This window comes from Protopterus annectens, chromosome 7.part0, assembly GCF_019279795.1.
Source record: "Protopterus annectens isolate FY-2018-M chromosome 7.part0, PAN1.0, whole genome shotgun sequence".
Taxonomy (NCBI): domain Eukaryota; kingdom Metazoa; phylum Chordata; order Ceratodontiformes; family Protopteridae; genus Protopterus; species Protopterus annectens.
The window spans coordinates 413,985,641-414,129,819 of record NC_056739.1 but is presented as its reverse complement, the minus strand read 5'-3'; the positions used below and the strand labels follow the sequence as shown (position 1 = coordinate 414,129,819).

The window sequence follows — 144,179 nt, the reverse complement described above, 5'->3', positions numbered from 1 at the left end:
TCATCCATTCCACCACATAAGGGTGAAATCTATATGGATCTTTCAAATTATAAGCCAATTGCCATTTTACCTCCCCATTCAAAAATTATAAAAATGCATTCATACAGAATCTCTGAAATATGTAATAGATAACCAGCTTCTGTCTTCAACCCAAGACAGCTTCCGCCCTCATCACAGCACAACTACTGCTGAATTTTGTTAATACAGTCAACACCCACAGAAACATTGGAAGTCTAGTCTGCATAATCTTCCCAGTCTTAAGACCTTTTGATACTGCCTCAGTAGAAACTCTTACATAAGCTCTCATCCTTAGGGCTCACTAACTCTATGGTGCAGTGCTTCCATAGCTACCTTTCAAACAGAGTACAAGCAGTGAAATGGAAAAATGATTTGTCCTCCTTCTTGGTATTGGTATCCCACAAGGGTCTAAACCAGGCCCCATACTTTTCAGCATATTCATCAAGGGTATCTACACTGCTGCAGAAAAATTCTACCCTAGTTCAATATGCTGATGACTCTGGCCTAATCTGTCTGCCAAATCTCTCTCTAAACTTCAAGGCCAAACACAACAATTATTATTGACTGAAACATGGCTAAATAATTCACAATTACTTCTAAACCCTAAAAAAATGCTCTTAGTCTCAAAACACATCTCCACCAAAACAACACTATTCACTATTATTTCTGCCAACAACACCTTGATAGAAAAAAGTTAACCACAAAAAATACTGGGTGTTATCAAAAATGAACTGTTGAAATTCAACCACCATGTATCAAACATGGTTAAAAAAAAACTCTTCAAAAATGAGGTACATTATACAGAGTAAAAGCCTACACCATTGACACAGCCAGAAGATGTATTTTCTACTTTCTTATTGCTCTTTCTCTTCTATGCTTCCCCAGACTTACTAACCTTTAAGTCTCACAACTGTTCAAGCCTGAGCAATGTTATAATAAAAAAAGTCAATTTGCAGTAAGCTATAACAATAGAACACACCATTGCCACCTAGCTTCCTTGTTAGGAGTACCATGTCGCCTAGTTCTTTCTCAGCTAACCACAATACACAGACTTCTCTAAAAGTCAGAAAAATGCCCATACTTTAACAACTTAATATGACATTTCTCCCCAATAGAATTTTACATTCTACAGAAAAGTCACTATAACCAAATCATCTATTACTGCAGGTAACTCTCTATATTCAAATAGTGTAGCTAAGCTATGGAACAAGATCCTGCTACCATCAAAATCCATTTAGAATGCAAACTCACTTAAAGCACAACTAAAACTTCACCGGATAAATCAATGGTTCAGCTTCTGTGCATCTCCAGTATAGATGCTACTGTTATCTTTAGCTTGCCATATTGTAAACCATTTCTCTGTGCTCAGAGTCCTATGCCCAACAATCAGTATTCACCAAATACCTAACTAATTTTACTAGCATCTCACAGCTGTATAAATTGACACTAATCAACCCTACCTCCATACTTCTAATATAAACCTTATGATAGCCATACTATATATGGGTCTACTTCAAATAAATGAAATCCCACTTACCTGAAAACGACATTGCCGAGATGAGATCTCCGAAACCTTAGTTTAACAAACGACCATATGTCTCAACTCTCCAGATTTTCACAGAATGTCCGGATTTTGGCTCATATTTTTGGTCTGTTCTTCATAAAATTTGGATTTTCTGGCAAATCACTGGGATGATCTGATGACTGAAGTCACTAAATAATGACATACATTTGAGTTTCAGACTTCAAATCCTTCAGAAAATGTATGGTAAAACAAGCCCTGTTACTCTAGCAACTTTCTATGTTTGTAAGAGCAATATTTAAAATCGTTCTGTATTTTTGGGCCTTTGTCCCCCCATTATGTCAGGCTTTGTCCAGATTTCTTGCACTAAGAAGCTGAGAGGTATGCAAACAAATATATTGCTGAATATTCGTATGGTAAGTATCCAGCTGGCCAACACAGGGAAATTTGCCCTTTTCCCCACTGTACCCTTTTCCCCACTGTAGTGGAATCCCAGAGTTGGTATATTTAGCCAGGAGGAGGGGGTGGGGGGTGCAGCCCTCCACACTGGAGGGTGTGGGAACATAGTCTCCCAGCTGGGTGGGTTGGTGATTGTGAGGTGTATTTTTCTGTACATGTTGGTCAACTGGATACTTACCATGGGAAAAGTTTCAGCAATGTGGTCATTCATTAAACTAAGGTTTCGGAGATCTCGTCTCTGCGATGTTGTCTTCGAGTAAGTGGGATTTCATTTATTTGAAGTAGACCCATACACACACACACACACATATATATATTTATTTTATATATATATATATATATATATATATATATATATATATATATATATATATATATGAAATTGTTTCTGAACCTGTATTATACCACACCTCTTAACTACAATATTAACATTTTTTGCCTTATCTAGTTTTCTCTCACATCCATTTCTTTGAATTCCTAAGCACTAATTACACTATCTTGTATTTATATGACAAACTCTCCAATATACCTCTTCAAATACTCAATGTTCAGCATCTAATAATTCACAAGTATATTTTTTTTTTACCGTACTGGTTGTCTCTATTTTTTATTTGAATGTAAACTGTTAGCAAATGTATGTGTAATTGTTAATGCACATTACTTTATGTCTTTTCATGTAAATTACTGAATGTCTGTTTAACAATTTTTGCAATATGTTGGAGCTTTTTTCAGTTGGATGATCCAAGTAAACAAAAGCAACATAAATAACCAAAATAAGAGGTTTGCCTAACTTGTTAGAAAGCAAATTATTCTACTATTCCTTATCCCATCCTTAGTTATTTTGTTAAAGACTACATATAAAATCTAAAACTGTATTGCTGTGTTTCATACCTCCCAACTGCTTAGGACTAGAAATCTGGACAAAGCCAAAAATGATGGGGGGGGGCACAGGTCCAACAATAGGGACAGATTTTAAATATTGCTTTTATAAGCTTAAAAGGTTGCTAGAATTGCAGGGTTTGTTAGCATACATTTTCTGAAGGTTATGAATCTGAAACTAAAATGTATGATATTATTTAATGACTTCAATCCTCAGTGATTTGTCAGAAACCCACAAATTTTATGAGGAACAGACCAAAAATTGGAGGCAAAATCTAGACATTTGGGAGCTATGTTGGGTTTCTATGCAAAACAATGTACCTGATGTACCCACTGGAAGGAAGAAGTGTTCTGCAACAGGAATTACCTCTATTTTTTAAATAAAACATCAGACATATCAAGGAAAATGGAAGACCTGCACCCAAAACTGAATACATAAAGGGCAAAATTGATCTTTTAGAAATGGAGAAGGAAATTCAAGAAAATAGTGAAATAAATATGACAATGTGGAAAGGATGACATTTACACTAAACACTTGAAATTAAGTTTACAGAAAGGTAGCCATGGACCATTTTTTGGCAATAGATCTTTCATGTAGCCAACAAAAACTGGAGAAGGAGGTATGCATGGTGCATTATGGGAAAAGGGAGTTTGAGACTGTTCATAATGCTACAGAGTCATTCCTATATGTACCAGAAGACAGACCTCCTCTGTTCAAATCTCAGTTTCTTACCTTAAAAGGACCTGGATAGTTGGTATGCGAATTTCAGCTGTACATTTCTAAATGTGCAAGTACACAAATTTAATTCAGAATTTTCATACTTTTAATCTGAAAATACCACATGCAAAAATGTATTGGATTCTGAAGAATTAAATGTTGTTGTGGACTTTAATTATAATGTTACTGCATGTAAAATAAAATGAAATGAAAACTGACCAACTTGCAGCAGGCTCCGGTCATTCATGTTCTCATTTAATGCCAGGATTTGGAGATATTTCAGGTGCTGAAGCTGTTGCAGCAATGTGTCAACTACGCAGGCCACTCCACTGCCAGGAGGAAGCTCAACTTCCTCAAGAAATTCCAAGGCTCCCAGAGACCTCACTGATAAAAGAAAAAAAAGAACAGCAGTGAATGAGGTTATGGTTCTTGTCTTGCAGGTACATCAACTGCAGAAATTTAGCTCCAACATGATTGTGCAGCAGGTGGTAACAGTTCTGGTACAACTTATCTAGTCTGAGTTACAATTCAGTCTTCAAAACATGTAGCCTGTCAAAGCCAGAACTGATCACAGCAGAAACAACCGAATTCAGAGTACTGTTAGTTTTGAAACTGAACTCAACAACACTATAAATCCATTATTTCAAAATGAATCATTTGAAAAACACTCTGTAATTCATTAGCACAGTATATAAAACAAAATAAAAGTCCACTGTGTCATAAAACCACACAAACATAACCCCACAAAACAAAAAAGCAATGCATTTAGGAAAAAGTCAAAGGAATACTTTCTGCAGTTACTGTTTCTTTTACCCCACCCAAAACCATCAACATTCTCTATGTGTTTATTCTAATACGGGCTACAAAATAGTTCAGTTTAGAATGGACATGGACATTTTCTGAAAAATACCCATTCTGTATGCAGACTCAGTCTTAACTTTAGTCATTAGATTTCAAACCTCATCCGTCTGCAGTTTTGGCAGAACTGAAATACTGGAAGTATTGAAGTATGCAAGTATGGAAGTACACCTCCAAAAGGGTGGTTCAAGTCATTCATATTCCAGGTAAAATGTTTTTACAAGTGACCCCAAAATATAACTGAAGGCATGGTGTATATAAAGGACCAAAATGTATTTAAAATAAAATGCTTTAGATATTAGCTTAAACTATGTAGTATAAAAGTAAAGTACAGTTGTGTAAGCTAAACTTACCCTAGCAGTAGATGCTCAAATAACCACTAAATGATCACTGCTGCAGTAGCATTAGACATATGGGTTATATCCTGACAAGGATATAATTAATAGCTGGCCAGCTTCCTAAGCTTCAGGGAACCTTCCACACACCCAAACTGTCAGGCACCCCGAGGTGAGATGACTAAAAGAGTTTAGGTGCAAAGCCCTTAAGAACTTTTCTGCCAGTAGAAAAAGGGAGGCTGATCCCAGAAATAACTATGTTAGGAAAAGCAAAACATAAATATCCACACCTTGGCATTAAAAAACACACAAAAAACAAGGTGGGGTGGAGAGTGTGAGTGGCTACTCCAGCAGTGATCATTCAAAGATCTACTATTATAGTAAGCTCAACTTACACAGCTGTTCTGCTGCAGTAACCTTAGCCATATGGGTAGATTATCATAGCTAACTGCATATGGGAGATAGAAGGAGAATAGTCTGGGAACCCCTGGAGTATGGTCCTAGCAAAGCATGATCTGGACCTAGAGAAGGAATCAAGCTTATAGTGCTTTGTGAAACTATGTACAGATGACCAAGTAGCAGCCTCTAGAATATTTATAGAATCCAACCCTTTCCAAAAAGCCATAGATGAAGCCGAGGCCGTGGTAGAGTGGGCCTTGACCCTGTCTGGAATAGATATGCTATGGTGAGTATAACAAAAGATAATAGCCTTAGACAACCATTTAGAAATAGTCTGTTTTCACACACAGGTTTTTCTTCTTCTTACCTTCACAAAAAATAATTGATTCATAGATTTGCGAGAGAGAGTTCTGTAAAGACAGTACCTGAGTTGCCTGTGGACATCCAAGGTATGGAATATTCTTTCTCTCTCATTTTTAGATTCAGCAAAGAAAGTGAAGAGGTGGATAGTTTGGCTTAAAGTAAATGTGGATATCACTTTAGGCATAACAGAAGGATTAGTTCTCAAAGTAACTTGGTCCCTAATGGAAAAATGAGGTAGAGTTGACTCACCATAAGAGCTCGTAGCTCTACTGATACTCCTCTTGCAGAGATCAGAGCAATTAGTAAAACCATTTTTCATGTTAAGAACCTCAAGTCAGCTATATTAGCTGGTTTAAATGGAGTGAGTGTTAGCTTCTCTAACACAAGATTACGATCCCAAGGAGAGGCCACCAGTTTACTTGGCAGCTGCTTATGCAAAACCCCTTTCGTGAACATTTTGACATGAGACTGCCTTGAAAGAGGAGGATCTATGAGCAGACATGCTGAAACATCTAAGAAATGAACCTTGCTAGAGGAATAAGAAAGCCCATAGGAAAGTAACATATACAAATAGTATAAAATCAGAGAATGAGGAGCCCTGAATGGATGCTGATTATGTTGGTGGCACCAACTAGAAAACCTTTTCCATTTGCAAATGTATGAATTTCTAGTAGCAGGCTTTCTTGCCTCCATTAGTGCCTGCTGTCAATCTTCAGTAAACAGGTGCCAGAAAAGAATTAAGAACCATCCAAGCAGACATTTAAAAATGATTGATGTCAGAGTGTATCAAACACCCCCATTCTTGTGTAAGTAGATTCATTCTGTGAGGAAGCTTGTGATAACTGCCACCGGCCATTTCTGAAAGAAGGGAGAACCACAGTTGCCTATGCCAGAAGGGAGGTCAACATAATGATCTTGGGAGATTCCTTCAGAACCTTCAGAAGTATCCCGGATATTAATGGAAAATGGAAAAGCATACAGGAACATTCCTATCCAATGAAAAGAAAAGGCATCTGTCTTTCTGGTCTTCTTGCACAGAGTCCTAGAGCTGAATCTTGCCAGTTGATTGTTCAAAGAAGAGGCAAAAAGGTGTACTTGAGGAGCTCTCCACAGATGGATCAAATGTTGGTAGACCCCCTGATCTAGTTTCCATTTGTGAGGGCCTGCCCTGGTCCTGCTCAGCCTGTTTGTCACACAATGTTGCTCTGACAGAATGTAGGATGTCTGTATAATGAGACTGTGAGTGATGCTATATCCCAAGCTAACATGGCTAGTCTGCAAAGGTGTTATGGCCTGGTTACCCCTTGCATGTTGATGTACCACAAGACTATGGCATTGTTTGAAACCACTTTGAAGAGGTTCCGGGAGACAAAGATGGTTTGGAAAGTTGAGTGCCTTGATCATGTCAAGCATCTAAATATTTTTGTGTTCATGTCTGTCCTTGGTGTCCAACATCCCTGCAGCATTATCCCTCCTAAAACTGCTCTCCAACCAAAGTCAGAAGCGTTTGTGGTGACTGACTGTTTTGGAGCAGGGAGGGCGAACAGAAGACCTGGATTTAAGGATATCTGTTGTCTACACCAAAATAGATCTGACAAACCCCAGCACTAAGATTTGAAAAGATAAAAGATGTTGATGCTGGGACCAAAGTGATTTCAGATACCATTGTATCTTTCTGTAATTTTACTAGGAGTGTCATGAGAATCATAGATGCCATGAGAACCAAAATCCTGAGGTATTCCTTCACAGTTTCTGATGTCTAAGTGGAAAACCTTAGAAACAGATCTAAATAAGGATCTGTTTTTTTCCCCTGTAGAAGAAAAGCTCTTTGAATTGAGGTGTCTAGTTCACATTCCAGGAACACCATCCTATTTGATGGGGTCAAGAATGACTTTTAACTATTCTCCTGGAATTCCAGCTTGTGTAAGAGATCTCCCATCCAAGATAGATTCCTGATACTTTGAAAAAGACTCTGCAAAAGTGGCCTAAATATGGAAAAATGTGTAGCCTACATTGAACTATAACTGGAGTTAGACACTTTATGAATACACGTGGTGCAGTGGATAGTCCATAGGTTAAGGCAGAGAAGTGATAATGTAATCCAGACGTAAAAAAATTAAGAAACATCTTAAGTCTGGATGAATAAGTATGTGATGTTAAGCATCATGTATAGTGTTACCAAGAATCTTGAGGAAGACGATGTACCAGATTGTGAAGTCACATAATTTTCAGTTAGGACATTATCAAAAACTGGTTTAGCAAAGATAGATCCAGAACTGGTATCCAAACATTTTCTTTTTTTTGGCACTAGGAACAACTTTAAATAAAAAAAAAACCTTCCCCATTTGGGAAGGAGAAACTATTTCCATCAGTTCTTGTGAAAGCATGTGATGAAGAACAGGTGGAAACAAAAAGTTTGATCTGGAGGATGAAGAATGACCCCCCCTGGAAAGGAGGAATTTCCTCCCACTGCCATCTGTAATCTTGATGATTGATATTAAGAAACGATTTGTCTGACGCCACCTGTTGCAAAGAAAAAAATGGAGATTACGACTTTCTGAAAGAAAGAAGGGGCGAGGGTGGGAGTAGCTCACAAGGTCTCTTGAATAGTCATTCAGACATATTGGACTGCCCTTGGTTTTGGGAGTTTAGAGACTTCTTTTTGGAACTCCCTTATCTGTATTCTGATGAGACTGTTTACTCTGTTTTCTGCAAAAAATGGTAGAACAGAAAAAATCCCTTGGACACTTTGGAAAAGGAGAGCTGAAATAATCTACGAGATTTCCTGTATCAGCTTTCTCCTCTCATCATTCTTTTTATCACCTCTGCAGCAAAGGGGCCAAACACTAAATCTTTATCCATGGGGTAATTTAAAATCTCATTTTTAACTTAATTTTGAAGGGTTATGAGAATGCAGCCATGCAAACCTTCTTAAAACAATACCAGTGGCCATAGCCCTGGAAGAAGTACCAAAACAGTCATCCACACACTGCAAACAATAAGTAGTGACCTGTGCAAAAGAAGTAACTAAGTTATTTAAAGCAGATTTCACTTCACAAGAAGAAACTGCAGATAACATTCCTCATATTTTCAAAATTTGTTTGAACAAATGTTAATATATGAACCTGATAATTCAAAATTCTGTAAACCATAGTTGCAGAAGTATACACTTTTTCCTCAAATCTCTCAATAATTTTCCACCCTTAACATAAAAAATAGGATTGGAATTAACTAAACATTTAACAGCAGTGGGATCAACTAAAATTATACCTGCTGGGTCAGGTATGGAATAGTGTATAAAAATTAAAAAACGTAGGAATTTTATACATCCCTCACAAATGCCGTACATATAAAGCCAAAGTGGGACTGTATGTGGTGGTGATCCCTCACTTCTGGTAGGGATGTTGCCAGTGTGTAGCCCTGCTGCCTCCTTTCAATCATAGGCAGTATTTTCCTAGTCTCCACAAGATAAACTGTACTTCCCACTTCTTTGAGAGGTTGCTAGCATTTCCACCCCCAGGAGAGGCAAGCAGATCATCATCCTTTACCCCTCTCCCTCCCTGTCAGGTTCTGCCAGTGCCAGGTCTGCTAATCGAAACCCATTTAATTGGGAGGCAGTAAGGGCTCCATCCCTTTGTGCTGTGGTGCCAGGCCAGATACTGGTATTTGTTGGTTCAGGTCTATGGTATCCACCAATGGAAAAAAAAAGAGAGAGAGAGACTGTTGAGCTAACACTTCTATTTCATTGTACTTCAGCTAACTTATTTTTAAGAGTGGAATGCTGACTGGAGTTTTCTAGGTTTGATGTGGAATGGTGGAAGTGTACATAAAAGAACCAGAGTTGTAGTACTGGAAGGGTATTATTAACATATCCTGTAAATGTGTATGTCTCTATGTGTATGCATAATCTTTTCAAATTATATAAGCAAGCACTGTAAGGCACTCATTTCAAAGGGAAGAGGGAAAGTGCATGTAACACTGCAGTTGTTCAGTGCATATCCTGTTATGGTGTGAATGGTGTAGGCCTATAATCCATGGCAATATAGTGCATGTTTCTTAAACACTCTTAAGGCCAAATTTTACTTAGTTGTTTATAGTGATTTGAACTGATGTACAGATACACACACATTTTATATTGTTTACCAAGATTTATTGGGGTAGTAGAGTGACTTGGAGAACTTCAGTCCCTGTTCCTAACACATAGTCATCCCAGTGTGCATCCTGGGAACATACCCCTGGTGGCCATATCAATTATTTGTGACAGTAGTACAGATTTAAAACCCACACCTCTGGCCACCACAGTAGTAAAATCAACTTGGAGTTAGTGCAGATATGGTGCAGTGGGAGAACCTTAAAATATCAGCACATTTTAATAATTTTAATAAACCAAGGATGGAGCCAATGTGTATTGGGAGGGGCATTATATGGAATTTGTTTTAAGAGGTTTCCATTGTCTTTTGATTTTATGTAGGAAGAGTAGAAAGGAGGTATATAGTGGGAGTTGGGAGAAATGGTGATGGAACTGGTGAGGGTTTAGGGATGCTGAGCATCGTCTTTCAGAACAACTTGCCTCCATATCTGAGGATGGAGTTATTGCAGATATGGTGCAGTGGGAGGACCTTAAAGTATCAGCACAATTTAGTAAACCAAGGATGGAGTCCATGTGCACTGGGAGAGGCATTATATGGAATTTGTTTTAAGAGGTTTCCATTGTGGGGTGGCTGTGGTGGTGCAGCAGTTAGCATTGTCACCTCACAGCAAGAGGTTCTCCAGTTTGATTCTTGGCTGGGGTGCCTTCTGTGTGGAGTCTGCATGTCCTGCCTGCAGTCACTTGGGTTTCCTCTGGGTACTCTGGTTTCCTCCCACATTCCAAAGACATGCAGCAGGTGGATTGGACACTCTAAATCAGCTGTAGGTGAGAGTGTGTGTGCAAGTGAGTGGTAAAAATGAACCAGTGTGACAGGGCTAGCCACCATGGCAGTGTATACCTTGGCTCGAGATGATTGTCACTGCTGAAGTGACACCCCAACCCCAGGTGTAAAATGGAAAAAGGGGTTAAGGATGAAGGTTTCCATTGGCTTTTGATTTTTATGTAGGAAGAGTAGAAAGGAGGTATATAGTGGAAGTTGGGAGAAATGGTGATGGAGCTGGTGAAGGTTTAGGGATGCTGAGCATCTTCTTTCAGAAGTCATGAAAAAAGAGATCCACTAGTGTTTAGTAGTTCTATTATTTTTTCTACTGATGTGTTCATTTTCACTGATCTTTATCTAAAAAAATCATGTAATCCTAAGCATGTGACATAAAAATGCTAAAAAACAGGTTTTATAATGGTTAACATGCTTAAAAGTATTAACTAAAGGAATACTGCTCCCAAGGCATACTGAAAGGGCAGGTGAAACTTTTTACAATTTTCTGTGTCATGCTAATGTCAAGCAACATGTTTCATTGCAGACAGTACATACTTCTTAACACTGAAATACTGTAAATGCTGTATCATGAAACCATTTTTAAACCCATGGTTAATAATCTTGACCACTCTGTAGATCAGGACATTTGTACAGATTTATACAGTCATAACAGATGGTGTCCTTCCCTATCACTGTTGCAGTATTCATCACCTCTGGAATATCCTGCCAAGGATAGCAGAGGATACCAATGCAGCCTGGGCTAGTCTGGGGCTATCAGAATGAGCCTTGGGCCTTCTTTCCTGATTTTTAGGAGGACCCATGGAAGAAGAGGCAAGAGAGGAAATGCTTAAAGGAACATGTGCTCCAAAAAGAAGGAGAAAACATTTGTCCTCTAAGCTGTAGGTAGTTTGCTCCTGGAACAGACTCTTTTTAGTTGAGCATTTTCTTTGGTGGCAAAGAGGGGTATCTGTGGGATCCCCATTTCTGGACTATGCTGAGAAATGTTTCCCGATGCAAATGCCACTCAAGTTCCTGCTGAGATGATCTGCTAGAGTGTTTTGAGTCCCTGGGAGGTACTGTACCATGAGGTGCAACCCCAGAGAGTGAGCAGTCTCCCAGACCTACATCACTAGTCAACACAGAGTAGTTAACAGAGGGTAGGAGTGGGCACCCCTTGTTTGTTTATGTAAGAAATGACTGTGGTGTTGTCTGTTTTTACAAGTAGGACCTCTGGTTTCCACTGATCTTTGAAAGCTACTAGTCTCTTTTGCACTGCCATCAGTTCTTTCCAATTTATGTGCTTGTGTCTGAACTGATTTTCCCATCTGCCCTTGGATTGCAAGTATTGGAAATGAGTCTCCCATGCTGTCTCTGAAGCATCTGTGGTTAAAGTTTGGCCCTGAGGGATGAACCTGAAAGAGAAATCCAGGTTCTGGGCACATGCCCATGTCCATTATGCAAATTCCTCCTTGAGGCAAGTGATCAGCTGAATTTCTGTCTCCAGAGACTGTGAGTGGTGGCACCACAGATTTTTGAGGTACCACTGGAGTTTCATGTGTAGCCCGGCCATTCTATAGGAATGTGAATGTAAGCATCTTTTAGGTCTAAGGTGACCATTAAGGCCTGAGGGGCTATCATTTGAAGACGGTTTTGAAGAGTCAACATTTTGAACTTTGGAACCAGTAGGGACTGATTGAGGGTGGGCAGCTCTAGAATACTGCGCCAAGAGCCATCCTTTCTGAGAACCAGGAATAACATGGAATAAAACCCCTTCCATATTTGATGTTCTGGTTCTGATTCCACTGAGCCCTGTGAACATAAGTTATGAATCTGAGAAAGGGACTCTGTTCTTTGATTTTGTGGAACATCTGGGTGACCTGAGTATCTTAATAGCTCTTTGAAAGTGAGCCTGTAACTGTCTGAGATAACTTTCAGAACATACTTGTCTGAAGTAATGATGGAACAATTTTCTTTGAACATGGATAGCCTTCCTCTTAATCTTCCTTCTATCTTTTCTACAGAGGGTGGGGGCAGATAGGGGAAAGGAAGAGTCATTGCTTTTCTCTGCCAGGGCCCTGTGCCCTATAACTCCCCTGCCTGGGGGTTCCTGAGCACCACTGTCTGGGCCTTTGTGATTGATGCTACCTTTGAGGCCTTTCTCTCCAGGGTTTCCTCTGGCTGTGTTTTGATTGAGAGAGAAAGGACCAGTGTTTAGTGGGAAAATTCCTACTACACCTAGGAGGTTGAACTTGGAGGAAGTCCTTGACCGTTTGCATAGATTTTGCTTTATTTCCATCTTTTTAAGCACAGCTTCAGCTTTTGGCTCAAAAAGGACATCCTTGTCCAGGGGTGCATCTAGAAGTTTGGATTGGACATGGTCTGGTAGGGTCTGTTCCCTAAGCCAGGCAGCCTTTTAATGACAGACCAGATACAGCAGCTTAGCTAGAGGCCTCCATTGCATCACAGCTACAGTGCAGTGAGTGTCTAGCCACCTGGGAGCTGGAGTGGTAAAGGTCCAATAATTCCTTGGAAATGTTGTTGTACTCCAGGGAGGATATCTTTTGCTTCATTTTATCTCAAATACTTTGTTGGTATTTTATCATATGAAACTGGCAGTTAAGGGCCCTCATGGCTAGGGTATCAGAAGTGTAGACTTTTTTTACCAAACCTATCAAGAGCCCTGCTTTCTTTGTCAGCAGGTAAAGGGCTATTTAAAGAGCTGGCTCTTGCTTCCTTGGGACCTGGAGTGACAATCTCTGGGTCAGCAGAGGGGTTTTTGAAGAGGTATTTATGCGAGTCCAGAACCCTGTAAAACCCATCTGGTTTTCGAGGGTCTGGAGGTAGAGAATCGAGTTTCAGGAAGAGTCCATAAAAACATCCTCTACCACCTCCAATGCAGGAGGAACAGCCAAAGGTTTGTGTTCTGGGAGATCAAGGAGCTCCCTAACCCTGTTGTTAGAGTGTGGGCATTCCTGTGCCTCCCGCTGGAAATGTTCCCTCATGGCATGGAGTGTTTCCCCAAAAGTGATGTCTTCAGGAGGTGAAGCTGAAGGCAGATTCTTCTCAGAATCTGAATCTTCAAAAGAAGTAAGGAAGGGTCCCTCCTCAAAGACAAACTACTCCTGGTCAGAATCTTCATCTGAATCAGGAGGTTCAGAGAAAACTTCAGGGGTAGGAGCCTTCCTTTTCCCTGGTGAAGACTTCAAAGGGGGTTGCCTAGCTCTGACTAAGGCGATACGGTCCTCAGCTGGCCTGACCAGAGCTTGCTGATAATCTGCTGAGTGGAAGCCAGTTGACCTAGGCATAGGACCTGAGGTAAAACCCTTCTTAGAAGTATTGTTATTTTTATTTATTTTTTAGTTTACATTTGTTGACTAGGCTAGTCCAGCTGGATATATGTCCATTTTCATTAGAGGCCCTGGGAGAAAAGCTCCACAAAAATACAGTATTATTTACATTATATGACAGTTTTACAGATGCAGGTACATTACAGATTTTAGCAATTCTTTACATTTCCTTACATTTCTGCTTACAGAATCATAGTACATATCATATATGGGTAGTTATAAGAAGTTATTTCTAATAACATTAGATTAATATATAAAAGCACACTCTCTTTATGGTTAACAGAAAAGCAACTAGTTTATATAGGCAAAGTGATAAGTACCCAGAGATAAGTGAGGTAGTTAGTCAGAGTTAGCACAAGGGCATAACCAATGTGATTTAAGGTATAGTTTCAGTTTGCTTTTAAATGGTGTTATTGAGGAAAGGGAGGCCAGGTCACTGGGGAGTGAGTTCCAGGTTTTTCCCACGGTATTAGAGAACAAAGAGTCACCAGCCATATTGTTGGTTTTACCTATTTGTACAAGTAGTTTATTTGATGAGCGTAGGGTCTTAAGGTTATTGTAGGGAGTGATAAGGTTGGTAAGTATTGGGGTATTAGTAGGTTGATACAGGATCTTGTGGGCAACTGATAATTGGTTAAATAGTAGTAGATTTGGCAATTCTAGCCATTCTAGTTGTTCAAGATTATGCCAATGATGGGTTCTGAAAGCAGAGCCAGTTGCAAATCTGGCTATATTATTATAGGAGATAGCCAGCTTGTTGCGGTTGTTTTTACACAGATTAGTATATATAGGGGAGGCATAGAGGAGAGGAGAGATTAAGTGGGTATGGGCAATAGTAGCCCTGGCTAATGGTGTCAGAAAGGGTTTGATCCTATAGAGGGAGCCTAGTTTTTTGTTGATTGTTTTTATAGTACTGTTAATATGAGAATCAAAGTTAAGGTTGTTATCAGTTAGTACCCCTAGAAGATTTGTAGTGGGATCAGGAGATATGACAGTACCATTGTTTGATATAACAGTAAAGTTAAGTGGGGAGGCTCTACGGGTGGGAGTGAATAGTAAGAGTTTTTTTTGGGGGGGTTCAAGATGAGGCAACAGTGTAGAAGCCATTTCTCAACTGTATTAAACATATTTTGGGTTAGGGTCTGTAGGTCTGATGTAGAAGTGGCTGAGCATATTAACGTGGAATCATCTGCATAATGAATACAGGTAGCTTGAGGTATTACAGAATGCAGGTCATTAATAAAAATAGAAAATAGGAGAGGGCCTATTATGGAGCCTTGAAGGACACCAAGGGCAATGGGGAGGTAGGTAGACAAGTTGTTCTCCCATAGTACAGCCTGCTGTCTATTGTTTAAGTAGGACTGGAACCATTGTATAGTCAGTGTATCTGGTGACAGGTTTTTGAGTATGTTTATGAGTAACTGGTGGTTAACCATATCGAAGGCTTTAGAGAGATCAACAAAGAGGGCTGAGGATAGAGTGTTATTATTGCGATTTTTTAATATAGTCAGAGAAGGATAAGAGGGCAGAGGTGGTGCTATGCAATGGCCTAAAACCATGTTGGCAGTTCGCTAGTAAGTTGTTTTCTATTAGGTAGTTTAACAGTTGTCTATGAATGCATTTCTCCATGATTTTTGCCAGATGAGATAATATAGCTATAGGTCTATAGTTTGATAATTCGTTGGAGTTAACACCTTTATGCACGGGGATAATATGTGAAATTTTCCAGATTGATGGGATAGTTCCTTCAATGATAGTTCTATCAATCAGGATGGAAATGGAATAGGCTATGGCTTTTGCAGCTTTTTGCAGGTATTCTGCAGGTAGTAGATCAGCTGAGGGGGTGGCTGGTTTATGTTTTTGAATAAGGCTATAGACAAGGGATGTAGGAACAGGTTGAAGGTGAAATGAGGGGGGTGAGCTAGATATAGAGGTAGTAAGAGATGAGCTGTCAGGGGACAGTTTATTGGCAAGAGATTGAATGGTCTCTATAAAGAAAGTGTTAAAGGTATTGGCAATCTGTTTGGGACTATCGTGATCAGATCCCAATGGGATGGGTGTGACGGAACGACCTAGCTGTAAGAGTTTATTAATGCCTGCCCAGAACTTTTGTGATTTGTTCTGATGGGTTTGTTGGAGTTGAAAGTAAAAGTTTCTTTTATCCAACAGTATGGCTTTTTGTATCATTTCTTAGCTGTCTAAATTTTAATTGATCTGCAGGGCTTTTATTAGTATGCCACTTGGCCCAGACTTTATTTCTAAGGAGGATTTTTTGTTTGGCTGCTTTTGAGAGCCATGGGGCAGGTTTAATCCTAGTAGCTTTGGCTTTGGGCCTAGGTATGTCTACAGTCCTGATGCCACTCTTTTTGTAAGACAGAACTAATGCAGGCTGAAGTCTCAAAGGAATGTCACCAGTACAAGATCGCTCATCCAAAGCCAAGCTCAGCTGAGCGACTCTGGACCTGACCAGCGAACTAAAAGCCAAGGCCTGTGTAGAAGCTGAGGGACCCAAAAGTATGTCAGACTCCATAAGGAGCTTGACAGCGGCCTGTGCCACTACCTCAGTCACAGAAGGGGACTGCAAAAGCGCTTCACCTTCATCTGACATAACGAGCCTTGTGGGACTGGCAGACAATAAATGGCTGCTGTCCAAGGCCTTAATATTGAGTCTTTTTTGCTTGTCCTTACACTTAGGGAGCTCAGCCTAGGGATGACTGGCAGACACCATCAAATGATGTAGGGTTGCCATCTATCCGTTTTTTTTTTTTTTTTTTCTGGACTCTCCGGAAATCAAACTGATTGTCTGGTATTCTGGAAAACACTGTACAAACTCTGGTATTCTGTTTCAAGAAAGGAAACAGACTATAGGAGTTGGTAAACTCAGTGGATTTACTATACTTTTTTACAGAAAAGCATTGTAAATCGCCAGAAAGCAGGCATCAGGAACAGAAAAAGTGGGCAGTCCCACCAGCTGACATCACGATGACATCACAAAATGGGTGGAACTCAGACAGGAGAGGAGGAAATGAATGGGTTTACTGGTGATTTGAGTGGTGTGGCCTTTGTCAGGTTTTAGCCCCAGTGAAAGGTGGCAACCATAGAACGATGCAAAGAAGATGGCAGACTAAGATGCCTAGCTAAGATTTCGGCCCTACACCTGATAGTCCTAGAATTTAAACCAGCACAAAAACTGTAACTAGGGATGTTGTGACCTGGGTCTAGTCAGGTGACACACAATGTATGAAGGTCTTGGTGTGGTATTTGCTTACCACAGTGGAGACAATTGTTAACCTTATCTGACATGAGTTAAATCAATAAAATGAGTTCCCCAATGATGTACTTAACTTAAAAGACTTCTCTCTGGTGTGGACTGACTGTTGCACTGAAACACTGCTTCTGGCTCTGATGGTATCAGCTGGCTCCCTTTATACTCAGCTATCATATTGACATCAGAATAGGATGTCCACCCGCCTTAGGATGAGGGAGATTTTTACTCTGGTAGTCAGGCCAGCCAAGGGCTAATACAGCAGGAAATCACACAAGTTAGGACTGCAACTGTGAAACACGAAGAACATCATTTGTTGGAGGACATTATTACCAACTATGGCTTGCATATTAAAATGATAAAATAAAATATTTCTCCATATGAATGTTTTAATTTTTGTCAATAAATGGCAGTGTTTTATTGTTATTTAAGGACGTGTTTGAAGAGAGAGGGTCTATATTAGAACATCGAATTTTCAAAACTTTGAATGTTCTAATATCAAACCCTATTCAGCGAAAGCTGAAACCATCAAACATACAGAACAGCGAATTTTTTCCTAGGGAAAACATTTGCTGTTCCAAAACACATACACACAACACAAGCAAACCAAACAAACAGCAATCCACACACATACACCTAAAGTCTTACACCTAACCCTACACCAAACTATACACACAACACTGACTATCCACTTACCTTAATCCAAACCCTAATCCAAAGGTCTGTCACTATCGCACACTCACCTCACCCGCGCCCTAACCCTAACTCACCTACCCCACCCTAACCCTCATGTCCACACAATTGCACACTTACCTGACCTGCGCCATAACCCTAACTCAACTAAACTGCCCTAACCCTCACATCCACACAATCGCACACATACCTAACCCACGCCCTAACCCTAACTCACCTAACCTGCCCTAACCCTCACGTCCACACAATCGCACACTTACCTAACCCGCACCCTAACACCAACTAACATAACCATAACCGGCACTCAATCGCACACTTACCTGAACCTGACCCGTAACTTTCCACCACAGTGCTGATAAGCAAAACAGATTAAAAAAATGTTCATTGTCAGCCAATTTATATAATTCTTTTGCAAAACTATATAATATAAGCTAACACTTGCCAAAATGTCTGGATTTTACATTACTTTATTTATTTATTTATGGCATTTGTTTACTGGGAAAGTCCACTGGCCAAACTAGCCTATTTTCAGTGGAGGCCTGGGGAGAAAAGCTCCAATGTAACAGAAAAATACATAAAATTACAAAAAGCGTATATAAAATTACATAGAATGAAATATGACTGAATAAAACAATGTATAAACAGAAAAGTTAGGCATTGTAATAGTAAAGAGGCACAAAAAACCTTGAAAATAGTACAGAGCATAATACAGTGATTTCAGAATTATACAGTTATATGCAGAAGAAAGAAATATAATTTGAGGCATTATTTATATCAGGCAATAGAAAATATGACTGTAAGTTAATGAGAAAGGCTTACAGGTATGAGTTAATAATGGCATGGGGGTAGGGAAGGAAGAAGGGAAATAAGTAAAGAAGAAACAAAAAAGGGGGTATGAGAGGGAAAGTAAAAGTTAAAGAACAATAAAAAGATAGGAGAGAAGGAAGATTAGTAAAGTGGGAATGGGAGAGAAAGGTGGGGAAAGAGTATGGGGGTAAGTGGTATCAAGAGCGGGAGTTAGGTAAAAGGTTTGTTAGGAATTTAAAATAAAAAGGAGTTATGAGGAAGAATGGAAATAGACAGGTGCAGGGTTTAATTAGTAGATTAGGTTTAAGTAATGGCTGAAGTAGGAATTGAACAATTGAACAATTGAGAAGAAACAATTGTGCAGTGCACTTCTGAAGTTAAAAGGTCTTGGTTGTAAGAGGATAGAAGCTGGAAGGTTACTCCATATTTTGGAAATTGTCCAGGAGTATAATTGACCTGCAGGTAGTCTGAGCTTGGATATTTGGAGAAGACATTGGTGTTCAGAATGTAGAGGCTGAGCTGGGTTGTAAAGGGTAAATAGGGTGCTGAGTGCAGGACAGTCATGGGGCTTATATACCAGTTTATGAGTGGTTTTAGGGCAGTACAAGGATGAGTAGAATGGCATCTCTTTGTGGCAAATTTAGCAATCATGTTATAGCATTTTTCTAATTTAGCTTTCAAGGAATACTGCAAGTTAATTAATAATGGAGCACCATACGTAAGTGAAGGCAGAAGGTAAGTTAGTGCTAGAGAGAGAGAGGAACTTAATATGCCTGTAGAGTAGCCCCAGTTTTTTGTGGGGCTTGCTTATATTGTTTTGAATATGAAGATCGAATTTGAGTTTTTCATCAATAATTACTCCTAAAAGCTTAGTGGGGCTACTAACTCAATTTTGGTGGAGTTAAGAGACAGTATTTCAAAGTCAGCTTTATTAATAGGTGAATTTCTCTTGGGAGTAAATATCACAAGTTTGTTTTTTTAGTATTTAGAGAAAGGTGATTTTTGTGAAGCCAGGTTTCTACGGTAGAAAATGTAGTGTCAGTGATTTGCTTTAGTATGTTTGAGTTGTGAGCAGAGTAGACTATAGTGGAGTCATCTACATACTGGACTAGGAAGCCCTGCTGAATAGCTTGGTGGAGATTGTTAATAAAAATGTTAAACAGAAGAGGACCTAAAATTGAACCTTGGGTTACACTTGTAGAGTTGTGAATGTAAGGGGAGATAGTGTTCTGCCATTTAACAGCATGCTGTCTATTAGAGACGTAGCTTTTGAACCAGTTAAGTGACTGGAGAGATAGGCCAATCCTGGAGAGCTGGCAGATGAGGATAGAGTAAGAAATAATATCAATAAAAGGGCTGATACAATGTTTCCAGAGTCTTGTGCTTTGTTAACTATTTCTAAGAAGGATATTAGTGCAGTGTATGTGTTATTTCCTGGATGGAACCCTTGCTGAGTAGGTAAGAGAATTTTGTATTTTAGAAGGTAGTCTAAGAGTTGTTTTTGAACACATTTTTCTACCATTTTAGAGATAGGGGAAGTATAGCAGTTGGTTGGAAACTGTATTTATCAGCTGAGAGGCCACCTTTATGAAGTGATAATATTATAGCTTTTTTACCAGATGCCAGGGATGTAAGATTCTTGGCTGGATCAATTTATCAGCATGCTAATGGGATAGGCCACTGAGTCTGCGGCTAGTTTAAGAAATTTGGCAGGAATTCTGTCAGCAGTGTTGGAGCAGGGCTTTAATTTTAGAAGAAGTTTTTTGATATAAGAGGTAGTAATAGGAAAGCGATTTAAATGTGGCTGGGAAGTCAGTCGTATGTTGTTTGCCAAGGGAGTGTCAGTGGATGGAGAAGGATAGTGAGTAGAATATGAAGTGTTGGGTAAGTTCTGAGGTAGTGTATGAGATAGAGAAGAAGAAGTAGCGTTGATAGGGAGAGGAAGGGAAAAAGCAGAGGTAATATTGGCAATGGTATCAATAAAATAGTTAAAATACTTGCTATTTGTTCAGGAGGCTTGACAGGGTGTGGGCAGGGATTTGGTTTGGTGCCAGGGTTCAGGAGATTATTGATAGAAGACCAAAACATTTTGGGGTTGCTTTTTCTGTTAATTTGCTGGTTTCAGAAGTAGTGTTGTTTGTCTTTAGAGATGAGTTTCTTAGCTTGGTTAAGGAGCTGTTTATAATGAATAAGGTTGGATGAATTCTTAGATTTAAATCAAACTTTCCATGCTTTGTCCCTATTAATCATGATTTCTTTAGTAGCTTTTGTTAGCCAGGGGGCATTACTAGTTTTAGTTTTTGTAGTTCTTGAAGAGGCTAGGCTATCTAATATTTTTGAAAAGAACTATTAAAGTGGAGCAAAGCAACATCCAAACGGAGAGATTTAAGGATACTCCAGCTAATGCTTTTCAGGATGCTGTTAAATGTGATAGGGTTAAATTTAGAAAGGTTTTGGACTAGTTTAGTAATATGTTTTTTTTTGGATGGCTGTGCAGGCTGGAATTGTATAGGCAGGGAGATGGTCACTATTAGAGTTGGACATAGTGCCAGAAGTTATGAATTTGGAAGGATCTGAGACTAGAATCCAGTCTAGGGTGGATCCTTCATTGATTTTGTTGTACCTAGCAGCAGTAATGATAATTTAGGTGAAGTGAAATAGGTTTATGCTGGCAGATGATCGATTGGAAGAGATACAAGACCAATCAATATTCATGTTCCCAAGGATAATTGTTTAATTTATATAGTGTTCTAGAGTTGGCATGTTATTTCATGGTGGGATGTATAGGACAATGATACCAACTTTTTGAGTGGTTAATTTCAAGAAAGGAGATCAATATTTAAGCATTTTGGAACTGAGTGATGGGGTCTTTGTGTAGGAAAATATTAAGAGTGTTGGGGTAAATGATGGCCCACCACCTTTTTTTGTATTCTATCTGCCCTAATAATACTAAAGGTTGGAGGAAGAAGCTCAGAGTTTTGAATAGAGGGTTTAACCAAGCTTCTGTAGCTGTTAGGATGTCAGTTTTGCTTTGAGAGAGCCAGGTATGCAGCTTGGAAGTTTTATTGCAGATGCTTTGGAAATTAAGAGTAGTTATGTGAAGTGATTTAGAGCATTTGGAGAAATTAGAGTCTGTGAGGTTGTAAGAGTTAGAGGAGGGCCCTGGATCAGGATGGATATCACCAGAGCAGGTAAGGATGGAAAAGTTATGAGAAGAATGGAGAATGAGGTAAGAAAGTTTAGAGATTATATAGCTAAGGGAATGGAAATGGGAGTTTGGTATATAATGTAAGATATAGTTTGAAGGGAGTAAGTGTATTTTGGTGCAGAGAATAGGATTTTTGTGATAAAGGCTAGGGCTAATGTCTGAGTAAGTATTAAGTGGAGTACATGTGTAGCAGGTTAGAGAGTTTTGTTTAGGAGGCAGCGAATGAGGGTTTAGTGCTGTGGTATTTATTAGAGTTAAAAGGAGTAGGGTGAAAGGGAAAAGGGGTAACGTTTGGTAAATAATGGGAGACATTTGTGATACTGTGGTGTAAACAGAGGAAGTGATAAAAATGAGTCAGAATGAAGAGGATGGGGAGAATGGGGGAGGGTGGCTGGCTGAATGTGGAGGGGAGTGGTTAAAAGAGTATAAATGTGATGAAAGAGGGGGTGGTAGGGAATGGGGGTAGTTAGGGGAGCAGAGTAAGCTTGAGTGTAGCAAGGGTGAATGGAGCGGGTTAAACCTCACTGAACGAAAGTCGGCCAAAGAAAACAATCAGCTACAGCCTCTTGCAATAGGTTAGTGCCTGAGAATAAGATAACATCTACTAGCTATTGCAGTTACTTATCAAATAATCTTTAAGGTTTTATTGTGATGGAGTAGCTCAAATAAAAAAAATAAAAATAAAAAACATTTTACAAATTGTAGTGTAGTTATTAGGGGAGATGGAATTACTCTATAGTGATCCTTTTGGTGTGCAAGTCACTGATCAGGTTGTTCCAGTAATACGCAGAGAACTACCAGGTTTTAGGAACTAAACAACAAAAAGCTGGGAATAACATACACTATTCATCTCAAATGGCTGTTTGCTGGGTCATTGACTTAGAGGGCAATTAAGCTTTAGCTTCAGCAGGAGAAAAAGTGATCCACTGTTGGTATGTACAGACAGAATGAAGTGGCTGGCACAACAAATGTGGGTAGCTGTACTCTCTGCTTAACTAATTGCTCCTTCTCTTGCCATAGACATAGAAATACAAAGTCACTGGCTTAAAAACAGTAAGTTATCACATTACATAACAATAACTTGTGTTTCACTTCCATTTTCTTTCAAACGCCACAAGCAATACACAAAGTGAATAAAAATCTGCTTTGCTTTTTCACAAGATAGGTCTGTCATTTGTAATAAATTACTTCATCCATCGAGTAACTGGGATCCACTTGTAGTCAACAAAGGCCTCTAGCAGGCAGTGGGACACACCAGTGACATATGCACTCTAAAGAATGAGGCTATCCGGGTCATTGACAGCACTCTTCTCTAGTCATGGTCAGTCACTTCTCACACTAATGCATTCCATTTTTAACTCTCATTATTAGTATAGTGCTAGTACCATGACAGAGCAGTCTGTTCCACATGATAACACTCAAAAGTGTCACCTTCTGTAAAAATACAATTGATTATCTTTCCTTAGTTTCAGACAAAGCATACTTCTCGTATTGTTACATAAAAAGGTTAAACTTACCAAAGTTTTCCATTATCACTGCGTTCCAAAATGTTTTGACTCGCAGTCTCAGAAACTTTAGATTTTTCAACTTTGGCAAAATAGTACCTGAAAGTAATAGATAAGGAAATAAGACAGATGATCTACCAAATTATAATTACATTTCACATATGTAATTTAATGAAGCCATAATTTATTACAAGAGTCAGACTTCTACTTCCATGCCCTCTGGCTATTTCTGGGTTCCAAGCCAGCCTTTTTATCTCTCAATAACTAACTTTTATATAACACGTCCTTGCCATAAACAGACTCTGCTAATTCTGCATTTATATATTCTTCACCAGAATTTTCATGTATATTGCTAAGCTCCAAACCTCAAAGGTTAAAATGCAGATTCATGCCAGTGACAGCAGGTCATTTTTAAAAAGATAAATAGAAGATTCATGCTAGTGACCACAATTAGTTTTCATTTTGGTCATTGTTCAAAAGGGCCTGGTGGGCCCAGTCTGAATGCCTTAATTAAATACACAAACAAGCAAATAAATACATTCTGGATAATATTTTCAGTATACTACGATAGCATTCCATCACATATAACAATTAATGGTCATGGTTTGTAATCAGGTCACGGGCATACACAACTGTAGCCTGAAGCCAGCTGCTATATTTACTAAGGAAGGTTTGTGCAAACATTTGATTTTTTGCAACAAAGTAAAGTACTGAAAGCCGCCAAAGCTAGAAAGGTATGTAAACCAATAAAATGCTGACTAATAACATTAAAAATGATAAATTGTGGTGGCCCAAATTTTCACTGTACTTCCTTAATAGCTTTACCTTATGTATATCTCCATTCCAAACAGTGACTCCTCAGTCATCAGGCAAAAGAAGGGTGGAACAGTACCCTTTGGAGTTGCAGTTCATGAGATCAGATCATAAATAAATGTTAATAATTTCCCACATCATGCCCAACCATGTATTAAATGACCACTAAATAGCACTGAAATGAGAAATTTCATGGGCATATATAATATAGTTTTAGTTTCTGATTTAACACGCAGGCTGAATGTGTTTTCAGTATCTTTATGCTGCAAAGTTTTTGGACATATTTTGGCTTTACAACTCTTGCAATTTCATCTTTATCTGGTTATATTATCTGTATGTTCAGTATTATATGTTCAGCTTTTTACATTGGTAAAACTAGTAGACCTTTTAAGAGACGAGTATATGAACATATTTTAGATATTAGAAATAAGAAGTCTACTAATGCACTTTATAGGCATGTTGAAAGATATGAGACTCGTAATTTTAACTTTTTAATCATTGAATAGGTTAGTAAGGACCTACAAGGATGGGTAATAGGGTAATAGATTAACATTTGGATAGGAATGAATTGAGATGGCAGATTTTGTTAGATGCTTATAACTATCCTGGATTAAATGACAGTTGTTCTATTACCCCCTTGCTTAAACTGATGTATTATGGTATTAAGTAACAATTTTATTATTGTACGTTTTTATACTGAAGATTTTTTTACTTTAATGTTTCAATTGTACCATGTGATACTGATAGGAGGGGTATAAAATGGGTGTGCTTTTCATTTGTGATGTTGTTCTAATCAAGTTTGTTTCAAACGAAAGTGCTTAACAACTGTTTATTAAAGTTTTTTCTACTATCAATTCTGACTGGTTCCTTGAAGTTTGCTCTCTATACAATTGTTCCTATGTTAAATGTAGTTTCTTCAACTGTACAAGCCACCCATTGTTTACAGTGTATGTATGTATGGCTCAGCTAATACTACTTTCAGGACTATCGCTACTAGTACTGTATGAGGAGGTTTGCCTGTCTGCATTCTCAGAACCTTCCAGATGACATTTTTAAATTCTTCTTTGGATGGAAATTTAGTTTTTGGATCCTCTGCTGCAGAAGTGATAGAAAAGTGGGATGAAAGTAAAAAGCTGGTTTAGGGAATCTCTAAGATTTTCAGCCCTCCTCTTCCAAATTTTCAAAGGGATTCTCTAAACCTTCATCAAATTTTGGCCAAAACAAGTCTCAACAAAATGCAGGCAAACAGATGCTTAAGTAGAAATGGCAAGATGGTTCCAAAAATAATTCTGGAACCTCCCAAAGCCAAAGAGAATCCAACAACTCAGAATAACTACCTAAGGGACTTTGACCCCCCCCCCCCCAACTTTGGCAGCCGCATTTCCTTTCCAGAAAGTCTGAATTTCCTCTCTTCTCTTTGGCAACAGAGAGTTTCAGACAAATTGGTCCTGAAGATATTTCATCAAGGTTACAGATGGCAGTGGGAGGTAATTATTCCTTTCTAGGGGGTAATTCCTTACCCAACAGACCAGACTCTCTTATTTCCACCTGTCCTTCATCACATGCTTTCACAGGGAGTGATAGAACCAATTCTTCCTTCCCAAACAAGGAAAGGGTTTTATTCAGGGATATTTTTAGCATTAAAGAAAGTGCATGAAGATCAGTTCTGGAGCTTTCTTTTCTAAACATGTTTGTGTCAGTGCCCAAATTCAAAGTGATGTCACTTTGCAACCTGTTACCTCCTCTTCCTCATTCAAGTTGTTATGGTAACACTAGATTTAAAAAATGCTTGTCACATCCCTATTCATCAAGACTTCAGGTGTTTTTAAGATTGTGTGTTTCTGGATCACATTATCAGTTCTATGCCTTACCTTTTGGACTATCCACTACACCAAGACTGTTCACAAAATGTCTAGTTCCAGTCATAGCTCATTGCAGGTTACAGGGTATCCATATTTTCCACATTTAGATGACTTGCTTATCTTTGCAGAGTCTTTTACAAAGTGTCAGGAATTTCTCACTTGGGTGAGAGAGAGCTCTTACAAAAGCTGGGATTCCAAGAAAACATTCAAAAGCCTTTCTGACTCCATCACATAGGATTGTGCAACTGGGTTGTCAGCTAGACACCTCAGTTCAAACAGCTTTTCTGCCCCCCCCCCCCCAATGATCTTTTTCTACATCTATTTCTAAGGTTTCCATTCAGACTTAAGTCACTGCATGGTAATACCACAGGATTTTGGGTCTCATAGCATCTATGATTGTCATGGTAACCCCTGGCAAGACTCCCCATGAGAGAGATACAATGATATCTGAAGTCTCTTTGGTCCCAACACCAATATCTTTGTCTTTTAAAATACCAGTGCTGGGGTTTGTCAGAAGAGAAATCACTTGGTGGAGACAGCAAATTTCCTTAAATCTGTGTCTCCCTCCCTGTCCTAAAGTCTGTCACCACAGATGCCTTTGACTTTGCTTGGGGAGCAGTTTCAGGAGGGGTAACAGTGCAAGGTGTGTGGGACACCAAGGACAGACATAAGCACATAAATATAACAGATAGACCTGCCCTAACCAAGACATTCAACTCCCTAAATCATCTTTTGTTACAGACAATACAACAGTCATGTGGTACATTAACAAGCAACGGCTAACCAAACTGTATCACCTTTGCAAACTAGCCATATTAGCATGGGATATAGTCTCATAGCACAATTTGTATCTCTACAGGTATCCTACATTCTGTCAAACAAAATTGTGTGGCAGACAAGCTGGGCAGGACAGGGGCAGACCATCACAAATCAAATGGAAACTAGATCGGGGGTCTTCCAAGATTTGATCTTTCTGAGTTGAGTTTTTCAAGCAGACCGTGTTTGCCTCTTTGAACTATCAGCTGGTAAGGTTTTGCCCTAGGACTCCACGCAAGAAGCCCTGGAAGACAGATGTCTTTTATTTTCCTTGGACAAGAATGTTCCTGTATGCTTTTCCTCTCTTTCTACTAATTTCCAAGGTACTTCTGAAGATTCAAAGGGAAATTCCGAAGATCACTGTGGTTGACTCCATTCTGGCTCAGGCAACAGTGGTTCTACCTTCTTTTGGAAATGACCAGGGGTAATTACCAAAATTTTTCTCACAGACTGGTTCTACTCACACAATAACAGGGGTGTTTGATATGCCCAGATCCCAATCAACCTCAGTTGACTGTCTGGATGATAGTCTTAGTTCCTTTCTGGCACCTGTTTAGTGAGGACCTGCAGCACGTACTAATGGAGGGAAGAGTTACTATCCTATGGTTTCATCAAGGTTTATTTATATATCATATCAGCATGTCTGTCCATGGATCCTCCTCTTTTAATGCATTTTCATGTCAAAATGTTTTGAAAGGGGTCTTGCATAAGAGGCCTCCAAGAAAACTGGTAGCCCCTCCTTAGGATCTTAATTTTGTGTTAGAGAAGCTAACACTTGCTCCATTTGAACCAGCAAACCTGTCTGAGATGAGGTTCTTAACACAGAAAACAGCTTTACTGATTGCTCTGCTATCTGTAAGAAGGGTCTCTGACTTACAAGCTCTTACAGTGTCAGCCATATCTCATTTTCTATAGAGACAGGAATTCTTTGAGAACTAATTCTCCTTTTATGACAAAAGTGATATCCAAGTTTACTTTAAGCAAAATTATTCGAAGTAGCCAAAAACCTGGGACCAAACAGTAAAAAATTCACGTTGAATCCTTGAATGGAAGCATAAAAAATAGTACACCGATATAACAAACAATCAGTTGAAACTCAATAAAATCAAGTCGGTCAAGCGCTTTTGTCGTAAGACTTCATCAGAACAATCTGAAATGGTTAACACAATCCTTATATACGTAAGCTTTCCCCCATTAAACACAGCCAATCAGTTTTTAAAGTGCCAGTTCACAATATACATAAAAACTTATTACAAAAAACCATAACACTCCAAAGTTTAAACGTTAATCCTGTTATAAATGTTTGTGTAAAACCCATATCTACCTAAAAAATACCAGACTGTGCAAATACTAAAAGTTTAAACATAAATAAGTAACAACTGTAGTTAGAATAGTAATGGGGACCTGTTAAAGTCTGGAAGCCCTATACTTTAACTCCGGTCTGATACTAATGTGATCATTAATACCAGGAGCAACAGTGGCGTTCAGTTTAAGCTGCCAACTCATTTCAGCTCTTAATAGTTTGTTTGTTCACTCACTCCCTCTTATATCTTCACTAACCACCTCTAAAATACCAAAAAGAAAGAAGTGGTCTGGGTTTATTTTAATATGTCTATATAGTGCGTTATTCTCATCTTTCTTCGAAATACTATATAAATGCTTGTAAATTCTCCTCCTCAACCTCCTTTCTGTCTTATCTATATAGAAATACCCACAAAGTTGTCATGTTGCAAGGTAAACTAAACCATTAGTTGTACAGGATCCTGCCCCAAACCTCACTTTAATATTATAGGGGCCTAAATGAGCTGTTGGGGTGCCAACTATGTGTTTGCAATATTCACATGCCACACATTTTGTTGTTCCCTTCGTAGTGGTGTTTTTACCCACCCCAGGGTGTTCCAGTAGGGTTTTCAAGTTCCTATTAGTCCTATAGGAAAAGGTAGGTTTGTTACCTATAACTGCCAATAGTTCCTGATTACTTTTAAAAATGGTCCAGTAACAGGTCCCCATTGCTATTCTAACTACATTTGTTACTTATTTATATTTAAACTTAGTATTGGCACAGTTTGGTATTTTTTAGGTAGATATGAGTTTTACACAAACATTTATAACAGGATTAACGTTTAAACTTTGGAGTGTTATGGTTTTTTTGTAATAGGTTTTTACGTATATTGTGAACTGGCACTTTAAAAACTGATTGGCTGTGTTTAATGGGGGAAAGCTTATGTATATAAGGATTGTGTTAACCATTTCAAATTGTTCTGATGAAGTCTTACGATGAAAGTGCTTGACCGACTTGCTTTTATCGAGTTTCAACTGATTCTTATATCAATGTGCTATTTCTTATGCTTCCATTCAAGGATTAAACGTGAAGTTTTTACTATTTGGTCCCAGGTTTTTGGCTACTTCGAGTGGTTGACTTGATTTTACTAGTAGTGTACCACCACTCTTATACACCACTACTTTGTTCTTTAAGCAAAACTGTCCATCTCCCCATTTTCTTCCCGTAACCTAAAAATGGGGAAGAAAGGATACTCCATACCTTGGATGTCCACAGACAACTCAGGTAGTATCTTGACAGGACTTGATCTTTCACATGTTTTCATCAATAGTTCATGCCTTGTATATGTAAGAAGAGACAACCTATGTCAACACAGACTATTACTAAATGGTTGTCTAACCTTTTGTTATACTCACTACAATAAAACTATTCCCAGCAGAGTCAAGGCCCACTCTCCCAGGGCCTTGGCTTCATTTATTAGTGTTTGAAAAAAGTTGGATTCTAGAAGTATTCTAGAAGCTGCACCTTAGTCCTTTGTATATACTTTTACAAAGCACTGTAAGTTTGATTCCTTCTCTAGGTCTAGATCAGACTTTGCTAGGACTATTCTCCTGGGGTTCCTGGACCCTTCCACCTCCCAAATGTAATAGGGTCTCTATCCATATAGCTAAAGCTACTGCAGCAGTGATCAATCTGATGAACATAGTACAGTTGTGCAAGTAAACATACCATATCAGAAGATGTTTGGATGGTCTCTGCTGCAGTAGCCACTCTTGTGTCTTACATTATTTGAGATGTATACTAAAAAGCAGTTAGAATCCATACAAAGAGAGAATTTATGTTGTTTACTATCAAAATGTCAATCACTCATCAGCGAATGTGCATTTCATTGACTCCTTAACATGAAATCCATAATGCCAATTCCTCATAATGTCAGAAAAACACATAAAGTCGACATTTCCGACTGCTCCACACTTACAAACAAGTGCTGACATGGGTCAAAAAGGGGCTGAAATTTTGCGTTTCGGAATACTGGAGTTTGACATTTTCAACTTTTGCTGTTTGGAGTTCGCGTTAGTGGTGTTGCCGATGTGCAATTGACATTTTGATTGTATGCCATTTAAAAAGGCTATGATCAGGCATGAAAGTACATGGGCTGTCTGTAAAAGTTAAAGAGCAGTTTGTGTTGCCCACATACAAATTGCTAACACAGGCTGGAATTATGTGTGGAACTGGAAATATAAAAGAACAAGTATACTTGGGAAAACTTTTGTGGCAACTAGATAACCGACCTGGTTAAGATCAATAAAATAGTTCTGTTAACTTTTAGTAGGTTGGTATGGTATAGATTGTTAATCTAAATACATCCTTATTGTAAAGTTTGTTAATGGCTGTTTGATATATTTACACTGCAGGTATCTTATAAACAGTCATCAGAGGAGATATAAAGAGGGAGAGTCTGATGGACAAAGATGATCGTTGGGTATGTGAATATAAAGACACTGTGAAACACAAATAATGTTTTGTGTTTTCTGAAATTTGTCAGACATGGGATGTACTTACAGAACTTACATAAAGATGGAGAAATGAAGTAAACATTTTAATTTTAAGGTAATTTAAATAATGCAGAAGGATAAAAATAAAGTGAGATGTAATCATAAGAATCAAGAAATATGAGGCAACTGAGTCTTGTGACCATTTATGCCTTGACATTGCCCACCCATATCTACTTTTTTCAAAGAAATCTATGTCAGTCAAATCAGGGAATAATTTGTGAATATCCATTCAATCATCCATTTCCTCACTGAAGAAAGATTATGTATCACATTGCTTGATTTGCAGAAGGAGTCTATTCCAGAGGTGAGAATGATCTGCATAATCAAGCTCTCTGTCCACCACACTTTTTTTTAATTTGCTGATATCTTGTCCTAGTATTTATGGAATGACTAGATTTGTGGAGATATAAGAGATCCAGGACTACTGGGTTCCTAATGGCACAGAAGGCATAGATATTCCCTCAGAAGTCTATGAGATACTGAATAAAGGGGTCATGCTTCCAGTCTTTTCTGGTAGCTTAGGGCTTTTAAGCCAGTGATGATCTTAGTTAGGTACCTCTGGGGTCTTTCCTGTTGTTTTGATATGTCTAGTGAGAAGCATCCCAAAGGGGACATTGTATTCCATAACTGGCTTAATCATTGATGAATATAGACAGGCAAAGTTATGGATGCTATTCCTTAGGGAATTAGCTACACCTAAGTAGAAGGATGAGCAAAGGAGAGGGAATTATTAAATACCCAGGTTCTAAACATTCAGATTTTTGGAGTGGGGTGTTGTGTATGCTGTATGCACATTTTGCCCGTTTGTTCCAAATTATGAGAGGAAGTGGAAGAATAAGAGCTATAGTGGGAAGTTACAACAAATGTGACAATATTGTACTTTTTATCATTTAATTTGAGCCCATGTTTAGTACACCGGGTATTTTAGTCTTAAGTTCCTGTTGAAGGGCTTGGGCTTTAGAGGGGAACTTGACAAGGACATTAATGAAAGAGAGGTTGAACTACAACTTTGAAAACTAAAATAAACAGGCTGGTCAAACAGATTAAGCATATTGTGGGACAAGATCAAGAAAAATTTAAAGAAAATTTATATAAAGATATTGAGCAAAATAGGAAGCCTTTTTATAGATACATAAGATGTGGAAGGAGTAAAGATACACAAACTTACAAACTCTGTGCAGATTCTAAAATTTATTCTCAGACACAACTGATTATAGACATATTTACAAAATCCTATGCAAAACAGTTCGGCTGCACAAAAGGGATGATACGTTGTCCTAGTGACATCCAGGTAACCCCAGATACTGGAATAAAATTAAATTATATTGAAAAAAAACTGTGCAAACTGGATCCAAACTAAGCACAGGGAGGAGACAGACTTAGTAACAATGACCTGAGAACACTTCAGAAAGAACTTCTGGTACCATTATATCTATTATTCACTAGGTCATATAAATATGGGGAGATTCCTCAAGATTGGAGACATGCGCTTATTAAACCTGTATTCAAGGGAAAGAGGAGTAGAACCAACCCAAAGCCATATAGACCCTTAAGACTACTTTCATGTTGTGGAAAAATAATAAAGAAGGTGATATTGAATAAGTTATTGTCAGAACTGGATAGGTTGGGACTTGAAACCATATATCAGCATGCCTGTGTTGAAAACAGTTCTATTACCACCTGTAACATGATGTTCTATAACAATATAATAACAGCTATGAATGAAAAATTGTGCTGTGATGTAATTTATACAGATTTAACTTCAGCATTTGACATGGTCATACATAAGACACTGATCAATAAATTAGTACAACTAGGTATTGAAGTACTCTTGATAAGATGGATGGCTGCATAGCTTACAAATAGGACATGGCAAGTACCATACAGCAACTGGACAGGTGAAATCCTTGGTTACAGTCAGGGTGTCCCACAGGGCTCTGTCCTAGGCCCTTACCTGTTTAGATTGTATCTTTCAGACCTAACGTTTTCATCTGATGTGTTCTGCAGACGACCTGAAATTGGGTAAACTGATTATATCTGTTACAGTTAAGGGATGTCTGCAAAATAATTTGACTAAATTGACCATTTGGGCACAGGAGAATAATATGCTGATACATACATCAAAAACTAAGCATATGAAATTTGGGAGACATAAATTGAAAGATGAATATTTTATACAGCACACAGTGATTTAAAATGCAGACTCATTTAAGGATCTGGGTATATGGGTAGATTCAGCTATGAGTTTTTCTAATCATATCAACAAGTTGGTCAATGATAGTTATATAACTATAGGTCGTATAAAATTATTTATAAAGTCTAGGAAATCAAAAATGATGAAGTTATTGTTTGTTAGTTACATTAGACTCAAACATGAGTATGGAATAACAATATGGAAACCCTATAAGAAAACAAGCATGAGTAAACTGGAAAGAGTACAGCGGAAATATACCAAGGGCATCCATGGATGTAAAAATTAAGTTATTATGAAAGACTTAACATATCTGAACTTGTACAGTGTCTCTTACAGGTATCTAAGAGATCTTATTCAAGTATATAGGGCATTTATAGACAAGTACCTCTGGGAATGTTTGGGGTTATCAAAATATACTAGAGAATCATCAGACAACCTATGTAGAAGATTCTATAGGAATGAGAAGTGTACTAATTGGTTCTCTGACAGAGTAGCTGATGCATGGAAAAGACTACCAAATTGCATTAAAGCAAGAACTAGTTTAGACAGTTTTAAGAACAGCCTGGACACTTATTATGGGAACAAGTGTTATGATATATTGGCAAGCTAGAAGGGCATTAATGCCCATGCTTGAAATATTTGTATGTATGTATGCACGTATGTATGTAAGGACTCACATTTTATAGTTGTCTGCACATTTGGTTAGCCAGGGGTCATGGTTCATGGTCTGGCAGTCAGAAAAGTAAATGCTGAATAAAAGATGGCCCAGCCCTAAGGGACACCATTGGCCACCTTCATACTTTCTATAAGGCATCTGCTACCCACACTGTTTGAGTTCTGTCTTTTAGCCAGGTTGTTATCCATCTTACTACATATGGATCTGTTTTTAATACATTGCTTTTGTAATATTTTGTATTAATTTGGTATTAATTCCTGTTCATTTATGCTTTACCTGTATGTACATGGAGCTTTTCGCCCCGGGCCTCCATTGAAAAAGGTCTCATCTCGGCCCAATGGACTCTCCCGGTTAACAAACTGCAAAAAATAAATAAATAAGCTTTCTAACTGTGCTAGCATCAGGGATGGTGTCAAATGCCTTGGGGGGTTAAGATATGCTGTGTGGCTAACATAACTACTGTCCTCAGCTTGTGTTACCCTGTTGAAGAAGTTAGCCATGTTCATTAGACAGGATCTATCCTTGACAAAGCCAAACTACTGTGAGCCTAGGCTAATGAGTTATGTTAATATCTTAGTTTATCAGGTCAGTTATAATATGCTCCAAGGCTTTGCAAATAAGGCTTGTCTGGTAGAAGGTCCTATAATTCCTGGGGTCAGTGGCTGGGACACCCCTATGGAGTGGCATCACTTCTGCTGACTGAACATCCTTATGGACAAAGCCAGGGACTAAACTCAAGAATGGCAAAGGTGATGCCAAAATTGAAAGATATGGATCAATGTGGTTTTGTGGAGGGGTGCCAAACATTTTACAACATTAACAGAACATTGATGATCCAGAGGGAAGCAGAATTTAATAAAATACCACTATTGTTGGTGGGACTTGATGCAGAAAACGCATATGACAGAGTAAGCTGACTTTATGAGCAGGGCAATGGAAGCATTTGCATTCCCTGATAAAATTAGAATATATGCGGGATCAGAGGCAAAAATTAAAGTAGGTGGGTTCCTCTCTGATAATTTCTGCTTGAGAAGAGGAACCAGGCTGGGGTGTCATCTTTCTCCTTTGTTATTTGCTTTATATTTAGAACCATTGGCAAAGAAAATAAGGGACTCAGAAATTCAAGGATATTATTTTATATATAAAACCAGAAAAGGACATTACAGTGTTGTGGAACATTTTGAGACAGTTTCAAATCTTGTCAGGATACAAAATTAATGAAGCTTAAACAAAGGCAGAAGCTGCCCACACACAAACTGGTTCAGCAGTGTCCATATTTATGGGAACAAGATGGAATAAAGTATTTATGAGTATGGATTGGAAGTGATTTGTGGAGGTGTGTGGGAAGAGACTGGACAAGGGATGGTGCAGAAACTTGCAGACTGGATACTCTGTTGTATGGATATGGATGGTAGAATACAGGCAGTTAGAATGTTTTTAATCCCTTTGGTCTTGTACCCTGGTTGGGCATATTTTTGCCATCTGGAGGAGGAGCTGTGGATAGCAGTTAGTGAAGCGCTAGGGAATTTTGTCTGGGAGGGGAGGATGGCAGGAGTAGAGTGGGATGGGCTGATTCTTCCATTGAAGAAAGGCAGACTGGGATTGCCTCATTTGAAGGGGTGTTTCAGAGCTGCACAGTTGGAGCTCCTGTACGTTTAGAGTGGAGGGGGATGGTGGTGGGGTGGGGTGGGCCTCTGGAGGGAGGGAGTGACTGGGATTTTAGATGCGGTCCTTTAAGAAGAATAGCAATAATCATACAGAACATTATATTCATAAAATAGAAGAGAGTATTCTGGGAGCTGAGCCAACACAGGAGTGAAGAGGTGGGATTCTGCTGGTGGAGATGGCTGCAGCTAGGGATGCAGACAGTGGGTAAGAGGGGGGCTAAATTTATTGTAGAGGACTGGTGGGGAGCCAAAGTGTTTCGATCAGATAGCTAGAGGGGGAAGGGTAGTGGAATGGGAGGATGCCAAGAATTTATTTGGACTGGTGGTTGGAGATTGCCTTCCCTGTCGAGGATTGGTGTTAGAGTGTAGGCAGGGAGAAGAAGATGGGGGTCCTGGATGAAAGACCAGCACTGTATGAATGTAGAACAGAAGCTACTATTAAAAAGGAATAATTAGAAGTGCATATAAAATATTGCATGAAAATTATAAGAATCAATCAGAGGAGGTTGGAAAAGATTGGGAAGAGAGATTGGATAAACAATTTGCAAAGAAACAATTGGGGGATATATATATATATATATATATATATATATATATATATATATATATATATATATGCTTCCCAAATATGTAACAAAGTCTAGAAGATTTAGGATCTTTGCTTGGAAATGTTTGCATAAGTATTTTTATACCGCAAGCAGACTCCTGAGAAGTTTTCCTCAGGTAGACAGCAAATAGTGGAGGTGTGAAGGGAAAGAAAGGGGTAATTGGGAACATATTTCTGGGAGTGTAATGAGTTGGCAGACTTTAAAGATTCCCTGCAGACTGCTCTGTCAGAGATACTGGGTGAACAAACTGGTGTAACTAGGGAAATTGTTTTTTCTGAGCTAATATACAGATTCAGAATTGCCTAGAGATAGTAAGACCTTGCTGAGTCTAATTATGGTGACTACCAAAAAAGCATTTACTAGAAAATGGAAACCAGGTGTAATAGAAGTAGTGAATATGATAACAGAGATAAAACAACTGGATTTGGGATCTTTAGAAAAGGGTAGGAGCAAATTACATAGGAAAAAAACAGGAAATATGGGAACAACACATTCAGGGGAAGAATGAGGTTTAAAAGAAGGCAGGATTTGAATGAGCTATGTAATGTTTGACTGACAGTGACTGGATAGATTGTAAGTGATGTATAATGTTTACAGCTAAAATTATGTCAGTATGGTTTGTGATGTAAAATGCTTGCAAATGGGACTATGTCAATATGGTTTGTTTTTATTTATATAAATATATGTTTGCCTATGTAATAAATGATAATTTAATAAAGATGTTTCTTGTTAAAAAAAGGCCAGTGGCTCAGGTTAAATAGTTTAAGGAGCATGTCTGTCAGGGCGTCTTCAGCACTGTTTATGTAACAGCTAGGTATATTATCAGGTCCTATGGAGGAAGTAGTTTTAGTCTTGGATAACCACATTCAGTACATGCTCTTAAGTAATCATAGAGGGCATAAAAGATTTATGGGTAAGTGGGCTTTGGATAGTTGTCTCTGGGATAAAAAACAAACTAAATTTGTTTACTGGTACACTGGCAATGTCTACTGGAGTAAAAACTGTGTGGGCATTATGAGTAAGTTCAGAACACCATTCAGTGTTGTTTCTTAGTTTCCTAACAGAGCTAAAAATGACTTGTAATTGCCCTTGACTTTAGAAGCTAAGCTAGGTCCATGGTCTGCTTTAGCAGGTGTAACAACATTTTTCAGGTTTTTAGTCAATTTTCTGATCTTATCCTTGATATGAGGGTCTTTTGATCTTCTAAAAACTTTAAGATTTTTTTTTCTTTTATTGCAGTTTATTTATGTCAAAGGATCAACTGGGTGGTCTGATTTGAAATGTCCTATTATATTTAGATCTAGTTAGGACTGCAATTTCTATCCATTTGTCTATTTGTGTCGCTGCCTGCCATGGCAAAGTCTGAGGTGACGCTGCTGTGAATGAATTTTGAAACTTTATCATAGAATTTGAGGAGATTAGTTTGTTTAAAATTCTTGAATTCTGAGATGCAAGTTTCAGTGAGTTTAGATATTTGGAAGGTCAAGGTAAATGAATTATGATCTGACTTAATTGAAGAAAAAGATATGAGAGGAATAGTACATGGGTAGCTATATTTATAAAGAGCAGGTGACGAATATAATGTCCTCTAGTGAATTTAACAATCTTGTCCAAACAGATTGATGATTAAATCTAAGAATGTTTGTGCATATCATACTTTAGAGGCACTCAGTTTACTGAGGTGTAATTAAAGTCTCCAAAAATAATAGAGGTTTGTGGGTTTCTATTACAAGACCGAAGACGCATTCTTTCGAATGCATCTTGGTCAAACATAAAAGACTGAAATGACAAAATATCGAAGTGGCATTTAAGCAAATTCTTTCCCCGGGAAAGTTGGCTGCTTTGGTACTTTGCTATTTTCGGCACTGTAGTGCAGTCTCGGAGTTGGTATATTTAAGTAGGGGGTGGGGGTGAAGCCCCCCCCCACTTAATGTAATGTTTTAAATTGGTTTCCTTTTTTTTTTTGTTGTTGGAACAGCGATTGTTTTCCCTTGGAAAAAAATCACTGTTCTGACAGTTCGATATTGTAAGCTTTTGCTTACATGGGGTTGATTAATCACCGTTCACTTTTTTAAGCATTCGGTGATATAATATAGACCCAAGTTTTGTTTATAGGAGGCACATCAAGTACATTTAGGAACCTCATGATTTTTAGAGAACATACAGGATGTCAAGAAGCAGGCATTAAACTGATCACTGGTCTCATTTAATGTGATTTGGAGCTCAAAGAGTTCTGTTTGTGGGTCTCTGGTAATCTGTCTAGAGGTGATATGGTCCCTAACAAATATAGATACACGATAACAGTTACCATCATGTTTGAACGCATGGCAGGGACAAAACCCTGGCAAGGAGGGAATGCCTTCTGAATAATTAAACTAAGTTCCAGTAATTTCACAGATATGGATAAGTTCCAAATTCAGCAGAAGCCTCAAGGTCAGGCAATTTGTTATTGAGACTTCTGGCACTGTGCAGAGTCAACTTAATGTGATCTTGCTTTGGATTTGATAAGCTAGTTAAGTTGGGATGCCCATTATTTGGATTCTGCCTAAAAAGCACTATGGGGGCAAGAAAGGCTTTATACCATTTACAGAAGCATTGGAATGAGAGGTGCAGGTGATCCTTCTCAATAAAAGTAGGACTTTTGAGCATCTTGTCCTATGTTATCACATCCTGGATCCCCCTGGAATGACACCAATTATTTAGCCAATTATATTTTCATCGTACTGAAGTACTATTCTTAAAAAAAGAAGAATCCCACCAAAACCAGAGTCTTGCCTGCTTTTGTGACAAGCATGGAGAGTTCTGACATTTATATCTGCACATCCCTTGCATCCCTGGTTGTTCACCCCCACATTGACCATCACCATCTCCTAATCATATTTGCTAGGTAAAAGGGTCTTAAGTGCCCTTGAGACATCAGCGATCCTGTCACTGAAATAATCATCGCTACCCTGCCTTTGTCCAGCCTAGAGAAGAGAATCAGTGTACCTGACTATTGAGTCACTGATGACTGAAACATTTTTATCTGTAGATGGTTTGGTGTACTGGATTTGAGATCATTTATCTTTTTATGACTCTGTTGAATGTGCACCTGAAGGTGATGTGGTGCTGGAATTTTGATGATACCTAGTTTTTATGGGTCTTGAAGGTTTGGCAGTTTTTTTACAACCTTAATGCATGACATTTGGTGTGGGTTGGTGTATTGTGTGGCAAGTTTGTTTGCTGCTCTCAGTCTGTGTTTATTTTGTGAGTGAGAATTCCATATTTGTTAAATATTTGCATCTCTCACAAACAGCATTTCTTGTACTAAGAGTTCATTATTTGTGGCATAAGGCAGCTACTGCCCTGTCTAAGGATACCAAGTGCTATGAGGCTGACAGCAGATCGGCTGAATAGACTGAAGCTCATATGGAGATCAGACTACCTTATGTAAAAATGTTAATACGTGACAGTGTAAGATGCATGGTCTGCTCAGAGCCGGATGCATTCCTTAATTACTGACTTAAAGTACACAGTAGCTGATACACATCTGTAGTACAAGAAGGTTTTGATGGTTATTTAAAAGTTATATAGAAAGAGGATGGATGCATTACTTAACTTTGATGTGGGAAAGATTGCATCTAATGTAAGATTAATTGGTCAAATGGTATACAATTAATACACATAAAGAAAGGAAAGGCATGATTAAATGTTATGGCAGATGAATTTAGTGCAAAATGATATGACTAGATGGGTCTATATTATATTATCAAAGTTGTATAACTTTGAATACCATATGGTCGAAACCATATGGTCAAATTTATACAACTTCGAATAGTTGTAAAATAAAAAAATTTTAAAAAGTACCCTAACGGGTTAAAGCAGGGGACGAAGCCCCCTTGCACCCCCACTCCCCGCTCTTTAAATATACCAGCTCTGACATTGCACTACAGTGAGGTAAAGGGAAATCTTCCCTTTACACACCTCTAAGAAACTAAGAGTAATGCTACTCAATGCCAGAAGTCTAAACCTCAAGATGCACGCACTCAAAACTCTCCTTAGCATGGAGAACATCGATATCTGTGCAGTAACAGAAACCTGGTTCAAGGCTCCCGAGAGCACCCCAGCACTACCAGGTTATACCTCATATCATGCTTTTCGGCCCCAAAATGTGGAACGAACCACAAAAGGAGGGGGAGTATCAATATTCATCAAAGATACCCACACCTCCAGGTTGGTGGCACAGCACGAAGCATCAGAGACTATCCATGTGCAACTAACTGTGGGTAAAACTGCCTTCCAGTTTATAGCCTGCTACAGACCACCCTCCAAAACACAGGAACCCCACTCGGCCTTCCTGAGAATACTGGAAAATATGAAGGTCTCTCCAAACACCATTATATTGGGCGACTTCAACTACCCAAACATAGACTGGGAGCATTACTCTAGCTCCAACACCCTAGCCCAAGGTTCCTAGAATTTATAAACTCAAATGCTATGGAACAACTTATTACCACTCCCACAAGAGGGGAAAACATACTGGACCTGATCATCACCAACATGGGGACACTATGCTCCAGACCAGAAGTGTATCCCTCACTGGTAAGATCAGACCATAAACTAATCTCACTGGATATTCACATCCCGACCCCACCCCCTGCCCAGAAAACCACAGTGAAAAACTTCTCTAAAGCAAATTTCACATGCCTCAAAACCGAGATGAAATCCTTCAAAGCCCCCGGACCTGTGGAAAATATGGCCCAGACCGCAGAATCCTTTATAAACGCATTCTATGAACACCTTCAGGAATGCATGGATCATGCAATCCCAAATAAAACCAAGACCCAATCCTCCAAAGGCAGACATCCTGTCTGGTGGACCCCAGCCATAAACAAACTATACAATAGAAGGAGGAAGCTACTACATGATAGAGCAAAATCCCAAAAAGGGAAGGCATCTCTGATCAGTATTAGCAAAAAACTACGGGCACTCATAAAATCGTCTAAGGCCAGCTTCGATTGAAAAATTGCACAGGACACTAAGGATAATCACAAGGCTTTCTTTAGTTATGTTAGGAACCTGGGTGGGAATTCCTAGATATGCTCAGAATTAGTCCAAAATGACAAAAAATACACTGAGCCCACAGACATTGCTAACATCCTAGCTGACAGGTTCAGTGCAAACTTCTCCCCCCCCCACCAAAAGGGCAAATATCTATCCCAACAGAGTGCTGCCCCCCTGACATCTCAGATGCTCAGGTAAGAGCCGCCCTCTCCAAAGCAAAACACACAGCATCAATGGGACCAGATGGTGTCCCGGGCTGCGTCCTACATGAACTCCAAGAAGAGCTAAACCCAAACATAAAACTACTGTTCAATCTTAGCCTTACTACAGGATATGTACCCAAAGAGTGGCGTACAGCAACAGTGGTCCCTCTCCACAAAGGTGGTGCCTCAACGGATCCTGGAAACTATCGCCCCATAAGCCTGACTAGCTTGGTCTGCAAAGCTATGGAAAGGATCATCATGGACCTCATAAATAAAGATATTGGGGACCTACAGACACTGGATCCTACCCAGTTTGGCTTTGTTAAGGGCAGATCCTGCCTCTTAAACCTGGTCGATTTCTTTGAAACAGTCACCAAGGCCATTGACGAGGGGAAGGTGGTCCACACAGCCTACCTGGACCTCGCAAAAGCCTTTGATACAATACCCCACTCGGGCATTATAGATAAGCTCACCAGCTTAAATATAAACCCCTATGTCACTAGATGGGTTGCAAACTGGCTCAAGGACAGAACCCACATGGTTAGAATTGCTGGAGCCATGTCAGACTCCAAACCAGTTACAAGTGGCATCCCACAAGGCTCAGTCCTGGGGCCTCTCTTGTTTGGTATATATTTCTCGGCGGTACAGGCCAACACGGAAGGACTGTGGCTGACCAAGTTTGCAGATGACTGCAAACTGGGCGCCATAATCAACTCTCCAGCCGACAAAAGCATCCTCCAAAAGGGCCTCATAGAAACAGACAACTGGTGCCAGAGCCATGGCCTCAAGCTAAACGCCAAAAAGTGTATAGTCATCCCCTTTGGCAAAAACAAAGTGCCCACAAATTACCACATAGGTGGTAATCCATTAAGTACAGAAGAAGTCATTAGAGACCTGGGGACCCAAGTTGATAGCAATCTCTCATTTGACAACCACGTGGCCAAAGTGGTTAGAAAAACATTTTATATAGCCCACCTAATCATGAAGGGATTCACATCTAGATCAGGGGAAGTCATTGTGCCTCTTTACTCATCCCTCATCAGGCCCATAATTGAGTACAATGCCCTTTTTGGGATGTACCTTACCAGACACCTGCAGCAACTGGAAAGACCCAAAAAGTACCTCACCAAGAGGATCAAAGGGCTCAAACAGATGCCATATGCTGCCCGGTTAAAGAAACTCCAGCTCTACTCAGTGGCATACCACCTGCTCAGAGGCGATCTGTGCCTGACGTATAAAGCCATGTCCAAACCGGAATTAATGGACATGCTGCATCTCAGAAAATCCAAATCCCATCGAGCTCTGGCTCGAGAGACTTGAACCTCAGCACTGAAATAAATAGGACATGCTGGAGGGACAGATTCATAACCCAGAGGCTCCCTTCACTCTGGAATAAAATCCCAGTCCAGGTTAGGCAGAGTCCCACATTGACTCTCTTCAAGAGGAATCTTGATGAGTGGATGGGAGATCGTAGGTTTACCCCGGCTATCACTTCTGTGTCACTGTTAGACAGAGGCACAGTATACTAACCTCAAAAAAAGGCATAGCAAAATTAATTTAAAATGGGTGATGAAAGCCAAACACACTCTGGCTAGGCTTATAAATGCCCTAGGGCAGATAGCCTAGTATGAACCTATGAACCTATGAACTAAATATTTGAATGAGGAATTTTTAACTAAAACAATATTTTAATATGTTGGCTGGGAGCAATGGAAGAGACCAGCCCTGAGTTCAACATTAACTTGCTGTGTGGCAACAGACAGGGCACTGGTTTGCCTGATCTCTGCTTGAGGGTATGTAGGATTATGGAAAGGAAACACAACTTATAGTATCAAAGTTCATATATAGGTACAAAATTGGTTCAGGGTGCATGATTTCAGCTAGAATAGATGATTATGCTTCATGTATAAGATGTGGTAGAGATCGTAAATAACTGATTATGACCATATATGTAGAAGGTGTGCAATAATATAGATAATGAGCACATTCTTGACATAAGAAACCTATTCACCCTTGTTGGCTTTACTAATTTGTATTTATGCATCTTTATGCAAGTTTACTAATGCTGGCTTTTCTTTAGAACTCAGATTAAAATGCATCTTTCTGTACAATTTGGAAACTGCTGAACTAATTTGAATATTTTCAAAGGATTTGTCAATACCACTCAGGAGTGGGTTATAAGCACTGTACCTTTTTAAATAAACCTGGTTCACCTTCATTAAGTTGTTCTTCTTTCTGATTTTCCCGGTTAGGGGTCGCCACAGTGAAACTCCGGTCCGCTAATGACTGGCAGTAGATTTTTTTACAGGTGCTGAGGTGCCAGCTCGACGCCCAACCTTCAAGGAAGGCATGCCCATTCTATGCATGTCTTTCGAACTCCACTCAACCGCAGGGAGGACATGGTTCACCTTCATTAAGTATAAATGTCAAATACAACTAAACAGGCAAAGGGAAGTCAAATTTTTAGCCACTGTTGCCCTTTTTCCTGACATAAATCCCAAACCATTTTCAATGTCTCTGATTCAGTGCTTCATAAAGCGCAAAAGGAGAAGTTAAAAATCCTGATTTCATAATGCATGGGATCCATAATTACTTGTTGCACTACCCACACAGCTTCTCTAACCCACTTTTAAAACAAATTACTCTGACTGGTTGGATTGTAACTTTGTCACTGTTATTTCACCCGGTGTACATTTTATAGGTTCATAAAACATTGCTAGGCTAATGGCTTAAGAGTCCTTTCAAGCCTAGTCAATATGAAATCTTAACCGTTATGTTACACTACTTACATAAAAAGACTTTTGACCTTAGTTTAGTGCAAGGCTAGCTGCGCTTATGGACCATTTTAAGTTTAGACAATTTCCCTTGGTGAGAATCAAGCATTGTACCTTTTGCCTGTGAGATAAACAACTTAAACATTATGCCAAACCTCAAACATTTTGCCAGTTGCCTTACTCTCCTTCTCTCTGCGAAAGGGACTGAGTCCGTCAGATACTCCCTTCTGCTCATTTGCCTGATACTGAATGCTTGAATACAAACCTAAGTGACAGCTCGGTTTGAGATTCACCACTAGCTGGGGAGAACACCTAAGTGGATGATGCTATAAAAAACTTATATGCCTTATAGTGATTGATGGAACTAACAGGATCAATGTCTTAAATGGTGATCCCTTCACCAGCATTCACCACATTTTCACTTGTAGTGTTGTTGTTTCTTGCCCTGTCATTGAGATCATTCAGAACTTTTTATACTTGCATTTTCTGAGAGTTTTGTTGTCTTTGTTCATTTCTTAGACATACTATTTGTCCAGTACTTGAATAACTTTGAAGAAACCTTGACTTTGATTTTGTTGAAAGCATTATCAATAAACTTGCCAAGTTCATTCAAGGGATGTTCACTGTATTTGATAAATACAATTCATGTACTAAATGCCAGCCCTTTCAATGATGACTTGTTGCTTCTCCATCAAATTTGGATTTGAATTTAATTCTGCTCTGCCAATAAATCACTGACCTGTAGTCTCCTCACTTAACTATAATGCTTTCAATACAAAATAAATTGTACCACTGCAATCATTTTTCAGCGCATTATGTGATGAGCTAGAATCAAAGTTATCTGTCTCCATGAATGTAGAACTGAACCCAACAAATGATAATGTCAGAAGTTTCAATAACTCCCACAAATTAAAATTAGCATTCTGGATCATTGCAGTGCTGTTCTGAGAGTTCATAACAAAAGTGTAAGCAGTTAACCAGGTTGGAGGTGGAGTGAAAGTGACTTTTCCTATAGTCTGTGTAGCTGAGTTGATTAAATGCAAGAAACAAAGAAAATGTAAAAAAGAAAGAAAAAAATACAGGCTAACAAGCCATAAATCATGACAGCAAAATGACAGTCTCAAAATGCATTTCAATGTCCATAAAAAAGAGCAGAGTAAAGACTTTTATCTATTTCATGCTCTGAACTTCAAATTTGGATCAGAATTTTATTCTGCTACTAGATTATTGACGTATTCTCATTTTCTGATGCCTGTTCATTTACTGCAATTGCATACATTTGGACATAGCTGAAAGACCTGACCACAACCCAGGTTAATGTTACAACTACAGCCAACATGGCTGTCCTGACAAATGGTATCCCTTCTTCCTACTATAGCTTACTGGGAAATAGCAGTGGAAGATGCTCTTGACCTGAGAAGAAGGTTTAGTAAAAATACTCCCAAAGCTGTGATAGTGTGCAGATAACCTACACAAAAAGAACTGCAGTCTAGAATCATTATCCATGTAGGTTCATCCATGATTAAATCTGGGAATGTAATATTGCAGACTACTAATCAACATGCACATAACATCTGAAACTGCATGCATGTCAGTTAACAACCTGTGATGACACACTCCCACATGTAATCCAGAATATGCCAGCAAAGTTCTTACCGTGTGGATATAGGAATAAAAAATTTGATTTAGCTAAACAAATGTTATTGTAATACATGGATAACACTGCAGCACCTTTTGTTTTATAGGACAAATATAAATGCTTGCAAAAATGTTAAGATTTGAAAGTACCTATGACACATTTAAGTAATATTGGAACTGTTGTATTATAAAAAGACACTGAGGGATCTTGACAGTCAATGCCAATATTGGTGATACTGTAGGCTGTTCACCCAATTTTACTCTTAAGCAATCAAAAAAACTCAAAATCTAGAGAGTCAATTACATACTTTGTACCCATTTTGATAAATAAAAAATCTGTTTGGATGCTTTCTTTCCTACCTACTTAGCCTGTATTTTACCAGAATATTACCAAGCCATGGTAGTTATATTTATTCATGTACTATACTAGTAAACTTTGTTGTACACCTAGCTTTATGTAGATGCTCAGTCCTTCCTTCAACATAAGTATGAGAATCTCCTGTAAATAATGTCATTCATTTTCCCTGACTTGTGTGCAGTGTACATTATCTCCTCCCCTACCCTAGCAACATTTAAATATAACAGCTGTATTTATTGCTTCTTGCTCATTTGGTTTATGTTCATGTCTTTGCATGCTCAGTGTTTTTGCTTCTTCTGGGTTATTTACAGTTCCAAATGATTTACTTTATGGAATGAAATTGCATTTGAAGGTTGTGCCTCTGGCTTGAAGTGAAAGGATCCAGTTGGATCATCCAGATAATGAACAGTAAAATAAGTCAATAAACTAAAAAATCAATAAATAAAAAAACACTAGCAGTTGTACTCTGTTCTAGCCTATATTACACTGCATAAGAACATGAAATGCAAGTCAGATGCTTAATTTTTACTTGCATGTGTGATGCCCCACCACTAGTCCAGTAATCAAGGAGCTTCAATCCTCACCACTGGCAAAAGTGGGGGACGCACACTGGGAGAATGACATGTACACACACAGTAAAGTGCAATTCCCTTAAGAGCACATTGAGACCACAATCAGTCTGGGGCTGGTTTCTCCCTCTTTCTCCAGATCCCCAGTAAGACTCCCCAGTGGCACAGCTATAGAGTTGAGATTTCAGCTGAGTGGCCAAACCAAGACCTCCAGCACCCTCTCTGTCCAATCAGTGCTTTTGATTTATATATTTATATACAAACACACACACACACACACACACACACACACACACACACACACACACACACACACACACACACACACACACACACACACACCTGGGAAAGGCTGGCACAGGTTTACTAGCTATGCCTCCTTTTGCCCAGACTATAAGGTAGTTATCACTGCCACCAGCCAACTCTTATCAGCTACTTTAAGGCCCTTAACAAAGGGTGTCCAATCCTACTGTGTAATGTTACTATTTATCCAAATGGTAGTTTGACCAAAAGCAAGGCTATTAGGAATGGCCTGCACAGTGTTACCAAAGAGAAATGTAAGTACTTTAAGAGCTTAAATATCTCTAAAAAGATCAGCCACAATTGAGAGGTTTAAATATATTTAATAATAAATAATAAAAGAACAAGAAAATACTCAGTAAATCATCACAGTAACTTCACAGATCAAAATCACAGGAAATATTTAAAACAACATTGCAGGACAGTATCAAATAAATACAGAAAACATCTAAACTGTACTTCGTTATATTCCTAATTGTATCTAAGAAAAATTACTGTACCCTAGTTAACTTACTTACAGAGCCAGGCAAGACAGATGTGGTGAGTGGGTTTTCCCAGCTGATGCTGTCAGGTCAAAGACAAAATACAAAATGCTTAGTTACTCTCTTTCTCAGAGACTTCTTAAATTAATATCAAATATTACTGCTGGGTAGCTTGCAGCATGACATCACTTCTTGTCATCTGACTATCCCAGGTGGAACACCCCCCCCCCCATTGCTAGAAACTGCCAGCATTTAGCATCTCCCTGAGGAAAATACATAAAGAATTCTCTTAGATCTAAGGCAAATGGTGGAAGTCATAAAATAATTTACATTCCTCCACATTTAAAGACAATACAAAAAACTTCTAGTTCTAGGCATTATGTCTGCTACTGCATTGAAACTGAAAGATAACATCCCTTGTTTATGGCCCAGCTGTAAAGTAACTCAACCTCAACCATTTGTCTGAAGTTTTGCAAGTTAATCTCCTGTGTTTCAGTCTCCCCTGTTAAAATACATACATCTTAACAGTTAAAGTAAGATATAAAATATTTCTTCAGCACACGTCTATACAATATGACATACAGTTCTAATACATTTGTAGCACAAGCATACAAATCATGTTGATATTCACAAATGACACATAACTATTTACAAAATTCCAGATAGCTGTGCTGGCAGTAACCATTTATTCTGCTATATAACTCATATTAATATTCATAAATGACATATAATTATTTACAAAATTCCAGCTAGTTGGGCTGGCAGTATTTCCTTTTGTGACAACATGTAAAATAAAAAAATACAATAGGAACAAATATTTTGACAAAAGTTTCATCATGTTGTGTAAAATCTCTTTAAATAAATCTCATTCATGTGATTAGTGTAAAGTCTAATAAAATTACTAGCAAGATGTTTTACAATCAGTGTTTCAAATAACCAGTCTCAAGGCTATAATTATCATTTAGTCCAGGTTTTTTCTGTTGCATTAAATTCTGTAATCTATTTTCAGAAAAACATTTACAATGACTCCTCCCCTCATATCTTTGTCAAGCACCTGATGAACTAGAAATCTAATTCTATGTTCACTGCCTGCCCTTTTAGCATGTCTGGCTAATGAATTCTTATCAAGCTTTCCACTAGCATCATTTAAGTGTTCCAGAATATAGTCTCTGAATAACTGATTAGTTGTGCCAACATAAAATACTTGACAGCTTATGCACTTCCCTAATTGCATTACACCACAATACATTTTTGAATGTTTTAAGAGCTCTATTTATTTCTTACATTATTCTGATGAGCAAAAGTACTTGTATACAGATTTTTTTTTTACTGTGAAGTTCTAAATTTTATTAAACTGGTCCTACTTTGCCTTTCCCTTGCATTATTATTGTTTTCTAATATCTGTAAACAATAAAAAATGTATTTATTGTTTTATTTATTTGCTTTTTATTTACCGGGGAAGTGCACTGGGCCTAGGTGAGCCCATTTTCAGTGGAAGCCCAGGGAGAAAAGCTCCATGGCATACACCTTTACACTTAAGATTTACAATTCAACAATACAATAATCAATTCTACTGAAGACAAATTATACAGTAAAGCTACAGAGATAAATTTCAAACAGAAGAAAAATCAATGAGCCATCAGCAAATAAATGAAAAATATTTACAAATGTAGATGTGAACAGTTACAATTCTATATAGAGTAACGCAGACATTGCTTACCTTAAGTGTTTACATCAGTAATATAAAGTATCAGCTGTCTTTACAGAGTTACTATTTTACTAATAATAGAGATGATTAGAGAGATTAGGGTTTACACGTAAGTCTAGGGGGGCTTGGTACAATTACATATCCAGTTAGATGAGAGACGGGTATGCAGAGAAATCTTGAAATGAGTAAAATTTTGAGTAGCTCTGATGGGAAGAGGTAAAGCAATCCAAGTCTTGGCTACTGACAATGTGTAGAGAAGTTGACTGGGTGGGAGCTTGGGTTTGTGAATTTGTAATAGTTGCTGATCTCCTGACTACAGTTGCCTGTTGGGAAGGTAGTAATTAAAAGTAGAGATCAAGGCTGGACAGTCTTGGGGTTTGAAGAGGATTTTGTGAGCAGTAGATAGTTGTAGATAGGAAAAGTAGTTAGGAAGCTCCAGCCATTTCAGAGATTTGAGGGAAATGCAGTGGTGAGTGGAATATTTGGAGATGGTTGCAAATCTGGCAATTTTATTGTAGCAAATTTTAAGTTTGTTTTTAGTAGAGATATGGATGTTAGTAAGAAGAAGGGTGCCATAAAGAAGAGAGGGTAGCAGGTATGTTGTGCAAGGGTGTGTCTAGTGGATAGGCTTAGGAAACGATTGTGTCTAAACAGGGTACCAAACTTAGAATTTGTTTTGTGGATGTTGGGTTGTATATAGAGATCAAATTTCATGTGTTCATCTATAATGACTCCAAGGAGCCTTGTGTGACTAAGGACCTATATTAAAGATTTATTGAGTGAAAAGATTGTGAAGTCTGACTTGTTTAGGGGGGTTGTTTTTTTTTTTAGAGGAGGAAAGTATGATTTTGGGTTTTTTTTAGGATTCAGGGCAAGATGGTTATTATGCATCCAGGATTCAGTGACAGAGAAGGCATTTTGAGTTAGTGTAAGTAAGTCAGATGTAGAGGTGGCAGAACAACATTACTTCACTCATTATGCCACCAGATTAGATACTCTTCAGACCCTGGTTATGAAAATGAAAAAAAAAGAAGCTAGGCAAGAAGTATTCCTAATGGATCTTACATCCATTATGAATGTATTTGACTTAACATAAAAAAAGCAGTCACAATGTCTGCTTCTCAGATACCATGAGTTCTGGCCTTAGGTAAATCTGGCGCTTAGGTGCAAAGTGTCCATACCAGCAGACAAATCAATTTTCTCTATGGGAGAAAGCCACAACAGTTATATATACTCTACTCTGTGCATATCAGGTGTTCAAGTTAAATAGTCCATCTTGCCTCTCACTGATTTCACTAGTCCTGCTGAACCAGACACTGCTTAAACTGAGCAAATGACAGTAAAAATGGAGTGCACTTAACCACGGTATTGTGTTTGCCTACTGTTTATAATGTTGCAACAGTGGTGTACTTTGACACCTGTGCGTTGCTGCTGTAACATTGTTAACCTTATATATAAAAAACCCGAAAAACAAACTTGTAAAAATTAAAATAAATAAAGTAAAACCAAGTAAATATTGGTAGAAAACCATTTTATTCAAACCATAAACTTGTTTAAAAAATCGGTAAGCGCTTTCATGGACAAACCACTTCATCAGACCTTATACCATCCATATAAACAGCTGTTTTAAATACTTTGTACAATTAACAACCAACCAATAAAATCAAATTATATGAATCACATGACACTCACTCGTTTGAATGGTCTCCTACTCTTCAATCTGGGTTTCAAAGGAACCCTGTCATTCAAACCCCCTTCCCTATTGGCTTGTAGCCTCAAAATCCAAGTTAATTCCCTATCTTCAGTACGATTATTGGTATCCCTCATTCTACCTTCATCCTTCAGTAAATCAATAACAAAAAACTTAAACATGTGTGCAGTGGTTGTGCATATTACGTGATGTTCTACAGAATTGTTAGTATCACCCTTCCGTATAGCTCTTATATGTTCTCTCATTCTTTCCATTAAAGTATGGTCAGCCTTGCCAACATAAAACTGTTGACAGTCTGACATTGCGCTATATAAACTAGATGTTTAGATTTACAGGTGGTTTTAACCTTCAATTTATAGTCTTTGCCTGTCCTTGGATGTATGTATAAAGATATCATTGGTATTAATATATCTACAAAAATTACAATTCATACAAGGAGTAGTTCCTAACTTCCTTTCACTATCCACTTCTCTTTTACTATAACATAACATTCTCTTTAATGTGCTTCTATTTCTAAATATGAACGTAGGTTCTGTGCCTATACAGGTATTGACCTCTTTGTCAGATCTCAAAATATGCCAATTTCGTCTGACAACATCACATATATCAGCTACGTTATCAGAATAAGGTAATATAATACCTAGTGCCTTCCTAGTATAGCCATCACTATTAATATTATATTCTAAGTCCCTTCCAATAGAGCAATAATAGGGTGCAGCCACGTTGCCCCTCAAAGTTAAGACATGGTCAAGTTGCCCTTGTATTTCACTTGTACTATAACCTCTCTCTAAAAATTCATTCTTTAACATATTTGCTTGTTCCCGAAAAATGGAGTCATCATTATTCAATCTTGATAGTCTCAACACTGCCCCCTTATGATATTCCTATAAACATGAGGAGGGTGTAGACTATTATGATATAAAATATGATTCCTATGACATTCCTTTCTAAACCTCGATGTAATCAAACCTCTTGAAATCTTTAGAAATATAAACATCAAGGAAATCTATCTCATAAGTAGATGCTTTCAAGGAAAATCTAAGAAAGTCTGTTGTTCTATGTAAATATGCTACAAAATGTATCAAAGTCCCCTCTCCATAAAATAAAAATATCGTCGGCAAAACGTCGATAGAATTCAATATGTAAAGTAAACTCATTATTATTTGTTATATAAAGGGACTCCCAATGTGCCAATACAGCAATTAGCATAACTGTTGGCACATGGGGTCCCCATGGCTACACCCTTCTTTTGCTTAAAATATCTCTTGGAAAACATAAAAACATTCTCCAATATAGTTTCAATAAATAAACACAGCACATCCACTCTTGGACTATAGGTACTATGACTTAACAAAAACGTCTTCATAAAATCTATACCCACGTTATTGGGAATCACTGTAAAAAGTGAAGAAATATCTAATGTTACAAATAAAAAATCTTCCGCAGTTATATCTATATTCCTGCTAATATCATATAAATCTATAAGAAATTGTTTAGAATCTCTTAAAACAGTTCCATAGTTATTCAACACAGGTCTCAATTGTTTCTCAACATAAACTGACATTAATTCCGTTACCCACCCTCCGCCTGATACTATTGGCCTCAAAGGTGGTCTTATAGGATCTTTATGGATCTTTAGTAAAGCTTAAATGGTGGAGATCAATGGTAATTCAACTAAACAATATTTATACACATCTTCAATAATACTATGACTCAATACACAATCATATAACACATTATGGACATCTGTAATAATTTTAGCTACATCATGATACGTTATTACATCATATGTCTCAACATCCTGTAACATTTCAGTAACTATAGATTCATAATATAACATGTCCATTATCACCACCACCCCTCCCTTGTCAGCTTGTGTAATACAAATAGTTTTAGCAGACTGTAAAACTAGTAAAGCATCTTTCTCTTGTACAGTTAAATTAAAAAACGTTTTATTCCTATTTAAACATGGCAAGGATTAATTTTGCAATTTGTCCAAATCATCTTCACAAGCTTGGCAAAACACTTCCATAGTTGGATTCAAATTAGGCAAAACATACTAGGTTTTCTAAGATAACTAGTAGTCTCAGCCTCTGGAAACATTAAATGTAACATCAAATTTCTTGCAAATAATCTAATGTCACAGACTACCTCTGATAAATCAGCAGAAAACGCAGGTATAAAAGACAAACTTCTTTGTAAAAGTTGTCGTTCAATATCCGTTATATGCCTACTGGAAATGTTAAAAATCAGTTCTTGTCTTTTTCTCGATTCCACATTCTTTTGATTGCCGGACCTGCCATCTGTTCTCGTCATCTCTTCCTCCCTCTGCTGCTGGAGTGGCTCCTCTCCGCATTTCTCAAGGTTCTTATAGGGAAAGGAAGTTCCTGAAAAAATGATTTGCTAATTTTTCGGCCATTGAGATTCTCCTTCGGTCCTACTACTTGTTGCATGACTGTTGAAGTTACAGCACTGGAACCCGTAGAGAATGCAGATGTCGCTTCATAATCAACTGACGCCAAAGTCTCTGATGTGTTCACTTCCGTCCGTTCCTTACTCAAAGCCCGTATATCATCATTTAAGTTCTCTGATGGGCGTGTCACTTCAGGTTGAATATTCTCAACCATCCGTTCATTTGTAGCATTTCCATTTTGCATACCAGTAGTTCTAGCCCATGCAAAAACTTGGCCAGTTTGAAAAGTCTAATAAGTCCCTTCTCAATTTTTTCATTTTCTTGTTGTTTGAGCCAGGACTCAAAAACTGCTGTATCGTTACAAAGCTCCTCTAACCACTGTTGCACTAAAACCACTGGAAACTCATTGAACAGCTTTCGCTGATACTCCTGCGCAGAATTGATTAACGAAAGTTCATATGGCTTAAAATAATTTATGAGTAGCTCCATGTATTTAAAGCTAGTATCTAGATTGACCATCTGTCAGTCTTTTAACAAATCAGGAAATGTTGTCCCATATGTAGGCATGACAAGCACCCTTAGCCCTCTCGGTACAACACGATGGTGCAACCATGCCTCAAAATGTAGTCTCTGCCATTGATATCATTTAAGCTTAAGTAAAACATCTTCCAACTCTTTGCATAAGCCATCAAGCCTTTCACAGTCAATATGCTGTACCTGTGTCCCAAGTCCTTCATGGGTAGATTGAAGTTGTAACAATGGATTATTAGCCACCTCCAGCATCTTGCTAAAGGAATGAAACTGCTTCTCAATCAATGGCATATTCAGTGTAAACTCCAACTCTATATCCGGGTTTTCTGCCATCTTAGCATCACGGTAAAAATAATACTATATAAAAAACCCGAAAAACAAACTTGTAAAAATTAAAATAAATAAAGTAAAACCAAGTAAATTTTGGCAGAAAACTATTTTATTCAAACCATAAACTTGTTTAAAAAATAGGTAAGTGCTTTCATGGACAAACCACTTCATCAGACCTTATACCATCCATATAAACAGCTGTTTTAAATACTTTGTACAATTAACAACCAACCAATAAAATCAAATTATATGAATCACATGACACTCATTTGAATGGCCTCCTACTCTTCAATCTGGGTTTCAAAGAAACCCTGTCATTCAAATATTATATATTACTATATTAATACCGATGATATCTTTATACATCCAAGGACAGGCAAAGAATATAAACTGAAGGTTAAAGCCACCTGTAGATCTAAACATCTAGTTTATATAGTGCAATGTCAGATTTGTCAACAGTTTTATGTTGGCAAGACTGACCGTACTTTAATGGAAAGAATGAGAGAACATATAAGAGCTATACGGCAGGGTGATACTAACAATTCTTTAGCATATCACGTAATATGCACAACCACTGCACACATGTTTAAGTTTTTTGTTATTGATTTACTGAAGGATGAAGGTAGAATGGGGGATATCAATAATCGTACTGAAGATAGGGAATTGACTCGGATTTTGAGGCTACAAGCCGATAGGGAAGGGGGTTTGAATGACAGTGTTTCTTTGAAACCAGAATGAAGAGTAGGAGACCATTCAAATGAGTGAGTGTCATGTGATTAACTAAATTTGATTTTATTGGTTGGTTGTTAATTGTACAAAGTATTTAAAACAGTTGTTTATATGGATGGTATAAGGTCTGATGAAGTGGTTTGTCCATGAAAGTGCTTACCAATTTTTTTAACAAGTTTATGGTTTGAATGAAACGGTTTTCTGCCAATATTTACTTGGTTTTACTTTATATAGGTTCATAGGTTAGTACTGGGCTAACTGCCCTTACGAGCCATTTTAAGCCTAGCCAATTATCCCTTGTGAGACTCAAACCCTGCATCTTGTGTTTGTAAGGCAAACACCTTAGCCATTAGGCCACCTTCCCAACCCCTAAATATATTGTTAACCTTATCACAAACAGTATTTTATGAAAAGTAGCATAACAGGATATACCTCTGCAAGGAAGTAGAAAAAAATCACTTTCCGATGGTAATCAATTTATCACCTTAACTATTTACAGCATTGGACTGATTTTGCTGAATAGTCCTGATTCTCCTGTATTGATTTTCTGATAACTACTGAGGATTACAATAGGCCGGTAATGTCAGAAATTAGAGCTTCACACTTCTTAATGTTCATAAAGTTCACATTGATGCAAAATCTGTTCTATTAACTTAAAGTTCCCTGATGCTGCCTGTTATGTTTTTCCATTTCCTTTCTAAATCATACTTAATCGTCATTCAGATAATGTATGCTGTTTTAACATCCTTGATTTTGCCCTATATTATTTGACTGTCACTGTTACTTTGTTATGGTAAATCACTAAGAATCATTCAGTAATGACAAGCTTTAGCATTTCATATTTCTTAATATTCAGAAAATGCATGTTAAAGGGATACCTATTGTACAACCTTTTAAGTGTATATAAAAATCTTAAGGCATATGCATTTGTTTATGGGCATCCACATTCTTGGCTGCTATTTAGGCATGGTCCACTGTTCTTCCTTATCACCCAAATCAGTTACTTTCATCCAGTCGACCCCAAACCCTACCCAGCAATTATAGCTACAACATCTGTTGGCTATGTAATATTATTTCACCTCCCCACATACCTCTCAACTGTCCAGATGTTTGCCTAAAATCTTAGGTCTGTTCCTCATAGAATTTGTGATTTTCTGGCAAATTACTGAGGACTGAGGTCACTAAGTAATGACATACATTTGAGTTTCATACTTCATATCCTTCAGAAAATGCATTCTAACACAAATCCTGTTATTCTAGCAACGTTCTGAGTTTATAAGAACAATATTTAAAATCTGCCACTATTTTGGTCCTTTGTCTTTGCATCCACAGTTTACACAGACAATTTGCTCCACACAAAATATAAAGCCGTATTAATATTGCCAAAAAGTATCTGGTTGACCATTGCCAGCATCATGTGAAAACAGTCGCAGCACTTATCTCACTGTGCCAATCCTCTCATCTCAACTGTCCACACAAATTACAAAGGCTGAATTATTACCCAAAATATTTGATTGATCACTGCCAGTAGAAAAAAAGTAATAACACTTCTTTCAATAACACTGCACCATTTTCAACCCTATGTCCACATTTCTGAAGAATGTCCCTACCTCTGTCCCTGGTATTTCAATGAGTTGTAAAAACAAAAAAAAATCCCTTAGGTGCCTTCATGCATGCTTGAACATTGCAAGGTCTGTAGTCCTGTGACCTTGCAATGTTTAAGGTGATGAACAGAACATAACTTGACTTAAATGTCAAGTCGATTGCAGCACCAGCTCCCGCAGGTACATTTCATTTATGTATTTACCTTTTAAAGTAAAGAAACAATGCTCTAAAAATAAACAGGGAAAGAGTGCTCTTGCAAGCATGACACCCTAAGCAGTTGCGGTTCGCTCATACATAAGGCCAGCCCTGGATACTGAGGCTGACTGACATTCACCAGCAGCTCCACAACCCCATACTGTCATATCACCTCCCGCAGAACATTTCAAGGTATGCAGTCATATGCATTCTTCTGGTCCACAAAACAGAAACAGACAGTGTTGACAAACTCCCATTAGGCCTCCAATATCTATGGAAAGACAAAGAGTTTATTCATCATAGGGTACAATCTGCACTGCTCATTCAAAATCCTATGCAAAACTAGTTGACAAAGTTTACTTTCTGGGATATGCTGTCATAGGCTTTACTAGGTAAGCTGAGCAGCATGATGTGCCCTTTCTGAAAGTAGAAGCTGCCACCACCACCACAGTTTGGCAGTCCACAATCACTATCTTTGCCTTCCATACATCCAGCCATAATCCCTTTTTCCCATTTTGCATATGGGGTCGGGGTGGCACTTCAACAGTGACAATCATCTAGAGCCAAGCTTACATCGCTGGATGGTACCCCTGCCACAGTAATAATTCTACACCACACACTTGCACATGCACACACCTATGGCCAGCTTAGAGTGTCCAATCCACCTACTGCACATTTTGGAATGGGGGAAGAAACCCACGTTAACACAGGGAGGACATGCAGACTACATACAAAAGGCACCGCAGCCGAGAATTGAACAGAGGAACCTCTTGTGAGGTAACAATACTAACCATTGCACCGCTATGCCTTCCATGTGACCCTATAAATGTATATTAACCATAAATTCCCAACCATCTTTTGCACCTTCAACAGATGCGGCTGGCTGTCATCCACTACTGCAGCTTTCTTTCAGTGGAAAGTTTTGTTGTTGTATGTGCTGTCTATAATTACTGTTAGGCAGGTGTGATATGACACATGTACATGTGAAGGTTCTACAAAACATTTACATATTATCTCAGTGAACAAAGGAGAAAGAAAAACATTTCCGCTGGCGAACTGAACCTTCTTCCTTGTGACTTAACTCTTAACACTCTATGACTCTTAAGAGGAGGAGGGTGTTTGCCTTTGTGATCCTCTTTCTCTGAATAATCTTTTGGTTAATGATTTAAACATCCATTCCATTTCCCCATCATTTCTTGCTGTTCCATGTACCTTTTGATACTCCATCCTCTCTAATCTTTCTTTTCTTGTCCTACTCACCTTCATAATCAGCCTCCTTTTTTCTTTGATCTCCTGCTGCTTTTTTATAGCACTAAATCTAATAAATGTTAGACTTTCAGAAGCCATGGTTTCCTACTGAACTTGAAATGACAAGTTGTCACTCTTTATTACTAACGTTTCTTCTCTTTAGCTGTCTGTACATGCTCCATGCTCTTTTGATCAATACTCACTTCTGAATGTAAGTTTCTCTGTAATCCCAATCTCCTTTTCTAACTGCATTATAACTCAAGATCCAACATTGTCAATTTTTGTCCAGTTCAACTATGGGTTGTCAGATCTGACCTTGGCAGTTATCTTGAAACTTTTCAGTTCCAGGGCTCTGGCTCATCCCCTACCCATAAGTCTCTGGCCTCTATCCTACTAACTTAGATCTTGTTTGTTGCTCAAGGTGTGTGGTCATGCTTCCGAGGGCTCCAGTAATTTGTATCCTTTGTGGTACTCTTGTTCTCTCCCTTAGAGAGTGTTTTACTCCCTCTAGCTTAGTTCATAAATCTTTGTTTCAAAAAATTCTTAGTTAGTTTAGATGTGTTTTTGTAAGCCTTTGGGTCCAGTCTTCCTCCTGGGTGGTAATATCCATTGATCCACTCATTGATTTGATGGCTTAGTAGGTATGGAAGGACCCTGATGTGGTGGAGCCTATCCCCAAAAAGCCAGACAGAATTCTCTCCACCCTCATATACAAGAAACACTGGAGCAAGAGTCCTCCAGTAGATGTGATGGTTGTAACAGTGGCCACAAAAAAGGAACTGTCTAAAGACAGTTCTCCGGTCCATCTCACTAATAGAGAGTCTAGAGTGGTGAACCACTTTGGGGAACAGACTTATGCTTCAGTAACCTTTGCTGTTAGGGCAATGACTTGTTATTCATGCAACCAGATTTTAGATACACTTGAAGGAAATGCCCAACTCTATCTCAGGGGTACTACCAGCAGATGTTCAGTGGATTCCCAGCTGACCACCCTCCAGTCTTCATCCAATGAAGCCATGCAACTGCTCTCAAAGGCAGCTGATGGTACAGCTAAGGCTGATGCATTTCCATTCAATGACATGCCTGGATGCACCTCTACGACTTTGTAGAAAATGTCAGGATGTTCTTCATTAACACCCCTTTCGATTATGTCTGAACAGAGTGGATCTAAGTTAAAGAAACACTCAACAGGAGTCAGCAGGATGGTAAGACTCTCTCTGCAGTAGGCATGTGCTTCTCCATGCCCAGAGATCCTACTCTAGGAATAAGTAAGCTGTAAAGAAGATGTGGTTCAAGAAATCACAGAGCCCTTATCAGGAGACTCCTGGAGATAGACCCCCCTCATGGAGGAGGAGGAGGCAACAATAATAGATGTCATCCCGGGGTCACAGGGGTACTGCATAATCAGGGTTTTCATGGACCATTCTTTGAAAAGCATTTTCAGCGTCCTTGAAAGGTTGCCCGAATGCTGCACTCTGGAGGCAGTTGTGGTATGCTTATCTTTGCACCTAAAAGCTTGACAAAAGATAACCACAGATTCACGAGTGCTAAAAATAATTAACAGAGATTATTCTACACCATTTTCCATTTCCACTGTCAAATGGAATAGAGTTCCTGATATCCCACCCAATCAATAGGAACTTGAGGCCACAGAGATTTCCAAGCTGCTAGAAAAAAAATGTCATCCCACCGGTCCATATAGACCAGACAGAATCCAGAGACTACTCACAGTTTTTTTTTTTACACCCAAGAAAACAGGGGGACCTCAGGCTTATTCTAGACCTGAGTCATTTGAATCAGTAGGTTAAGCAGACAAAATTCTGGATGGTCACACTACAGTCCATTTTGCCTCTACTGGGAAAGGATAATCTGTTGTGCTCACTAGACCTGAAGGACACATACTATCATGTGAAGATAGAGAAGCATTTGAAGAGGTTTCTACATTTTGACTAGGATTCAATTATTATCATTTCAGAGCTCTGTCTTTTGGGCTCACCCCAGCTCTCCTTCAGGTGTTCATCAAAGTTATGGCAGTGGCAGTAGTGCACTTACACCTGCTAGGGATCAGCTCTCCTTCAGGTGTTCATCAAAGTTATGGCAGTGGCACTCCTTCAGGTGTTCATCATCAGCTCTCCTTCAGGTGTTCATCAAAGTTATGGCAGTGGCAGTAGTGCACTTACACCTGCTAGGGATCTATGTTTTCTGATACCTCAGCAAAAGACTCCTCACAGCCAGTACCAACAGTCTCTTATCACAACACTGGGACCTACTGCACCAAATGTTCCAGGAACTAGGAATCACTGTCAACATTTCCAAGAGCCAGCTTATGCCTTCTCAACAGATAGAATTTATTAGATGCCTGCCACCTGAACACATCACAATTGCCTATCTTCCAGTGTTCATGGTTCTTTCCCTTTGTCTTCACCACCCCCGTCCTCCAGCAAGACTGATCCTTCACCCTCTGGGTCTTATAGTGCCCACAATCCTCAAGACTCCACTTGACAGATATCTTATGAGGGTTCCCCAAGGGCTTTAGCAGTACAATGGTCTGAGTCCATCCACTCCATGCCAAAGTAAAACTAACACATATCTGCAGATGGCACATATCTTGGTGGATAACACCTCCTTCAGTGATAAACAGGTGACCATTCTGAACAAGTTCCTTGGTGGCGGTTGTGGAAATGGGTGCTTCCCTCTTAGGGTTGGGAGCATTTTGAAGGGAAGACTGTTCAGGGCACATGGTCACATATAGAGTTCAATCTTCACATCAGTGTACTGGAGATAAGGGCAGTCCTCCTGGCACTGCAGGCCTTTCAGGACAGTCTCCCCAAAGATATGATTTAGGTACGGACAGACAAAATGTCGGTAGTCTGGTACAGTAACAAACAGGGAGGAACCCATTCTTAGTCCTTATGCTGTGAAGCCCTAAGCATCTGGCAATGGATGATGTCTTCATACCACTTTCTTATAGCAATGCATATCTTGGGGTCATCCAGTGTTCTGATGAACAAACTGAGCAAGTCTATCCTAATGCCTCATGAGTTGTCCTTCAATCCAACATTGACAAATTTGACCTTCAGTCACTGGGGCCACCCTTGTGATCTTTTTGTGTCTCATCTAAATCACAAGTGCAGCAGATACTTTGTCCTGATCCCTCCACAGGGACAGTCAGTGAGGGATGCTCTGGTCAAAAAGTTGAACCCGGATCTGTTTTATGCATTCCTCCATTACCTCTAATGAACACATTTATACAGAAAACAAGAATGTGGAAGGCCAAAGTGATTCTCATTGCCCTTTTCTGGCCTCTGCAGACATGGTTTCCATTCTTGTGGCCTCTTCTAGTACATTCTTCCTAGAAACTGGATCAGTATCCAGATCTCTTGTCTCATCCATCCTGACTAACTCCCCCAGACCAGAAAACCAATAAATTATCCACTGAGATGTCAGGCTTTCCTTGTCGGTTATTCTGATCTTATCATCTTCCCTAAAAACAGGACACCACCAAGATGTATTGCAACAAATGGAAAAAGATTTTCTATTTAGACATCATCCAGAAGTCTAGACACCTTTTTTGCTACTGTTCCCTCCATTTTAGTGTTTTTATCAGAACTTTTTCACAAAAGGTCTAGCTACTCATCTATTAAAGTACAGCTGGCAGCCATCTCTAGTTTTTACATAGACCAGAACAACTCTTCTATAACCTTGGTAAAGATTTACAAAGTCTTTTTGAAGGGAATTTTCCTACCTTGGTCCCCAGCCAGAGATCCAGCTCCTCCTTGGAACATTATGTTACAAGCATTGACTTGGCCACCATTTGAGCCAGCAGCATCAGTGGATTTGAAATTCCTATCATGGAAAATAATTTTTCTGGTGACTGTCACATCAGATAAGTGTATATCAGAGATGAAAGCACTTTCCTGCAGACTTACTTGGTTTTTCGTAATGATAGGGTTTCACTGAGAACTAATGCTTCATTCTTTCTTAAATGGCATCAGAAGCTAATCTAAATGAGGCAATAAATCTGCCAAATTTTTTTCATGATTTTCTAATAAAGGTGAATACATGCTTCATATACCTGACGTCCACCTCCAACTCAAGTTTTATCTTCACAGAACTACGTTTTTCAGGAAGTCTGATCAACTTTTTGTGGCATTCTCCAGACAAATATTGAGTAAGCTGGTGGTTAAGGTTACTTTGCATAGATGGTTACCTGATTGTACTACATTTGCATACATTAAAAAGTGGTTATCCTTAATCTAAGCCTAAAGCTCATTCCATAGGGGCTGTGGCTATGTCTACTGCCTTTGCAGGCAGATTTCTTATTAATGATATCTGTGCAGCTGCTGCTTGGTCAACAATTTATACATTTGTGTCACAATATAAACTGGATGAATAATCCAGATCTCATTCATCCTTTGGCTCATCTTGTTCATCCTTTGGCTCCACCATTCTTAGAAATGTCTATACCACCTGGGACAATATGCTTGGGAATCTCTCCCATAGTTGAATAAGATGAAAATTGGAAACACTGGATACTAAAGTTATGTACTTACCATAACAATAGATCCTTCTTGTCTCATTTTTTTCTGGTTCAACATCCCTTCCACCTGCCCCCTGCCAAATTGTTACAAATGAGACTCCAAGGACCAGTCAACCTTGGCATTCCCTGTCAAAAAACATTTATCACTGCCAGTGCACTCTAACAATGTCATGGGAATTTTTTTGTTTTTGTTTTTCATACAATAAAGAAATGAGCCAGAAAGAGACCCTTTTTTGTTGAAGAACATTTTTATTGGTTTACATACTGACACACTCCCAGTTGCAAACATTATACATCACTTATAATCTAACCAATCTTTCTCACTCAAACAATGCATAGCTCATTTAAGTCCTGCCACCTTTTAAACCTCATTCCTTCCTTGTACGCATTGTTCTCACAATTCCCATCTTTTCCTGTGTAGTCTTCTCCTACCCTTTTCTAAAGATCTCAATTCCAGTTGTTTTATCTCTGTTACTATATTTACAGTATAGTTGATTTAGATTTTTATTTCCATTTTCTAGTAATTGCTTTTTTTGCAACCATTATTATTAGACACAACAAGGCCTTACTATGTCTAGGCAATTCTGATTCTGTATCATAGCTCAGAAAAATCATCTCTCTCATCAGAACAGTCTGCCAACTGAGCATCTCTAACAGTGCATCTGATATACGAAGAGTCTAAAAACTGAAATTTCATTCCAAAGTATGTTTTATTAACCAAATGAATGTAATGTTACACACACATCTAATTTTTCATATTTGATAAACATATAAGAATTTAGTATAATCTGTTCCTGAATGTTTTTCCATTGACTAGTATAAACTGGGAATAGCCAAAGTATAACAGAGTTAAAATTTGCATCAATAGAACAAGACTCTATGTCAGGAAAGTTAATACCATTATACTCCCTCAGTCTAATGATTTTTATAAGCAGTTCTCGGCATTTTAGAGTACCATGAGAATGAAGTTAAGAATTTTTCCATTTTCTTTAATAGTTTTTTGTCAGGTTTTAAAGCTATTGAATGGTATTGTGTGTGTGTGTGTGTGTGTGTGTGTGTTGTGTGTATGTGTGTGTATATATATATATATATATATATATATAAATATATAAAATCTTAGGTAATCATTTTAATAAGAACTAACATATCCTAAAGGTAAAAATATAATCATTCCATTTTTAGTAAGTAATATTTTGATAATTCTTTCAAAATTATGATTAATAATCTTACTCACATCTTGAAAAAATGTTATTCCTATTTTAATTCTTGTCCTTCCCTGATTATATTTATATTCTAACTTTCTATCTAGTTGATTTAACACTAATGTTTCAGTTTTTTATTTTTAAACTTTAGCAAGAATGCGTCTTGAAACTTTTTAATTTCCTCATCTATTTCTTAAGTTGTATAGTTTAGATCTCCTATAGGTAGTAAAACACCATTTTCAAAAAGGTGTATTTTAGATGGACAAACCTTATTAACTGAAAAAAAAATGGTTCTATATTAGAACAGCAAAGATTTAGCTTGTCGAACACCTAAACGTCAACAGCTAAACAGTGAAAGCTCACAACCAAGAATGGCCACTTCTGTGAATTTTTTCATACGGAAAAAATCTGCTTGACTGTTATCGTGAATTTGCCCTTTTCCCCAATATAGGGGAATCTCAGAGTTCATATATTTAGTTAGGGGGGTGTGGGGGCAAAGCCCCCCACTTAATCAGGGTTTGAAAGTTTTAGTGTCCGACGACCAAGCAAATATTTTGTCTATAAAAAAATTTGCGGAAGTGGCCATTCGTGGTTGTGAACTTTTGCTGTTTAGCTATCGACGTTTATGTGTTTGACAAGCTAAACGTTCGAGTATATAATATAGATCCGAAAAAACAATCACTTTTATCATCGCTTCTTACACTATTAGCTAAAGGCTTAATAACTTATGCAAACAGTAGAGGAAACAAGGGACATCCTTGTTTTGTACCTTTGTTTAAAGTAAATCCTTGAAAGATGTAAGGTCAAGGTTTAGTATATGCTTTGGAATCTCTATGTGATTTTTTTTAATATTCTAATAAATTGTTCTGGAAATGGAAATGCTTGCAAAAGTTTAAATAAATAGTTCCAATCCAGAGTCAAAAGCTCTCTCAATATCTAAAATAGACTTCCCATACATGTCAAGCAGAAAACCTCGCTGACCTTCTTCAAGAGAACTCTTGATTAGTGGATGGGAAATAGAACATTCACCCTGGGGATAACTCCAGTGACTCTACTTGACAGATGCACTGGGAACTAAAGTTGGGTGGTACAATGCCAGGGTAATCTTATGGCTAGGCTTGTAAAGGCCCCAGGGCCATCAGCCTAGTACACACCTATGAACCTATAAACCTAAGGTAATTACTGCCAATTTTTTTGTTCAAATGATCTGCTAAATCTCAGTTTGTTACTACCCTTTTGATATTATCATAAGTTAATATAATGACTATAAATCCTGTTTTATCTTTATTAATTAATGTACTATATCTCTTAAATCTATAGTAAAAATGGAAGGAAATATTTTATAATCTACATTTAATAATGAAATAGGTCTATACAACAAAACTAAATTTTTATCCTTTCCTTGTTTAAGTATAGGTGAATCTGCAGAAAATTTCCTTGAGGGAGGAATTATTTTATCACCCAGGGTTATTCTGAAAACTTCACTCAGTAATTCTAAAACATTTAAGGGAAGCAGATTATATAATTTTATACTTAAACCATCTAACCCGGGAGCTTTGCCACTTTTACTTTTTTAATTTCTTTAACTTTTATTATGGTAATAGTTTTATTTAACAGACACATTTGCTGATAATTTAGTTTATTAGTAATATGATTCTTTAAATAATTAATTCTGGAATCATCAGGATTATTATTTTAACTTTATTGAGATTATCATGGATTTTTTTTTTAAATAACCATTTCTTTTACGTCTGAAATAAGCTTATTAGTGTGAGGATTTTGGATATTAATGAAATGTGCATTTTTGCTTTACATCTTACTTCTATTAACTAATCTGTGATGATTTATTGGAGTCAGTGCATAACTGTGCAATTTAAATTTTTTAGAGCAATATCCACTTTGTGTTAAAATTGATTGATATTTTGCTGTTAGTTTTTTTAAATGATTTCAGTATTATCTAATGTCATTGCTTGTTGTTCAGCTCTCACTTTATGTACATTATCTTGTATTTCTACTAACTCTTAATGCACTCTTTCATTTTATTACTAGCCCATCCTCCCATTCTATCCTTAATATGCATTTTAAGGAATCCCATTTTTTTGACTTTACTAACCTGGCCATCATCATTCATAGATTCAAAGTTCTTAACTTTTTCCTTAAGGTAACATTTACATTCTTAGTTTCATCATATAAACTGGAATTCTGTAAGTAATCTTAAATTTCTGTAAACTCATTGATATGTTAAGGCTTAGTGCATTATGATCAGATAAAAGACAATGAATATTTTTAAAATAATTAACTTTATTAAGCAAATGCATGGAAGCATAAATCTTGTTAGCTTTAGTTTGTGTCCCATGTGCATAAGAGTAATGGGTGAAAAATAATGACTTATCTTCTGCTTTTACAATTAGATAAACTAAATTATTATTACTAATCCATGGGTTTAGTGTTTTAGCTGATGCTAGAATTTTAGTATTCTTCTACTCACTTGCATCATCCATACTTGATATGCAGTTAAAATCTCCAGCTAAAATCAGACCACCCTTCACTGATTTTGTAATAGGTTTAAGTGAACCTTAGTCACTCTTGTGCCTATTCCTGGGATCCAGTAAAAATTAGCTAGTATATAGCATTGCTATTATATTTCATTACTACGAATGTATACATTCCTTTGGGATCATTAATAGATTCCATGACCATAGGCATTACAGTAGATTTTATCCAAAGTATAATAGTTCTTCTCCTGTTTTTGTTAAAAGAAGCAGATGATAACATTCCATAGCCAAAATTATTTAAGTATCGTATATATTTACCAGTAAAGTGAGTCTACTGCAAATATATGATGTCTCCTTTATTTAATTGTAAATACTTCATTAAATTATTTCCTTTTGTTGCCATTGTTTAATCCATTTATACTAATAGACAATAGATTAAAACTATCCTTAGTGTGTACTTCGAAAGACGTTTTTACCAAGAGATAATTTGATACATCTATCTACCATATTAATGTTGCTATATATAAAACTCTAATGTATACATCGTCTTACCTTTCTGTGATATATATATATATATATATATATATATATATATATATATATATATATATATATATTACACATATTACTAATAAGACACAACCTACTATGTTTACCAAATTTCCTAATTTGCTTGTCAAATAGACAAATACTAAACTATCTTTATACCAACCAAAATCTAAAATTTCAACAAGAACTAATCAAAATCTACAGTGACCTACAAATAATTAATGCAGTATTGTACAAATGTTAAAAAGACTACTAACATAGTTGCATATTTTACCATTTAAAACTATTTTTCACATCATAACTTAATAGTTTAACAATTCACTCACATGAATCTCAAATAATAAATCTGACTAATGATGTAATACATATCTATTTATGTAATGGTAGCATAATTATCTACTTTAATATTTCTAAATTATTTGCTCATTTGACATTATGAATAAATCTTTAGATATACAAGTGGAATGGAGTGTGATATGAAAAGATAATTATGAATAAATCTTTATATATAGAAGTAGAATGGAGTGTGATATGAAAAGATAATTATCTGTAAACTTTACTGGTGACAACCAATCTAAGTTTACCAAACTATTGTATAATAGGAAAGTTAATGTATGTATGTATGTATGTATGTATGTATATATATATATATATATATATATATATATATATATATATATATATATATATTTATCATGCTGAAAGATATACACATATCTAATAACTGTATAAAAAGCTCTGATTTAATTTTAAAAGTACAAGTACATAGATCTTAAATTTATTTACCCCCCTTAGTATGGTAAACATCAAATATCTGAAATTTTTTAACTCATCACATTAATTAAAAAATATATGCATTACTAAGTTTGAATGAATTATCTTGCTACTCAGCAGAGTCAAATAACATTTGCAGCCTATAACATATTTAGCACTTTCATAATTCTCATTTCAAACCACATTCTCCTCTCCCAGTCCCAATCATTTTGGAAAATCTACTTCTCTTTATCAGAAATGAAAGGACTGATTCAGCAATACAACCCTCAATTTTCAGCTCTGACTTGTAAAATGAGTTACCTCAGGTAACCTTAGTGAATCAAATAGTATACAGTATGTAGAAAGCTACAGAGTTAATGTAACCATATTTTACATTTCAGTTTTTCAGGATCTTTTTGAATACTGTTTGTGTAATTTTCTGAGAAAATTATGTGAGATTTTATACTTTTACTTTTCTTCCATGAGCAGGTATATGTAAGGTATGTCTTCCTTATATTCAGTTTACTATTCAAATATATTTATTTTCTATCTTATTTGTCCACTGATATTTTGCCTTATTTTATATAACCTGCATTTCTAAAATCTCCCATCAAAGTGCCATTTCATTATCAGTACTAGTTTCCCTTCAATGAGCTCATAAGGTAACATTATTAAAGATTGCAGGATGTGTGCATATGTTTCTTAACTTACTAATATTATTATTTATTAATATTACATAAAAGATTATTCTTCCCTTGTAAATTTTCATATTATTCATACAATATTTGCTATTTTTATTAATTCTAATATTATAAGCAATCTTGACTATAAATAAATGAATTCTTGCCTGTTTAACTTAAATGTATGTCTTTAGCAATTATGTACTGTTGATCTGGTCCGAGTTTCTAATCCTGACATTATTTAATTACAGCATATGAAAATAACAGTTCATTACATTCAACAGCTGTTAATCTCATCTGAAAGCATCTCATACTTCTTAATTCCTCTAAACTATCATAATACATGATAAATATCTAATTTTACTCCTTCCTACTGACATATACATTGGGGTTAATTACACTGCAGCATAAGCTATTAGCATTCAGTAAAGTGCAAATAAACCATATGTCAGAGACAGCACAATGTATAATATTACTATAGCTTTTGTGTTTCTAATCCTTCAAGTCTAACTAAATGTTAGTTTGAACAGATTTCAACACATTTACATTTGATAAGAAGAACAGAGCTCTTCTCCCTGTCGCGGCTACAATTCAGGCACTTCCTGCTTTCTCAAACAGAGTGCTGAACTTTGAATTCTTCTATCACATGAATTTTCATCAAAACATCTTGAGAAGCAGGCAAGAAGCAAAGCAAGTTAGAATCAAGTAATTTTACACAAATAAATTGCTCTTTTGATCTTAAGCTCATTTTTAAATTCTAATTGCTTCATAAACAACCTGTGAAAGGTGTGTGTTATAAAAGAACAAACAAAACACAGTCACCAATACTTTAACACTTGTAATTAGCATATTACTTTGATCTAACATTCATTTAACCCTGTAATGCATATACTGTGTGAAAACAACAATTCTTATCTTATACATGTTTAAATTTACCAATTCTACCAATTATAATTTAATGTCATTCTCATACAGGAAATATGGCTTTAACATTTAGAGATGTAGTTATAAATATATTAAGTCTGTCACTATAACAGTAAGACTAAATATTTAAATTCCCTGCTATGTAAAATGCTTTATTTTAAAACATAAATACTTACATATGATTTGAAGTTTAAAGTCCTAAATAAACCCCTTAATTAGAGGGTATATCTATTGTTTCAAAAGATAAAGTTCCTGTAGTTAGAAAATAAATGTCACTTGTTTTTAAACTTTTTAACTTTAGAAGCAGTTTTCTGCTAATTCATCTCACTCTGTCTGTTAAGGGATGCAGCATTCTAGTCCATTTCTTCAGTGTTGTTAAGAATGTTATTTTATTAACAAAAGTAGATGCCTCTTCCGGTGTATCAAATACTTTGAATCCTTCAAAAAGAAATATTTTTTATATTTGCATGAAACACTAATGTAGCTTTAATATTCTTCTTTTTTAATTCCTTAATCGGTGGCAAGCAGGTTGTCTAATCTGATTATATGCTTACCCATTTTAATAGGTGGGCTGGGCCATGCTGCTTGTAATATTTGATATTTTTCCATGCTGGTTATAAGCTTAACTATCAATTGAACATGGTGATGGATTTTCCTTTTTTAAAGTTGTTAGCAAAAATCTTTGTGTACTTTCAATCCCAAAAGATACAGTTTCAGGTAAATTCAATATTTTATGCATTCAGGTTATTAATTTCCTCCCTCATATTTCTCAAGCATACCATATATTCTTATATTGTTTCATCTCAACCTATTTTATAAATCATCAATTTTATCTATAAGCCAGTTATTTTGTTTCAAAAGGAACTCAATTTGTGACTCACCTTCAGTTATTCTTGCTTCATGGTCATTTAAAGCTTCTTCTACACTGCTAAGTTGTACAATTTGTTGTGTCATAATTTCAGTTTTAGTGTCCAGTTTGTCCATTTGCATTAATACTCCCTGCATGCTAGATATTAATGACTGGCTAGCTTTTTTAACAGAAGAATCTTTAGCATGTTTTTTGAGTGGCTAATGTTGTAGTTTCTTTTTTCTTAACCAAACAGATAACTTCTCTTACTATTAGTGAATATAAATAGCAATCAAGTATCTCCAATAATGAAGGGCTTGGTTCTAATAGCTGCTAAGTCCACAATACATGGAAAATGAGCTGGAGTGTCAGGGTCCTAGTGAATATGTTAATGCATGCATTGACAATGGTTATAGCACCAAAACCTGCCTAGTCCTGTATCACACCATGGGCAAAAAACTGTGTATTTTCCAATAACTACCAAGTCTGAGCAACCGTACTTTCCAATACCTGCTAAGAGAAACAAGCAATTCAACTGAGCCAGTATGATCACGTGATGTTGTGGATACAGTAATGGTGGACAGAAACTTAAGTGATAACAATGAAGTTGTTCTTCCATCAAACAAACCCCGAAAATGGCAACGATGTGTGGAAAAATGGAAAAAAAATGTTGAAAAGTTAGCTAGATACAGTTCAGCTGGGAAGAAGCCAACAATAAGGTACAACTATAGTGCAAACGACCGCAAGCCAGAACTCTGCCACGTGTATGAGTTGATGGCTGATGCCATCAGAGTTTTGTCTGAAAATTTATATTCACACAAAGACAAGGTTGCACAGGATGCCTATCTTCTGAAGTGCATGAAAGTAATGAAGCCGAAACGTTTATGAAGTCGAAAGGAACATTCTAACTGGCATCACACAGCTGCAATTCACTAAGAGGTAAATAATCTCATTGTACATGTTTATTAATGATAAACATAGGCCTTACTGTGTCAGTATTATCTATGTTTGAATCTATTTAACTCATTACATCTGAGTGATGCCTCCAGGTGCATCTGCAGTTAACTCTTGCTGATGCCTTGTGGCATCAAAATTATTTAACGTAGTTTGTTCATATTTGTATTAAAACCTTGTTAGGTACAAGGTTAAAGCTTACACAATATCAGACTCAGCTGCATTATTATAGACCTCTGTTTAGTGGAAGCAAATAGATATTAACAGTAATGGTAGCTATATGGATAGTTGTATTTTTCTAAATATCTCAACAAGCAAGTAACACAGACAAAACTCCTTAGCCTCATATGAAAGTTCTCAGGTCGATGAATAATGCTGCTGACAGTATTGTATCTTGAATGGTTGCTGAGATATTGTACGTTGTTTACAAAATAGTAATACAATAGTTACTGTGTTTACTGTGTGTTATAAAAATCCAGTTTAAGACCTAGACCCTAAAGAATACTACCACTATAAAAAATAGTCTGTGGTGAAGACTTTGCTTTATACTTCTTTCATAACCCCTATTGTTCCAGAAATATTTTGTTTGAAATGTGAGGACATATTTGATTCTGTCAAAAGGCTTAGGCTCTGCCCATTGAAAGTTACAGTGCAAACTTCCTGAGCTCCATTGAAGTGAGCGAGTTAAACAGTAGTTAACAGATAATGATGGGCTTAAACCCTGACCCTAATCGTTAAGTTGGAAAAAACTTTAAACTCGATATTAATGATGTGTCAAAGTTTGGCATTTTATTTTTGGTTTTTGAAATATCTTTGTGTATGTTTAGAGGATTATGCTACCCTTCTTATTCATGACTTTGTTTCAGATAACTAGTGTTCATGTATGTGCTGCATCATTTCAAGGCATCACCAATATCAAGAAGACATGACTTCAAAACATAGCAAAGCACTGGTTTGTCAGCAAAACTTTGCATAAAGAATCACGAGGAGGTAAGCAGAAGAGGCAGGCAGTCCTATGATGACATGAGGACCAAGGTTCGGGCTGACATTGGCAGTTTCAGGTGCCGGGACAGTCACTACAATCACAAAGATGCACAACACAGAAAGTATCTCCCCCCCCAACCTTTCTATTAGAAAGATGTGGCAACTTTTCAAGGTAGAAAATCCTGAATGCAAGTATGGACTTTATTATTTTACTTTTATCGAAGAGTACAACCTTGGTTTTGGCAACCCACGATCAGATGTTTGTGGCTATTGTGAGCATCTTAGTGGTCAGATAAAAGCAGCCAAGAATGAGAAGGAAAAAAAACAATTCTGATAATGGAACTGTGTGTCCACAAATGTCGAGCAAAATACATCTATACTTTGTTGAAGAAGATTGATATAGAGGAACCAAGTTTGACCATTTGACATGCAACAAAATCAACCTGTGCCCAAAGTTGCACTGTTGGAAGCATTTTACATCAGACAGATTTGGGTTTTCAATCTGACCTTTGTGATTCATGGGAGTTGTCAAGGACGTGATCAGGTTCATATCTGCACATGGGAAGAAACAAAGGCAGGCAGAGATTTCAACCTTGTTGGCAGTGCCATGCTAGATTTCCTCAGAAATCTTACCATACCTGATGGAGTTAAAAAAATAAGACTTTTTACAGATGCATGTGCATCACAGAACTGAAACTCAACTATTGTTGGAATTTGCCAGTACTTTTGCCAGGTTATAGCAAAAGGACTTGTTATAGAACACTATTTTCCTGTTCGAGGACACTCTTTTCTTCCCATGGACTGAGAGTTTGGCAGAACTGAGAAAACTCTTCGCACGAAAGACACTTTGTTGCTCCCAACAGATTACCACAAAATATTTAATGAGTTCAGTATTGTTCATGTTTTGGGAAAGGACTGGGAAGTATGTGACTATAAGTCTGCATCAAAACATTTGTTGAAGCCAAACTTGGGATTAAAATATCAGAAGTTAAAGTTTTGAGATATGAAGGGACAGAGGGCGGAATCAAGAAAGTGTAAAATGGTGGATTTATTTGGCACACTATTGGGAAGAAAGGTAAAAAAGATACCTGCATTGAAGCCGAAAGCCATGGCTTTAAAATTTTCTGTTAAACCTGTGAAGGCAGCCTATGTCTCAAAGTTATTGATTACGGCTGGAATAGACCACTCGTCATCACCAAGTTTGCTGGTATTTTATGAACCAATCTTGAAGATGGCTTCCTAAAGTACAAGCTCAGCTGCAAATGATGATGATGACAACACAGTTGATTACTATGATGATACTGACATTCTGATTTAGAGACTTAGATTAATCTGAATGTTCAGAACAAAACCATTACTGTATTCATAACATCATGTGACAGATAATGCAGTGTTACTCCTGTACAACTTGAATCGTCCAAGTTTTTTGCAAATAAACTTAGAAAGTTAACAACACTTGTGTGTGTTTTGTGTTTTTTGTGAGTTTTGGATGTCAAAATCCACACGTGTCAAGCAATAATTAACTTGCCAATAGTCTTCTGCATGCTCCACACAAAAGCTGGATACAAGTGATTATTTCAAGGCTGGTGGCAAGTGATTATTGCTTCCATTCCAAGGTTAATATAGTCTTATGTTGAAGTGGCTATTTCATTTTACCATGTCACTTGATGCATTTAACTAAGTTCCGTGACAATTTCTCATATAAATAATATACCGATATCACAACAGACAATTAACAGAAAAATTAAAAATTCTCTGATAATATCGCCATGGACTTAGCAGCTATTGGAACCAAACCCTATTTCTACTTTTTATTACATTTTCTGTCAGAGAAAAGTATTCAGTCACAGAGCTTTCACCAGTTACTGCACTCAGTTAGCCATCTTGGCCATACCCTTAAGACCCCTTTTCAATACAGTAAGTTTTCTTGCTTGTGTCTTCATATGTTATTCATCAAGGGGCAAACTTGATCTGAAGTAGTACAGTGAGGGCCAGGGACTTATGGGTAGGGGAGGCATCAGAGCCCTGGAACCAAAAAGCTTCAAGATCTGTGCAGAGGTTGGATCTGACAACCCATAGTTGAAGTGGATGAAAATCAGAAAACATGGATTTATCATTATGGTAAGTACTTAACTTTTGTTTTCCTTCTCACTTAGCTTGCTCCTTACATTCTCGTTTTCATTTTAGTAGCAGAATCTCTTCTAGATTTTTCTCAATTAAAACTACTTTCAGTAAGGTCATGCTGCTTAACACTAGGAGCCTTAACCTGAAAATGCACTCACTGGAGGCTCTTCTCACACTGGAAGATGCTGACATCTGTGCAATCACGGAAACTTGGTTTAAGGGTGCACAGAGAACCCCCGCCTTACCAGGCTATACCTCATTCCACACATTCCAATCCCAAAATGAGGTCAGGAAGACTAAGGGTGGTGGAGTTTCTGTTTTCATTAAGGACAAGCACACCTCCAGACTGGTTTGCCAGCATGATGCACTAAAACCACTCCAGGTGAAACTGACAATTGGCAGGACACCCATCCAAGTTATAGCCAGCTATAGACCCCCCCTCCATGACTCAGGACATCCACTCCTCCTACCTGGACCTACTTGACTCCATCAAGGTACCTCCTAACACCCTGATCATTGGTGACTTCAACTACCCCACCATAAACTGGGCAAACTATTCCTGCTCTAATGCACTCACCCAACGATTTCTTGACTTCATCAGTTCTAATGCACTAGACCAGCTTGTCTCATCCCCCACAAGGGGATATAACATTCTAGAATTGGTTCTCACCAAGGGTGACTGCTGCACCACCCCCATAGTAAGTTCTTCCCTGGTGATATCAGAACATCGGTCTGTCTCATTCAAAGTGTCTATCCATCCAACCACTCTCCAGCCATAACCAGGCTAAAAACCTTTTCAAAATCTGGCTACAACTTTCTAAGGGAGGGTATCAGTAGCTTTACACCACTGCCCCCTCAGAGGATGCAGACAAATATACTAAACAGTATGCCAGTGCACTATGCAAGCACCTGTACAGCTGCATGGACTCAGCCATACCCAACAGAACTAAAATCTGCTCCTCAAGGAAACACAAACCTATCCAGTGGACATCCTCTATCAACAGGCTTTACAACACAAGGAATAAACTGTTGTTCAAGGGTAAAAAGGCAAAAATTCCCAATTGAAAAACTCCCCCCTTAACCTAAATAAGCAAATCAGATTACTAGCTAAAACCTCCAAAGCCAATTATGAATCAAAACTAGCCTCTGAAACAAAAGCTAACCACAAAGCCTTTTTCAGTTGCTTCAGGAAGCTCCATGGCAAAGCCCAAGTTTGTTCCAAATTATTTCTTAACGGTACCACTTACACTGATGCTGTTGACTTAGCCAACCTGCTAGCAGATAGGTTCAGTGCAAATTTCACCTTCTGTCCCCCCCAAAGGCCCATTCAACATCCCTGATACTTGTCCTGCACCTCACATCTCAGTAGATCATGTGTTAAAGGCCCTATTCAAGGCAAATGACAGAGCTTCCATAGGACCTGATAGTATTCCAGGCTGTATTCTGCACCATCTCCAGCAAGAACTAGCCTTGCCATTGAGCACCCTATTCAACCATAGCCTAAGTGCAGACTTCATTCCAGCAGACTGGAGAACTGCCATTCTCATCCATTTGCACAAAGGTGATGCCACTACTGACCCTGGAAACTATCTTCCCATTAGCTTGACAAGTCTGATCTGTAAGGCCATGGAAAGCATTATCATGGACCTCATAAACAAGGACATATGCAATCTCCAAACACTTGATCCCACCCAGTTAGGATTTGTCAAGGGCAGCGCTTGCCTGTTGAACCTGGTTGACTTTTTTGAGACTGTCACCAAGGCACTGGATGAGGGAAAGTCAGTACATACAGCTTAACTTGACTTGGCTAAAGCCTTCAACACAATCCCACACTCAATCATCATCGAAAAGCTAACCCAACTTGGCGTAAATCCCTATCTCATCAGGTGGGTGGCCAACTGGCTCACCAACAGGACCCACAAGGTCAAAATAGGTGCCTCCACCTTCGACAGCCGACCTGTCACTAGTGTCTTTCCCCAGGGATCTGTCCTGGGATCCCTACTGTTTGGCATCTACTTCTCAGAGGTCAAAGCAAAGATAAAAGGCCTGTGGCTGACCAAGTTTGTGGACGACTGTAAGCTGGGTTCTGAAACACAATGAGAGCAAAAAATAAAAGCTTGTAAAATCCAAAATACCATTTAATGAGCACTTTCGGTGTGGACTGTGACTCACCTTCATCAGACAAAAAACATCCAATTAACAATCTATTTATATTAATTCCAGTCAATTAAATTAGTTAATATAGCCTCGTAAAAAATTAAAGGTAAATCGCAGACAACATCCAAAAAGCAAGTAAATAAGAAATATGCTCTATAGCATATTAATAGTAATAACAAATTAATAAAAGAAAAAAATATAAAACCAGCAACCAGATGTTGTCTGCGATCATGGCCTTAAGTTCAATGCAAAAAAGTTATTATCATACCATTCAACAAAAACATGGCCCCTACTGATTACCACATCAACGGCAATCCCATAAGCACACAACCTGTGGTGAGAGACCTGGGTACACAGGGTAACAACAATCTCACATTCGACCATCATGTAGTGGCAGTGGTCAGAAAAGCCTTTTACTTGGTTCATCTCATAAGTAGAGGGATTGCATCCAGAAAAAATGGAGGTTATTACCTCTCTGTACTCCTCCCTCTTTAGGCCAATAATTGAGTACAACGCCCCATTTGGTATGTACCTCTCTAAACACCCGCACCAACTGGAAAGGCCACAGAAATACCTCACAAAGAGAATCCATGACCTCCAACACCTGTCCTATATGGACAAGCTCAAATCACTATCACTCTACTTGGTATTGTACAGATTGCTCAAAGTTGATCTGTGCCTCGCCTATAAGGCAATCTCAGACCCTGATCTACTAGAGATGGTCCATAAGTCTAACTCTTTGTGCATTACCCGATGAAAAGGCCTGAATCTAAAATGTGACATTAACAAAACCTGCTGGAGAGACAGGGTTGTCTCCCAGAGGCTGCCCTGTCTCTGGAATAGACTCCCCATACATGTCAAACAAAGTACGTCACTGACCCTCTTCAAGCGCAGCCTTAATGAGTCGATGGAAAACCACAAATTTGTCCCATGGGTTGCACCTGTGTCCATCACTGACAGGGGTGATAGGTACTGATTAGGGGTTTCTTTTTTGGGTTTAAATTATTGGCTAGGCTTGTAAGGGCCCCAGGGCCATTAGCCTAGTAATCTCCTATGATCCTATAAATCCACTTCAGTCTTTTTCTTTATTATAGCCTTACACAATTTTTACAAAGTTCAAGGACCATAAGTCACACAACATTCTTTTACAGTCTTCCTTAATGTAAGCTCAAGGCCTCACAATTCAAACTTTTTGCTGATGAACAGTTCTCTTAAATAACCCAATTCTGCACAGCTGAACTATTTTAGGGGTTGCATCAGGCAAACTAGTGTACTCTTATCCCTACTGAGAAAAAAAATATTAATCAAACGAGTTGCATTCTTTAATGAATAATGGCCTTATTTTCTAACAAGTCTTCACTTCAAAAACCATTACTGTAAAACACACGAATGGGGTCCTCCAGAACTTTTTCTTGTTTGTTCATGCAAAATAATATATTTTCTTCTGTTACAGATTCAGACCTATTACCACAAATGCTGAGTGAGCTATAAAGCTTTCCAAATTCCAAGTTTTCCTTATTTTCAGATTTCTGCAAAAATTTATCAAACACAGATTTATCCCAGGGATGATTTTAAAAGAACACACACTGTCTAGTTTTAGTAATGCATGAATTTCTCACATGTGTAAGCTCTGGCCATTATTTAAATGTAACATAGGCACTACTACCTATTTGGCACTGTTACATCCCCCCTTAAAAGTCAGTTTCACTAAATTAAACTGTTTACATACTAGAAATCTTGCTGGTTACCATACATTTAGAAACTCTATGTCTATTTTGCTTATCACTGTGTTTTTTTTTTTTGCCTCAACCCAGAGGATACCACTGGCTTAATTTATCCGGCTTACCTCATAGCTTTCACTGTTGACTAGCTTTTCTTTTCCCCACTGTAGCTCACAAGAACTGTAGGTTCTCTCACTGTATGATGCACTGACATCTGCACCTTCACATTTCTTCTTTGTGAATCACAATTTTTCTTCTAACCATTCACATTTTCGTGGTTGACTGTAATAGAATGATTTTATCGCACTCTCTTTTTATGTCCCCATTACCACAAAACAGCATCACTCTGCAGAGTTAGGAAGATTAAGCTGTTCTATAAACACACTACCCTCTCTTAAACCATTGTCTTACTCCTGTACCATGTGGGGTCTATATCTGTTCCTCGAACGTATTCGTTGACAGCTAAACAGCAAAATTCATTACAGTGAGGCATAGAATTTTTCCCAGAGTTAGGAACCATTGGTCCTCTAGCACTCTGGAACACACACCACACTAAATCAAACCCACACAAGTGGGAAGCTTCACCTCCCACCCCTCCCAGTGGGGGGGGGCACAGCCCCTCTAACTAAATACACCAACTCCAAGATCACACTATGGTGGGGAAAAGGGTATTGTTGTGGTGATGGCCCAGTGGTTCCTAATCCTGGGAAAAATTCTGTGCTTTGCTGTAATGTATTTTGCTGCTTAGCCCTCGATGAATACGTATTCGACAAATACATATTTTGAGGAACTAATATAGACCCTACCATTCAGCCTTCATATTTACTGAGCTTAATAATATGTGTTTCACCATCACATACCTTCCACCTACTGATGTGATACCTACTCTGAGATTCTTCACAGGAAATGCAACATCACATCCCCCTTCTATGACACACACATCAGGACATCCTTGGCAAACAGAAGATTTTTTTTCTGGTAACTTGGCCAAGCTTCCTTTATTCTCTGTATCCCCCATATTCCATGATCCCACATGCTGAATAAAATAAGTGTCCAGATTGCATCACTGCATGTATCCATTTACTAAAGAAATAAAAACATAACAGTAGTTGTACGTTTACAGGACATATAAAACTGAATAGTTTACAATCTCAGCATTGCTTCCTTCTCTTTGAAAATATAATTATGGCAGAAAACTACAAATGTTATTGATAATCCTAATTGTATTTCATTTATAACCTACAAATCAGGATCCCTTTGACCAAGTGGAATGCTATTGCAAAAACAAGTTGGTTTAGGTAAAAGTGCATAAGAGATTAAGGGATAGTTGTGTGTTAGTCTTTCCAGTGTAAGAACACTATAAAGACTGCTTGGCCAGCTTAGCACAGAAACCTTTCTTAGAGCATATTTCTTTTACCAGAGCTGTCTGCCTTGGTACATAATTAGTAGTGCATAACATTCCCGTGATTCATTGTCCATATTACTCACCAAATGTCATCATTGCTTGGTCTGTTATGGTCAGCCATTCCAGTCTGATTTCCTGCAGGTTTTGACAGGCAGACAGAGAGACAATAAGTTCTTCAATAGGTGGGAATTTACAACATATCAGGTGGAAGACAGTGAGATGTGGAATTCTTTTCACTGCTAAGGCTACAAAAAAGACACATAAAGAAATTAACAACAAATAAAAAGCACGTAACATAATTTTTTAAGGTTCTCTGCATCTGAACCTTGAAACTATTGTATAATATTCTTTATTCTACAGTTTTTTAAATTTTGTGTTTTATAATTCTGGAGGTGAAACATTTTACTCATAACTCGACGAATGAAAAAACGGCCACATTTTCATGTGGATAAAATAAAATTTCCTTCATCCAAAGAACATAAAGGTTACCATGTGTTTCATTAAGACTGATACTGATTCAGTAAAGTACATTTGTGGGACAGTATACCAGCTATAGCAGTAGATCTCTGAGAAATCGATACAACAGTAAATCATAACACAGAGGATTTTGATCGGGTTGATGATCATAACTCATTTATTATGTACTTAAGACATGGGTGCCAAGAAATTCACCTTGACAGCTAAACATATTCTCCTGAGTTTCTCATGTCAAATGTCCTAAGAAAGGTATAGATGCGGTCGACTAACAGGTCAGTTTTAAATATGACCAAAGAACACAAATGATTTTGGAAATAAGATTTATACACTATGTGTAAAACATTGAACACCTCCGAGGAGTGGTGAGTGTTTCATTTTAAGCTGAAATCATGATGTCATTTATAACAGCTATGGTTAGTGAACTCCTAATCCAGAACAAGATTCATGACAAACAAGTATCATACAGCAAACAAAATGTTTCACATTTAGGTTTAACTTTGTAGCATATATATTAAAAAGTGCTGACTGATGAAAAGCTGAACATTTAAAATGGTAATATGTACTAGAAGCTTACTACCAGTAAAACAAAATATTTCTTAATATACAGATACATATTTTTGTTTTTGATTTACTTTATCAGAAAAGTTGTACTCATGTGGATAGCTTATAGTCGTTTTAATAAACACAGATTTATACATTTTATTTAATTTAAGACATATATTTTGTTTTACATTATAATAAAACATGAGGACTTTAGAAATCTCATATTAGATAAGGCCTAATGTTATGAAAGAAACTGTCTCAGGAAACTCATTCCTTGGCCACCACAGGCACATGTATACATAGGAACACAAACTTATGAATAATACTAGCCAAATGATCACAGGACAATAAGATGCCTAGCCATATGCACCTTTAGGTAGAGTAACGTAAACGTTCTTAACAACCTTATAAATCACTTAATACTGTCTGCCTCCCAAAACAAGAAAGCCTTATACCGAATAAAGTAATGACACCATATAGTTAGTTTGTTCAGGAATGTTTCCTTTATCATCATAATTGTACTCTAAACTATCAACTATAGTGCAGAAAACTTAACTGAAACAAATATTTTTATGATGTTATGAAACTTTCAAAGCAAACACATGGGGAACAGTTACTGTTATTAAGAGATACTTGAATATCTGCTTTGTTTCCAAAAAAAAAATAAACTGAATCCAAGCTCTTGAAAAGGAATCAAAATGAAGGAAGAAAGAAATAGCATATCCTTCACTCAAGGTGAATATAGGCCACAGCAGGCTACAATTCTCATAAGGCAAAGGAGTTGTGCAGCTATTATGATGCTTTTCAATTCTTGTAATTTCTTTTTTATTTGGATCATTTTTAATAGAAAAAAGCTTTGCAAACTTTTTTAAATTAAATCGTGGTCCATAAAATGTAATGTTTCCCTGCCTCTCATCACCTCAGGAATCAAGTTGTTAGGTATCCACAGATTTTAGCAGATGGTCAGTAGTGCATATGCAGCACTGTGTCCACTAAATTCTATGGATGGATCTCCACATTATTACCATCACAAGTGTCACAATGGAAAAAGGTTAAGTGAATCTTTTGTGACATCAGCAGATGGGGAAACTATATTTTTTATGATGAGAATTAAAAGTAACAGGGACACAGAAAAAAAGATGAATGACGGGAAAGGACAGACAGAAGGTAAGAAAACAATGGAAAATCACTTTAACTTTGCATAAAGTGTAATGATAAAATGGCATAGACTATACATTTCTGAACATAAGTAGAGTTTTGTATATAGCCTGTGTAAAATATTACTTTAGATGTGATAAAAAAAAAACAGTATAATGATTTGGAACTGTGTGTTAAACTATATGCTGATGTTTGTCAAAATATAGCTCCTTAGTTTACCAAAGCCTTTAGTACTAACAGGCACCATACATCACAAATACTGTCCCCGCATAAGGTATAGGGCAAAAAGGTGTAGTACGGATGCATACACTCAGAACTTTGCTACCAGTCCAAATGCCATCATTGAATGTCAGTCTGAACACTTTTCTGATGTACTGGTTACCAAGCAGCAACAATCAGAACCTTGACTCCTAGAGTTTGGTGCACAATCTTCTTTATTTCGAATAAAACTGGACCACAACGAAAACAGTAAAAACAGTTATGAACAGCAGTACTAAGCGCTTTCACCCTTCCATGTCAGGGCATCATCAGAGTACAAAATATATTAGCCTAGAACGTCCCTTAAATACAAATACTTTGATTACTCTAATTGCATAATTAGGTCAATCAACACTCATTAACAGAAGTTTGTGTTGTGTTGGCAGTGAATGAGAGATGCATTTAAAATAAGTTAAAATAAAACTACTAATGCAAACATTAACCAAGAGTTTTAACCCATGTGTCACTTTGTTATAAAATTTTTAAAAATGTTTTGTTCATACTACAAACCCTCACACTAACGTAAACATTTTGTATAAATTTATTTAAATCTATTTTTATGTTTATATCACAAAATAATTTCAAATAAATTGTGTAGTTGTGAATTGATGTAATAAAGCTTTTTGCCAATAGTGTTGATTATTAAATGTAATAAATGTATATATAATAATTATTAAATAATAAATAATAAATAATAAATATTAAATATTAAGTATTAAATATTAAAAAACTAAGTGAACCTTATTGTTAAAATCTAATTTAATTTAATATTTATATTAACATTACATTTAAATTTAATAAATTTTATTAATAAATTAATAAATTGAAATTTGTCTCAACAAACATAGTGGTTACAGCAACTCTGAAATTAGATTGTTGTCACAGATGTTGGAATTAGTTCTAGAAAATAATTTCATTTATTTTAACAGTCAACATTATAGACAAAAAAACGGTGTTGCAATGGGGGCCAAATGTGCCCCTATTTATGCTAATTTGGTGCTGGCAGCATGGGAGGAGGAACATGTTTTTACTAGTACTTATTGGAGTAATATTTTGATCTATCTAAGATTTCTTGACGATATTTTAATCTTTTGGAAGGGGTCTGAGATTGAGCTTAAAGAATTTATTACATACATTGGTTCAACGACTAGTTTTTTGAAATTTACTAGCCATACTTCTGTCGAAAAGATTAACTTTTTAGATATCACAATCTCATTTCAAAATGGTAAAGTAGAATCTAACATTTATCGGAAAAAAACCTACTCCAATTCATTTCTACATTTTGACAGTAGCCACCCGAACCACCAGAAAACGAATTTAGTTAAGGGCCAGATGGTGAGGCTGTCAAGATTAGTGAGTAACGAAGAGGCCTTTTCAAAGGAGCTTATCATACTGAAAAACATGTTCACCGCTAGAGCTTATCCAGAGGAGTTGGTATCAAGAATTGGTAATAGTGTAAAAAGTAATAGGACAACACTATATAAACCCATTATACACTATGGATTACCATTTAAAGATGCATCTAATATTAGGAATGTTGGACATGACACTTTTATCATTCCCTTTAACGAAAAATCTCAACACATAGTTAAAGTGATGTACGACTCATGGAACATTATTACAGAAATCAATGTTGACTTGGGGAACATACTTGGTAACAAGCCAAAATGCACTTTTAGTAAGGGGCGAAGTTTAAAGAATTTATTTGAGAAACCCTTAAGTAATGAAATGTACATGAGATCCAAAATGTACAAATGTGGTGGATGTCGTTCATGTAGGTTCATCAATAATGGACCATATTTATCTATATACAACTATGAAAAAACAATTAGATGTCCAGGAAGTTGTGATTGTAACACCTGCATGGTTGTTTATGCTGCTACTTGTACAAGTTGTCAGGCCTTCTATATAGGAAAAACATACAGAAAACTAAAAACTCGTATCATTGAACACACCAGTGACATTAGGATAAAGAAAGAAACAAGTGCCTTATATATTCACAGTACGGTGTGTGTCAATTTCAAAAAATTTTTATTTTTTGTTATAGATAGAATACCACAATACAAGTTGTACAACGGGATATTAAGACCCTTTTGGAAGCCAAAGAATGTATTTGGCAACTAAGATTAAACGCCAATAAGTGGCCTGGTATCAACGAACAAGTCTCCATTACAAGTATATTGAAGTTAAAATCACAAATTATTTAGTAGCCAATCACACACCCACAATGTTTTACTTATTTATCTTATACATATTGTATACATTTTTTCTACCTACATATGTTTCTCACAGCTCCTTCATTTATTTGTACAATTATTATATATACATACAAAAATAGTCACGTAATTAGATATTATCTATCTAAAGGTACAATAAGTTTGTACATATTTTCTTTAATCATTAAAACTATTTGTTACAAATTATTCAAACAATTTTCTTATTCCCATTTTTAACATGTTTCATTCATTTTATCTACACAATTTATAAAATTAATAATTATTGGTACAAGTCATCATGTCAATGTATTATTATATAACTTATTCTTGTTAAACACTATTAAATTAAAATAAAATAAAATAAAATTTATTAAATTTAAATGTAATGTTAATATAAATATTAAATTAAATTAGATTTTAACAATAAGGTTCACTTAGTTTTTTAATATTTAATACTTAATATTTAATATTTATTATTTATTATTTAATAATTATTATATATACATTTATTACATTTAATAATCAACACTATTGGCAAAAAGCTTTATTACATCAATTCACAACTACACAATTTATTTGAAATTATTTTGTGATATAAACATAAAAATAGATTTAAATAAATTTATACAAAATGTTTACGTTAGTGTGAGGGTTTGTAGTATGAACAAAACATTTTTAAAAATTTTATAACAAAGTGACACATGGGTTAAAACTCTTGGTTAATGTTTGCATTAGTAGTTTTATTTTAACTTATTTTAAATGCATCTCTCATTCACTGCCAACACAACACAAACTTCTGTTAATGAGTGTTGATTGACCTAATTATGCAATTAGAGTAATCAAAGTATTTGTATTTAAGGGACGTTCTAGGCTAATATATTTTGTACTCTGATGATGCCCTGACATGGAAGGGTGAAAGCGCTTAGTACTGCTGTTCATAACTGTTTTTACTGTTTTCGTTGTGGTCCAGTTTTATTCGAAATAAAGAAGATTGTGCACCAAACTCTAGGAGTCAAGGTTCTGATTGTTGCTGCTTACTAGTCTTGGTTGGAAGTTTGTTTTACATTTCAATTTCGTCAGATTCCTGTTCGAACCTAGATTGTGGATATGTGCCGGACCTAACGGATTAAAAGTGACTGGTAACACTGTTATATGAATTACAGTTTTATGACTTGACAGCATCTCAAAGAATTCTCAAAGAACGTCCCTATGTTCAAACTGTTTTTTAATGTAATTGAACTCAGCCAACGAACAATTTTTTGAACACTCCGTACTTAGCTTCAAGGAATTTTAGAGTATGTGCTATCGTGCGCAACTTGCTAAGTAACTCCCTGTGTTCAAACTGTTCTTTAATTGAACTCAGCCAATACTGCTACATGAATTACTGTTTTACGACTTGATAGCATCTTAAAAAACTTTAAAAGAACGTCCCTGTGTTCAATCTTCCTTTAATTAAACTGAACTCAGCCAACGAATTTATTGTTGAACACTCTGTACTCAGCTTCAAGGAATTTCAGCGTTTGTGCTACCGTGCGCAACTAGCTAAGAAGTCTCCGTGTTCAAACTGAGTTCAAACTGTCTTTTAACTTAACAGAACTTAGCAAACGAGCTATTTGTTGAACACTCTGCACTCAGCTTTAAGGAATTTTAGCGGGTGTGCTATCGTGCGCAACTTGCCAAGTAAGCCTGCATTTATTATTTATTTTTTATAAAGTGAAATCAACACAGCATCAATTGTTGAACTCACTATATTCCGCTGGTTAGAAGTATTACCTTGCAGGCAATGTGTGCAACTTACTAACAAAGCAATATCGTACTCATAAGCCCATTGTGAAAAACAAGTATTTGCTCAGCATTGGTGCTTTATTAGCATTCAGTTGTATTAACATACCGAAGGAGTGTAGTCACCCGTAATTGACAGCTGTGGTATACGAATTGAATTTACCTTTTAGTATACCGTTTGTGGTAAAGACAACTTGTAGGAAGTTTCCTCATATTGTATTAAAACTGACATCAGCAACAGCAATTGATTGAACTCAACTTACTTCTATACCGTTTGTGGTAAAGACAACTCGTGGGAAGTTTCCTCATATCACACTAAAACACTGACATCAGCAACGGCAATTAATCTTGCCTTGGGTTGAAAGATTACGAGATTACTGAGCTAGGTTGAAGAATTAACACTGTTGCACTATACATTCTGCTCGTATTTATTAATTTTTACAGGCTCAATCTATTCTGTGGCATTGATTATTGGATTTTTCAACAACTGTCATTATGATGCAGCGGTTGCTACAGGAGCACCTAGATATCACCAATAAGCTTATTAAAGCTTTAAACGAGCAGCAACATTTAGGAGGGAATGAATCGGAAATGATTATCACAGACTCACAGGAGCGGCTCCTCACTTTGCATTCAACTCCAAACACTAGTGTACATAACGCAGTTGCCAGGCAACGATCGGCCAGCCCTCAGCGTCAGGCAGTTACGTCAGGGAGAGAAGATGTCTCGGGTATACCTTCAAACGTTAATAACAGTTACCAACACAACCAGACGGTCCGAAGAGTTAATGTACATAGGAACAATTCATCAAACGGAAATATTGACCTCAATCGGTTCCTAACAGCTCCAAACTTGAATAGAGCAGGTTCTGTTACAGCTCCGAACCAAGGAACACTCAATTCAAGGCTTGAGGAATTTGAAAAGACATTAAAAACTTTCAAATCTCTACAGATGGATAACGCCTTTTTGGAACGTTCATTAGAGTTAAAACAAGTCCCCAAGGGACTTCGTATCTTCAAGCTGCCTCATGGGTTTGCTGAAGGCACACCACTTTTTTCAGAATTAATGGGACTTTTTGATAATACTGGTTTTGAGCTTTTAAAACTCATTATCCGAAATAATAATGACAAGTTAAATGTTTTAAAGGATAAACTGTGTAACCTAGATAGAGGTATTAAAGCCGATGTTTTATTTGAGTACAACAAGCTTAAAATGGAAAATATTTTTAGAGATTTAGACAGATATATTACTAAAGGCTTAGACATTAAAAACTCAAAAATCGAGAGAGATACTAACGACTACAAAAATAACAGAGTTTACAACCATTTTAGGGAATATAAAAATATGAAATCACAACATCACACTCGAAACACAAACATAGCAGGGAATGGTAGGAATTTTAGTACAAATTTTAATACAAATGGGAATATTAATTCACATTCTAATTTTAATGATTTTAACGCTGATGGTGACCACGAATCACGCTATCGAGGCAATTTTGACAACAATGATGAGGCACAGTCAGTTTTTTTAGAGCAGCCAGCCCTAAGGAGATCAGAGAGGATAAGGGAGAGGCAGGGCAGCCAAAATTATTATGTTCAAAGGAACTACAACAATGGAGGCAACAGAAGGGGCAGATGGTAGCACAAAGTGAGACACAATGTAATGTGGAGGTTGATAATTTTGACGTTACATCAGGTGGTACTTTGTTAACACTACATTTAAATCCAGATGTTGGAGCTGTGCAACAAAAGACTACAAGGGTTAACACTGGTATGACAAACCTAACTAACGGAATAGAAGTTATTAACTACATGGGTTTCAATTTGTATAATTTTACTGACAAGACATTCGACACCACACATTTAAAATTGTTTAGTAAAGGATTCACTTTTGTGCCAACCTTCAAGTTAGACATCGGTGAAGTCCTGATTAATTTAAAAACATATACCAGGTTATTGAATTTAAAGGTTTTTTTTCATGATTCCAACCCAACTACATTGGATGGAGGACTCACTCTTAAACGTCATAGTACGTTTATACCACCTCAGAATCTCATTATACACATATTTGAAAAACTTTGTGAAACACACATAAGAAGGATACTAAACGAAAAAACTAGTATTACATACAATCTAACTCCAGCAGAACGTTTTTGTTTAAAAGAGCTCACCAGTTCTAACAAGTTTAGAATAATGAAACCAGACAAAGGAGGTGGTGTAGTTATTATGTTGACTTGTGACTATATAGATAGGATGGTCAGATTATTGGATGATGAAAGCACCTATGTTAAGGTGAATAGACACGAAGTGGACAAGGCCTATACTAAAATTGATTGGCTGCTTTATGAATTTTTGATGGATGGAATGATTGATGCACAAACTTATCATTATTTATCAGTGGAATTCCCAGTAGTACCTTCTATTTTTGGGATTCCAAAAATTCACAAACATCTCGACAATCCTCCCTTTAGACCTATAGTCTCCGCTAAAGGATCAAAGACAGAGGCTTTGGCTGCTTATATTGATTTTAAGTGTAAGAAAGTTTTGACAGACTTTCCCCACATTATTAGAGATTCGTGGCACTGCTTGGATTTGTTACGTGCCTTTGTCAATTCTTTCAATGGTCAATTTGATTTTTGTATGGTTACCATCGATGTTGTTAATTTGTTCAGTGTGATTCCACACCAAGAAGGCCTTGAGTTGTTTGAAATTTGTCTCAACAAACATAGTGGTTACAGCAACTCTGAAATTAGATTGTTGTCACAGATGTTGGAATTAGTTCTAGAAAATAATTTCATTTATTTTAACAGTCAACATTATAGACAAAAAAACGGTGTTGCAATGGGGGCCAAATGTGCCCCTATTTATGCTAATTTGGTGCTGGCAGCATGGGAGGAGGAACATGTTTTTACTATTTTTACTAGTACTTATTGGAGTAATATTTTGATCTATCTAAGATTTCTTGACGATATTTTAATCTTTTGGAAGGGGTCTGAGATTGAGCTTAAAGAATTTATTACATACATTGGTTCAACGACTAGTTTTTTGAAATTTACTAGCCATACTTCTGTCGAAAAGATTAACTTTTTAGATATCACAATCTCATTTCAAAATGGTAAAGTAGAATCTAACATTTATCGGAAAAAAACCTACTCCAATTCATTTCTACATTTTGACAGTAGCCACCCGAACCACCAGAAAACGAATTTAGTTAAGGGCCAGATGGTGAGGCTGTCAAGATTAGTGAGTAACGAAGAGGCCTTTTCAAAGGAGCTTATCATACTGAAAAACATGTTCACCGCTAGAGCTTATCCAGAGGAGTTGGTATCAAGAATTGGTAATAGTGTAAAAAGTAATAGGACAACACTATATAAACCCATTATACACTATGGATTACCATTTAAAGATGCATCTAATATTAGGAATGTTGGACATGACACTTTTATCATTCCCTTTAACGAAAAATCTCAACACATAGTTAAAGTGATGTACGACTCATGGAACATTATTACAGAAATCAATGTTGACTTGGGGAACATACTTGGTAACAAGCCAAAATGCACTTTTAGTAAAGTTTAAAGAATTTATTTGAGAAACCCTTAAGGAATGAAATGTACATGAGATCCAAAATGTATAAATGTGGTGGATGTCGTTCATGTAGGTTCATCAATAATGGACCATATTTATCTATATACAATTATGAAAAACAATTAGATGTCCAGGAAGTTGTGATTGTAACACCTGCATGGTTGTTTATGCTGCTACTTGTACAAGTTGTCAGGCCTTCTATATAGGAAAACATACAGAAAACTAAAACTCGTATCATTGAACACACCAGTGACATTAGGATAAAGAAAGAAACAAGTGCCTTATATATTCACAGTACGGTGTGTCAATTTCAAAAAATTTTTATTTTTTGTTATAGATAGAATACCACAATACAAGTTGTACAACGGGGGCGATATTAAGACCCTTTTGGAAGCCAAAGAATGTGTTTGGCAACTAAGATTAAACGCCAATAAGTGGCCTGGTATCAACGAACAAGTCTCCATTACAAGTATATTGAAGTTAAAATCACAAATTATTTAGTAGCCAATCACACACCCACAATGTTTTACTTATTTATCTTATACATATTGTATACATTTTTTCTACCTACATATGTTTCTCACAGCTCCTTTATTTATTTGTACAATTATTATATATACATACAAAAATAGTCACGTAATTAGATATTATCTATCTAAAGGTACAATAAGTTTGTACATATTTTCTTTAATCATTAAAACTATTTGTTACAAATTATTCAAACAATTTTCTTATTCCCATTTTTAACATGTTTCATTCATTTTATCTACACAATTTATAAAATTAATAATTATTGGTACAAGTCATCATGTCAATGTATTATTATATAACTTATTCTTGTTAAACACTATTAAAATAAAATAAAATAAAATTTATTAAATTTAAATGTAATGTTAATATAAATATTAAATTAAATTAGATTTTAACAATAAGGTTCACTTAGTTTTTTAATATTTAATACTTAATATTTAATATTTATTATTTATTATTTATTATTTAATAATTATTATATATACATTTATTACATTTAATAATCAACACTATTGGCAAAAAGCTTTATTACATCAATTCACAACTACACAATTTATTTGAAATTATTTTGTGATATAAACATAAAAATAGATTTAAATAAATTTATACAAAATGTTTACGTTAGTGTGAGGGTTTGTAGTATGAACAAAACATTTTTAAAAATTTTATAACAAAGTGACACATGGGTTAAAACTCTTGGTTAATGTTTGCATTAGTAGTTTTATTTTAACTTATTTTAAATGCATCTCTCATTCACTGCCAACACAACACAAACTTCTGTTAATGAGTGTTGATTGACCTAATTATGCAATTAGAGTAATCAAAGTATTTGTATTTAAGGGACGTTCTAGGCTAATATATTTTGTACTCTGATGATGCCCTGACATGGAAGGGTGAAAGCGCTTAGTACTGCTGTTCATAACTGTTTTTACTGTTTTCGTTGTGGTCCAGTTTTATTCGAAATAAAGAAGATTGTGCACCAAACTCTAGGAGTCAAGGTTCTGATTGTTGCTGCTTACTAGTACTGGTTACCAAGCCATGTTTCAGATAAGTGCCCTGTTGGGGGTTTTGGGTCTATATTACATGATCAAATGGTCAAATAGTAGAACACGTAATAGTCGACCCATAATAATCGAACCGCCACAATGTCAAACCATTCGATGGAGATCTCCTTACAGTGCGGAAATGGAAGTTTTCCATTGTCTGCACTGTAGTCCGATCTCAGAGTTGGTATATTTAAGTAGTGGGGGTGTGGAGGGTGCAGGGGGCTTGGCCCCCTGCATAGAGCATTTAAATGGTTTGTTTGGGTGGGCTTTTCTTTTGTTTTTATTTTCCGTTTGACATTGTGGCGGTTCGATTATTACAGGTCAACTATTACGTGTTCGACTATTTGACAATTCTATCACGTAATATAGACCCAGGGGTTTCTCCTTAGCTTTATTTTTTATTTAGTGATAATTGGGTTCTGTCCATTATCTGCCCAAGATATTTCATGGTTTGAAAATCCCTTCCTCCCTTTTCGGGCATCACTCAACCTTCTCAGGAACAACTTTATCTTTTCCCAGAGGTGCTCCTTTCTCTTTTGATCCAGGGCACCATTCAAGCTATGCCTCCTGACTAGGTGTGAGGGAGGGGGGTTATTCCAGTATGTTTTTCATTCCCAGAAAGTAGGGCACTTGGAGAGCAGTTCTGCACCTTTCCCAGCCCAGCACCTTTTGCAAGATTCCTTCCTTTAGGATATTGTCTCTTCAGTCGTTATATCCCCATCTTCTACCCCAGTTCCTTCTGGTCTCTCTGGATCTCAAGGATGCTACCTTCATATCCTTACCCATCCCCTTTCAGAAAATGTTTACATTTCTCTGTTTCTTCCTTGCATTTTCAATTCTCTGCTTTGCCTTTTGGCCTCTCTACTGCACCAAGGGTATTCACCAAATGTATTGCTCCTGTCATTTTCTTTTGCAGGATGAGAGGATTTCATATCTTTCCTTATCTGGATGATCTGCTCATTCAAGCTTCTTCCACACTGCTCTGCTTAATGACCTCCAGTTTACTATTTCGCTTTTGCAGAGTCTGGGGTTCTCTGTAAACTTTCAGAAATCAGCTCTGACCCCTTCTCAGGATCATATTTTCCTTGGTTACAGGGATTTAGATTATCCCCATTCTGGCATCTCTGCCTGCCCCGAAGGCCGTGTCTCTGATTGCCTTTTTTCAGTCTCTTCTTCCTCTAGCTTCAGTCATGGCTGGGGACTTCCTCAGGGTCCTTGGGTTCATGGCTTCCACCATTTCCATGCTCTCTCTAGTCAGGCTCCACACGAGAAAGCTAAAGTGGTATCTCAAGTCAGTGTGGCTCCAGCATTGCCACCTTCTGGACTTCCCAGTCCGATTCTCTCCTTGTCTCAAGCTTGAGCTTCAGTGGTGGACTCATCAACATTCTCACATCCTGGGGCTTCCGCTCCAGGATCCAGTCATGACTTGAGCTATTTACAGATGCCTTAGACAGGGGATGGGTGAGGGGCCTCATTTGTCTCTCTCTCAAGGGTCAGGGTCTCGGGCCTCTTTATCAGAGGATGGACCACATCAATATAAAGGAGACGAGGGCTCTGATTCTAGCTCTTCAAGCTTTTCATTTCATCATTTATTCAGGGACCATCAAAATTTTCACAGACAATACTACAGTGATGTAATATGTCAACAAGAAAGGGGATACAAGTCCTACCTTCTTTGTTGACTAGCTCTTCAGGTCTGGTATCTAGCTGTCCAGTATCAAGTTACTCTTCAGGCTGTTTACATTCCCTTGGAACACAATTTATTGGCGTACTCTGAACCAGGTCCAGCATACAAGTTCACAAATAGATGCTTAAAAGAGATTTCTTTCTGGACCTTATCCATTGGCAGGGTATTCCTCAGGTAGATCTTTTTACCTCCTCTCTAAACAGACAAATTCCTCTATTCTGTTTCAGATTCCCAAGTCCTCTAGCTTGGAAAGTGGACACCCTGTCTTTTCCTTGGAAGGGGATGTTTCTATACACCTTCACTCACCTTCCTCTGTTACCACAAGTGTTGCACACGAGCAGGCAGGACTCACCCAATATCTTGATAGTGACTCCCTATTTGTTCTTTATTAGTTAAACTAAATCTGCTTTACTGTATGACTTTTTACTCTGCACAATATCAATCAGAACTACTCCTATGTATTATTGTCATGGCTGTCTGACATTATTGCATATGACTGTAAGGGTAGCCTAACTGCTATTACTTAATTTACTGTGATGAATTAAATTGTGATTTAACTGTGTTAGAATATACCTTAATATGTGGATGGTTTTTCAAAGAAGCAAGGAAAATAGATCACAAAATTTACTAATTAGTGGACTCCATGAAGGCCAGCCGTGCCATGGTCACTCACGTAGTAATCCCCTAGCCTTGATCATTAAGCTCACTCACCTTATAACCAAAATCAACTGTGATTATGGCTCTAATGATGTCATCACTTGTGATGTCAGAGCCATGGGAGATGTCTGATGAGTGATGGGAAAAAAACAAATCATGATATAAATGGGACACTCCTTTTAAAATAACAGGGTGCCATGAAATTTGAAAATCAATATTTTCCTGTAACTACCAAATAATTGAGAGATATGGTTTATTCCTGTCCTTTCCTGTTTGCTCCATTTTCCACGGCTTTAGCATTACTGGTCACTATTTTATTTTCATAACTGCATCACTGGGATTGTTGAATTTCAAAACTGTTCCATTACAAAATACCTTTAATGTTCCAGAAATTAAAAACTTACATTTTAGTTCTTTACATTCTGTCATTACATCTACAAAACAATGGCTTTTTAAATTCACCTCAAAGTAATATTGTTCAAGTAACACCATTTTCCCTGCTACCTTGAATTTTCTACAAGATTGGTACAGTTTCTATATTGTTCTCTTTCAGTACAAATCAAAAATGAAATCAAATAATGGCCTGGGTTTCCCATATCTGTCTTCTCTTTTCAGCAGTGGCACAATAGTTTTGTCAGCATATCAAATAATAATAAAATCTACCAAACGGCATAAATAATGAAAAAAGGCTGCATGGTATTAATCTCTTTTTGGGTTACTTGTCAATGTAACACCCAAGGTACCAGTGTATTCTGCAATTTCATCTTTCTTATATTATAATATATCACTTTTCTTATTTCCTTCTAAAACTCCGTATAACCTTAAATTATTATTTTTATTTGCTTTATCCAAGCCTGTAATCTTGTTCTTAACCTTATCAAGTCTCTTAATTGCACCACAGCCTTTTCCTGAATTGTCACCATTTGTTATCTAATGGCTTCCGATAGTTCCTGTTGGATTTGCAGTTTAACATCATCATTAGCGGCAACATCAAGTCTTTTATGTAAGCATAATCACAACCTGTTACCTCCAAACTGTTTCCCACCTCACTCATATTCAACCTCTAAACATTTTGTGGCTGAGGGGTGAACGTTGAGCACCATGGTGACTTGATTCCATCTAAACAATTTACTTACCTTCAAAATTCCCATCTTCCATGGCATAATTCACTTCTTCCATGACTGATCATTAAATTCACTTTTCCCCTCTTTTCCCCCAAGCTATCACTGAATTCATAAATGTAATACTTTAAGTCTTTTTCATTCAAATTTGAATGGAATATCCCAAGAAGGTATCCACCCTCAAGCAGTACCATCCAAACATCTTCCTACTGACAATATTGTCAGGTTTAAAATTTAACCTGTTAATACCCCAACAGTTTTGTCTGGGGGCAGATAGGCATGAGTAGTCTGATCCAAATTAATACATTTTTGTGGGATAAGGTTGCTGAACAGGTACTGGCATTCTCTGTAGATATTTTTGGAAGCTTGATATTAATGTAGAACAGGGATATTACAGATTGGGAAGATTTGGACATTTTACCTTTTTAATATAGTAGTCTAGCCAGATCAGTAGTTGAACTATCAAAAACTAAGAGGCTACCTTTCAAAAAAGCATCTAAAATGAGAGATTTCTGATCTGTTAAGGTATTATTCCTTACCCAGGCATAATTCCTGTTGAAAACTGCTTTCATTTATGCCCTAAACATTCCTTCCATTTAGTCATGACAGCTGTTTATAGTGGGAATACCTGCTTTGTCAACTGCTTTGGTAGTTGAAATAACCTTTCCTTTGCTTTTGAATCTGGCATCTTCTTAATATTATATGAACCTTTTGAAAAGACAACATATCTACTTGGCAATTCCTATTTCTAGTAGCTAAGTAATAGAAGTATATATTTTTTACCAAGCCTGTCCAGTAACCTGACTTTCTCTCAAAGAGAAGTGTCCAGTGGGTAAAGGTGGCTTATTAGAAGATAAAGGTAAGGCCAGTCTTCCCAGATCACATTTTAAGTTAAAATGTAAATGTGAGCTGTCTGTATCATATTCATACAATGGATCTGATGACCTATGACATGCTGTCTGAGTATTTGGGTGGAGATTATTGTGTGCCATGAATCTTCAAAAGCCTTAAACAACATCCACAGACCAAGCATTGTGCACGATGGTGATTATGCTTTTTAATGGCCATAAGATCAAGGTGCATGAAAATCTGTTTTTTTTTTTTTTTTGTCAACATTAGGCTTAATGCACACAGAATAAAATAATTCACTTTCAGAACCTTTACACAAACCTATGCAGGGGTTAATGGTGGTGAGGTAGAAGCTCACCTTTTCCAGCATGAACTAGCTATTAGTTGCACCTGTTGCTGCTGCTGATCTCATAATGGCATAGTGACAGTAGATGCATTTCAAAGAAAGGTAACAGTGATGATGCACAGTTTGCAGCAGAAGCCATAAGCACATAAAGATAGAAGAGAGTAACTTTATATGCTTGCAGAAAGAAGGAAAGGTACAGTATGACATATTTTAGTACTTTAAGGGGTTTCATAGAGCTTAATGGGCATTACATTTCAAAAGAGGGGAAGATAAAGTAAATAAGCATATCTTTTCATGTTACGAGTTATATGGCACAGGCAAGACATACATGGAATTCCTATGATGACTGTGGGGAAAAATATGTAACTCAAGAAGGATCATCTGTGCTTATCCATTTCCTTATAACCTGCATTATCCTTTACAACATGAGAATGTCAGAGACTATTCTGAGAGCCACTCATCAAAAAGCTTTGAAGCTTACTCTAGGCAGTGCACTGGTCTGTTGCAGAATAACACTCCCCCACTCACTATATGCACATGTACGGGTAATTTGGAACCTTGCCAGTGAACTTACTGCATGTCTTTGGAGGTGGAAAGAGATGAGATTACCCAGAGAAAACCCATGCATACAAGGGCGCACAGGGAGGAGATGCAGACTTTGCAGAGAAGGTACCCCAGCTAAGAAAAACAAAATGGAAGAATTCTTGTTGTGAGGTAGCAGTGCTACTGGCTGTATTGGGAATTTGGAAATGAGCAAGTGATTCAAACAGAAACAGTCCCCACCTGTATGTTTTTAAACTCCTGAAATTCCACTGAACGAATTGATGTAGAAAAATAAATCTGCTCTGAAAATGAGTTTTCCAAGATTTACTCCCAGTTCTGAGATGTAGAAGTTCTTTAACAAGTGAACTATAAAGTAAGCTCAACAAAAGACTTGATGTTAATATTTACACCAAATGACTTAAAGGTAAGGTAATATCTTTAGATTATTGTATTACTGTAGTCTCAAGGTCTCCCTAAAATAGTGACAATTTCTCTAAGAATGCACAAAACTGCGATCAGAGACCACAACTAGACATTTGTCCAAAATTTGTTTTACTTCCCACACAATGCTGGTGTGGAGGATTGAACCCCCACACCCCCTACCAATATACAGTATTCTCTGAGATCAACATTATTTAGATAAAAGACAAATACTTGTTTCTGAACAAAATTCAATCATTTATTTTCATATATATATTCAGTAAAATTGATAAAAAGCAGAATTTTCAATCCACATATTTAAAAATTGTCCAATTAAAATATTTGTGTTTTAGCAGAAGCTATGGTTCATGTACTCACAAACAGTGTAAGAAGAACAGGCAGAAGATATTTTAAGTCTGCTGGGGGTCTTTACTGGTTACTATTTATTATGAATGGCTATTGGTATTAAATGGGATTACTATTTCTAGAACATATATAGTAGTACAACAGAATAAAATACAATAATATAGTACAATATGATTTAAGGAGATAAGATGACACACTGAAGGTGCGTAGTGGACAGCTAAGAGAAGATGATGGATTTTTTCTCAAAAAGGATAGTGCATAATTTGATTGGAGAAGGGGATGAAGGCCAGAAACAGTAACTAAATTCAACAATGCATGATGCATCACTAAGGCAACAGAAACAATGACTGGGTAAAATAAGATGCTTGGTAAGAGGGATTTGTACCTTATCCAGAATATGAGGAAATGGGTAGATTATGTGTACCAAATGATTTTATCTGATATGGGATTCTACATTTCTGTGATTATTTGTTATGACAGTTTTTTCCATACACAAAGAAAAACATTGTTACCTTACCAAACTCTTCGGCTTGTTCATCAAACTGGACTCTATGAAGAATGAGTTTTCGAAGGTGGCAGAAAATTTCGAAGTCGTCAACTTTAAGTTCGCAAGAATGTAATCTTGGAGAGAAAATTATTGACAGTTCCTGAAGGTGAGTAAATGCACTTAAGCGGGAAAGCAGCCACCCTGAAATCAAAAGAAAAATGTAATCTGTAAAAATTCTCATACTGGCTCACATTTTTGTTACTTCCCCTGCCTCAGAATTAACATTGAACATCTATATAAAGGAGCATTGGCTTACATTAAGATAGGAACATATCTCTAAAAAAAATACCCATTTTAAAAGGTACACAAGGGTGTCCACTCTCCACTACTATTTACTTTACTTATTAATAAGCCTTGGGCTAATCTGATCAGAAACAGTACTGATATAGAGGTTGAAGAAATAGATGAAAATATCTCAAAAAAAAATTTTGCTTTTGATGATGATGTTCTAATTACATCAGTAGGATCTTTCTCTTCCCTATTTGATATATTCAATGAAGAAAAAACTAAATACTACCTATATATACATTTAAAAATGTCTCATTAGTGATTTTTAATAAATATATACCCAATTCAGGTCAGATATCTTATCTATATATAATATTAATTAACTAAAGAATTCTAATATCATTACAACATTATAATAATACCTGTTAATATATTGTCATCCACTTCTGAAAGAACTCATTTAGTCACAGATAATGATAAAAAGTACTGGGTATCAGTTGCTATATGATAATAAAGTTAAAAGTTTAGACTTAAAAAAACAAGAATTTGATCTGAGAGACTTTTGTTTTAGAAGTTCAGACCTTAGACAACATCTCATTAATAAAATTGATTTAATATCTATAACAGTTAAAGAATCTATTCCAACATTGATTGATTACTTGATAAGAAACTTATTACAATGTAGATACCTATTGGAATTATTTTACTCCATTAATGGGTGAATTACCAATCAAACAAGATAAACAATATATATTGAATCTGCCTATAAAACTTCCATTATCTATGTAAAAGATGTAATGTAGAAATTAATGCTGATTGGGCACATATGTTTTATGACTGTATAAAATTGAATGAATATTGGAAGTCAATTAATGATTTTGCAGCTCTTTTTACAGATAATCAGTAATTCTAAAATCTCTTATATTATTCAACACTCCTGTACCTCAAAGTGTTAAAAAGGTTAAACTTCCTCCCTATCCTTATTTCTGCAGTGGCTAGAAAATAATAAAAAAAAATTCCATTTCAGCCTCCTGAATTAACAAAAACTAGGCAATCAATAGTGGTCTTTAAGTGAGAAAAGTAAATATGGTTACTTGTAAGTATCAGTGTATTTTGTAGACTGCAGAAAGTACACTCTAGATCTGCAGCATTTTCTGTCCAAGTATAAGCTAAGGTACAGCTTTGTAGGACATTACATGGATTACAAATGAGCAGGTAGGAAACGAAGAACATATAAGTAAGGGATTATTAGGGTCTGCATGTAAAACTAGCTTATTGTGTTTACTTAGAAAGTAAATTGAAGGAAAAACATCCCTGGAATTCAAAAAAAGTGCTCACCACTCATTCAGATTGCAAGCAGTAGCTGCAATGAGAGAGACCTCATAATTGTTTCATTAACATGTCTCTGAATTGCAATCTAACAGACTTGACCGAGGTAGTTTTCTCCCTATTGTCCCATGTACTCTCTCTCACCACACACACACACACACACATGCTCGCACTCTCCCAGGCATACTCTCTGTACTCAGTTGAATACATGTTTTGTACTTCTCTCAGAAACATTATGAACTGTAGAAGCAATAAGAAATCTGTAAATGTCTGTAAATGAATGCTGACAGCATAGACCTACACACAACTTGGTGAGAAAAATGATTAATCACCTGAAAACTGTTTTTAAGTTTGTAGAGAAAATGTATGAAACTGATGCATACACTTCTGGTGTATAGGAGGCTGTGTTTAGAAAAATGTGCATTTTTAAATGTGAGGTGGAGCTTGAGGAACACCAGTATAACAAACTACTAAAATGGAAAGCTCTGCCTACACTTCTGCTCACAGACATCTTCCCTCTCACACAAATCCACCCATCAACAAACAAGCTCCATTCCTCACAGCTGGTCATAGTTCTCCCATTAACCCCCCCCCCACACACACACACACACATCCAGACTCTTGATTCCCTACCTAACTTCAATTATTGTTTCTGGCCTTCAATCATCAAGGCCAAGGGTGTAGCCAGGCATACTTTTACTCTAACAAATACATTTTTTTTTCTGAAAATATTAGAAACATTGGGGATTTATCAAGCCATATTATGTCTTTAATAATCTAGATTTATGCCTCTTAACATGTATGTAGTTTTCTTACAGAGGGGACTGCAAATCTAAAAAAAAAAAAAACTCTGATAGTTTTTGTTTGAGCAGTTAAAAATGTTACACACATTAACTCTGGGAGGGGCACAGCTCCAGGGGCACAACCATTTTTAAATGCCAGATAGATTAGGAGGGTAGCAATAAGCAGCTCTGAGTAAAAAATGGAATTCACTGGCTACATCCCTGACCCAGGCAGATATGCAAACACACACACACACACACACACACACACACACACACACACACACACACACACACACACACACACACACACACACACACACACACACACACCTTCATTCGCACCCCTACAGATAGACAGACACACACACCCACACGCTAACACCCCCCCTTCTCAGTGTCTTCAATAAACATAATGCACTGCAACTGCTTCCGCAGAAGTGAATGGATGACCACCATCTTTCGATGACATTCACTTTTTCCTCCAACAATGACATTTTTTGCTGTTGAGCAATTCCCTGAATTTCTCAGCTGCATAAGTTGGGAACCACTGGCATTTCTGGAGGACAACACATCTCTAATTTTCATTAACCCCCTCCCAGATTACTGCACTAGCATGCAACCCTGTCCATGAGACTGCCCTCCATACTAAGACACTTACTAACAGGAAACCTCAGACACAGGACAGTCAATAAATCAGAAAGGCTGACCATGAGGGGCAAAATGGTTGTGAAAATGGCTCCCCTTCATGGTAAGCCTTTCCTAATCTCAGACAATATGCTGAGGATGTTTTAAGTTATGTATTTGCTGTGTTGTCAAAAATCATGCAGAGCATTTCCACTCCTCTCTGACCCGTTTTCTCTGTCTTGTTCTCTTTCTTTCATCTAATACATAATTAATGGAAAGCAACTATGCACACTGGGGTGGGAATTTGATTCTGACACTTAGCATGACCATATTACATCTTTGGCATTATAGTATTGATCTGTCCAACAGTCAGTAATGAGGATATTTTCTGCTGTGCCTATAACATTCTACATGACATAAAATTCAACGTATAAATTAATCTTATAAACTGCAACTAAACCGTAGAGTAGGTCTGAAGCAAAACCTGAAGAAACGTATTGTACGGATGCACTGCAAAATGTCAAATACTTAAGCTGTTTACAACCAAAAATCCAGCATTTTGTTAAAGACTTCTAATAAATAACATGCATTAACAATATGCTTGACCAGCACAATTCAGCCTGCTGCTTTCTGCCGCAAAGACAATTTCTGTTTAAAATAATTATCCTTGTTTTTCACATCTAATGAATTAAAATACTGAAATGTATGCTATGCAACAAACACACTTGCAAAAATGCAGTTTGCAGGGTCAAAGGGTCAGAGTGTATGTATAGAGACAAATTGTCAGATAGTTACGCAAGTTACATAAGACACATTTATGTTCTTGAAGATAAGTCCAGAAATAATTAATAGTGGAATTAAGAATACTGAAAACACATTGATATCACTTCTGTTTATGAAATATGTATGTCTTTAAGCTTCTCTTTGAAGCGCTTCAGAGTTTTGATCTTTGAAGCACCTTCCACAGATCCACGTATCAGTAAAGTCTGCTTTTCTTATATAACTTTTGCCAAAAGTCTGGCATTTTCAAAGAGAAGAACAGCAGAATTTACTTAGTAGCTTGTTTTTTTCTGCCCTTTGTAAAAGAACTACATTGGAGGGTTAGATGCAGGAAAGCATGTATTTATTCATTTAGAAATTAAATCAGCTGTACACATTTGGAGAAAAATGATACAGATAAAAGGATCCTGATTTTATTTTGCTCTTATTAAACAACTTTTGTTTAATATCTTGAAATATACTTTTTTAAATGTCCTATATGATATGTCACATTCAGGACCATGGTGCATTACACCCAGTGACATCTTAAATGGAAGGCAGCTACCTAGAAGCGCAGGTACAGCAGAAAAATGTTGTGATAGATGAACAAAACTGACTACATCTAAAGTGGCTAGAACAAGAAAAATAAATTAATAAAGGATGGAAAGAATAACACACCTAGCTATTCGAAAAGTTTGTCACAGTGCTCACAACAGTAACCTTGTGCAACATGTACAAAATATGCTTACAGAGTCACAAAAATACCTTGCAATAAAATAGACAGAACCGTTCCTGAACAGTGAGGCTTGGTGAAATACAAGGCAATCACAAGCACTGAAGCTGTAAGAGGAGGCTGTTATTAAGCTGAAATGGCTATGGGCCAAGCAGAATCACAGTGCAAAAAGCTCCTGAAACAACAAACTGTACAATGAACAGAAAGTAACTGCAAATTTGCAGAATTACCAACAGACATTAGAGTGGAAACGCAAGCCCCACATGCAACAATAACATCCCACAGATGCACAAAACTGCTTGAAAAAAATGTAATATTGCAGTGGACAAAATGCACAGCAGGAACAAGTAGGACTGTAGAAATGTAACAACTAATACAGCAGTCTGTAAGCAGGTAGCACAATCAATCCAGCAAAGACAGTGAGTATGTAATCTCCAAGCAGTGGCTGCTAAACTCTGGCTACACACAGTCAGGAAGAAAGTTATCTGTACCATACCAGTGTTTATTCACATTAACGTTGCAATGAAGGTGCATGAGGTGTCAATATTAACAGAAACATATTGCCATTTACACAGACATTCAACACAGATATACACTTGTTGTAGAAAGCAATGCCCTAGAAAGGAGAGTTACCAAACGGAGGAGTAATAACTAGAACATGTCAGAAAGACATACTTATCACAGACACAAACATATATAAAAGGAGCAAACACGCACAATGATTTGGGATAACAAGAAAACAAGTATGATCCCAAAGAACACCAACAGATAAATGTGAAATGCTGCACTCACAAAAGGGCTGTGAGTATTTATTTGTATAAAGTACTTGTAGCAATTAAAGAAAGTGCAAAGGCCATCTATTGCTGCATCCTTAGCAGGAAAAAAAGACAAATGATCATTCTGTAAAGAATATATAATAGTGAAAAACTACCGGTCAGTATGTGATTTCAAAATACTGTCTGTACAACACACACATACAGGTATATGCACAAATGCATTTTCACACAGGATACATAAAAACACACAAGCGCATATTCACCCCCCACCACAAGTTCCAGAGAGGCAGCTGCATTGCTGATGTGTCACAATATTATGCCACAAGCAGCAGCAACAAGACTGGAGTTGTGAGCCTACATCACAGGAGACGAACTGAAGAAAACGCTCTTCAGAGGTGCAACACATACCTCTCAACTGTCCAGATTTTTTGCCTCATATTTTTGGTCTTTCTCATAAAATTTTGGTTTTCTGTCAAATTATTGGCAAATCATTGAAGATTGAAATCAGAAAATAATGACAGACATTTGAGCTTCAGAATAGATACCCTTCAGAAAATGTATGTTAATGCAAAATCTATTGTCCTATCACCTTCCTAGGTTTGTAAGAGGAATATTTAAAAAACTGTCCCTGTTTTTGGGCCTTTGTCCCCCCATTAAGTATGGCTTTATCCAGATTTCTTTCTCTATGAAGTTGAGAGTTATGGTGCAACGGCAACTGTCATCACCACTCACAGCACACAGTAATGATGATACAGATCAAAACACCATTTACCAGTCAGTTTTGCAAGAGCAACAGTTCCATCCAATGCTACCATGGTGTTGTATTTTATGTATGCAGGGTAGACACCACTAAGGAGCACCGCTGCTGACCAGTGAATGTAAAGTACACACAGTGGAGCAGGCAGTAATCCCAATCATCAGAGCTATTCGTTAAGTAAGGTGTAACTGTAGGCACAGCTGTATACTATACGTTCCCTTAGGATGATGGAACACTCCAAGATAATGCCTGAGGCATGCACCCTCATGGCACACCATACAAAGGCAGCATACAAGCTTCCTTTCACTATATTATATTGTTCTGACCTGGACTGGTATGTAACTGTACAGTCACTATGCACCTAAACAGATATGAGGTGTTGGCGATTAATGAAAGAAGGATTACATTCCCTACAATCCAGTACAATGTGTCTGTTTCATCTTAGAAAGATATTGTACTGCAGGACTCGGGACTGTGTTAGTAATATAGAACTGATAATCAAATAACAAGCTGTCACCAAAAGATACTATGGTGGTATTGTAAAAGGCCATCTGCTTGCATCTACATAGATAGTGTACAGCAGTGATCTGAAGATGCATTTCTATATGGACACACAGAAAGTACAACAGTGTGTAAGCATTGCCAAGAGATCTTTAAGAAGTGATAAATCATACCATTTGTGTTACATTCAGTTTACCTATGTCTTTATGTTTGTTAAAGTTTCATCAGCATGATTGTTAAAGTTTCATCAGCATGATTATATTCCCTTAGATGGCCTTAACTGGTCCTGTGTTGAAATTTCATAGAATTTTCATAGGTGTACATTTACATAGCCACTGTTGCTAGGAGCCTGCTTTTGTTCCTAGAATAGTTTTAGCCTGCAAATAGGGAACTATGATTGTGACAGACTACTGCCTTGAAGAAAAACTAAATATCATTATTACAATAAATAAAACAAGGTGATGTGAAACAGATCCAGTTGCATTATAAATAAATATGTACAAATTCAGAAGCATAACTGGGATGGAACAAAGGGGAAAGTTGCCCTGGGTGCAAGGTGTTAGGGGTTGTGATCATCAGATGTTGATGGCAAGGGGAGTGCAGTAGCTTACAGTGACAGTAAACATTTCTTGAAGGCCTACATTTGTATTACATATTGTCAGGCACAGCTGTACTATATACTTTACTTAGGTCAAAGTAACACTAGATCATCATTGTACCCTAAAAAGGGTGAGAGTTAAAGCATCCACTGTAGCACAGCCATGCCAAGACCCTTCTTACTACTGGTACATTCAATTTGCAGTATTTGGTGTGGACCATAGTTCATGTGGCAGCTTCTAAAATATTTTCCTTAGAAACATTTTTGAAATACATTGCTGATGTAGCTGGTGTCCTTGTAGAATGTACTCTGACTGCGTCTTGTAAACGTTTATTATGTTTTTCATAACAAAATGCAATGTGATAATCTAATCATTTAGAGCAAGTATGCCTTTTCACTGGCAGGCTGCCTTATCCATAATGGTCAGCAGGTGCTTAGGAAAGGCTAATCTACAGCTGCACAAGAGTGGCTGTACAGCAAAGACCACATGTGTAGCCATTGCTCCAGTGGAATGAGGCCTAGGAGCTGCAGAAGAGGCTTTCCATATTTTTAGTACCTGAAATCAGTTCAATTTGTTAGGCTTTTGGAAAGGATATGCTGCCCTGTTTTGACTTAACTAAAATGACAAATGATTCTTGCAGAAAGAATTGGTTCTGTTCAAGCAACATCCAAGCTGTGTACATTCATACAATGAAGAAAGTCAGTATGGAGTATTTAAGGGGAAAAATTAAGCACATAAATAGAGTAATTTAATGGTATTTTTTTGTGGCAGCCATATGGATGAAGGATGGGTTATTCAAAATACCACCCATTATTTGTGGAAAATTAAAGGAATTTGACAGAAAGAGATTATAACTCAGAAATTCTCTTAGGTGAAATAATGGCTGCTAATAAAAAGGTCTTCCATGTCAACAGTTAGTATAAGTAGAGGCTATGGGTTCAACTGTCAAAACACTTAGCTTCACAGTCTTGAAAATATTTCAAGGTGGGACAGCATCCCTAATGTGTGGCCTGAGAAGAAAACTGCTTCACAAAGCGGCTTTATTAAACCTTCAGGGAAGCAAGAAAAACAGTCTGAACTTAATGAAAGTTGAAAATAGCTGCAAAATGAACTTTCAAAGAGGAAACCATTAATCTTGTTATGGTTCAGAAAGATAAAAATGATCAAGGGTATGAAAGGGAAATGGAAGCCAAAATGGGTCTTCACCATTACTTGTTGCAGAAAAAAAGAAATTTATCAATTTGACAAAGACAGTTTTTAGGATATATGACTTTAGAGGGGAATTAATGAATGAAGCCACTCACCTGGGAAAACAAAATCTCTCTGCCTGTCACCTGAGCAGGAGACACAATGTTGACAACCTCATTTACTTGATGGCCTGGGTGCAGTTTGCCTGAATGATGAGACAACATCTTCTTGAAGGAGTGTAGTTGGATGGGTTTATGAAGAAGATAATGCAGAAGAGAGAACCAGCAGGAATATCATGATAAAAAAAGCAGCTACAGCAATTATCTTGGTCTTGAAAAGCTCAGCTTTTTGAAAGATCTTGTCATAGGAAACAACTGAAAGCATAATGGAGTCCATTTGGTCACTGGTTTGCTAGGCAGCCTTCAGCTTGATCTCCCACAGGAGAAATCAGGGAGAAAAAAAGGTTAGGACAGCTGATGTTGGTTGGAGGGGCAAAGAGATCACATACTGAAGTACCAGAAAGGTTCCATTTGTAATACACCACTAGAACATTAGAACGCAATGGCTGAGTATGTGTGCAAGAGAACTGGTCTACCCTGGAATCTGCATTGCCACTAGAAATCAATGGGAGTTTATGGCCCACCTACCTCTCAAATTAATTGGGGAGAAATCTCAACAGAATCAGGGACACATCCAGAAATAAACAGGGACAATGTTAAAATATTAGCACAATTAACTTGAGACTGAGAGAATGAGAATGTGAATTAATGAATATTATACAATGACCCCCCCATTAATATTCCAAAACGTGCACACTGATTGGTCAGCATGCACGTTGTTAATCAGAGTTACAGTAATGGAAAAAGGCCCAGTCGCCCAGACTTTTTCCATTAGTATAACTCTTTTTTTTTTTTTACAGCAACGGAGAACGCAAGATCTCCATTGCTTTTTACAACCTGTCTCGCTATGTTAAACGAGTTTAACATAGCAAGACACTTTAAAAAGCAACAGAGATCTTGCTTTCTCTGTTGCTTTTTTCAAAACTGTCTCGCTATGTTAAATGGGTTTAACCTAGCGAGACAGCTTTAAAAAAAGCAACGGAGATGCTCCATTGCTTTTTTTAAAGCCGTCTCGCTATGTTAAACTCGTTTAACATAGCAAGACAGGTTGTAAAAAGCAATGGAGATCTTGCTTTCTCCATTGCTTTTGCCCACAGCTTTGATCTACTGCGTAAGTATATGCATGCGCAGTACATCAGAACTGCCACAGAATACCAGACAGCTGAGGAAGGGCAGCAAGGAGGCATTATACAATGCCATTATTTAAGAAAAGTAATTCTTTTTTTTCTTAAATAATGTCATTGTATAATAGCAATAACCCAATTCTGGGTGTGGGTAATGCTGGATTTACCCACGGCTGGCTTTGTTTGGCCACTCAGGCTTTGCCTTTGTGACCAGACCACACCAACCGTGAGTAACACCAGCATTACCCACACCCAGGCGTGGGTTATTGCTATAAGGAAGTATATTAACATACATTTTCTGAAGTAAAAGAAGCCTGCAACTCTAATTATTGTCAAAGTGTAATTCATCCATTTTTCTTCAAAAGACACCAAGTTTAAGAGAGATTAAGATGATCTAAGCTAAACTTTGAGTCAAAATCAGGGATGTCCCTGAAAATCAGGGATAGTTTAGAGCTAATAGCCTAAATGGCTTATGGTGAGTTGTAATGCAACTCCCTGCTTGCTGATGTTGTCAACCACAGCCATGTTTCCCAAAAGTATGAAGAGGAAAAAACAGGATAAACAGAATAACTCCCTTCATTTCCAGAACATAAATATACAAATGAAACTCTTGAAGTGTTCAGGTATCCTGGACTGTCTGCAGTTTTTAATGCCTCACCCTAGGGCAGCCACAACCATAGTTGTAGCCTGAACAGTCTGTAGATGGGATGGTTTCCCTATCTGAAAGTTGGCTTGATCAGAGCACCAGGCCAGGAGGGATGGGCAGGAATTTGAAAGCCATACTGGATGATAAAAAGAGCTTGAATGTTGAGACCTTTTTGTCTACTGAATGAATGTCAAATGGAATCTGGAATGAGGAATCATCACAACTGAAGCGGCTAAGATGGCTATGAGGAACAGAGCCTTATTAGGTTTACCCAGTTTTTTTTTTGTTGTATCTTTCCTCTCTCTGCTCCCACTACCTGCTGGTCATCTATACCCTCTTTCAGCCAACTGAGATCATTCATTCCACATCATGGGGGGGAGGGGGTTGCTGAAAGGGACATCATATAGGCAGCTGTTAGGCTGATTCAAATTTTTTTTTATGTTACCCTACCGCTTCTTGCACACATATGGCAAGGCCACCGACAGAAGATGCTGCAATAGGTGGACCATATTGGATAGGCTTCTCAGCAAGAAACCTCATCTTCTGCCATAAGGCACTGTGGGCAGTCCTCTCCAGTCGCCATCAGGAATAACCATAACTGCATGTGCACTCCCCTCCCTGAAAGATGCAAGTGGACTTTCCCCATTCACCCGGACCAAAACACTAAAGGTGGAGGCGTGTCCATATTCATTAAGGATATCCACACCTCCAAGCTAGTTGCTCAGCATAATGCATCCGAGATTATCCAAGTTCAACTAACTCTGGGCAAAACCGCAATCCAGATTATAGCTTGCTACAGACCCCCCACCATTCCCCAGGATTCCCACTCCTCTTTTCTTGATACACTGGAAAATATTAAGGTACAACCCAACACTCTAATAATGGGTGATTTCAACTACCCTACCATTAACTGGGAAAACTACTTATGTACCAACTTCTTTGCTCAATGTTTTCTGGAAATCATCAAGTCCAACGCTTTGGATCAACTTATCCACACCCCCACCAGAGGCAGCAATATCCTAGACCTGGTCATCACCAACACGGGTGACCGGTGTTCCACACCACAGGTCAGTTCCTCGTTGGTCAGATCCGACCACAAGCTAATCACCCTAGACATCCACATCCCGCTCCCACCCCCATTAGGAAAACAACCGTAAAAAATTTCTCCAAAGCCAACTTCACGCTTCTTAAGACAGAAGTGTCAAACTTCATGACACCCATGCAGATGGACAATAGAGGTACGACTGCTGAATCCTACACAAATGCACTTTATAAGCACTTATGCAAGTGCATGGATCATGCTATCCCTAACAGAACCAAGATGCTATCCTCCAAAAAAGGAAGCCATTCTGGTGGTCTTCTGCCATAAACAAACTCTACAACAGAAGAAAGAAACTGTTGCATAAAAGAGTAAAATCCCATGATTGGAGGAACTCCCTGGTCAGCCTCAGTAAGAAGCTGAGATCTCTCATAAAATCCTCCAAAGCTAGTTATGAAAACAAAATTGCCACTGATTCCAAAGACAACCACAAAGCATTCTATAGCTATGTTAAAAATCTCAATGGCAACACTCAGATCTGCTCTGAGTTACAGCACAATGACACTAAATATACAGAACCAACTGATATTGCCAACATCCAGGCAGATAGGTTCAGTGCTAACTTTACCCCTTTCTCACCCCTAAAGGGCCCATCCCCCTCTCACCCCTAAAGGGCCCATCTTTATACCGGAAGAATGCAAGGTTCCTGTAATCACAGCTGCATAGGTAAAAACTTCACTCTCCAAAGCCAAGAACACAGCATCCATGGGACCTGACAACATCCCAGGCTGCCTTCTACATGAACTACAGAATGAACTGGCACCCCACCTAAGTACCATGTTCAATCATAGCCTCACCTCAGGCTTTGTGCCCATTGAATAGCGCACCATGACAGTTATCCCACTCCACAAAGGGGAGGGGGGCCACAACAGACCCCAGGAACTACCGCCCCATTAGCCTGACGAGCCTTGTCTGCAACGCCATGGAACGTATCATCATGGAACTCATAAACACAGACATTGGAGATCTCCAAACCCTGGACCCCACACAGTTTGGGTTTGTAAAAGGCAGATCATGTCTCCTAAACCTGATAGACTTCTTTGAAGTAGTCACTAAGGCCATGGATGAGGGTAAGGTGGTTCACACAGCCTATCTAGATCTCGCCAAGGCATTCAACACCATCCCCCACTCTGGAATTATAGATAAACTCACTAAACTAGGTATAAATCCCTATGTCACAAGATGGGTTGCCAACTGGCTTACTGAAAGAACCCACACTGTGAAAGTAGCAGACTCCAAATCAGACTTCAGACCAGTGACAAGTGGAGTACCACAGGGTTCAGTCCTGGGTCCTCTCCTGTTTGGTATCTACTTCTCTGAAGTACAGGCTAACACAGAAGGTCTTTGGCTAACTAAATTTGCAGATGACTGCAAACTAGGAGCCATAATTGAAACTCCTAATGATGTGGACATCCTACAAAAGGGCCTCACTGAGTCAGATGCCTGGTGTCAAAGACATGGTCTCAAACTCAATGCCAAAAAGTGCATTGTCATCCCCTTTGGTAAAAATTCTGTACCCATGAACTACCACATATGCGGTAGTCTACTTAACACCGAAAGTGTGATAAGAGACCTTGGGACACAGGTGGACAGTAGTCTCTCCTTTGATAATCACATTGCCAAAGTGGTCAGGAAATCCTTCTACGTGGCACACCTCATCACAAAAGGTTTCTCATCCAGAAAAAAAGAGGTCATTGTTCCCTCTACTCATCACTCATTAGACCCATTATAGAGTACAACGCCCCTTTTGGTATGTACCTCACAAGACATCTACAACAACTGGAAAGGCCACAAAAATACCTCACAAAGAAGATTACTGGCCTCAAACAGATGCCTTACGCAGACCGTCTCAAAAAACTCCAGCTTTACTCCGTTGCATATCGCCTACTCAGAGGCGATCTCTGCCTAACATACAAAGCCATGTCAAACCCAGAGCTGTTGGACATGCTCCACTTAAAGAAATCCCAATCCCTCCGAGCTACACGCTCTAGGGACCTAAACCTTGTCACCACAATAAACAGAACATGCTGGCAGGATAGATTCCTGTCCCATAGACTTCCTATACTCTGGAACAGACTACCTATCTATGTCAAACCGAGCTCCTCATTAGCACTCTTCAAGAAAAATCTTGATGATTGGATGGGTAATAGGAAATTCACCCTGAGGATCACTTCTGTGGTTCTGCTTGACAGGGGCACAGGAAAATAATTTTCTTGGGTGGCGAAAGCCAGGGTATATTTTTGGCTAGGCTTGTATAGGCCCTATGGCCAATAGCCTAATACCTACCTATGAACCTATGAACCTATGAGGCAATTCTCCAAGATCTATATGTAGCAGAGATATGGCAAACATTGTTTTTCTTGTTTTAAGAATGTTCCCCTTTTTCTCTGAGTTGGAGGGACCTGATAGTGAGAATCTATACGTAAAGGGGGGGGTGTGTGGAGGGTATATGAGGATTGCCCCCCCCCCCCAGCAAAAACACATTCTAAATTCACATCCTACTTGAATATATATGTTTGGGACTCCTGTATTTAATGCAATAGTTTTAGTGCAGAAATCTGTGAGCTGCCATGATCTGAGCATGCATTTCTGTTTAAAATAGTAGAACTGCCCTAAAACAGGTCTCTGTTGTAAATTACCAAACCAAACCAGATGTGTGGAAGTACATTGAACCATCCCCTTGTCAAGGGTATAGAATGCTGTTCAGACATGCAGCCTCTGAAGGTGAATGCTTGAACTATGTAAATCTGAGCCGTCTTGAGGCTGTCACACCAAGGAAAGAGAACAGTTTGAGCATGTTATCTCCTTCCTGAACCAGATCATCTTGAAATGGTGCAGCAAGCAGCCATTCAACATATAAGGGAAAACTTTGATGCTTGTATTATTTGATGGGCTGCAACTGTTTGCTTTAGTTGCTGAGTGCTGGAGGATGTGCAGAGATCCAAGGGATCAGCCCAGAATTAGTAATGAATGGCTCTCACCTGAAAGTATAGCACTCTCCTTGACTGTACTGATGTGGATGTAGGCATCTTGGAGGTCCAAAGCTCATATTCAGTCTCCATCTGACATGCAAGGAAGGATGAACTTCACAGTGATATTCTGAAAGGTTTCTTTGCAGGTAAAGACATTTAGACCACTGGTGTCTAGAATAGGTCTGGGATTTTTACTATTTTTGGCACTACAATGACTTGGAATCATAAGTTTTTCTGGTCTAAAGGAACCTCTTGGAAGGCATTTTTGCTGATGAGCTTTAACACTTCTTTTTTTACTTGATTTTAATGAGATGGGCCATGTGGCAAGAGTAGTAATAAAAACTGAAAAAGAGGAAGCAAAAGGCATTTTGTAACCTCTGGATATTATATAACTTATCCACTTTCCCTTTGAGATGTTTCTCCATGCCTGCAGGTGTAGCAAGAAGCACCTCCTGATTGTCTCCAGAGTTGAAGAGTCATACAGTGCATCTGGACTGCTGCAATCTGCCCTGTTTCTGATTTATCTTGCCTTGTGAGCACTGGAGATCTTACATCTGGGTCTTCTACCTTGATGGAAACCATATTCAAGGGTTTGCTGCAAATCTCCCTCATCTTGTTGCCCTTGCAGTGGACTATGTTAAAACCACATCTGGCGATGAACACTTTGCATCCAAGCAAAGGTATGCCATGTAGAATGAAATTTTACAGCACACTATTGAGAGTCTGTCATTCCTCCTTCATGTTCTTAAGTTGCTCAGACTCTTCCTCTGATTAAGAAGGTTGCATCAAACAGAGTATCCAAGACAGTCAGCCTGGTATTACACAAACTTCAGCCAGGAATGCCTATGTATAGTAGTGCTGGATGCTGCCAAATGTAGTAGCCTCTTCCACTAGATTGTAAGTCACACTGACCATGAGAATGCCAAGGTTAGAGGAAGCAATAATGTTGTTGTTGTCTTTCGGCTCTCCCGGTTAGGGGTCGCCACAGCGGAACTCTGGTCTGCTAATGATTGACAGTAGATTTTCACGAACGCCGAGGTGCCAGCTCGATGTCCAACCTTCAATGAAGGCGCACCCATTTACGCATGCCTTTCGAATGCCCACCCAACCGTGGGGAGGACATGCAGACTCCACACAGAAGGCACTCCCTGCACTCCAGCCGAGAATCGAATGGGAGAACCTCTTGCTGTGAGGCAACAACGCAACCGCTGCACCACCGCAGAACTAGAGGAAGTGATAATCTAAATTTTGTCCTTCACTGCACCATCTACCAACTCTTCTGCCATACACTATATTTCATCAGCTATAAATCTTTATGTGGGTCATACAATTAATTCCCATAAAGATAAGGTGTTGGATGCAACAAATACACTTTCCAAGGCTGTCCACAACTCTAGATTGATTGTCAAGGGAATGGACAACAGGGCTGTGGGGGTGAGAGCCAGATAAAAGGGCAACTGCAGATACAGTAATGTGTGGCTGGGAATTGCTGCCTAAACCACACATTCCATTAGAGAGCAGAAAATCTGGTTTGCTTTGTTCGAGACAGGGAATGCTGTTCAGGTTTTCCTCATGCTTTCTTTGTGGAATTAAGAATTATTCCTGTCAAGGGTGGATCACCTAGGAAGATTGTGGATAATGTGGCAAATTTGTTGGAATGTCTGTTAAGGAAAAGACATGAGGTCAAAGAAGCAGTACCACTCTCATGCATCATTTGCAGGAAATCTGGAAGGAGAGGGGGAACTTGACCTACCATCATTACCAAAGTCCTCCATGGGGGGCAAACCTGGATTCAAATATTTAGTTTTAGCTAAAGATTCTTTGGGCTTATTTTCTTGTGGCTCTGTATGAAGAATTCAGAATCCTTTTAATGGGGGAGAAATACAGAATCTTGGAAGGTTCTGGGCTGGGAGAACAGTAAAGACTGGTGGGTATACCTCTCAAACTCTTAGTACAAGAAATCTGGACAAAGCCAAAAATAATTATGGGGGAAAAGCCCAAAAACAGGGACAGATTTTAAATATTGCCCGTAATTATTTATTTTATTTATTTTACATTTGTTAACCAGGATAGTCCAACTGGATACATGTCCATTTTCAGTGGAGTATAAACTTATAAAGTTGTTAGAATAACATGCTTTGCATTTCTATATATTTTCTGAAGGATATGAAGTCTGAAACTCAACTGTCTGTCATTATTTAGTGATTTAGGTCCTCAGTGATTTGCCAGAAAACCACAATTTTTTTAAAGAACAGACCAAAAATGTGAAGCAAAAATTTGGTCAGTCTACAAAAATCAGGAAAGTTAAGAGGTATGCTGCTGCGTCTACCATAGTGAAGGCTGCACATGCACAGTTCGCTAACTGGCCTAAAGGCATGTAAGATGTCATCTATTGATGAGACTGGGAGTGAGCAGGTGCCAGTGCTGGCAATACTGATGCCAGAGCCACAGTGGGGAAACTGAGTACATTAGTGCCCATGGATCTGATGGCACTAGATAGTCAGAGACCAATGTCAAAAAGATGTCAGAACAGATGGTGTCAAGAAAGTAGGTGCTGTAACAGAATAAACATGCACAAACTTGGATGATTCTCGATAGTACAATGCCAGGAAAAAAAAATATGGCAATACAAGGAGGGGATGTCAATCCAAGAAGAATTGGAGATAGTTGAATGCATACTGGCTTTTCTATAAGATTTTTTTCTCAGATGACAGCAGCAACAAACACAGTCAAAATTTTCAAATGTTTAATTAAATTAATGAGGCCCATTAAAAGTAGTATATACTAACTACAGTATCTGTGGTAGCTAACGTGCATTTTTGTTGCAGCTTTGAGACATATTCAAGTCTTTTCTGGTGTTGCATTTTACATTAGACCTGTGGTTCATCTTTATATCAGGAATCATGAAAACTATAAGGATGCCAACTTTAACAGAATTGCAAAAAAAAAAAATCCATATCACATATCCCAGCATATCTAAATATTCTAATTCTCACACAGCATAACCTTGGGGATAAGGAGAAACTTCTTTACCCGCACAGCTCCCCAAACTTGCTAAAATTGTTATTTTTTAGGGTAAACAAAAAGGTAGATTGCAATGTACTAACTACTTACATTTCACACATTCGGATTGTAACACTCAAGTGTATCCACATTATGATACCTCTGTTTTTTATTCCATTGCATTTTTTTTAGTAACTGGAGCTGGCCATTTAAACATCAGACTACACCTTTGTAAGTTACAATATGGTGCCTCGTATAAGTAATTTGAGTTGATATTGCATAATGAAGTAATTGTTTTTAACCAGTTAATTTTATGTGTAGAAAAAAAATTGTATATATTTGATGTAAAGAAGTAGATAGATAATTGAGTAAGACTCGAGATGCCACCTTTTCAAATGCTCATAGGGACACTTTTATGGAAATCTGAAATTTTACAGGACAAACCTTACCCAAAACCAAAGGACTACACATCAAAAGCTCACTCTTGGAAAATGTGTTGTTTCTGCTGTTTTATATAATATTAAAGTGCTTCATAGACTCATAGACAACATAATAATTTTATGCAACTATTATAGGAAAATTAAGAATGATCTTTTGTCCTTTAATCTTAGGACATTTGTCACTTTTCCACTAGTCCATCATTTAATCCTTTGCAGGATATCACCTTATAGTTTAGGCTACTGCAACACTAATCCATTTAGAACACAGATGGATGTCACTGTTCACTTAACTGTAATGAGGTGGATTGTGTGAGCTCCTACTGCACTTTGGGGGGAGGGAGTGTCCTTTTCTCCACTGTGCTGCAATGATGGAGTTAGTTCATATAATTTAGGGATATGGAGGCAAAGAACCCCCCCCCCCCCCCGGGATGGAGGGGCGACTTGACTGAGCTGCATTTTCTATCTTTTTTTATATTTTTCAGAAAAGCATAAATCAAAATTGGGTAAGTCAAACGAATGTAGGTAACCTCCCGAACACACACACATAGGGAAACTCAGGCAATATAAACTAACCAATCAAAACACAATTCATTGTATCTACAAGCAACAGCAATCATTGTAAAAGGAATGGTAGTCAGCTATCCTACATCTAATTACAACATATAAACTAAAGATCAGTCAGTTAACACTCACCACATATTACGTATTCCTGAGTTGAACCCTGAAACACCCATACATTATGCCTGACATCTCTACATTGTATTCTACAGCAAGGCTTACTTTACAATGAGATGTGTAATTGTCTAGTCTGGAGACATGCCAGTGAGCACATATATTACATTTATATTTATATGGTTTGTGTGTGTGTGTGTGTGTGTGTGTGTGTGTGTGTGTGTGTGTGTGTGTGTGTGTGTGTGTGTGTGTGTATATATATATATATATATATATATATATATATATATATATATATGTACAAATATATATCTATATATATTTAGGTTTAATTCAGGTTTAATTCAATGGCTCAAACCATCAAAAGTTCTAGCACTTGAAATATCAGCTAAAGAGTTTGAAAATTAACTTTTTGAACATTGCTAAGACACAGGGGGACCAGAAATTTACCCTTTCCCCACTGTAATGTGACCTTGGAGATGAATAATTTACCATTTCAATTTATACCTTTTTAGCGAGGAGCTCTTGCATCAAAAGAGCTGGTGGAGTAGCCATGTTTGTGGCTGATACCATATTCTGCAAACTTGATGTATAACAATGTCACAGCACTCCAGAAAGAGAAGCATTTCTGGTATCAGTTTATACGGGCTGTACAAACTTCTGAATACTGGGTTATTCGTACGGTGGATAAATCAGATTCTTGTATCAGAAATAGTATATAATGGTGCAGTAAGAACTGTGTGTATGTCTGAAAAAGTCCTCATAAACACTGCATTTAATAACAAGATGCCTCAAACCAGCTTTGTTAATAGGAAGTAAGGAGGCATAGCTCATAGGAAGTAAGGAAGCATAGTAAAGCATAAGCACCATACACAACCAACATCCAGTAAACATAAGCACCAAACACAAACAATCCACACTAAACTGAATAAATCCAAGTAAAAGCACATACACTTACACTTACTAGAAGACAAGAGCTATCGAACCCAAGGCAGAAAATACTCTGACCCCGTGAGATCCCAAAAGCCAGAGACTGTCCTGACTGCTGCCTTGCAGTCCTGCGCTGTCCTGACTGCTGCTGCTGCAGTCGCACTTACCCGGTCTCCTAGGCGTAATTGTGCACCTATCGGTGCACTTTAAAGTTGTATGGGGACGCCGGACCGACAGGTAGGACGACTGTAGTAGTTGTTGGGACTAAGTCATCTTGTGTTTGAAATAATTTTTTAAATTTTTTTTTATTTTCTTTCTATTTTTTATTTTGAGCAGCCCAGTCCACGCCCGGCCTCACTAGCTACAGTATACAGTATTGTGTTTAATAAGATTTTTTTTTTGTTTGGAAGTGTTTTTAACGTGTTTTCTATGCAAAGAAAAGTAAAACAAATACTAGACTGAGGCAAACATTTAACTAAGTGCCATTCAATAAGACCCATATATATGTGTTTCAACTTACATACAAATTTGACTTAAGGACAGACTAAAAACAGATCTCCTCCTTAACCCGGGGACTGCCTGTACCTTTATCAAGTTTCATATAAACCCCCTTCTGTTTATCCTAGGAAGGGAAAGCACTGCTGCTACTGGTTCACATGGATTCCCTCAAATTTATAAATATTGTGGTGCTCCTATATTTAACATTGATAAAGCAATACAATCTGCTACTAGAAACATTACTGTGTTTCAATAAAACTGCAGTTGTTAGGTTCTACTGACTGAAGTACATAATGGCAACAAAGGTTATATAGTGAAATCTAACTGTAGATTGTTTAGCTGTAGGTCTCACTCAAATTATTATTGAACTAATAAGGACAGTCAACTAAACTATCATTCAAAATATATTGGACTGGACGCTAACAAAATGTCTTGAACACAATAGTGTATCAGGTACACCTTCTGTCTATCTTCCAAAGTATAAAATAAAAAAGGTGCTGTGGCTTGAGAGTAAAAACACCTACAAATCACAAATGGTAGGTAAGCACTTTTGAGGTTGCCATCTTCTTCAGACCTTAATAAAACATATGTTCTAAAAGTTTAAATACTAGCAGCAAACAATAAAAACAGACATTGACTAATGAGGCAAACCTCTTTTCTTCAAAAGAGGTTTTAAAGAGACAGCACTATTCAGGCCAGGTGGAACATATGCTTTAAAACCAACAATCCATCTTGGCTCAATATACTCTGTCTTATTACATAAATCTCCCTCTCTTTGGCTCTCATTAATCTTCTGTAAAACCAAAAACTTAAAATTATGATCCATACCACACTCAGATACATGTTTGGCCAGTGCATTAGTCAACTTGTTGTTACTTATGTCATTCAGATGCTCCATTACTTCTCTCCTTTAGCATACGATTAGTCTTACCTATATAAAAACTACTACACAAGTTGCACTTAGCCATATATACTATATTCTTGGTGCAACAGTCTGCATAAAAAGAAAACTCTATGGGCTTAGAAGACAGTGGGTGCATAATCATACAAGTAGACCAGGTATTACAACAAGCTTTACAAGCCCTACAAGCATATGTGCCCTTGCGTTGTGAAGTAAACTGTTCATATGTTTTGTTGTGTTTATAGCAAAAATGTTGCTTCAAATTCCTGCTATTCCTGAAACTGAAATTGGGGACAGGTTCTATAACCCTACTAATTTCTGGATCTATTAATAAGATGGGCCAGTTCCTTTTCACAATCTCACAAATTTTGTCAACATCCCCAGTGAAAGTTAAACATAACCTATTCACCACTCCAGTGCCTACTCCTCCATCATTCTGTATGATCATAGAGGACCCATCAGATAATAAGGGTTTTGTTTAATTGCTATCTAATGTGCTCACTTCCTTTATTGCTTTATCTATTTCCTTGGTTTTATAGCCCCTATTCATAAGATCTGTACCCAATCCATAAAGTGCCTCTTGTAGACTTTCCACATCAGTGTGCAATCTCATACATCGAAGTACCTGATTCTTTACAACGTTTTTGGTAATATGCCTGGGGTGCATACTCGAGCGATGAAGAATTATTTCTCCTGCAAGGTTTTCTATATAACCGAGTTGATATATTACCAAGCATATTCTTGCTCACACTTATGTCTAAGAAATCAGTCTTTACTTGATAATAATGTAGAGAAAATGACAAGCAGGAAGTGGTATTCCCTAAGAACTGCACAAAACTCTCAAGCTCTACCTCATTGCCATGCCAAATAAAAAAGATGTCATCCACAAAACGTTTATAAAAAGTGGCATATTGTTTAAACATTTCACTGCAGAAGACTAACTCTTTTTCCCAACTGACAAGCACAATATTAGCGTATGTGTTTGCACACGCTGTGCCCATGGCAACTCCTACTGTCTGTAGAAAGTATTCATGCTCAAAAAGAAAAATGTTATTCTCTAAAATCAAGTCTAGGAGGGCACAAATCATATTGACCTTAGTCGTAGAAAACCTACTTTCTTTTGCTATAATCCGTCTCACATTTTCAATTCCCTCATCATTAGGGATGACAGTAAACAAGGAGCTCACGTCCAGAGTAACAAAAACACATTTTGGATCTCAATATCACCCCTAGAACTAGCCCATACATAAGGTTGTTCCAGAAATTGCTTACTATCCCTTGGCACATTATCTACAGTATCTAAAATGCTTCTAAATTGTTTTTCCAAATATATGGACATGGGCTCTGTGAGCCACCCCCTTCCAAGTACAATAGGATGGAGAGGGGTGTTCAATGGATCTTTGCGAACTTTAGGCAGGCCATATATAACCAGTATGGTGGGATGTTGAACAGAAAAATATGTATATAAAGAATAATCAATTTAATCAGTCATTAATAGATCATATACATATAAATTCAGTTTATCCATAATGCCATTAACCTGATATTTCTGCAGTATAACATAGACAGTACTGTCATAGAGCATCTCACACATTTTACTAAAACAATCCTTAGTATCAAAAATGACTATCCCACTACCTTTGTCAGCTGGCCTAATAACCAAATGCTCAGCCCTAGTCAATATACTTAGTGCTTCACTTTCCTTAGCTGTTAGATTATAGAAACCAGCTCTTGATTTTTCATTAAATGATTTCCTTAGATCATCTTCACACATCTTAATAAATGCCTCCATTGCAGGAGAATTATTTGGTACATAACAGCTTGGCTTCTTAAAGCCACGTGTCTTAAGCATAATATTTCTAGCAAACATGTTTAATTCCAGAATCGTATCTACTAGATTTAACTAGCTAGCAGGAATAAATGATAGACCCTTATTTAAAACAGTAATTTGTTCCTTGGTAATTCTACAGAAGACAGATTAAAAACTAAATTATTCACTTCTGATTGTATGTGATCGGACCCTTGATGTGAGCCGAGGAGTTGGATTGTAATCTTCCCCTTCTTATACAGCTTCGAGACCTCCCCATCCATTTGTCTTGCCTTATAGGAAGAGCTTTCTCCAAAAAAACAGCCGATTGGCATCACTTTTTAGACCTTGTTCAGTTGTTGTGCAAATACCACTACTGCTATTACTCCTTATTAGACCTTTAGGTCTAACTACAAGCTCATTATTTATTGCAGTCAAACTACTGCCTATATCACAGTCTGTTACAGGGGAATCAATTTCTACATTTGCAATACTGTTATTCCCAATAGGCATATCTAATAAACAAGTAGCACTGAAATCATTATCAACAGAAGAGTTACCACTCATAACAGCTTTATCAACAATATCTATATCACTAGCAGCATTTTCAGTACTTACATTAACCATGAGTCCAGTATGATTGTCAGAAAATACATCAAGCCGCTGTTTACATTTTACCAGTTCTAACGGCTCACAAATTAAATGCTGTCCCTTGGAGTTCAATACAGCAGAAAAGTCATTATTTGCATCCTGTTTACTCAATAATATGGTCACTGAAAGTGTTCTGTCAGAATTGCGGCTTGTATTGTAATTTAATTCAACAGTATCATTACTAGGAGCAGCGTTTCTAAAGGAATGCTGCGTACTGGTATGTCCGTTGCCTCCACTGACAGAATTACTCACTTCAGTCTGCTGCTCCGCCGCTGAAGTTGTTATGTCAGAATTGCAGCTTGCATTGTAGTTTAGTTCAACAATATCATTGCTAGGAGCAGCGTTTCTAAAGGAACGCCGCATATTGGTGTATCCGTTGCCTCCATTGACAGAGTTACTCATTTCAGTCTGTTGCTCCGCCCCTGAGGAGCTGCCTGACAACCCAATTGGTCGAGCAGTTCTGGGCCAGGAAAAGACATTGCCATCATGAAAATCGGTAAAGTCTCTCCGAAGTTTCTTTATTTTCTCTTTTTCAAGTTTCCTTTCATACAAGGAAATATTGAGCAACAAATCATCCATGAGCTGATTGTATACTTCACCTTTAAAAGAGCCAGTGAGATGGAACATTAGATCATTGATTTCCCTTGCTAGGCACTCTTCTTCTGAATGGAAAAAATCATTAATTAGAAGCATATATAGTCCATGCTCAATTGCAAATTCAAAACCTGCCATCTTTTCAAGAGCTCCGGAAGCTATCACCATAAGATGGCATATTTAGCAGCTGTAGTCCTCTTGGTACTATTTTGTGAAAGATAGCAGCTTCAAAATGGTACCGTTGCCGCAATAAACGTTTGTGCTTATATAATTTATCGTCTAAGTCCCTTGGTGTAATTTTATTGGTAGACATCTCATTCAGATCAGCATTAATGGTTGCAATATCTTCTTCACTAAAATATATGATAATGAGAGGAATGGCAGTAGATTTGAATGAACTTACGGACTTGTCAGTAACTGATCTCTTCTCTCCTTCTTGCAGATGCATAGTCACTCCCTTAGTCAGGGCAGAATCCAAGTCCAGATTGCAACTCTCAACCATGGTTCCACCAAACAAAAGCAAACCAATATGAACAAAAAGAAAGTGGTAGAACCAAACAAACCCAAAAGAACTATAATATAAAATAAAAACATGTTGCGGCTTGAGAGTAAAAACACTTTAATATACAAATCACAAATGGTAGGTAAGCACTTTCGAGGTTGCCCTTTTCTTCCGACCTTAATAAAACATATGTTCTAAAAGTTTAAATACTAGCAGCAAACAATAAAAACAGACATTGACTAATGAGGCAAACCTCTTTTCTTCAAAAGAGGTTTTAAAGAGACAGCACTATTCAGGCCAGGTGGAACATATGCTTTAAAACCAACAATCCATCTTGGCTCAATATACTCTGTCTTATTACATAAATCTCCCTCTCTTTGGCTCTCATTAATCTTCTGTAAAACCAAAAACTTAAAATTATGATCCATACCACACTCAGATACATGTTTGGCCAGTGCATTAGTCAACTTGTTGTTACTTATGTCATTCAGATGCTCCATTACTCTCTCCTTTAGCATACGATTAATCTTACCTATATAAAAACTACTACACAAGTTGCACTGAGCCATATATACTATATTCTTGGTGCAACAGTCTGCATAAAAAGAAGACTCTATGGGCTTAGAAGACAGCGGGTGCATAACCATACAAGTAGACCAGATATTACAACAAGCTTTACAAGTCCTACAATCATATGTGCCCTTGCGTTCTGAAGTAAACTGTTCATATGTTCTGTTGTGTTTATAGCACAAACGTTGCTTCAAATTCCTGCTATTTTTGAAACTGAACTTGGGGACAGGTTCTATAACCCTACTAATTTCTGGATCTGTTAATAAGATGGGCCAGTTCCTTTTCACAATCCCACAAATGTAGTTAACATCCCCAGAGAAACTTAAACATAGCCTATTCACCACTCCAGATTGTTAACATCCCCAGAGAAAGTTAAACATAGCCTATTCACCACTAGAACACTTAAGCTAACACATGAGACTATAAGTTGCCAAAAGCAATAAAAGCAGGCAGAGAAAGGCTAATCACTTGCTTAGTCAATTAAATAAGTCTTCGGTGAGTTCTTGAAGCTAAGTAATCCAAGGCACCCAGGAAACATAGCCACTGATAAACCAAATTACAACTTTATTCAGCCAGATAAAAAATATAAAACATAAACACTCTCTTTGAACAGTACATTTTCGTTACAACCTTCATCAGATGTGGACTACTTCTATCAGGGACCCTTATATACCATTTATTTACATCTAAATTACCAATTAAGTTAAATGAACACTTAAGCATTTAAAAAGACATAATACAAAGACATTCTAAAATGAAAAGCATTCATTGCATTATAAAATATCTGTAAATATATAAATATGTAAGTAAAAGTGGTCTAAATAAAATATCATAAACATTTTTGTCAAAACTTATGAAACTGGTTTAAGAGATGAATAAAATAAGTATAAAATGTTCTATTAACTACAAAAATGCTTATGAAATAATGCTTTAGTCTTGTATTTGAGCTCCCTCTAGTGGCTTTTCTTCTTATATCAAGCATTTGAACACAAAACATATAAATACCTTCACAACTAAGAAATGGATAAAATCTTCAGTTGAAATATTCTATACAATATACCTAAAAAGATTTATGACATAAAATGTAACACATTTTTAAAAAGATGACAATTTTTTGAAAAAAAAAAAAGGAAACAGGATGAAAATAACGAGTTTAGGTTTGTAAAACATGGTTATAGTATATATAATTTTAGTGACATAGAGCTTCAGAATGAACATTTTAGCCTTTTAGCGAAAGGATTGAAGTTTATACCTTTTAAGAAAGGGGATGTAACAAAAACCTTACTAGATATTAAAATGTTTACGAGGAAAATTAATTTAAGCTTATATTTCCCACAGGACGATGCCAACCAGCAGCATCGTGAAACAAAGACAAAGCTAAAGAAAAAGAGTACATTTAGTGCCCCCCACACCCACAAATTAAGAATTTTGAACAGGTTGTTGAGAGGGAGATCAGAAAAGGTTATTCTAAGGTTAAACATAAAACAAATCTGAACCCTGGAGAGAAATGTGTTTTATCTGATCTCAGAAACAGCAAAAATATAAGGCTAATGAAACCAGACAAGGGAGGGGATACCATTTTACTGGACACACTCATATACGAAAGTAAAATAATAATATTTTGATGGACACAAGTAGATATACCAGTGTGTCTAAAAACAAAATTAATACAGCATATAGAAGAATTGACATGGTTTTAGATGACTTGTTTTGGAGGGCTTAATAGAGCAGAATACTCTTAACTATTTAAAAGTTGAGAAATCTAGGATACCTTCCATATATGGAGTCCCAAAGTTCATAAGAATGGCTCGGATCCACCTTTAAGGCCAATTGTTTCTGCCAAAGGTTCAGAAACATTTCCACTGGCAAAATATGTAGATATGAAGTTAAAAAGCATGTGGTTAAAAAGAAAAAAATATTCTAAGATATTTTGGGGATTTTCTTGAGAGAGCTAAAGCAAAACATGTTTAATAAAGAAGAAATGTCATTCTTAACTATAGATGTTGTCGACTTATTTTCCAGTATCCCACATACAGAGGGTATGAAATTATTGGAAGAAACTATTTTTGATGACACAGAGTTAACACACAATGATTGTTTAGTATGCTTGCAATTAATGGAATTAATTTTCATAGGTTCATAGGTTCATAGATAGGTACTAGGCTATCGGCCCAAGGGCCTAAGTAAGCCTAGCCAACAAGGTTCCCTGGCTTATGTCACCCAAGAAAGTTATTTTCCTGTGCCACTGTCGAACAGAGCCATAGAAGTGATCCCGGGGTGCATTTCCTATTTCCCATCCACTCATCAAGATTTTTCTTGAAGAGTGCTAATGAGGAACTTTGCTTGACATAGATGGGTAGCTTGTTCCAGAGTATAGGAAGTCTCTGGGACAGGAATCTATCCCCCCAGCATGTCCTGTTTATTGTGGTGACAACATTTAGGTCCCTAGAGCATGTAGCTTGGAGGGATTGGGATTTTTTTAGATGTAGCATGTCCAACAGCTCTGGGTTTGACATAGCTTTATATGTTAGGCAGAGATCACCTCGGAGTAGGTGATATGCTATGGAGTAAAGCTGGAGTTTTTTGTGATGGTCAGTGTAGGACATCTGTTTGAGGCCAGTAATTCTCTTTGTGAGATACTTCTGTGGCCTTTCCAGCTGCTGCAGATGTCTTGTGAGGTACATTCCAAAAGGGGCGTTGTACTCTATAATGGGTCTAATGAGTGTCGAGTAGAGGGGAACAATGACCTCTTTTTTCCTGGATGAGAACCCTTTTATGATGAGGTGTGTCATGTAGAAGGACTTCCTGACTACTGTGGTGATGTGATTATCAAAGGAGACACTTCTGTCCACCTAGGTCCCAAGGGACCCTTGTCCACATTCGGTGTTAAGTAGACTGCTGCCTATGTGGTAGTTCATGGGTACAGAGTTTTTAGCAAAGGAGATGACAATGCACTTTTTGGCATTGAGCTTGAGGCCATGGCTCTGACACCTGGCATCTGTCTCAGTGAGGCCCTTCTGTAAGATGTCGACATCATTTGGGGACTCGACTATGGCTCTTAGTTTGCAGTCATCTGTGAACTTCGTTAGCCAGAGGCCTTCTGTGTTAGCCTGTACTTCAGAGAAGTAGATACGAAACTCTATCTTTGAAATACAATTTCATATATTTTAAAGGCAAATTTTATCATCAAATAAAAGGTGTGGCAATGAGGGCAGCATGTGGCCCTACATATGCGAACTTGGTCCTGGCTAAATGGGAAGAAAAAAATGGTCCTGAATTCGAGTTGCAAAGACTGTTGGACAATGTATAAAAGGTTTTTGGATGACAGTTATATTTTATGGGTGGCCCCTCTGGAAAGGGTACATGATTTCATTAATTATTTAAATAACAGTACTTCATTTTAAAATTCACCCATAAGATCTCCCAAGACAAACTTCAGTATTTGGATGTTGAAATTTGGAAGGAAAGCAATGAATTCAACTCTGAAATATATAGGAAAAGCACATTTTCAGTGTCATACCTGCATTTTAATAGTGCTCATCCAATGCACTATAAGAAAGTATAGTGAAAGGACAATTTATTAGATCATGCAGGATGACTTCAGGTAATGAGGAGTTTGTTAAGGAAATGGGTTTCCTTGAAAATATGTTTAGATCTAGCTCTTACCCGGAAAATATGCTAGATTAAGTTAAGAAAGAAGTTTGTGAGAGGAGACTAAGTAGATTTAAACCAATTCTAGGGCTGGATGTGGAAGAAGTATTTCCACCCAGGCTACAGATGAGGAAAATTTTGAAAAAGCACTAGTTTTAGAATACAATGCAAGTGCTAACATGACAAGAAAAATTATAGAGTCAGAATGGGACGTTTACTGGTTTTACAGACTTGGCTAAGATACCTAAAAATAAGTTAAAGATTGTTTATAAGAATTCCCATAACTTAAAGAACCTGATGGAAAATGTTTTTGAGCAAGAAAAAGTGAATAGGAAGAAGGTAAGCACACACAAATGTGGGCATGATGTGACAATATAGTTATACAGCGAATAAATAAAAGCTGTTTTTAGAGAGTAGAAATATCTGGTTGAATGGAAAAGAATATTACAATTGTGACTCCAGTGGTTTAGTATATCTAGCAGTGTGTCAAGTATGTCAGTCATTTGATGTTGGAAAGACTGAATGAAAATTAAAGAGAAGCTCTGTGAGCACTGCTATGATATAGAAACAAAAAAGGAGACTAATGCATTGTTCAAGCATCAACAGGAATGTAAAAAAGCTCACTATTTATTTTTTGTGTTAGAAAGTATAAAGAAAGATATACGAGGGGGATTATGGGAAGAAAGGATCGAATATCAGGAACTTGGTGGCAGGTCACACTGCAACCAAACATTCCACCAGGGTTAAATGAAAATATTTTTATACTTCCCTTATTGAAAATAAGATCCGATAAACTATAAACAATGGTTGGGGTCACACTGTATTGTTATATCACATTAATATTTTTTACTATTTTTTCAAAAAAATGTCATCTTTTTTAAAAATTTGTTATATTTTATGTCTCCAAATCTTTTTAGGTATGTTTTATGGGCTATTTCAACAAAAGTATTTATACATTTCTTAGTTGCAAAGGTATTATGTGTTTTGTGTTCAAATGCTTGATATAACAAGAAAAGCCACTAGAGGGAGCTCAAATGCAAGACTAAAGCATTTCATATGCATTTTTGTAGTTCGAAAATTTTATACTTATTTTATTCATCTCTTAAACCAGTTTCATAAGTTTTGACAAAAATTTTGTGGCATTTTATTCAGACCACTTTTCCTTATATATTTATATATTTACAATTTTTTTTACAATGGAATGAAGGTTTTTAGCATGTTTTATAGTAAATGTCTAGCACTTTTAGAATGTCTTTTTAGTATGTCTTTTTAAATGCTTAAGTGTTCATTTAACTTAATTGGTAATTTACATGTAAATGAATGGTATATAAGGGTCCCTGACATAAGTAGTCCACATCTGCTGAAGGTTGTAATGAAAATGTACTGTTCAAAGAGAGTGTTTATGCTTTATATTTTTTTTGGCTGAATAAAGTTGTAATTTGGTTTATCAGTGGCTGACTACATTTCCTGGATGCCTTGGATTACTTAGCGGATTATTTGGTACTTTTGGCATTTGTTTTCTGAGTTTTATAAGTTCTTGAGGCTACCTAACACTGGAGACATTCCTGGCTAAAAAGGCAGCAAGTTAGTCTTTTTCTTCTTCTTTCGGCTTTTCCCGGTTAGGGGTCGCCACAGCAGATCATCTGTCCACTCATGATTGGCAGTGGAGTTTTACAGTGTCGAGTTGCCAGCCCGGCGCCCAACCTTCCACAGAAGGCACACACATGTCCACACTCACACCTAGGGCCAATTTAGAGTGTCCAATCCACCTACTGCATGTCTTTGGGATGTGGGAGGAAACCGGAGCACCCGGAGGAAACCCACACGACCACAGGGAGGACATGCAGACTCTGCACAGAAGGCACCCCAGCCGAGAATCGAACCAGAGAACCTCTTGAAAGCAGCAAGTTAGTAACTATTCTTAATGTGCAAATGCCCAAATCCCCAGAGGATTTGAGCCACACTACTGGAGATACTAATAGCCACTGTGAGGTACAGCAGTGGGATTAGACCCTGCAAACATGGGGACTCAAGCCATGTAGGACTAGACAGATCAGAACAAGAGCTTTATAGACAATACTCTCCTTATGGGAGCAGAACAGGTGTAATATTGTGGTACCTAGACTCACCATTAAGAATTCAAGATATGGAATTTTGAATTAGGTTGTCAAGCTTGTATCTGGAATGCCCAGGTACAGGGCATTACAGCAAAATTAAAACAAGTACTGGAGTTGGGAGAGCTAAGGATGAGCTGGGACATTTGATGAGGAAGACGATATTCCTAAGATGGAAACGAGGATGTAACAACAACTGAGTTCCAGCCTTTAGAGTTTGTATGCTGTCAGTCATCACACCAAATCACACAACTTGGGTAGGATTTACAACTTGTCTTCACTGTGAAAGATTTGTTAAGAGTACTGTGTTTGATGCATGACTACAGCGAGGGAAGGGAAAAAAGGAGAGCTGCCCCAGGTGCAAGGAATCAGGGTACACATTTGGAAGCATTTGAAGTCTGGTCTGAAGCACTTCAGAGCTCGCTGGATGGCCTAGTGCAATACTGGTATTCAGAAACTGCAGTTTTGTTAAGAGTTGAGAGCTTGGCACACTCTTGTTAAATTTGTATCAAGAAGTTTGCTACAGTCTAAAAATGACCTTTTTGTCCTCAGTTTATTGGGGGATAGTACAACTTGCCAGAATAGCTAGCTATAGCTCTGCTACAGCTACCATCTAAGAGATGTACAGATTAAGCCAATTACTGACCATCTAACAGAACTGATGGCTGATAGTTTTTTTGTCTGTCAGGAAGATAAAGAATATGTCTCTCCAGGTAAAGTTCAGTTGTGAGGTAGACAGTGAAAAGGTCATTGATAGCTGTAGTTGTCCAATCATCCAGGATCACTTTTGTCAACATTTGTGAAAATATTTTCTGTGGAGGTGTCAAAAGAACAGTCCTGAAACAAACAATTAAGGAACCTTGGATTAGTTTGACCCCATCCACTAAGGAACTTTGGCTTAGCTATGGCTGCAGTGGTAAAATGCTGTTGTAGTAGCCACTAGAATAATACAGAGATTAACAATTCTAGCTCTATACTACAGTGTTTACCCACATCTGGGAAGGTAAAAGCAACTGGAATACAGCCTCCCCAAAACTGGTGAAAAGGACGTAGAATGGATGCTCTCAGCTTTGTTAAGTTTAAACAGTACAATGGCAAGTAGTGTTGCAGTGAGATGGCAATACAGTTCAGAACTTGTAGGCAGAAGCTATAATATGTTAACATTTGCAAGTGGAAAGCCCATATCACAGTTGTTTGCATAAAGAAGCAGCAATAGGAACAAATTTACATTCAGGATAATTAACTAAATCCCAAATATCTTTGCAGTCTAAAAGTCTGTACATCTATTGTGCAATCAAATTTACCATGGTATTGAAAACTGTATTCATGAAGAACAGTTCAAATAAAAAAGCTGCAAGTAAATTCCAACTATTACTGAGCAGGTGATGGAAGTTTCTATGTAATAGCAGGATAGTGAGGCAGTAATGCTACTACAATACTACTGCAGTGGCATACTGTTGTAAAATAGTTGCTTCAGCATAACAAATTAAGCTAAGTTAATGAAGATAAAATAAAACCAATTGCAGTCCAGAGGCAATGACAAGGGTAGGAACAGTTGAAAACCCTTGTTGTAGGGCATATTGGAGTAACACTTAATTCCAGCAGTGTGGCAACACCTAAAATGTGTACTTGATTTAAAGTCTGCTGTCAACTACATTAGTGTATTATTGTGGGTGTAATTAACAGGTATGCAACAGCCATACATATTGGAGTAAATGACAGAGCACCTTGTATCCTAATTGTAAGAAAAGGCAAGGCTGCTAGAAATGCTGCCTGGTAGTCTTAAAAAATAGGAGATACACACGTCTATTGAGGATAAATGCAAATCCACTATCCAACAGGCAAAGACACCACTGCTTCAGCATAAAATATAAAACATGAACAACCCTTCAGGCTTTTGGAACTACATCAACAACTTTACTTGAATAAATGTTCATATCAAGCATAATCCTCTTGGTCTGAGTTAACCAATAGAAACAGTCAGTACATTTTTAGATTGTTTTGCCTGCTTCACAAAGTAACTTATGAAAACTTTTGGTGATCCATGTATAGCCCCTGCACTGGCCCAGTAATAAAGGACCCTCAATCCTCACCAATAGCATCAGTGAGGGGCATCCACAATGGGAGGATAACAAGTGCACACACAGTAAAGTACAATTTCCCTTAAGAGTACAAAGAGATCACAGCCAGTCTGGGGCTCATTCCTCCCTCTCTCTCTCTCTCTCTCTCTCTCTCTCTCTCTCTCTCTCTCTCTCCAGATCCCCAATAAGACTCCCCAATGGCACAGCTATAGGGTTCAGATCTCAGCCAAGTAGTCAAGCCAAAACCTCCATTACCCTCTCTGCCCAATCAGTGCTTTGTGTCCCTGCCCAAGTAGCTGACACACACACACTTTGAGATTTGATTTATATAAAACACGCAGATAGTCCTGGGGAAGGCTGGCACAGGTTCACTAGCTATGCCCCCTTCTGCCCAGGCTATAAGGTAGCAATCACTGCCACCAACTACTCTTATCAATTATCAACTACTAATAAGGCCCTTCCCAAAGGGTGACCAATTCTACTGTGTAATGTTACTGTTATCCAAATAGTAAGTGTGACGAAGAGCAAGGCTATTGGAGTGGCTTATACAGTATCACCAAATACATGAAAGTACTTTAAGAGAATAAATATCTCTACACAAAGAAGCCACAGTTAAGAGGTTTAAATATATTTAATAATAAATAATAAAAACACAAGACAATACTTATTAACTCAACACAATGACATAAGAGAGTTCAGAATCACAATAAATGCTTTAAAACAACGTTGTATGATAGTCTCACATAAATATACAAAACAGCTTGACTAATTTTACTATTTCTATCTATCTCTAAGAGAAATCACTGTTTTAAATATCTTACTAACAGTGCAAGACACAGTGCTAGTGAGTTGTCAGATTCAGAACAAAATACAAAATGCCATTTCTTTCTCTCTGAAATAGTCTTAAATTGATAATATACATTACTGCTGAGTCATTTCAGATTATATCATTCTTGTCACTTCTACTTAAGTTCTCAGGCTAACAGAACTCAAAATTTAACATTTCTTTTTGATCTGGACCTGCCAGGAAACCACAGCAATAAAAGACACTTTACATGTGAAACCTAGTAATTATCTCTGTCTTAGGACAATAGAAAGAATTTCCAGCTGCAGATATCCTGTCTCTGAGCTTGAGATCACACACAGTTGTAAAATTCTTTACTTATCAGCTTTCTTCCAGCAGGGTGCACTCTGGTTACATTTTTGAAGTTCAGCACATAACACAGATTTCTTACATTTGTTAAACAAGCCTGTGGATCATATTAATATTTACAATGACATTGACTTATTTACCAAATTCTATCTAGCTGGGCAGGCAGCCCCTCAGTTTACTGCAATCCTCCACCAAAAACTACAAGCATTTTCTCTGAAACCACTCTGTTCATATTCAGATTTACATCACTCAGTCTAATAAAGAAAAAGTATTAACACATCAAAGATTATGGTGTGGCATTAAGTAATAATCTACTATCAGCTTGCATAAGAAACTCTTTATTACCAAGCCTCTATGTCTTCTCACAAAAAGAAGCATGTACCTGATATGTGGAAACATACAAAAAGAATCCTGCTTTCAAATGGAGGTGAATTTCATAAAGCTGAAAACTTCAGACTTGTATGCATCTGAGCCAAGTGGCAAATGTACTGCCTGTCTTTATCTTACTGATCATTTATCTAGTATGCAGACAATATGGCTTCAGGTACTGACACAGCATGCAAACTGCTCAGGTCAAATTAGTCAAGCATGTAACCAGCAGCTAACAAGGGAGACTTTAGAAAGACATTTTGACTTTTTTAAAGCCTCTCATCAAGTTAATAATTCTCTACTTCTTAACAGAGTTGGGTTGCAGTCAATCTATGCTACATTGGATTTAGAGGAAGTGTAAAGAATACAACCAGAGTATAACCTGAAGTAATCCATTCTCAGTTTCTAAGAGAAACCACAAAGTATCCTAAGGTTTATCCTGGGTCATCTACTATTCTCAGTTTTCTGCATCAGTATATATGTGCATACAAACAACACTCACCTTTTGCAATGTGCATACAATTCAGCACTACTTCACAGCTTGGATAATATCCCTTGCTTAATGGAGGACTGGCAACAAAGTTTCAACATCCTGAAAAATGGTTGCAACATAGCAGATTGTTGATAGATAAAGAGAAAGTCAGGGTATTTTACTTCAGTAAGCAGTACAAGTTATCCCTTGATACTCTAGCTAAAACAGAATTCTGAGTTAATCTGATCCAAAATAGCTTTCAAAATATCTGTGTTACTATAAAAATCAGTTTTATGTATCATGTAGGGATGACATTTAGAGGGGGAAACAAACAAAATGGGTGCCTTCTACAGAGTGAAGCCCTGTCTTCTGCCTGTTCCAGGTAGTGTGGAGCTGAAATTGTGTTATGATGTATTACTAAAGGCCAAGGATCTCAGATGCAATCACGGCCTTGCTCCAATCAGCCCTAGTATGGTATACCATATTAGTAAACCATAAGTCCATGTTCTTAAACTTACAAGAGTTTGTTCCTGATGGATTTTAAGGGCAGTTTTTTCCACAGACTCACACTCTAAAATAAACAAAAAATTTGCTCCTAGTTTTGAATTTACTACACCTAGCTTAATCAAATTAGTGTTACTCCTAGCAGCATTTCCTTGGATAACAAAATTCATCTCCAAAGTACTACATATCATCTCATTTCTTTAAACATGTATATACCCATATCAACCCACCTCTAGACATCCTGTAAAATACAGGTGTAGTTTTAGCTATTTCACTCTCTCCTGACAACTGCTTTCCCTCATGCCATGTATACTCCTGGAGAAAACTGTTTGTACCTTTTCTTATTTATTTATAATTTAGAATATATACAAAACATGTTCCCATACTCCATTACAGGTCTTTTTATGACTCTGTATATTGTTCATATCTTCTAATTTCCAAATGGACATAACCATGAATACAATGTGTATAGTAGCAAAACATTACTCCAAGACCTTATTTATATGGCCAGAAAACTGTCAATTTTTGTTACTCAAAATTCCAATGCCTCATATTGCTCAAAAACTCCCCAAATTTCCTCATATACTCTATATGGTTGTCTAATATTTGTCTATAAAAATGCATAACCTTAGTTTTAGCAAACCTAAATGAAACTCTATTACTCTGAATCCATTTACATAATTTATCTAAATGACTTTGCAATTCCTGATGATCTCCCATCAATGTAACTTAACTATCCCTGCAATTTTGGCATCATCTGCAAGTTTTTCTACCCAACATTTGGACTTGAGAAAAACTTGTCTTAAATACATAAAATAAAGAAGTGTCCTTCTATGGTTCCCTGAGGGACACCCTTACTGATTTTTATTTCTTTGGTTCTTACTCCATGGGTACAAACCAAGGCATTCCTATTATCCAACCAATCAGTAATCCACCTAACCAAATACTTGTTGAATTTTCATTGTGACAAAGATTTCAGAATAGAGTTGAGAAGAACATAATCAAAGGCCTTAACTAAGTCAAATTGCCTCAACTGATAACTTTTCATCCAAGGCCCTTATTATTTCTGCATAAAAAATAATTAATATTGGATCTCCTAGATGTAAAGGTGTGATGGTACATATCACAATAACTTTGGAATTCTGATTCTGTCAATATTCCTAGTATAAGAGGCTCAAAGATTTTACCAATTATGCTTGTTAGAGTTATTGGCCTAAAATGATCCATACTGTTTGAGCACTCACATTTATGTACTGGAATAATATTAGCACCTTTCCAGTAAGAAGGGGCATGCCCAGATATCAAACTATTTTGGAATAACTATGTCAATGGCTCTAGTATTGTCATCTTAATACCCTTCTGGAAGAACCTATTAATTTCATCTGGGCCTGAAGACCAGTACTGTTTACATTTACATAAAATGCCTGCAAACCATGCCCTTGTCATCATCAAATAAATTTACATCAGGGGAAGAAAGGTTTCCATCTTCTTGGGTAGAACAAAATTGGCAAAAGTCTCATTTACTTCAGACAAGTCTGAAACCGGTTTTCCATCTTGGGAAATTCCCATATTTCATTATATCTTTGTCGACATTCACTTACATACTTAAAGAAATATTTCTTATCTAAAACATGTGTACTGAACTTATTCTGATATGATCTTTTGGCTCATCTATTTTTTTTCTTACTGTTACAACTATTTCTCTATATACTTTCTGGTTAATTCTATTTTGATTCCTCCTCAGATTCTGCCAACATCTATTTTTGTTAAGCAAATGAGTCACGCACATATTCAACCAAGGGGGTTTCCTACATTTCTTTACCACAACCAGTTTTTTCTCTGAGACAAAATTTTCTATAGTATTTTGAATCATACAATAGATGATGTCCCACAAATACTCTTAATTAAGAACCCTTCTCTCCAATTCTAATTCTTTAATTTTTGATAGTAGAAAAGTTTGTACCATTTCTTCTTAACATATTTATGCCTATTTTTTTAATTTCTTAAAACAAAATACACTTAACTGCGCAATTATCAGAACTAGAGAAAGGTTCTGTAACATTTACTTCAGCTGCTATTATTTCTGTCAGTGCCAAGACCACATCTAGTATATCACCCCCTTTAGTTGGGCTTTGGACATACTGAATTGCATCTAACGCACTCTGTTCAAATAGCACTATCTAAATTTTTTTTCCTTTTATTTAGCCACAGTCAATACCAGCAAGATTTAAATCTCACCCTATTAGAAGAACCTTACCTTTTATTGAGTTTTAAACTCAGTAAGCCAGTTCTTCAACTTGTAAACAGATTGAGACGGAGGAAGGGAACATCCCACTACTGAGTGTGTATAATACCTACACTGGAAGCCTACTGAAATAACATCTTCTAAGGCACTTTTATGATTCAAATGCCACATAAGACATTCCTTTAAGTAAATTGACATTCCTCCAATTTTTGTACATTGCTGGTATTGTGAAAGGATGTATACCCTGGCATTTCCATGGGAGTAAGAACTAAATTAAACCATGTTTCAATTATTCCAATATCTACATCTTCTTGATCATTAATAAGGTCAGCTCATCCATTTTATTTTTTAAATTTCTGGCATTTGTAACTCATACAACCAAACCTATATGCTTGTCAGAGAAAGTGGTAGCCCTAGTTAAATTATTATTTCTGTTTCTAAAAAAAATCTTTAATCCTTCCATCTTGTGACACATTATTCTGTTTTTGCCATGACTAATATGGAACCCAAGCCTAAAACATTTTCTTCTTCCATGCATATATATTCCCAAACAAGTAAACTATTTTTTGTCAAATAAATATGTCTCTTTATTTTAAACTGCCTGCTGCATGATTCCAGGGTCTGTGGTTGAGGGAAATGTATTAAAAAAAACATAAAAACACATTTACCTTCATTTGGTTACAATGCTTAGTCATTTGCTTTACTTCTTTTATTACCTCACTCTCACCTTTTTACCCACATCATTGTTATGTGCACACTCTACAACCATTTATTCTTGTACCATGCAGAGCAGTAACTGACAGTCTTTCCTTAGTTAATCTAGGCAAATAATGTTTTTATTCTCCTCAGCACTAAATCACCTATAATCAGAACTTCCCCATTCAGCTCTGACTGCTCTCTTTACGTTCTTTATCAAACTCTAAAGTATCTTCCACTTGGGTATTTACTTCACCTGTCTTATAAGCGTCAGCATTACTTTCCAAACTCATTTTTTTCCTCAAATATGGATCTGAGGCTTGAGTTGACTTTCCACCTCTTATTCCACTATGAACAGAAAAAAATATGTTGTAACTTATATTTCACTCCCCCTAGAGCCCTCCTCCTCCTTTTCGTAGTACTTTCATAAGTATGTAAGTTATCCTCCTCCCCACTGAATGTTCGTGTTATAGTCGTTTCTTAATATGCCCAGTTCAGTATGGTCCTTCCTGCCTTTGTATTACCACATTGGTAGACTTGCTATGGTTTGAACCCAATTCTAAATTTTCATCTACTTGAACTTTATCCAAATGCTGACCATTATTGAAATCATTTGTAACTCCATTTTGCTTCATTTTATCTTCTGTTAAATTTTGTAGCCTAGAAGCATCATCAGATATGAATACATTGGAATCAGACATTTCCAATAATGCTAGTACTAATGTTTGATTCTCAACAGTTTGCAGCTGTCTGTTTCAGTATCCTAACTGCAGGAAAAATATATTGCATTTTGTCTCCGTTTTCAAGTTGTATACCTTTATGTTCAATTTCTGTTTTCTTTAATATAATCTTACAAATGGTACATAGTTCACTTAAGATTTTATCATCACCTCTAAATTCCTTTCTGTTCCCATACCTTCCATAATTATATTTCCCTTTACCAAATACATTTTTATATTCTGTTTAAGCAATAATTCTTGACTGGGTGAGAGTATTTCAGGATTTACCCATGGTTGGCATGGATTGATCATGAGGGCCAAGCCAACAATTTCCATTTCTTCCTGTAATGTATAATTTACACCTCAATGACAGCTTGTACCTTGTTCACCTCCTCCAAAAGCACATAACATGCAAAGTTGCATAAAATGCACCTTTGATTCTACATGTTTTTGCTTTCATTTACCCTTCATATAGAGCCAGAAAATATAACAACTGGGTGCCTTATAATTGGCTATAAGAACTAAATTACGCCACCCCCAAACTCAGCTTCTGCCTCACTAAGACATTAGGCTAGCTGTCTATGGCTAAAAAAAAGCAAAAACATCACACAGCAAATGCTTTCCCTAGCCCTTAAAAGGGCCAACAGATCTGCAAAAATAAATAGAAAAGAGAACATGTCTCTCCTGTTTAGCTCCAACAACAGTAACCCAGGAGAGCTAAAAATATATCAAATTAGTACCTTATTGGCTAAAGGCAGTACACACACTAGAACTCCATTCTTGCATCACAATTAGGCTAGCTCTCTGTGGCTAAAAAAAGCAAAGAAACACCACACAACAAAAGCTTTCCTTAGCCCTTAAAAGGATTAATAGGTCAGCAAAAATAAGAAGAAAATAAAGCACTCCTGTCTCCCCTTCAGCTTTCAATATTATTTCCCAAGCTGCTATATGTACGGTTCAGTTTTTTGGGGAAACCATGTATAAATGGGAAAATGGCATCCAGTTAAATCATAATTACAAAATGTACAGTTGGCTCAATATAATCACTGCCTCATGTTTAGGAATTATGTCTGGATACGCCTGGAATGAAAAATTCAGTACATACACTCTCTTCTTCACACAGAAATTTTGTAAAGATCTGTGCCCTGATTTAGTTGATGTACTAAGTTGGTACACTCCTCTAACACAACCAAAGTCTTCAGACTGAGAAATCTAATACTGTCAGTGACACATCTCCTATTATTCCTCAGCATGCATGGAGAACACTTCCCATTAGAACCCAGATCGTGTATAGATGCAGCTGTACCCTGTGGGGACAAGCACAGAGCAAACCCTAGAAACAAACCCACACGGTGGAACTATAATATCAACAAGTTTTAAAATAAAAAGGAAAAAGAGGTCTGACCAAACGTAAGAAGAGTAATTCCCCAGAATGTTAGAGTCCTTGTCACTGAAATAAACAAACATCTCAGGAACTTAGTAAAATCCACCACAGACAAGTCTGAATCTAAAATAGCTACCCAAGCCAAAGACAATCACAAGGCCCTTTTTTCATTATGTTTGTAATCTCCAAAGCACAATACAGCAGTGTGGTGAGCTGATTGTGAACGAAATTATCTACACTGAGGCTGAAGATATAGTGAACCTTCTGGCCAATAAATTTGCCTCTAACTTCAGCCCTGTCTGGCTCTCTCTCCCCTCTGTCTGTCTCTCAAGATGTGCCAGAAACCGGTTTGCCTCCAGCTAAAACACAAGAGCAAGTGAAAAAAGTGCTGTCAAAATCTAAAAATACTGCATTAATGAGTCCTGACAACATCCCTGGATACATCTTAAATAGCATAAAGCATGAATTAGCCACACCCCTAACAGCAGTGTTCAATCTCAACCTCCATACAGGTTTTGTAATAAGTGAAGGGAGAGCAGCTACAGTCATTCCCCCCACATTAAAGCTGACCTTCCAAACACCCCAGACAATTACAGACCCTTAGGTCTGACTAGGCTTGTATGCAAAGTTGTGGAAAGACATCTTGAAAGTAATCAGTCAGGACATAGAGACCTTTTAAACATTGGACTTGTCTCAGTTTGGATTCGTCAAGGGCAAGTCATGCTTACTCAACCTGGTGAAATTACTTGAAAAGGTCACGAAAGCAATGGATGAAGGCAAAATGGTACACACTGCATACCTTGATCTGGCCAAAGATTTTGACACAACTCCCCACTCAGGCATACTAGAACAGCTAAATAAACTTGGCATAAACCCCTATGTCAACTGCCGGACTGCCAGCTGGCTTACAGATAGGATGTAGGAAACAAAATAGGGGAAATTACCTCCACTAAGAGAACAGTCACTAGTGGAATCAACCAGGATTCCATGCTGGGACCTCTCTTGTTTGGCATCTACTTTTCTGAAGTAAAAGCCACTACCAAAGAAATCTGGCTGACTAAGTTTGCAGATGACTGCAAGCTAGGAGTAGTAATTGAATCCCCATATGAATTAGCCATCCTGCAAGAAGACATCTCCCAAATAAATAATGTGTGCCAAAATCAAGGACTGAAACTAAATGCCAAAAATGCATTATTGCATCCTTTGGGAAATAATCTGTCCCAGAGAAATACCACATTGATAATATGCCCCTATGAGTTGACCCATTTGTTTAGGATTTGGGAACCTATGTGGACAGTGGCCCAACATTTGACCAATGTGGGTCCGTTATTATGAGAAAGTTCTTCTGTATTGTGCAGCCTATAAACAAAGGTATTGTGGCTAGATCTGGTGATGTTATTATCCTCCTTTACTCAGCCCCCATTAGGCCAATTAGAGTCTAATTCCCCCTTTTGCATGTATCCGTCCAGACATATGCCACAACTGGATCAACCACAGAGATAACTTTTAACACCTTTATTACATTATCACTTAAGAAATAGGCGAACATACATTTATATAAAAGTAAACAAACCGTATTAACATCTTTCCAGTTACATACATTATACATCACATTTGTTATATTTTATAACTATCAGTACATTACATAAATTGCTCAATTCCTGCCTTTCCCAAACCTCATTCCTCTTTCAGAAAATTTCACTGCATATTGTTCCCACAATTTCCATTTATTTCTATATAATTTGCCCCTCCTTTTTCTAAAGATCCCACTTTTAGTTCTTTTATCTCTGTTACAGGAGTCAGTACTTCAAATGCAATTGGTTTAGACTTTGATTTCCATTTTCTAGTAATTGCTTTTTTGGCAGACACCAGAATTAAACTTAACAAGGCCTTACCATGTTTAGGCAATTCAGCTCAAAAGAATCATTTCCTAGTTACAACCATTTGCTCAACCAGTATTTTGGACAGAGTACTCTGTAGGGAATTTTTAAAATCTGCCAAGTCATTACACTCCCAAAACATATGTTCCCAGTTACCTGTTTCTTCCCCCTCATACCTCCAACATTTGCCGTCTACCTGAGAACAAATTCTATGGAGTCTGCTTGGGGTATAAAATACCTTTGCAGACACTTCCAGGCAAAACTCCTAAGCCTTCTAGACTTTATTGCACACTTAGTAGCATGCATATGTAATTGTCCTCCCATTATTTCCATGTAAATTGCATATACAGTCTCTCTTCCCAATCTTTAATAATCTCCTTTGGTTGATTCTTATAGTGCAATATTTTATATGCCCAACTAACTATCCCTTTTAAACAGTAGCTTCTGTTCTGGATTCAATTAAAAATTCTACTGGAGCACGTCTTTCACTTAGGATGCCCCTATCCTTTTCTCTTTGTCTATACTCTGATATCAGTGGCCTGGTAGGGAAGTCACTTTCTTGTCCGCAGTACAAATGTCTTATTGGCTTCATCTTGTTCTGCTAGCTTTCCCTCTCTATTTATTTGCTCCCAATAACTTGGTTCCTTTGCCAGGTTTCTCCAGTAGATTCTAATAACCTCTTGCCTAGTCTCTGTACACCTACTTGCAGTTATCTCTACTGGTAAGATCTCCTTTTTCCATTCTCATGTTGATTGGCTCAGTTCTTAGAATACTTTCAACTGCCTCCAAAATTCCACTTTTTCTTTATTTCTTGAATTTCCCACCTGCTTCATCATCATACATTTCCACTTTGAATTACAACTTTCTACTTGTGTTATGTATATGAGCCATAACTGTTTAGCTCTAAATATTCCTTCAAATTAGGTAATGCTAAACCAGTTTGTTCTATTGGAAGGATCATCTTATCCCACTTGACCCTTTCTCTTTCCCCCTCCCAGATAAAATCCTTCAATTCTTTATTAGTTACTATCCAGAACTTTTCTTCTGGCTGATAAAATATGCCTGACCTGCATATAAAACTATAGGGAATAAAATCATTTTCACTGCTCGTATCTTGCTATCAATATCCATAAACAAGAACTTCCAGTTTCTCCAGTTTTGTATTATCTTTTGTTTAGTCTCTTCCCACATATCCTTAGCTGCCATAACAAAAAGCCTCTTTAAAACATACTCCTAAATACTTCATCTAATCATGTCCCCATAAATATGGGTATTGCTGAATCACTTCATGTGTGGGTACATAATATGTTCATCATATTGATTCCTGCTGCTGTAGCCTTAGCTATATGGGTTATATCCTTCCAAAGATATAACAGCTGGCCTGCTTACAGAGCTTCAGGGCACCTTTCATGCATCTAAACTGTCAGGCAGCTTGGGCTTAACTGACTAAAAGAGAAGTTTGGGTGTGAAGCCCTTCATGAGCTTTACTGCCACCAAAAAGTATGCTCCTCTGAGGCTTTTGAGGCTCGGCAGGTAGCTTATGGTTTCCTTTGCTGAGCAGATAAATTCCCCTTGGCAGAAAAAATTCCAGTTTCATAATTTTGTTGTTGATTTATTACCTTTGTCTAAAGGAAAGTTAGTTTAAATCTAGGAGTGTTGTGTTTTAACGGACTGTCTTGAGATTGTATCATACTTTTAAATGGAGTGATCATTTTTTTCTGTCAAGTTAAAAGTGGTGTAAAGTTACTGAAAATATTTTTTTCTGTGGAGAAATTGTTTATTTTACTTTTGTGGGGCTGGCATGGTGTTTTAAAATGCTTTTTACTGTGCTTTTCTAGCAGAAAAGTTACCTTTGTGGACTGGTAGTGTTTACCAGCAATTGTTGCTTGTCTTCTCAGGAAAAGGAATCATTTTTGGCTTGACCATGGAACAGACTGCTGGTCCCACAGGCAGTCTTTCTTCCAGCAACAAAAAGAAAAACATTAAATAAACAGCCTTTATCAACACAGCAGGCTAGCACTATGCTTCAGCTGCAGATGGATGATTCTGCTGTAGCCATTTGTTTACCTCAGATCACTCATCTTTTACCTAGAATCCCTCTGGTGTAAAGCTTACACCCACTATGGAACAGGGGTTAGCCACATCCCTTGTGACTGTTGGGGGTCTCTTCAGGGGGTAACAGAAAGCCCATCTTGTCAGTCCTGGGAAAGGTTGTGGCAGAATGCTGCTCACATCCCTGGGGAAGCTGCTGCTACCACCACCATTAATTATACAGTTAGCCCCATTTTTCCTGTGCAAAAGAAACAGAAAGCCAAATATGTATCTACTCTTCCATGATTTTAGGAGTACTTTACTGTGTTTAGCATAGGGTTTAGTTCAGGCTATTGATCTTTCTTGTAAAGTAGTTTCTGGTAGAAGAAAGAGGGATTCCTCTTTTCTTTCAGAGAGTCAAGGTTCTGAATCTGAACAGGAAGATGCAGGGATGAACACTTTTTTTCTTCAGATGTCAAATTTGACCCAGAGTAGAGCTCAGTTTCTGATTTTCCCTGTGCAGGTTTCACTTTGGCATAGCATACTGGCTGATAAGTTTAGCCCAAACTTCACCCCCCACTACCCCCTGTGAAATCCCTTATAACATATCCCCCTCAACTTTCAACAGGGAGCATTTCCTGGAAGTGCACCTCAAGGCCAAAACACTGCTTCAGTGGGTCCATGACAATATCCCTGGTTACCTCCTAAATAGCCTAAAACATGACCTAGCAGGACCACTTGAGGCACTATCTAACTACTGTCTTAAAACAGGTTATGTGCCACATCAATTTAGAGCTGCAATGGTGACCCCTCTTTCTAAGGGTGTACCATCAACTGATCCCAGGAACTATAGACTCATTAGTCTGACAGGTCTAAAATGCAAAGTCATGCAATGAATTGTCATGGAAATTATCAGCACGGGCTTTGGTAATCTACAGACACTGGATCTATCACAGTTTGGCTTTATGGGAAGGTCTTGCCTACTCAACAACCTGGTAGGACTTCTATGAGAGGATCACCAAGACTATAGGTGAGGGGAAAGTGGTACATATTGACTACTTTGGCATGGCCAATGTGTTCAATACAATAGCCCACTCAGTATTATTGACAAACTATCAGAACTAAGCATAAATCCCTACATAACTCATTGGATTGCTGGGTGGCTCACAGATAGGACCCAAGAAGTCAGGATCAGTGAGACCACCTCCACCAGGAGACTAGTCATCACAGGGGTACACCAAGGTTCTGTATTGAGCCCACTCCTGTTTGGCATCTACTTGGAAGTCAAGGCTAATGTCATAGACTTCTGTCTCACCATATTTACAAATTACTGCAAATTGGAAGCTATCAGATAAGAGGGTCTAACACAACTAAAAGACTGGTGCCAAAGCCATATATTAAAATTCAATGTGGAGAAATACATTATAGTGCCCTTTGGGAAATTGTCTGCCCAAGTTAATTAATCCACTGGTAAAACAGTCCTAAAAGTTGACCAGAAGTTAGTGATCTGGGAACATATGTAGACAGTAATCTGGCCTTTGACTAACCTATAGCTACAATAGTAAGAAAATCATTCTATGTTGCCCAACTCATAAGCAAGGATAAGACATCCAGGTCCAAGGAAGCTACAGTACAACTCTACTCAGCCCTTATCAGACTCATCTGTGAGTACAATGTCCCCTTTGTCATCTACCTAACTAGGCACTTGCAAGAGTTGGAATGCCTTCAAGGGTTGCTTATCACGCGAATACAGGGAATGAATACCCTCCCTGTCCTACACAGATCACCCGAAGGCCTTATCTCTGTACTCAGTCTTCTATAGGTTACTGAGATATAATCTATGTCTGTCATATAAGGCATCTTTAGATCCAGGTCTGATGTTTGTTTTGCAGATGTGCAAGAGATTAGGCACCAGAAAAACTAGATCTAAGGACCTGAACTTTGCCTGTGACATAAATAGAACATACTGGAGAGACTGATAGGTATCTCAAAGAATCCCCACTACAGAATTAAGCTCCCCATCTACATGAAGCAGAGTTCATCCCTGACCCTATTCGAACAAAACCTTGATCATTGGATGGAAAATTGTAAATTCACCCCTAGTCTGGCCCCCACATCTCTGATGGACAGAGGTTGACAATAAGTAACTTAATCCCCAACTAACACACTCCCCCACATAACCCTTAGCCACCTCTTTACTAACATACCTCACTACATAGGCACCCAAGGTATTCTGGGATAAAAGTGGGTTGGGTTGCATGGCTAGGCTTATAAAGACCCTGGTGGTCATTAGCCTAGTATGAGCCTATAAAACTATAGCTGTAGTTGATCCCACTGCAGCTAAGCACTTAGTTAATTCCAATCCTGCTCTATCTGATAAAGATGGGAAAAAGTATTTATAGGTATGGGAAAAAGTGTATACTTCTGCAAGTCTGATTTTCAGGGCTATGGCCACTGGTTCTCTTTTGAGGAGATTTGCATGGCTGCATTCTCAGAACCTTCCAGATTATAAAAATTAAATTTTAAATTCTCTCTTGGATATAGATCTAGCGTTTGGCCCCTCTGCTACATATGTGATCAAAATGTGATGAAAGGGGCAAGCAGATCCAGGTAATCTGTAGGATTTTTCAGCCCTCCTTTTCCAAATTTTCTAAGGGATTTTCTGTCTTCTCATCCAATTTTTGCCCCCGCCCCAAAACAAAAACAACAAAAAAAAAACAGAATAAACAGTCTCATCAAAATACAGGAGGGTTCAAAAATAAGTTTCAAATCTCCCAAAAACAGGGACAGTCCAACAAGTCTAAATGACTCTTCAAGAGATCTTGTGAACCCTTCCCACCCTGGCCATTTTCTCCTTCCCAGGTGGGGAAGAATTTTTATTGAAGGATGTTCCTAGTACCAAAGAAAGAAAATTCTAAGAGACCAGTTCTGAAAAATTCTTTCCTAAATATTTTTGTGATGGTTCCTCCATTCAAAATGATGTCACTTTACAACCTGTTACCTCTTCT

General features: G+C 37.4%; 1 protein-coding gene and 1 long non-coding RNA gene across 2 annotated transcripts in view; both read right to left on the bottom strand.

Annotated features, from left to right (window-relative positions):
• The window catches only part of LOC122805969 (baculoviral IAP repeat-containing protein 1e-like), a 144,723-nt gene extending 91,865 nt beyond the window's left edge, over positions 1 to 52,858 (bottom strand). The window contains exons 1-3 of the mRNA XM_044076208.1: positions 52,735 to 52,858; positions 23,296 to 23,382; positions 3,816 to 3,980 (exon numbers count right to left, since the gene is read on the bottom strand). Coding sequence (XP_043932143.1) covers positions 3,816 to 3,980; positions 23,296 to 23,382; positions 52,735 to 52,858 — 376 coding nt within the window. The remainder of the gene's footprint in view (positions 1 to 3,815; positions 3,981 to 23,295; positions 23,383 to 52,734) is intronic.
• A 26,169-nt stretch (positions 52,859 to 79,027) lies between these two features.
• Positions 79,028 to 120,567, bottom strand: LOC122806502. The gene is made up of 3 exons (XR_006365515.1): positions 120,174 to 120,567; positions 97,036 to 97,206; positions 79,028 to 79,173 (listed from the first exon to the last, which is right to left on the bottom strand). It is a non-coding gene; the product is annotated as an uncharacterized LOC122806502 (long non-coding RNA).
• Positions 120,568 to 144,179: the final 23,612 nt, after the last annotated feature.